General features: G+C 36.9%; 1 protein-coding gene across 9 annotated transcripts; it reads right to left on the reverse strand.

Moving 5' to 3' along the window:
- Positions 1-7,833: 7,833 nt before the first annotated feature.
- Positions 7,834-119,731, reverse strand: LOC121431006. Of its 9 annotated transcripts, none has more exons than XM_041628463.1 (36): positions 119,581-119,730; positions 98,605-98,644; positions 97,158-97,505; positions 94,135-94,455; positions 90,589-90,924; positions 82,346-82,486; positions 79,434-79,754; positions 75,452-75,769; positions 73,591-73,899; positions 67,315-67,623; positions 59,042-59,344; positions 54,857-55,171; positions 49,856-50,194; positions 43,433-43,576; positions 40,551-40,886; positions 37,061-37,384; positions 36,260-36,535; positions 32,652-33,014; positions 31,041-31,193; positions 28,367-28,413; positions 25,659-25,833; positions 23,799-23,918; positions 22,632-22,716; positions 22,128-22,239; positions 21,774-21,820; positions 20,032-20,167; positions 19,217-19,329; positions 18,831-18,933; positions 17,853-18,009; positions 16,982-17,048; positions 16,160-16,226; positions 13,684-13,769; positions 12,337-12,457; positions 10,908-10,949; positions 9,856-9,939; positions 7,834-8,630 (listed from the first exon to the last, which is right to left on the reverse strand). In XM_041628463.1, exons 3-36 carry the CDS (start codon positions 97,429-97,431, stop codon positions 8,529-8,531), a joined length of 6,546 nt encoding a protein of 2,181 aa, XP_041484397.1. In that variant the 5' UTR covers positions 97,432-97,505; positions 98,605-98,644; positions 119,581-119,730; the 3' UTR covers positions 7,834-8,528. The 9 variants fall into 9 exon arrangements, with proteins under 9 accessions (XP_041484397.1, XP_041484391.1, XP_041484393.1 ...); XM_041628457.1 differs by having other exon boundaries at positions 36,260-36,541; XM_041628459.1 differs by having other exon boundaries at positions 36,260-36,541; positions 98,599-98,644.
- Positions 119,732-125,034: the final 5,303 nt, after the last annotated feature.

Consider the following 125,034-nt stretch of genomic DNA (forward strand, 5'->3'; position numbering starts at 1 on the left):
TAATAACCTTCTTATTCTTTAACCGATTTTCCTCAAACCTTTAGCAATATGTTTTACTTATTTTTCATGCTATTTTTACAACAAAGTTTTCTTCAGGGTGAACTTCCCCTATAATAGACCATTTTGTATTTAAAGGGAGAGCAAACTGGTGTTGTCTCTCAATGACAGGTGTGTCTTAAATATACCTTTTTAAATAACTGTTAGTAAAATACAGAGGATAAGATAAACCTATAATTTCATTTGTGTAGATAAACTAAAAATTTTGTGAAAAAAGCTACCTGTTTGGCTACTTGATGCCTTAAATTATTGCAATATGTTCAACTTAAAGAAAGAGCCACGTGAGGAACGTGATGACAGGTTTTTTTTAGAAAAATAAAAGAAATATATATTTCATGCTTTTGAGTGTGGGAGGCAAAAGGATGAAGGATGAGAGAAGTCAAGGTCCAAGGTGCAATAATTCAAAGAAAAAACAAGCTGGACAATATTGTATGATCAAGCAATTGGACAAGATGTTACATGTATAGTGGTACTACATGTGTATATGCGATATGAGTATGAATAATTTATGAGAGTGGTTGAGTAGATTTTGCCCATAGATTGGAACTATTATAATTGTGTTATCATAATTGTTGATCTCATATCACAAGATATCTACATGTACACACACCAAGGCCTAAGTACAGCAAAGTCTCATTTTGACTTTAATGCACCTCTTTCCAGAAAGATACTGGAAATTGGAACAAGTTTGTTGAGAAGTGATGTTGTACGGTAGGTCATAAGCAAAGCCCTATAGGGCATACATGTACATGTACACGTATATACAAACAGTTCAGGTACTTTGGAAATTCTCCAAAGTCATAGAATCATGACTGAAATTGCAAATTAGTGATTTGAAATGTTCTTAAACTATTGAACGCACATGTGATATTATTTTGGGGATTGTTTTGCTATTTATGTACATGTACTAAATCAGGTAAAGAACCGATTTGTTGCTTACAATTTATTAGTGTTTGGAAAAATAAACAATTACCATATGTTTGCTCTATTTGTTATACTACAGTCAGTATTATGGACACATAATACAGGCCCTGACATAGACCTTTGAGGAATAATTCTCATCTTCTAGATTTAGTTAATAAAAATATATATGCAAAGATTAACATACATTCTTTGCTCCATATTTTATTTGAAAAATTGTCATTTTTTTAGCAATTAAGGAGAGTAAAGGAACTCAAATGTCTGATTTCTTTTATCAAAAACTAAATGAAGATTGAGAATATAAATACATACAGTATGTTTACAATTGTATCGCAAATTTCACCATCAGATCATAGAGCTATTTTAGATCCCAACTGCCACACATTGTCTTTATGTACATGTAAACCCTATCATGTTCATTTGCAGATGACTTCAAACTTTGAAAATTTCGATCTGTTGATTAATTACCACAGCTTAATAAGTCTTTTTACTACTGTAAGTATAGTAGGGGCTGTATAATAATAATAATGTAGTGTTTGTATATAAAACAAAACAATATAGTATTTAATTTTCATACCTGCCATCGATATATGTGTGCTTGTGGCTCCAATGCATTATGAAGTATGAGAATAGTGTCCTACATTGGTCAATTTTTTTTTTAATGGCATGCAATTTATTACTATTGTTTATTCAAATTGAATTAGATTATTGTATCTATCCTATAAAACACACAGAACCACATAAAAGTTAAAACTGGATGCTCAAAGAGAAGTAGGGGTAAGGAAGAGAGTCCTTTCTCTGTATATTTATGAATATTAATTAGTGCATAAATTGAGTCTTCTTAAAGATAATTTCAAAATAATGTTCTTCACCAAACTAAATCCAGGGAGTTTCTAACTCCCTGGTAAAACCAATGAATTTCAGTACATTGTACATGTATGTAAATAAATCTACATTCTGTCAGTACAATATTTACTACATGTATGTGTGATGAGTAAACACCTATTTACATGTAAGCAATAGTAAAAGCTTGTATGCTGTTTATAAACATGTATTTCCAAGTCGTTACAGTACTGAATTTATGTATGATCAATCTTATTTTCCATTATAATGGTTTATTTTCAGTAATTTCCAAATTTGGGCAACTACATGTACATTACATCATAGCATTGCCATAAAAAAGTGCCAAAAGTGGTCTGAGATTTTGATTTTTTGGCAAAAACATGTTTCGTGAAATTCATCTTTCACCTACTGGTTTCGGCAAGCTTCTTCAGAAAAATAAGTGAAAATATCTAATATTGTGAAACAAAATTGATTTTGTGCATGTTCAGTTGCTCCCACCTACTTTCAAGACCATTCAAAGGACCTTAGCAGTATATTTCTGTCTTCAGAAGAAAATTAGAGATGTAGGTCCTAAAATACTGTATCTTAATGGTTTCTTGGTGCCTATAAGGCGTCCTGTTCCATAAACCTTGTGATTGGATAAGTCTCCAGACTTGAATAAAGTATGGGGTTCAAATCTCACCTAACATTCATGTTTTATAAATTGGCGACAGAAGCCAAAAATTTTAGGGGGGGGGTCCACCTGAGTTTTTCAACACATAATTCAAGGGGGGACCGTCCCCCCCCCCCACCTCAAATTTAGGGAAGGACCGCCGCCTATGGTTGTATATGTTAAACTACTTTTGTCACTCTCTACATGTACATGTATGCGTAGTAAATGGATTCCTTGAGGATTCATTTTAAATCTGCCTGAATGTACATGTATACCTGGCCACACTCGCCATGCCAAAACTGGGTAAGGATATGGAGCTATTAGTTATGTAATCAGCACTTTAAATGATATGTTATGATTACAACTTGCTATGATTTACATGTAGGTACTGTCTTTGTTGTTTTGTTGAAATAATAGAGATCCTGTCTTTCTTGCTTGTACATTGTACTTGCATATCAAAGCCAAATACAGGTTACACCCTAGTATTAACATTTGTATTGCCCTTTCTTTCATTAGCTGCCAATTATCAATGGGTTCAGTACTCTAATATATTAAACCCGTATGTAGTACTGTATATATTTGTGATGCTGTGAAATAGTACAGTGTATGTAGAATTTCCTATTTATTTATCTCTATGTGTACTTGTATATTAAATTGTGAAGATAAATTGCATAAGATTTCTCCCTCCCTAGAAAACAAAAAAATACTTGTCAAATGATTTGAAATACATGTACATGTAGGCCAACTTCAATAGTATGAGAAGAGAGGGATGTAATCCACCTCATGTACCGTCCTTAATTTAGGCATAATTTGGGCTTGATGAAATACATGTACATGTAGTCGCATGTAATCATCGGTGAATAAGTGGTTAATATAAAGGAAGAGATTCATGACATGAACATGAGGTGCATGGAACCAGGTAAAAAAAAACAGTAAAATTTGACAAAATATCATGAAGTACATTTTATCAAACTTGAACTTAAATTAGCAACAGGGCTCAAATGTTGAAATCTGAAAAGGGTGCTCGGGAGAGAAAAACCAACAATCTCCCCTTAAAACAAACAAAAAAGTTGATTAAAAGCTGGTAATTGCTTCGTTTTTCTTCTATTCTTTTGAAAACCAACGATATATAGTTTTACTGCTTTTGAAATGTATTTGATTTTAATTTTGTGTTCAGTTAGCATGACTAGTAAAAGTACACAACTTTCAGTTACTAATGTATATTTAACAGAGAAAATATTTTACTTCTATGCACAAAATGATGCTATGCATATATTAGTTTGTTTGCTTGTTTTGTTTTTGTTTGATACCTAGTACATGAATATCAAAGTTTATTTATTATAGATTTTTCAACATTTCCTTTCTTATAGTAGGAAAAACAGTGTGTGTGTGTGTCTCATCCATAACCAAATATATTGCTAAAAATGTATTTATTTTCTTTTGTGATTATTGCATACTATTTTTTTTTTGGGGGGGGAGCAGAAAATGGTTGCAAAGTGAGAAAGAAAGATAGGGGATTGGATGTGCATGGGTGAGAGAGAGACACAGAGAGAGAGAGAGGGAATAAGGGGAGAGTGCAAGAGGAGCAGTTGCATTGTGAAAGCTACATATAGAGCAAAAAAATATATTTTTCATGGAGAAAAGTGGGCAAAAGACATTTTTGAGGAATCACAATCAATTATTGTATTTGGAATTGCTTTACCCTCCCAGCATAAACAGTTTTTGGTAAAGGCAAAAAAGAAATATGTAATATCAATATGATGTTGGGATGCTTTTCCCCCTATTTATATTTATTTTTAATTAAAAACTGGGGATTGAAGCAGAGAGTTAAAAAAAAATACAATTCTACGTTCTTTTGAGTGCAGAAAGTTTATTATGGCTTTACAGATTGCCGTATTGTACATGTACATTCAATACAATAAGTGTTGGTCAATACTTGTGTTACACAGTATACTGTACTTATGGTAGTGTTGAAGTAAAAACAAAACGCGATCGAACATTTTGTGACATCACAAAGCTTGATCACATCGCCAATATGAGGATCTTCCTATGATCAGTGATTTCAAAATTCAAATGCTCATAACTTTCTTACCGTTTGTCCAATTTTTCCCACTTCGCTGATTTTTCTTTTTTTCACACTTTTGTGGCGATATGGCGACTCAGCTACAGCCGGGGTAATATGATACCACGTATCAAAGCACAGCTGAGTACATGCACATAGTAACAGTCCTATAAAATGAACATACCATTTTTTCATACAAGTGAACTTGCTCCTTGGGCTCAAAAGCCTAGTACATTTACATGAATTCTTGGTGTTTAACACTTTGAATGATTCCTTCATGAATTAACAAATATAAGTTACAATGTGGATTGTGCACATCAATCTGAAGATTTCGTCATAAAATATATCAAACACATGTAAATTCAAAAATAGACAAGAATTAAATAACTTATAGAAATTGACTCTGAAATATTGCACTTTAGATGTCAAATATTGCACATATATAGTATTTCCAAAATATATTCAAATATCACAATTGGTAAAGAAACATTTACAAAAATGATAGACAGACATGACAGGAATTCATAACAGTGCTAACTTTGAAAACAACTAAGTATTTTGTTAAATTTTTTTTAAAATTTCATTCAATAATAAAATCACAGATTTGTTGACCTCAAGTGACCTTTGACCAAGACAATTGTTAGTTTCATTCAATATGATTCAACATTTTTTAAATCAGTGAACAATATATCAAATTTTGGTCAAGTCGACCTTAAAAGATAATTTCACCTAGACCCTGAAATTAGACTTATCCAACTTCTGATACCTGTAAGGCTGTAATAACGATTACATTAATGTCTAAAGGCCTGGTCCAAATGGCCGACGGACATAAAGCATAATCATTTGGGATACAGCGGACAACAAAATTTCGGGGTGGCTCCATGTTTTCATCCGCTCAAGAAAATGGGTGAACAATTAAATCACAAAGGACGGATGCTTGGTGGATATACATGTATAGCGTATGAAACACGTATGCAAAGAGTACACACCGGATACATAGCGTTTTCCAACGAATGGCAAGACTCTTTTCCGTTTTACATTCTCTACGTATCTGAAGTATAGTGGGACCAGGCCTTTCGATAATATTGACAAATTATTTCAAAATCATTTTATCATAAGTCTCAACCTTTGTTTATTATGCCCCCGTAGACGAAGTCCGGTGGGGGCACTAAGCGTTGCCCCTGTCTGTAGGTAGATGACACCAAAATACAGCCATTACGTCAAACTTCCCTTTGAAACAATACCGCAGTTCGGATTACGAACTGCGGTGTTGTACCCCAATTTTTCATTTGGATCTCAGTTCGGATTGCAAACTGCGGTGTTGTACCCCATTTTCCATTTGGATCTCAAAAAAAATTATTTCCAAGCCCTTATCAACCGCACTTGGCCAAGTAATCCAGGGGTAATCCCCGCTGTCTCTATTTTACCCCCACAGGCCAGTATATGAGCGTTGAGCAAAGGACGAAAAGATAAACAGCAGCTGCGCTATTACGTAAGACTTCTTTGCCTGTAGTAGAACCTTCGGAATGAAATCATTGTATTCCATATTTAATAACGTTTTCAAAGGCATATTGTATTCAGTAACCCAATGTTAGTCCATTTTCAATTTCGAACGAAGAAAATCGACCTCGGAATAAGGAAAGTAAGCGAATAAAAATGATGGCAAGCTTACAGGGACCGTACTCAGCGCTGCGCATGTATCCCATCGTGTGTGGCCCCCTGCTGTGACTGTATATGCCGGGCTGTTGTTTTATCTTCGGACCAACATCAAGAAACAGGTGTTTTGATACTTAAATTGCTTTCTTGAGGCAGTTACGGCTGGAGAAGAGAATTGATGAGAAGGGGAACTGGGGTATAGTGTTCTCAAATGGAAGTTTTTCGTCATGCTAATTTTGAATTCCGAGTCCGCAGGTCAAAGGTCACAGCTCATTAATTAAGCAAGTTTGTTTACATGTACGAGTGATAAATGTAAATTTAACAGATTTTAAAACATTTCGGTGTGTAGGTAGATGACACGTAAATACAGGCTAAGTTCGAATTCCAAGTCTGCAGGTCAAAGGTCACAGCTCATTAAATATGCGAGTTTGTTTCCACACGATAACTTGAAAAATATTTCATTGGATTTAAAAATTGTGAGTCCACAGGCCAAAGGTCACAGCTCATTAAATATGTGAGATGGTTTCCACGCAATAAAAAAAATATTTCATGGGATTTAAACAATTTTAGTGTGTACGTAGATGACACCAAAATACAGGCTAAGTTAGAATTCGTAGTCCATAGGTCAAAGGTCACAGCTCATTAAATATGCGAGTTGGTTGATGTGCAATAACTCGAAAAATATTAAATGGGATTTAAAAATTGTTGGTGTGTAGGTAGATGACATCAAAATACAGGCTAAGTTCGAATTTCAAGTGGGCAGGTCAAAGCTCATTAAATACACCTATACAAGACAGTATAAAAATTAGGGTCTGTCTTTTTATGAAATATGTCGACTTTCAAAAGAAGTCTCTGAACGAAACTTGCATTCCTTGAATGATACATGTATATTTACTATAATGATTTACAAATTTCAAGATGAATTGTGCATGGGTATTATAATTTCATATCAATTACAAAGTATCAATGAATACATAGCCTTATTATTAGAGGCAACAGCTTTGAAATAAAAGAACATACAACCTTATTTTAGATTACTCTCACTGGTCCAGATACTGATATACATTGTATACATGTGTATACATACCTTGTAAAAAGACATAAAAATGGAATTAAAGTATCAAAATTATTGTATGTCTTTAGCACATGCAGGCACACTGGTATGGTAAAAATAATGCTGTGTATATACATGTGAATATGTTAAAATTTATACACTTCTTTTGATACATGTATCTGTTTTGAACAATGTTATAACATGACACAACATATACATGTACCAGTAGTAAAAAAAAAATTAAACACAGGCAACCGGAATTAGAGTAGAACAATATGATTGATATATGGTAGCTACTCTTAATCTGCCAGATATCACAATACTACAGTATTCATGCTGATGCTATTCAACTGAACGGAAATGATTTACTGCCTTAAGTTTACAATTCTATAGGCCTACATATATACATGTATGTAATTGGCAAGCAAAATGTTGACAATTTACATGGATGAACATATTGTTAAAATAATGGGAAAAAAGTATTTACAAAGATACACCAAGAATAAACCCATTCTAATAATGCTGTAGGCCTGAATTAAAAGATCAATGGACTGGAAACTGAAATTTGAGGCTTATAATTGATTACAGAGATACATGTTTGTCTACATAAATATCATGTCTACATAAATTTATGTCTACATAAATTACATGTCTACATAAATTTATGTCTACATAAATTTCATTATGAAAAGTGAAAAAAGGATATTGAAAAAATGCAAACTGAACCAGGAAGCTGTGATTTACACACAATGTAAACATCAAGTTCAGATGTGATTTTACATGTAGATCTACGATAATAGTAACTTTGTGCACTATTGCCTTCACTGGGATACATGTCCGAGGGTTCCAACTGAAAAACGTCCCAACTAAAAATGTTCAGCTGACAGCATTACTCAAGACTAGTCACATATTTTGTGGTGTTGATTCTGATTCTCAAACACCCTTAATTACCATCAGCTATCTACAGTGAAATCAGATCATTAAAATTATTGCTGTTAACAAGAAATATTTGTTCAGAGTTTCCGTAAATCAATTCCGATTGGCTATGATTTTTCAAAAATTAGAAAAGTTAAGAACGAGCCATCGGTCTTTAACTTTGATTAACTCAGTTGCCAATGTACATACAGTGGAATTTTAATTTTGTACATGTACGATTAAAATTATCCTTGAACTTTGAAAAAAAAGAAATAATATTACCATACTTTATCAGCAAAATCATTTACATGTATTATCTCTTTACTTGAATTCAAACTCAATTTCCCAATGAGAAGTTGGTTTACTCATTATTCATCTTTAAGTGAAACAACCTCCATATCCATGTTGCCGCTCTCGTCTGATGACGATTTTGTTTCCTGTCTTGTGGAAATGGTTGGTTTGGTGACACTCTGAAAGAAGGCAATAAAAGGGGCATTTGAATAGTTATGCATGCAGACTGACTTTGCATACATGTATCTTGTGACATTGAATGCTTGTAATTACTCTTACGATAGGCAGGAACACTTGGAAGACAAAATTTATTCCATTATCACTGCTGCGTTCTGAGCAGTTTTGAATCTTTATCAAGCAACTTAAACCATGGGCGGCGCCAAATTAAGGGGGGGGGCAGTAGGGACCACCCACATGAATGTTTAATTATTAAATAGTGAAAAAAGGGGAGGATAGAAGGGCGGGGGTGGGGGGTGACAAAAAATAATAACACCCCTGGACTATTAGTGTTAAAGTGATTGGTTAACATTGGTTTGACTTTTAAAAAATCTAAGCTAGAAGGTCACACTTGTCACCTGTCTCTGTGATATGTTACAAAAATGAAGCCTAGAAAAAATTGCGTTCGAAAATAATTATTTAGTGCTTCAAAAATTGAAATATAAAGTGACCGGAAAGACCATCTTAATTTCATCCCATACACTTATGTGTACTATTTAGGCGTCTATAAGATGCCTAGTTACAAAATAGGGGTCTTCCTTGTAGTTTTAGCTTTTCATTCTCAATAATGGTTGTTTTCAGGGTTTATTAGTTCTAATACATGCACTTGTACACATGTTTCATCTTGGTTTGAGAATTTTTTAAATCGGCTGCTCACAAAGTTAAACAATACATTTAATCAATAAAATGGTTTTTCAGGTTATTGCAAAAAGAGAAAATGGGCAGGTTGGATAGGGCATCAGATAAAACCTCTACCATCCACCTTAGGTGGAGACATTGTCACAATGTGAATTAAAAAGATGAGATATTTCAGTTACACTTCATAATTCCGAAGGTTCGTAATTCCGAAACGCGTAAATTGCCTATACCTCGATGTTCATTAATCCGAAAACGTAAAAGGGTTAGTTAATCCGAACATTTGTGGCGTCATTCCGAAGATTCGATAATCCAAAAACGAAATAAGGTTCGATGTTCCGAAGGTTCATTCATCCGAAAACGAAATAAGGTTTGTTAATCATTCAGTTTTCGGATTAACGAACCTTCAGAATTACGAACCTCATTTCGTTTTCGGATCAACGAACCTTCGGAATTACGAAAAACACTTCATTTTCGGACTAACGAACCTTCAGAATTCGTTTTCCGACTAACGAACCTTCGTAATTACGAATGTATGCGGATATTTCATACCTTGTTTTCAGTTTGCGATGCCTCGACGGTACCAACAGGGTTAATGATGTGACGTCTCAACCTCCTTCTCACTCCAGCATACACCTGTAGTGAAAATATATAATATATGATATAAACATTAAAAAATAAAAAATAAATGAATTTATAACAAAAATATACAATGAATAAAATTAATCAGTAAATACATGTAAAGAGGCTTTAATAGGAGGAAATTATAATTTGTAATCAAATTTTCGGCAATACTCCTGCTGTATGTGTTTATGATCGCATGCTTCATCTGTATGAAAATCATAAGTCAGAAAAAAATGGAACTAGTGGGATTCGAACCTGCCATCTACTGCTTTCCGGGCAGCGACTTAACCACCAGGCTATTCTGGTTCACAGGTAAATAACGATCTAGTGTCCGCGGCGGATTGCATTTGCATATTAATGAGTCAGAAAAAAGAGGATCGAGGGTATTTGATTTCCAGTTCATTGTGATTTAGCGGGCAGCGACTTAACCACCAGGCTATTCTGGTTCACGGCTAAATCAACATCTATTGTCCGCGGATGATTGCATTTGCATATTAATGAGTCAGAGAAAAAGAGGATCGAGGATATTTTATTTCCAGTTCATCGTGATTTAGCCATGAACCAGAATAGCCTGGTGGTTAAGTCTCTGCCCGGAAAGCAGTAGATGGCAGGTTCGAATCCCACTGGTTCCAATTTTTTCTGACTTATAATTTTCATTACAGATGGAGCATGAGATCATAAACACCTAGGAGTAATGCCGAAAAATTTGGTTACAAATTATAATTTCCTCATATTAAAGCCTTATTATGTACTATCTATTGTCCATGGCAGACTGCCTTTGCATAATAATGAGTCAGAAAAAAAAGAGGATCAAGGGTATTTGATTTCCAATTCATCGTGATTTAGCCGTGAACCAGAATAGCCTGGTGGTTAAGTCGCTGCCCGGAATCCCACTGGTTCCAATTTTTTTCTGACTCATGATTTTCATTACAGATCGAGAATGCGATCTTAAACACACAGGAGAGAAATTTGTTCCTTACCTCTTCATTCAACAACACCTGGAATATGAATAGCAACACTCCCTGGAAATAAGGGTGAAAAAGAAACAAAGATAAGTCATTAATTGGCAGGCTATTGTGTTTTTCTCACACACCTTGGGTTGAATTGGAGAGGGATATAAAGTGTTTGGCTTACATGTAAAGCAGAGATGCCAAGTTCAAAGACCAGCTATGCGTGAGATTTTCTGTGAATCTGAGTGAGATCACAGACATTGTGTACAATGTATATGGGGATAGGCTGCGATAGTTGCGTGAGACAGAGATTTGAGGGGATGAACAAGAGTCCAAAATGCTTGAGTCTCACGCATAATGCGTGAGACTTGGTAGCTCTGGTAAAGTCAGTTCCATGGCTCCTGCGACAACCGCTCCGGTGGATAATCTGGGGCCCGTTTCATAAAGAGTTACAACTGTTGTACATGTAACTTTGCAATTATGGCAACTACCATGGTAACCTTGATTTTGATTGGCTGCTGAGCTGTTGCCATGGTAGTTGCCTAAATGGCAAAGTTACATGTAAAACAGTTGTAACTCTTTATGAAACGGGCCCCAGATTATCCACCGGAGCAGTTGTCGCAGGAGGAAATGCCATGGAACTGACTGCAAGTCCTTTATGAAACGGGCCCCCGCACGTAAACATAAAACCTCACCTCCAAAACTAAATAAACCCTAGTCTTATCTTTACATTATTCTGTACCAAAAAACTCTTTTACAATACTTAGTCATACCCTTCAGTGTTATGCCCTCAATTTTAGGACCGGAGCTAATGTCGCAGGAGGAAATGTTGTGTTACCTTGCAGTCATTTCCAAGCAAGGTTACACCAGATCTTGCAACTCTTTGTAAGATGGGGCCAAAGGAACCTATAGAGGAACGGATTGACTATAAGAAACAGGCCAATGTGAATTTTTCTTGAAACTTGTTAAGATGTATACCAGTAGCTGTATATTGTTCATTATTCTGTATAATTACACATGCACATTAATTGTTTATATTAATGTATTCTTATTTATCATGAAAATAAAAAAAACACCCAGCCAACCATCAACATCATCATCTCACAAAAAGATGAGATCATTATCTATATCATGATAACCTTCATTATAAAAAACATTACCTGGTGGGTGTTTCATAAAGCTGTTCTTAAGTTAAGAGCGACTTTAAGAACGACTGGTGATGCTTTCTTGTGGTAAATGACATACAACCAAAATGTTCATTGGCGATGGTTTACGCGTAAGAAAGGATCACCAGTCGTTCTTAAAGTCGCTCTTAACTTAAGAACAGCTTTATGAAACACCCACCAGGTACAATCATCGATACCCCCGTTACCCTCGTCAACTTTAGCGTGTGTAGCATCAGCACCTTCATCACCATCACTGCCAAAATTATCTCTCTGCCATCTACAACGTCACTTACCTGAGATGAGTTGAGGATGGTAAAGCTGTACTCCAAAGAGATATGTACCCTAACAAACAATCCCAAGGCCCAGGTGATGCCAAGGATAGGACAGAGGACACTCACTGCTCGAAGAGTGGACCTACATCGTAGGGAGAAATGAACACATTTGTATTTCCTCACACGGAGTGATACTAATGTGGCGTTGACAGAAGCTACATTGTAACATTCAATTGCAAATCAAGCATATGCCTGAACATAAGGCATACTGGGGTGTTGCGACAAAATTCATTAGTAATTGAACGCAAATCAACTACAAAATATGCACTTCATCAAAGATTTTAAGCGTGATTTGTGGGAGGGAGGGAGAAATGAACACATTTGTATTTCCTCACACGGAGTGATACTAATGTGGCATTGAAAGAATCTAACATTCAATTACAAATCAAGCATATGCCTGAACATAAGGCATACTGGGGTGTTGTGGTAAAATTCATTAGCAACTGAACGCAAATCAACTACAAAATGTGCACTTCATCAAAGATTTTATGCGTGATTTGGGGACAGACGCCTGTATTGGAATTTCTTTTAATGCCCCATGAGAGTCATTGGTGGTTATTTGAATACATGTAGCTTGACTAATCTTGGGGCATAGTTGCAATCAAACTTCACTCCATAAATCAAACTTATCTTGATCTCGGCCAATCAGCAGCAGGCATTATGATTTGAATTTGATTTTCGTCAGAATGTGACATCTTCAACAAAAGGCACCTTTACTACATGTATAACCGCAGCTAGCAGGTATTGTGTGCATAATGTTTCCAAAAAGCAACACACATGTTTTTCATAGTTTTTTATGTTTGTTCTGAAATGTATATTTTTTATGATTAACAAAAAGGTAATACAAACTAAAGCAAATTCTCATGAAAAAATATATATTTATACTTTTTTTAACTTTGGTGAAACTTGTGAATGAAAAGGAAGTATGATTAACTATTTTGTAACTATAAACCCATTTCCCTCAGGCTATGATACATTGTATATTTATTCTTTACTTCAGAGGGAAGTCTTTCCAGTATTATACACTTCTGAAAGTTACATGTATATTAAAAATACAAACGACCATGACAGCTGCTTTATCATATTGCTAATTTTGTTTGTTCTTAATAACTTTGTGATTCTATCCTGTTCATGATCATGTTTTTTCTTTTATAATGAATAATTTTGTTAACTTGCCAAGTGAAACAGAACACTATACTGTCTTGTATAACAATACTTGCTAAGACAAAATAAACTGTCCTACATCTGCATTTATTTCTTGTTATGCTTTGGAAATGTATACAATTACAATAAATCCTTAATACTAACCTTATCTTGTCTTTCTCAGATTTGTTCTTGAATGCTTTCACAGATGTGAAACGAGAAATCGCATAAAAGAATATCCCCAAGTTGACCTGAAAAAAATCATGATAAAAAAACATAAACATTTTTAATACACAATATTTTGTTGCTGGATTAAAATTTTCTGATTGTTACCCCCCCCCCCTCTAAAACCCCCCAAACTAACTGTCCAACCAGCGAACATGCATATAAGAGTCTTTTCTCCCCTTATAAGCACCACGATCATTAAATGCAGACAAAAGGGCGTGGGCCATGACCTATTTGATTCAGTTTTAATGCTTATAAACAGGGCATTTTGAACAATGTGTATAAAATGAATGAAATATACAAAGTTTAATAAGATTGCTACAAAGCACTGCTAATAAGACTTTCTCATTAAAATGGTTAAAAAAAAAATCTGGAACCTTTTGAGTCATAAAAACTGTAAAACGGTTCAGAATTAAGAACAAGAATATACAAAATTGGGAAAACAATAAGAACAAGTGGAATGCCTCTGGCTGTCTCACCTGCATCACGCGATTCAACATAGCAGCAGTGCTGACTTTGAAAACTACTATAACTCACACAAGATGTTCAGTGATACTTGGTAACTCTTATTTGCATGTTTTATGAATTAGACCAATAGACTTACAGAGATAGGATGGTAATTCAACAAATACCCCCCAATGCGGCCAAAGTTCATTGATCTCAAATGACCTTTGACCTTGATCATGTGACCTGAAACTTGCACATGATATTCAGTGATACTTGATTACTCTTATGTCCAAGTTTCAAAAGTCAGATCAATAAACTTGCAAAGTTATGATGGTAATTCAACAGATACCCCCATTATGGCCAAAGTTCATTGAACTTTGACCTTGGTCATGTGACCTAAAATGCACACAGGATGTTCAGTGATACTTGATTACTCTTATGTCCAAGTTTTATGAACTAGACCATTATGATAGTAATTCAACAAATACTTCCAAAGTTATGATAGTAATTCAACAAATACCCCCAATTCGGCCAAAGTTCATTGACCCTAAATGACCTTTGACCTTGATCATGTGACCTGAAACTTGCACAGGATGTTCAGTGATACTTGATTACTATTATGTCCAAGTTTCATGAATCAGATCCAAAAACTTTTAAAGTTTTGATTGTAATTCAACAGATACCCCCAAATCAGCCAAAGTTCATTGACCCTAAATGACCTTTGACCTTGGTCATGTGACGTGAAACTCATGCAGGATGTTTGGTGATACTTGATTAACCTTATGTCCAAGTTTAATGAACTAGGTCCATATATTTTCTAAGTTATGATGACATTTCAAAAACTTAACCTCAGGTTAAGATTTTGATGTTGATTCCCCCAACATGGTCTAAGTTCATTGACCCTAAATGACCTTTGACCTTGGTCATGTGACATGAAACTCTTATAGGATGTTCAGTAATACTTGATTAACCTTAAGGCCAAGTTTCATGAACTAGGTCCATATACTTTCTAAGTTATGATGTCATTTCAAAAACTTAACCTTAGGTTAAGATTTGATGTTGACGCCGCCGCTGCCGTCGGAAAAGCAGCGCCTATAGTCTCACTCTGCTATGCAGGTGAGACAAAAATGAAGGTTTGGCATCCCTGCAGAAAAATCTGGTCTGAAAAGCCGAATTATGTCTTGCTACGTGTGAGACAAGCATTTTACAATGAATTAGTTAAAAAAAGAAATTGTGGTATGGTACATGTACCATAGATGATTTATGGGCTATAATCCTTAATTATGTACAGGCATCACACGATTTCATGTGTTTGGCATCGTAGAGGGCCAAAGACAAAGTCATGCAGAGGCTGTTTGGAGATGAAAAAAAAATGAAATCCATCATTCTTCAAAATAGACATAAAATGAAATACTCCAAAAATTTGTTTTGCCCAATCGATTGTGGGCTTGACAGCTAATGTGTAGCGTCAGATCAACGAGGCTCTATCCCTTTAATCGTTGAACGCTAAACAGGGTAGCAGCAAATCTCGACCTCCCTGTTGTGAGATGGTCGCTTTACCAACTGAACCAATACACCAGGGCCCGGTTGTACAAAGAGTTGCGATTGATCAAATCAATCGCAACTATGGAAATCCAGCAAAGTCAACATATGAAATGCATGTTTGTTCAAAAAAATTCTAGATATGAATCCATATCCATAAATTCATTGATTTCTTGACAAGTTGGAGTGTTCTCCTTTGATTACAAAGGACATTTTGCAAATTTTCTGTAGAAAAAATTATGATGGATTTCCATAGAGTTACGATTGATTGGATCAATCGTAACTCTTTGTACAACGGGGCCCTGATCTCAAAATATTGTTGTGCTGATAAAAAGATGCTAGTACAAAATAAAATGCCGTTGCACTGATAGTACAATTTCCATACATTGTACAACACAGTACCATGGTTCATGATTTGATAACTTACCATCAGTACGGCAAGCACGGGGCCAATGAAGGCATATGCCCCACCCCGAACAGTCGCAAGCCAACAGCTATTAAAAGAAAACAAAATAATGATGAGAAATAATTGCGAAGGTTGATAATGATATGAAAACACTTGGCCTCTGTCTACTACATGTAAGTCTTTGCCAAACTTAGTTCAGGCGAGATACAAAAAAGCTGTTAGCAACTACATGTTTATTTCTAAATTTTTTCATTTTAACATAATACTTGCTATTCAGACTAAAAAGTGAATGAGTAGGTATATAAATACAGAACTCCGTTCATAATAATAGTAATAATAGGCATTTATATAGAGCCATCTATCTAGAAATAGTCTATTCCGAAGTGCCATGTTTATTTTTATTATTACCCTGGCTTTAGCTTGAGCTGCTTTTCAGCGCTGAGTGCATTCAAGAAAATAAATCCTCCGGGTACCCATTCACCTCCCCTGGGTTGAGTACAGCATAATGTGGATAAATTTCTTGCTGAAAGAAATTATGATATAGCTGGGATTTGATCCAACAACCCTCAGAACCAGACCGTACACAAGCATAAACACATAAATAGACAAACTGACATACATGTACTTTACAACTGATTTATTGCCACGGCCAAAGTCATTTTGGCAAGAAAAAAGAAATTTTGAGAGGAATAAACATGTTACAAGTTATAAGTTTGATGCAAATGAAAAAAAAACAAGATCAGTTTTCATGAAGGTCATTCTCCCTCTCCAAAGTGGTGAGAAAACACATATACAGTGTATCCCCCATCTCCCCCGCTATTCATGCAAGCTTTTGGTACTCACTAGTTTCCATCTAGGTAAAGCCTGTAGTCAACTGCTGAAGTAATCCCAATGATAGCCAATGGAATACCTGGTAACAAATTCAAAGGAACAGAGTTCCATGTAAATTCAATTAAAATGCAAGGGAACAGAATACTACCAGACAAATCTCAATAAATATGAAAAAAAAGCATATTACTTACACACCCTGCTTGATGTGCAAAGGTAAAGCTACTTTTCACCCTTGATGGGTGATTCATAAATACATGTATGTTAGTAAGTTGAAGAGTGACTTGAAGAAAGACTGGTGATTCTTTCTTGCTCGCTGAATAATCACCGATGAACATTCATGGTGAATATCACTTTTCATAAACCACAAGAGAGGATCACTAGTCGTTCTTAAAGCCACTTTTAACTTACGAACAGCTTTATGAAATGCCCCCCCCCCCCGGTCTCTTTTCATACATGTAAATGTACAACAAGTTTGCTACCAGCAAATCAAATTTAATAATTTGGGATTTTTCGGTAGCTGTGTTATTGCAAACTTGATATTATCACAGGTTTTATGATCTACAAGTACAGTGTACTTATCACAGACATTCTTTTGAAATCAGTGTTTACTGCAACAACTTCCATTTATCTTTGACTGGGACTCTAAGTCACACTTAAATCTTTGTGACCCCCCCCCCAGGGTGCATGTTCCATTTAGATATTTGCAAAATTACCAACTGAAGTTTCTTTACACACAACTGCTACCTGTTCTTTGGTGCTATTAAAGTCAGCTACATGTATATAGGGATATATCATTAACCACAACAAACAGTCACCAGCCTTGCATGAAGTCATTGAAGTCAGTTATTTACGAGCAGATTTATGGAACACCAGTTTGGCTTACCCCATCCTATGACAGAGTACTGCCATCTCTTGACCTGGACATGAGTAAGACGCCGGATACCAAGCTGTAACATGATGTACATCCCTTGATTCAGCATCCACGCAAAGACAGCCAAGAACAGCAGATGGGTTGCCCCTGCGACAATCCCACAAAGCACCTTGAAAAAATGAATTAAAAAGAAAATATGACAAGAGTAATCTTATAATGATAACAATAATAATGGTATAATTACCCAGGGTAGCCACACCAGCTCCAAAAACTGTTCTCCCAGTGGGCCCTGCTATTACATGTATTAATACCCGGCTACAAAGCAAGGCTACCTATTCAGGTGCACACAGCTTTTTGAGGAATTACTTCCTGCCGGTAACTATTTACCTCCCCTGGGTCGAGTGCAGCACAAGCGTGGATGATTTCATTGCTGAAGGAAATTACGCCATGGCTGGGATTTTAACCCATAGCCCTCTGTTTGAAAGTCCGGAGACTAATCAACTGGGCCAGAACGCTACACAAATTATACAATTATAAAATTTGAATGAAGGATCTGAGGATATAAGATGAGAAAGAAAGGTTTGAGGCTGTTAGGTGTGGTATGTGAGGTCCATTACACTGTACTGCAAAGAATCACAGCACTCTTTATCATATGAAAGTTGTTAATATTATAATCCTCCATCCCTGCAGCATACATGCATGTCCCTCATTAGTGCGTACTAAAAACATGGGTCAAAATAAGAACAAACCCCCAAATAGCTGATACATTTGATATACAAAAATTGTGTGAAGTTCCCCAAGAAATATTACAATCTGATGTGCAGAAAAATATGATTATCGGTGGGAGTGAAGTAATTTCATATCTTGTAATTCAAACTTAGTAGCCCCCACCCCCCGCGAAAAAAAAAAATTAGATGCTGTAAAAATTCTCCCACAAGGATACAATTTTCCCAGGCTTTACGGTGAAATAGTGTATAAAACAAGACTTACTGTAATCCTTTTTGCCTGAACTACACCAGTAGCAAACAGCCCTTGGGCCAGAATCATGGCAATGCATTGGTTTTTCATCAGGAACAAACGGGTTGTCTGGACCCTAAGAAGATTAAAAAAGATGATGAGGGTGATTTCTGTGAGTGCAAGGTGAGTTCGTCCACCATCATAGTCGGGGACTAAACAAACTGTAAAACCCGGATTACAAAATAAATACAACTGAAAAAATGGGCTAAATATATTTCACCACCATCTTCATCATCATGACACATGCAAGCCTGCAATACAAAATGGGCATGTGCGCTGCAAAATTGCAGTATCAGAATTGTTTCCTACCATCATTACATTCATAAGACGAATTAATATCCTTGATATGATAAACTTACTTGGAGATAAAGAAGGCCATCAGAGAGAGTACAAGGGAAATAATGGAGAATGCCAGACCTACGTAGGTTGCTAAAGACAGGATGAATGAATGTTTGCCAGAAGCTACTGTCGCCTGAAAGATAAGGGAAAATGCAATGTTTTAAGAAAATTTTGTATACATGTATACCCAGTTGTTGTGTGTCCGGACGATCAATTTTAGAAAGTCATTTGGAATAAACTACGAACGAATTTTCATCAATTTCTAGTACAAAATGTTAGGAAATATCAAAGAGAACAAAATAGAAGATAATTACAACTACTGAATTTATATTTTGGGTGTAATCCAAAGAAAAAAAAAGAAGGCTTCAAAAATATTAAGTGACCGGACATCCGACCCCCCATCCTATCACTATTATACTGCTTACCAGACTACATCGTCATCACTATCATGACAGGAAAACTGCCTCCTTTAGGGAGTAAACATGATATCTACCCATAAAATGTATCTGACATACCCTAGTAATACAGACAGTGATATCTGAATTTTCAGATCCAGCCAAATAACACACTGACTTCATGGTTGCTACATGTAATTCTAAAGATATTCATGTAGCAATATATCACATAGATTGGGCCCGGTTGATCCAATTCATATCAAATTCGGTCAATATCTGCCAAGCCGTCAGTTCTACGGTAGTGTCTCGATTTTCCCTCATGCACCGCAAGTTCTATGTCCGTGTTGATGTTGCAAAAAATCACTAATGACTCAATTATAACGGCCCTGTCCCACCCCTATCTCTAATTATATGCTGCAGATGCTACATTTAAAACTTACATCAATATTCGTTAGCATAAGAATGGCAAAACTAGTCAGGTGATTACAGGTGCACGTGATGACATCATCATACGCCTCCTGAGCAACATTCTTCCGGCTGCAACCTCTCAAAGACCAGGTGGATCCAGATGCCTCACTTCAAGGAATACATGTAAGTAAACATAAATATGAATAGTTTCTCTTATAATGGTAATAATAATAGAAATAAAGAACATCTACATGTATATTGTGCAGCTGCTTATGTTCTACTACACAAATCAAAGTGTTTTGGCAAAATCACTATTCACCTGAAACTGATCAGAATTAATGCAGTGACAAATAACCTGCATTTAAATGAAATAAGAAGTGCATGTGTGCTAGATCATCTTTATATCAGTCACTATTTAAAGGGGAATGAAACCTTTGGAACAAGTACATGTGCGTCAAAACAGAAAAATTAAAGAAAAGGAACAAAGAAAGTTTGAGAAAAATCAGACAAATAATGAGAAAGTTATGATTTGAGTATTACAATAACTACATGTAATGCTATGGAGATCCTCCCACTGGCAATGTGACAGGGATGTGTGATGTCACATGTGAACAACTTTCCCTTTGATGGACTATAAAATACCACCAAAATGTCTCTTTTTCTCTTTTTTATGATGATACAAATTCTGTGTCCATAATGTTTTCTTTGAAAATCTGTATTACAAGCCCTCCTATAGAAAGAATTAATGATCTACTGATAGATGTGATACATTGTATAAGAGGCAGTTTAAGTGAAATATATACTAAAGTAATGGGGAGAGTTGTTCACAAGTGACATCACACATCTTTGTAGCATTGCCAATGTGAGGATCTCCATAGCATAAGTGATCGCAATATTCAAATGCTCATAACTTTCTCACTATTTGTCCAATTTTTCTAAAACTTTCATTGATCTGTATCTTTGGTTTTTCTGTTTTACACAAGCCAACTTGTTCCAAAGGTTTCATTCTCCTACATGTATATGTTTCTCTGTGAAATTCAGTGTATCTTCGAGATCCACAGAATTTTGGATTGCTAAGGTCTCTCACTTTTGGTAATAAAGAATTCTGCCCTTTTATCTCATAGCAAATGACGTTTTGAAAGGCAAGAAAATTACAGATCTGTGGGTAATGTGAGATTGAAAGCGTCAATGAAATCTGAATGGTTAAGGGGGTATTGTACAACGCCTGCTTAAATTCATTGCGCTCAGTAAAAATGAATACACTAAGCTAACTGGCTAAATTTGCAATGCTGCCCAAGGTCATGTGCGCTTGTGGGATTTTGCTTTTCGCTTTCAAATTTTTTGCTCCCTTTTCATAGATTACTGCAGAGAAAAACTCTTTGTTTTTTCATATTTTCGCTAGATTCTGAAGAGTTGTACAACACAAATAGCAAACATTCTTATTCGTGCAATGGTGCCAGATTTCGCATTCAGTGAAAGGTAGAGACGCTCTATTCAACTCAGCTAACACCTCCTTGAAGAGAGCATCCTTCTTTCACCTCATGCGAAATCTCGCACCATCGCACTCATGCCTATTCGCTATTTGCATAATAAACATTAGCTCATACAGTATGAGGGGGGGGGTCCAGATGTACATGTAGGCCTATACATTTTATTACAGCAGATAATAAGTACATGTACATGTAGTTACCACAATATGCAAGGCGCAATAGCTCTTTTGACCTTAATTTCTGTGAATCTCAATAAAAAAACAAACACTCTGTATGCTACTCACTTTCCCTCAAGGAAGCTACAGTGTGGTGAATAACCGCTTCCGGAAGTCTTGAAAAAACAAAACAAGATACCATTAGGCTTATGTCATTCAATAGAAATGCTGATACAGTGTATACATGTAACTTAATAGCTGCTCTAACCCCTCTTTTCTTCTTCTGTAATACCTTGTGCTCAACCACAGCAACAGATATTCAATGTTAATTATGTGGGAAGTACAGAAGTGTCAGGAAAACCTGTCTATAGCTTCAACAATACTAAAAACCAATGAAAACAGATAGCAAAGCTGGGGTTACAAGACCTTGTTTCTAAGATTTAGGCAAAATAAAAATATTTGAATAAATAAAAATCTACCAACCTCGGCAGTCGGGAAAGATATTGAGATGTTTTGTTTCAGAGATGTTGTGTTGACACCGGAAAGTTTGATAGAAACCACATCTGAGTTCAGGTATCCACTCCTTGAAGAATCACTGGAAAATGCAAAAGATCAGGTAGATGTTTGTTAAAACTGATTGTGAGTTACGAGCTACTTAAAGGACTGGTGATCCTTTCTTGAGTTAAATGATGCTTTTGTTCCTTTAACAGAAGGCCAACAGTTGTGCATAGAGTCATGAAACACCCACCAGGGTCCTCCCTTACAAAGAGTTACGATTGATCCAATCAATCATAGCTCTATGGAAATCCATCAGTGTCATAATTTTTTCTACAGGAAATTTGCCCAATGTCCTTTGTAAACAAAGAGAATCCCAGTGAATTTTCTAAGCTAAACATCAAGTTACACAGTTCTGTAAACAACTAAAATTGTGCCATTTCATTGGCTGAAAGTGAATTTGGCCAGTCCTGAATTGTCAACATGCCATACCTGACGTTGTGATGAATACGTTCAGTGCCATTTCTTTTGAGCTTGATAAGGGCAAATGCACCAGCTATTAGCGACCCGTTGTGACCTACAGAGACAAACACGTAGAACAAAACAATGCATGATCATTTATGTTGAATAAAATACCAGTAAATCTGAATAGATTTTGCGACATGATTTGTGCTTGGGTATTTCATAGAAAACATCACTCAACATTCCCAGTTGCGTGTAGTAAATAATACATTGGTGAGATCATCATAAACAGGCAGTCTTTTCAATGAGTTTGCACATTATGTATCATGTGCTCCTCAATGGGATGCTAAAACTTTCCACACTAAGAACAAAATCGCTCCAAGTCATTTTCACCAAAGTTTGCGCATCGTACATTCGGTACCTACATGTAACTACCTATTCCATGTGGGCAAAGTATAAAGCAAATGGTATTTATTGTAATTTTTTTCTAGCTGACTGTGAGGTTAGCAAAATGAAGGTCAAAAAATGCAATCAAGAGGCGTGCATTAGCATGAAAGCACACATGATCACAACATTGAGTAGACTTTCCTCATTACTTCATCAAAACCCATGCAAATTTCATCAACTTTTTTAATTTAGACAAGACCGGTAATAATACTAATGATATTAATAATCCAATTTTGGGGGGTTAGAAATCAATATCAGAAATAGAAATCCTCCGATAATTCATTTTGCACCATTAGTTGTGGGTCCAGGATCTACATCTACATGTACATGTACTGAGCAGCACCAGATCGACACTGCTCTAAGGGGGTGTTGATAGATAGATAGATCAACGTTAGCTGTAGCAAATCAGATTAAACTTCTCATTTCAAGGAGCAGACTAGCAATCAATCACTAATTTGCGATTAACTGCAAGACATATGATTGATTCAGGGACCATAAATTGACTTGCAATTGATCGCAAGTTTCTTGCAACACCAAATTAGATCCCTTAAATCGTGGAATGCCAAACGAGGTAGCAGTAACTCTCATCTTTCAACATCCTTTCTTCTGACACGGCCAGGGCTTGAACTCCCGACCTCCCGGTTGAGATGCAGATGCTCTGCCTACTGAGCAGATACACCCGTTTTATCGAAAATGGATAAAGCATTTGGATGCGAAAGAAGATATATGGTAAATAATTTGTTAGTTTACCTTCAAGCAAGGACGCTATTGGTATGCTAATTTTTGGTAGAGACGAACTGCTTTCATTATCCAATCCAAAGTTGATAGACTGTACATCAAGTTTGGTATCCAGGGGAAGAGCTATCAATTCTGTATCAAAAGTAAACAAGGTGACTACCAGGTCAGATCAAAAGATGCATCCAAAAAGGAATTTTTAGTTTATGAAAAGGCAGATTGTGAGCTTAGAAAATGGTAGGGCCTATATGATCATGGACCTATCACACATGGACATTCAACGAATCCCCTCCTTTGGGCCAAAGACCGTCACCGCTAATCCTTTTATAAACAGAGCGCTGGCAGCTGACGCCCATCAAGCCGGTCGTAAAACACGCTATCACTGATGGACAGCGGAAATCAATTGTGCGCTGCTCCTACCCATTACGATGTTGTTCGTTCACTTTATCAAAAGCAATGCACAGCAGCGAACGTTAGCGCTATGAAAATGATTGCAGAAACAAGAAAACAGGCATGCATAAACATATTTTTTTCGTACATCGCAAATAACCGCACATGAAATGCATTGACATCACCTTGCTGATCAGTATATTTACGACACAGATGCAGTTAAAATTTGACGGAGAAATGTGCGGAAAACCGTTAAAAATGCATCTATTTCGGACAATATTGATGTCGATAGTAGTGCTTACCTTCGGTCAGAAGTTGATTTTCATTTTGGCGTAAAATTCCACAGGATTGATGAAATTTAACGGGATTTTTTTTTGATGGTCAGACGACAATCGCACATTATAGACAGCCTAAAATTATGCACTGAAAAACAGGATATGAATTGCGCATTGCATTCTAGGTAATGTAGGGACTTTCCATTTTGGCATTCGGGGCTAAAACATGACCGTCTTCGGTCGAAAGAGGGCCAGTGATCGATCGGTGACGATCATTGGCTGAAAGGAGCTTGTGTAAACAATCGCCCCGGGCGGTCGTCGTAAAAACCGCGTAAAGAGAAAGTTAAGGGTTAGACAGCGATTTTGACAGCTGGAAACATGTGGTGGTCACAAAATGCTCTCGTTGAATGTCCATTCGTAATAGGTCCATGATATGATATACCAATAGCAAATAGGCACGAGTGTGATGGTGTGGGATTTCGTATAAGGTGAAAGATTCTGTATTCGAGGCATTAGCAGAGTTGAATAGAGTGTCCCTTTCTTTCACCAAATGCAAAATGTGGGACCATTGCACGAAAACGAATCTTCACTATTTGTGCTGTACGACGCCTCGGAAATTAGCAAAAATACGAACAAAAATCAATTCTAATCTTTGAAAATAGGACAAAAATTGAAAGCTAAAGGAAAATCCCTCAAATTTGCATCATATCTGCAACAGCAATGCACATTTAGCCAGTAATCCCTTGCAACTGCGTTTAAGAACATGCAATGCGTTAAATCATAATTTTCAGAGTGACGTCACCTTTGTCTGACCCTTACAACGGTACATTATGGACGGTACGTGTGAAATGTTTGACATTCAGCCTCCCATTTGTTTGGGTACAACAAGCTATTAAAGTAGGCGTTGTACAACTTGTCAGTCGATTGACTAATGACAATATAACTACATGAAAAGATAATAGAGATTAAAAAACTCATAGTTACGTATTCTGCAAGACCTGTTAACCTTCAAGCGATCAGAAAAAAAAATGGTCTTACATATTCCTTTTTTTATGATTGGTTATATATAATGGCACCTTTTAAAATCAGGAGGTAGAGAAATATCATCATCATTATTTTTATTATCATTTAGAATATGAAGAAAATGTAAAGAATACATAACAATTCATGAAGTTAAGAACATAGAACAGAATCAGACCAAAGTACTCACCAACGTCATCTTGTACTATATGTAGAAGATCAGTGATATTGGCCTCGAGCATATCATCGAGAAAGGAGTCCAGTTTCCTTGCAACAGATACAGAAGAATCACTTTCATCAGATGATGTGTCGTTAGACAGACTGTCGTCATCAAAGAGCGATTTTCTCAAGGATTCAAATGACTCCTTTAAAAAAAAAGGATGAAAAAAAGATTATTCCATATTCTGGACTTCCTTGTACATGTATCTGTATCTTTTAATAGCTACGTCCACCTTAAGACAAAAGCCGATTTGAAAATTTCAGTGATGATGGTCCCATCTTACAAAGAGTTGCGATTGATATGATCAACCACAAGAATGCAAAGCCAGCAATGCCAATATCTACATGTATTACGTACTTCTGGGCCCTGTTGTAAAAAGAGTTACAATTGATCCAATCAATCGCAACTATGGACAGCCAGCAACGTCAACATCTATTATGCATGTTTGTTCAAAATATTTTCTAGCTGTGATGTACATGTATATTCATGCATTCATTGTTTTCTTGAAATTTCACTGCGCTTCTCTTTGCATAAAAAAGGACATTATGCAAATTTTTTGCAGAAAAAATTATGATAGTGATGGATTTCCATAGAGTTATGATTGATTGGATCAGTCGTAGCTCTTTGTACAACAGGGCCCAGGTTTGTTCAAATATTTTCCAACTACATGTACATGTACATGTATATTCATAATTTCTTTAAAGTTCAGTGCGCTTCTCTTTGTTTACAAAGGATATGTTGTACTGTCGCCTTTTTTCTTGTTCAAAGGAATAAAGGGATGCTCCGGGCTGAGAAATATTTACATCCAAATAAATAAAGTACAATTCCTAGAGCAAAATGCTGAAAATTTCATCAAAACTGGATAATAAACTAGGGTATTGAATCTTAATATATTAAGATATATAATATTTTGTGAAAACAGTTATATGCATGTCGCCATTATTATTCATTAGGTGGGCTGATGATGTCATATCCTCACATTCCTTTTTCTTATGTTATTACATGAAATAACAATTGTTTCATTTTTTTTATACATGTGTAAATGATGTGCCTCCATTATGATGAAATAAGCTGCAGCAAATTCACTTAATCAATTGTCAACCAAATTGTTTTATTTCTTGGTAGGAAAGTTTTGAATAAACCTTATTTTGTATAATAAAATACAAAAGTACAAGTGAGATATATGACATCATCAGCCCACCTACATGTAATGAATATTCATGAAGACATGCCTTTAACTATTCACCAGAATCATGTAAATCTTTAAACTTCAATAACTATTGTTATTTGTAATCCGATTTTGATCAAATTTTTGCCATTTTGCTCGATGAATTAAATCTATTTATTGAAACATAAATATCTTCAGCCTGGAGCATCCTATTTATTACAATCCTTGTTTTTCTTTTGCTATTCTGTGCATAAAAAAACAAGTTTTATAATGAAAATTATACTGCAATATTTAAAGCACCACTAACTATATTTCTATTTAGTATAAGTTATTTTTCTTTTAGTCAGTTGGTACTTTATACATTTCAAGATACTAGACACATGTTTTATTTCTACATGTATTAGTACAAGTTATTATTTGAATTTCGATGGTACTTTTTCAACACAAGATATATTACATGTTTCTTCCTACAAATCGTCTTAGAATTACATGTATAACTAGGTTTTTCTTCAATTGGTTTGACTTCTCTTTGAAAGGAAAACACTGATCGTCTCGTCAGTGATTTTACAAACCGGCTCTGACTTAATTTGGGTTAAATGTTCAAAATTTATTTTTTTGCACATTCTAAAAGCCCATGATTCACTCCACTACTGATTTGCCAAATTTCAGATCAAGATTTGTATTTTTAACAAAAAATAGCATATTTAAATGTTTTACTAGCCGGCTCAATCCTCTCCTTTGATTTTATGAACTGGCTCAAACCATTCTTTGTGTACTATAAAGTCTCTTTAATGGCACGCACAGGGCAAAGACCAGACCTAGACACTGCGCGTATGTGGTTGGCGCAGGGTTTGTGCCTCTAAAAAAAACATCTGCAGGGCATGAATGATTTTACAAACTGGCTAAGACTGTGGTTTGTACCGCTAAAAATCAGTGTGCATGGTGAGCATGATTTTACAAACTGGCTCAAACCCCCTATTTTGGGTAAAAATTAGAAGCTTCAGAAAGACATAAATGCGCTGTATTTCCAATAATGGAGAACAAGTACGAATTGCGGATAAAAGTTGGTATATTACTCAAGAACAGAATGCATGCTTTAAATTGGTATAAATAATTGATCCCGTTTCTTTTAAAGCGCGATGTTATCAGTGTCTTGGGAACATCCAAACTTTAAACGTGATTATCTCGAAATCATGTTTTGGAGGCCAGCCAGGGTTTGATCCGGTTCGTAAAATCACCGGCGATCTATACACTCATTCATTAAAAGATCTCAAAGAGAATCACGAAGGGCGGGCTGATATTTTTTACAGTAAGACATAAAAGGGTCAGATTCAACGCCAAATTATTTTTTTTTAATTCTGACCTCAATAAAGCACATTTGTGAACTGTTTGAAATCATAAAAAGGAAGTATCTTTTTTATAGTGCAAGCTAAAAACACAAGCAGAAATATTTTTTGGATATACATCAGCAAAAGAGTGTGAAAATTGTCATTGTGTGGTGCATACATACCTTTAGTTCTGATGGCAGAGAACCGATAACAATTTGAAGAGGTAATTCTGAGGGAAATTAATAAATTGAAAACAAAATCCTCAATATATGCCCAAGACACATTTCTCTCAATATTTCACTCCCCCTTTTCTCTTAATATCTCTCTTTTAAAGCATCTTCATTGAAAGATCTTTGAGATGTAATCTGGCTTTAATCTGTGTGGGATCTCTACGATACTGATCACAACTGAAAGAGCTCCAAGGACCGACCATGACCCCCAATAGAACTTCAAAACAATGACAAAGACTGTGATTCTTGCTGAACATACATGTAATACACTAGTCCTAGAGCAAAGTTCTTTTGGAATATTAAAACAAACTATTGACCTTTGAGTGACTTCAATAACCGATTTACAGAGAAGCGATATATGGACTATCCATGGTCTTTCAACCTCATTTAATTACTTTTTAGCAATGTTATAGTGATCTTCCCAGAGGACTGAGAGACTTTACGAAGATGTTGCAAGTACATGTACATTTAAAAACTCATTAAAGTCCATTCAAAGACCACTGAGAAACTGTTTCAGTTTCAAAACTTTTACCAGACCACAACGTCCATGATCAATGACGGGTAAAAAAGAGATTTTATAAATCATTGATACATGCTTTTCCTTACCTCCGGACTATATCCTCAACCCCTTTTTTTTTTGGGGGGGGATTCAAACTGTCTTTCTCATCCCCATACTATTTGCTTTAATAGCCGGGGTTAACGCCTTAACCCGGAACCATCACACGGCTCATGAATATTAACGAATTTACCATACAGAGCGCGATTAACGTGCAATAAATTAAGCTACATGTAATGCTTAGCCAAACTTTACGTTTCACTTTTCCTTTCACACTGACAGAGCGCGATTAACGTGCAATAAATTAAGCTACATGTAATGCTTAGCCAAACTTTACGTTTCACTTTTCCTTTCACACTGCATCTCTTAAACCCAAAATTGTGGAGCTAGCACCACAACAAGCCAGATAAACCTGTTTTTTGCAGGGCCAGATAAAACCGTACTATATACTGTGCTAGCCCACTTTGCTATTAACTCTTCATGCGTTACGTTCGCATTATTGCACATCTGCAGGCGTGTTTCATTCGCATTTTTGCACAACCACACATTTCCCATAGACGTCCTCTTTCCCACTGTTTTTCGAACAATTGCATGCCTAGCTACACAATGCATAGCCTGGCGTTTGTGTATCCCGTACATGTGTACCGATTGATCGATCACGCGTGCAACATTAGTTTAGCGTTCGACGGATTATCGCAGTTTACAAATTACAGAATAATCGAGTTTTCCTTGAAAATTAGTACTTATATTGCGTTTATTTTATTAAAAAATCAATACATCCTGATCACAGCCAGGAAGTTCATTGAAAAAGGAGAGGAGAAAATCAATAAAACCCTCCTCACAAACAATACCATGGCCAGGTTTATTGTTAGGATTCTGTGACTCATGGCACAAATGTGAATGAGACCCTTTCAATGGAGTACATTACCTTGACCACGCAAAAATTTACTCTCTTTTATTTTCCACTATATATGGGCTTTTTTTATCAGATTATCATGATTTTGGTATCAATACAAAGCTTATGTAATGAACAGTCCAAGTGGATAACTAAAAATCATACCACTAACACAAGAACCAAAGTAAAAGGGGGGCTCAATTTTGTTGGAAGTATTAGGAGAAAGCATTTAGAAAATGTTATTTACTATACATTTTTCCATAATTTATCCAATAAATTTATATACGATAAGAAAGCCCAAGAAGCACTCTACAGGTTTGCTACAAACATTTTCTTTCAAAATGATCAGATAAAAAGTTATGGCACTCTAAATAACAGAGTGTATTATACTGCGTAGAGGGGATCACTGCTAAAATAGAGCAACACACAGGGGGTTTACAGGTGAACGCAATGAAGAGTTAGATATAGTGTGAAAACGAAGTGGGCTAAGCTTAACCTCAGCAAATTGGTGGGGCTAAGACCCCCCCCCCCACATCCACCTTAGCCCCATCAATTTCCTGGGGTTGAGGAAAAGAGCGCAGTGTGAATATTAAGTTCCATGAAAAAAATTAAAAGAACATGCAAGTTTTATTGTCTTTCAGTGGTCTTGTTTTGTGGTAGGAAGGCTTTAAATTAATACAATATCCAAAGCCTCATATTTGTACATTATACTCATTCTAATCTTGAGAGATTTCGAGTAAAACATGTATATTCCATGGTTGTATTTTTTTTTTTACTAAATGCCCATGTAAAGCATTGGATACCAATAAACCTAGTGGCTAGAATTATTCTCTTTAAATAACCAAAATAGTAATTTGGTCTTAAAAAGGTAAAACTGAGAAAAAAGCTGATCAAAAAGATATTCTTCTTTCTTTTTTGAGGTCCCATACATAGGTTGGTGCATTTTTGTTGAATTTTTTTTTTAATCTAAGATCTATTGTCATCAAACTTTAAATTCTTTTCATAAGTACAGTATCCAATAACACAGAAAAATCCAAATATTTTTCAGAGATTGAAAATCTCTGAATGTCCCATATACATGTATGTCAGGCAGAGTTAAGAGGTAAAAATCGCAGAGATAATAATCCCGGCAGAGGCAAAACGCTAATTTTCCTCTGTATATGGGTGAAACATACCTTGAGGTTCAATGCATGTCTTGTTGTTGTTGTCCAGAATCATTCCCGATGGACAGGTGCATTGATAAGTATGGTTAACAAGCATTGTGCATCCCCCCATGTTGGGATCACATGGGTACAACAGGCCTTTCTGTAGACACGGGTTGAACGATTCTAGCATTTGGGAGTAAACAGTAGAAAATTATACAATACTTGTACTAGTAGTTCATCTAGGCATAAATTACATATACAAACTATGCTATTTCATTACATGTCCCAGGCTAGTGAAACTTACGGCTTGCACATCGGCGACAGACCAGTAACTCGCAATAGGAGTTGAGAGATTCCATTATTTCAGACCCTTTTTCTATGGAAACAAACCTGTCTGCTGAATTTCCCATCATAGCTACAATGTACTGCAGAAAGATTTTTCCAACAGACATACTAATATCCGAGGAGGGGGGGGGTCAATATATATATATATATATATATATATATATATATATATATATATATATATGTGTAATCACGTTTTTGAGCAATTTTAGGACCAACATGCACTTACAAAATATTGCATAATTTCGGAACCACATACCGGGGCGTCGTAAATTTGGTCTCAAAAGATCCGCAAGATTTGAAAGTAAACAGTCAGTAAAGTAAAAAAATTGCCGGGCGGCGTAGTGGCAAAATTTGTCAACCCCCCCCGCCCTCCCCCAGTTTATTAAGGGTTAAAGAAGGCTTGATGTGTATACTGTGTTGCAAACATCTGAAAAAAATACTATTTTTAATATCTTTTTATTACACATATTCAAAAAGGGTAGCCAAATCAGCATCAACACTGATGATTCATTTGGGCCCTTTGTAAAAATACAAAGTAAAATATGCATGTACATAAACCACAAAGATGTATATCACTATAAGCCCAGTACAAACAGACAAAGATGATGAAATAAGACTTTAACGATATACATGTACAGTGTACAGCAATATGTTACAAAGTACAAAATGATGATGGCTACCCTCTTTCAAGAGTAATGATTATTGATAATAATTATTATCACCCGTATCAGACATCTGAGCTGGTCATTTACAAAACCGTATTGCCCTACATTTTCTGAATAGTGGGAAGGGTAGGTATATTGTTTGTATTTTCCTTGGTCTCAATGCGCGTATTTACTTTGCATGCAGAGACGACGAAAAATATACCTTTGTATTTTCCCTGGTCTCACATCCGGGCATTTGTGGATGCGTATAAAGAGATACGCTTCATAAGGATCCGCGCACTAACAATATACGTCATAATAACGACAACGCTGGATCCGAGCACTTGCAAGTACGTCATAAAGTGCAGAGCCTAGACCGATATTAACATGACACAATAGAACTCTATTTTTAAAAGAAATATCCCCATTATCATGATTTTTGCTCTAGATATCTGATTTGGATGATAATAAAAATATTGACTAGCTCTTCTTTCGGGGAACATCAAATATATTGCCCTTAAATGACCCATATTGCCCTCGTCTAAAGACTCGGGCCAATATGATTCTTTTGCTGGCAATATATTTGATGTTCCCCTCAAGGCCAGTCAATATTATATAAACATTAAATGTAACCCAATGTAATACTGACCTTCATTGCATGTCACAAATAGAAGCCAACTACATGTAGATATTGTTGTGCCGGAGCAATGTGCATCAGACAGAAAATGGCAAGAGTTGATATCTCTTGTGCTGCAAACTGGGTTGTTGAGTATACTATTGGTAGTACTGGTCAGGGCCTCTACATGATTATAGGAATATACATGTACTTCAGGATATCCCAAACTACTGCAGGTAACCTCAGCAAACGGAATGGATGCGGAATGAGCAGGGTAAAAGAAGACGTGGTCCATGAAGCCGAAAGTCAGTAGTGACCAATTTCCAAGGTATTTGATTTCTACGTTACCACTGAATGGTGCCGATCCGTTGGCTAGTCGAATACTCAATGCCTGACCTAAACAATTTTCAAAGGAAAAAGAGAAAAAACATTTATGCCTTTAATAATCCTGAGATATTATTTCGGCCATTTCATGTAACTAGGCACCCTAGGCTTTGAATTCCAAGATGAATCAATCAACAAAGAACATTTATTTTTGGCTAGGTGCATGTCCAAGAGGTGAAAATCTGACTTTTTACTGCCTTTCACCAACAAATGACCCGAGATTCAAAGTCCTATTACATGTACATGTACATGGTCCAACTACTCAACAATCAAATGAAGAAAAATTAATTTCCAAATCTATGATTAATTAACACATGCCTATTCAATCAATACATGATGCGACTTCTGAACAAGCAATCAATGTGTTTCAATACCCAAATTATATATAATCAATTCTATACAAAACAAAATTAATATGCTACATTGTCTGATATTATGATGCTTCCATTTAATACTTTCAATTTTGTTTACAACTCTTTGTACAGTAAAAAGTAGCAATAAAATAATGATAATAAAGCTTACATACGTTCAATATTACTTTTAATACATCTATCATTGCTTGTTTTCAATGGACATAGTGGTTGTATCCCATCTTGGTATAATCGTTCAATATCCATGTTCATACATGTATAGCCAGAAACTATTTAAGCAATCATTAGATTTATGTCTCTTGTTATTTCCATGTAAGCCAGACCTGTATACCTGATTAATTTACACTTTATACACTCATTAAAAATCCTGTTCAGTTCTACATGTACCAACCTTATCGACATCCTTTTCATTTTCCCCCTTATTCTGGCAGTTATACTTTATCTTCAATTCTTTAAAGAAATACCATCTGTTTATAATCTGTTTTTTATTTCATTAACTTTATCCACATAAATCATACTGTCATTACAAATATCCAAAATTACTGTTATCTCACAATTATTCTACTCTATTCTTTTTTAAAACATTTTATAACATTTATTTCATTACTTTTCCTTGTCATTTTGTTATGGTCATTGATATTTTGTGTTTTACCTTGTACAGAATTTTGCAATTCAGCCTTCGGATGCAATGAAATTTTGTTAATAAACCATTTCAATTTCAAAAAAAAAAAACACTTATTCTGAACTCCCTTTTCAATTAAAATCTGGTTTCAACTATGAATAGCTAATTGTGAGAAACAAATTATTCCAACAGGAGTGCTTCAATTTTCCAACATATTTGGTACTCCATTGATTCATAATAATCAGCAGACCTCAAATAATAATGAAATACATGCAATTTCGTTCCCTATCAATGCTTTGCAACAAGTACAGTAAACGTACTGTAAGAAGCATACAATATAAATTTTCACACAATTTTCACCTTCCAATAATTCAAGCACAGAGCCAGGTCATGGCCCAAACGGTTAATACCAAACAATATTTTCACTCTTCTGGGTTTTCCCCAGGCTTGTGGCACAAATCAGGCTTTCGACTGCTTTAATACCAAGTATGAATTGAATACCTGGCAAACAGTTATGAGGTTTAAGTGAAGATAGGTATGCAGGCAAGGCATTTCTGTAGAGTGGTGGAATATCTGCATTTACATGTACATTTGCGAAGGATTTAATTTTCCCTGCTGTATGTGCGTCCAAATCTTCAGAATAAGCTTTATAACATGAATCATAATCACTTCAAAACGGGGACTCCTATAATACCATTAGGGTGTATTCATGCTTCCATTGCGTAGACCGAATCAGCATTTTTTATAACGTCATTTCAGAACGCCAATTGCAAACATGGTTCTGGAGGTGCTGTTTATGCTTAATATTTCAGAGACTACATATGTACATCGGGATCTGCAGCTGCCTTCGCATCGCAATTTTCGTTCAGCAGGAAAGCGAGGTCAAATTGGGCGCGCCCTTTCTCAAAAGGTTTTATTTTCAACTTTGAACAAATTTGGATACTCAAAATAATTGCAAGGAGCTACTTGACATACATGTAGCAATAGAATAATCACCATGGTGAGGTTAATAGTAAGATAAATTAAAAATTATTAAAGCGTACATAAGAAAATAAAAAAAAAACATCTATTTGTTCATGCTACTGGGGCTTTTGGCTGAGCGATGTCTCCTCAGCATGACTCAAGTTGTTTTTTTTGTAAATACCTCAACACTCATTGTGATGGCAAATTAGAGCAATACATAGTATACATCACTTAATAATCATACATGAAAAATATACATTGGTCATTATGAGAACCGGGACAGATGAGACGGTGATTCCGTCCCCATGCAACTATTTGTCCACAGATTTTCATATCATGTACTAAATGACGTCATTTAAAGAGGTTTACAATTGCGGTCCTGTTTATACTTTCCCAGAAACCCTGATTCTGGTCAAACAACGTTTCCAAGCTTATCAACGCCGTTCTGAAACATTGATAAAGTTAAAGTAAGCATGGACACAACCGTGTTAAATCACGTACATGTATGAAAACGATGATTCTGGCCTGAAAAGTGGAAGCATAAACAAGGCCTTATATGCTTGTATACAAATAGCAAATAGGCTGAGTGCGATGGTGCGAGATTTCGTATGAGGTGAAAGAAAGATGCTCTATTCAACGAGGCATTAGCCAAGTTGATCAGAGTGTCTCCTTCTTTCACCGAATGGAAAATCTTGCACCATCGCACGAATAAGAATACTCGCTATTTGTGTTGTACAGCGCCTCAGAATTTAGCAAAAATCCAAGAGTTTTTACCTGCAGTAATCTATGAAAAGGGAGCACAAAAACTGAAAGCGAAAAGCAAAATACCACAAGCGCACATGACCTTGGGCAGCATTGCACATTTTAGCCAGCAGGCTTATATGCGTTTATTCTTTCATTTATCTGAGCGCAATGAATTAAATCGTATTGTGATGTCACCTCCTAAAGCCGTGCAACCGTAAATTTTGGAGGGTACATTTTGGAAGATACGTCTTGTGGGCAACGGTACAAATGTTTGACATTCAGCCTCTAATTTGCTCGAGAACAACAAGCTAAGTAGGCATTGTACAATACCAACTGGCAGGATTCTCAGCTTTCAGATGCTTCACTCGTCCTAGTAGTCTTCAGGTTCCGTATCTCTCTCTGGACCTGATTACGAAATATTCTCCAGCCATAATATGAATATAAATCATACACAAATGAAATCAAAATTCTTTAAAGAAACATCTATTCAATTGGCAACCTATTCCTACCAGGATTGCTTTAGGGACTGGTTTAAAAAAAAGTAAAGACAGACTTACCATTATTGCAGATCAATTTTGGAGGAGAGCAAGTTAATCTCCTAATGAAATATCCATAGACTTTGGAATGTTCGTATGTGTATTTTGAAGTCATTTTTGTATTCGGTGGCGTATATGAAAGTAAACCCGAGTATCCCTGTTGTGCGCAGAACCAGTCCGCAATCTCATAATCATCCATACAGACATCGGCCCAGGTGTTATTTTCTTCAAGAAACACCTGTGGTGTTCCTTCTTGCACCATTTGAGAAGAAAGCAGCAACCGAGTCTTGATGTGTTCTTTTTCTTTTGAAAGAAAGAGAGAGAGGGGGGGGAGGGGAGAAATGAAATAAATTCATAATCTATGATGATAAAATGACACACAGGGAGATAGAGACAGAGAAAGAAAGATGAACAAGTTTAGTTCAATTGGGTGATAATGTCCTTACTGAAACTCATCCATCCATCCCAATGGACATTGTTCCCTCTTCAGTTGGTCCAGATGACATGAGATGATCTGTCCCTTTGGACCAACCGGAACTACTATCGAACACATGCCTGTTATTAAGAACAGGACATCAACTAATCTAATTCTTCCAGTTAAAACATATTGAAACTTTATATTTGTTCAAAGAGAAACAAAATGAAAAATTGATGGGCGTTAAAACTGGTAACAATTGGATGATCATCTTGGTTGGAATTTTTTTTAAGGCACACTGACATATTTACCAGCATTTACTAGGCCTTTCAGCCTAATATTCTATAGTCTTTAATTTATGTTTTAGTAAATTGGCAAACTACTTTTTACTAAATTATTATTCTTACCTGTGCATACAACACCCAAGTGAGTCTGGCAATCGTCTCTTTCCTTCTGAAAACTCAACGAGAGGTTGAATGAGTTTAAAATGTAAATAGGAATCCTTATCTGATCAGCAAATACAGGTAGACCCTGTGATCCCTGGGCTTCTGTTAATTCAGCAAGAGAAGTAGAGAACCCGAGATGTTTGCAGAAAGCAGCCGCGTATATATGAGACTTGGACATGTCTGAAGGTTTGCATATGCCTCCCCACTCCTCCTCATTCACAGCAATCTCAACTCTCCCCCGATTTGGAAACGACGAGCCAGTGAGGCGAATCCTGAAGCCATCAGCTATAAAGGAAGAAACAAACATAGTGGTAGGACTATACATGTACAGCATTCAGCCCAAGACGCATGTATTACAGAGACTCCAACTCTCCCGCTTTCGGTGGGAGATCTCATGCCCATTTTCACAAAATATCCCATTCTCCCCCTAGGGATTTAATATCTCCCACCCAGGCCCTGTGTCTCGGGCTTAAAATGATATTTCTCCCGCCCAAACACCTTTTTAAAAACTGAAATTGAATTTTCATATCCAAGCCGATATTCAAGTTAGGTAGAGCGTCATGCGATGATATACATGTATGAAATGAACTTGTTTTTTTATCCAAAATGTATGATTTGATTCCTTGGATTGTTATTCACCATTTAAGTGGCATCATATACATTTACTGACAAATTAACCTGAGATACACGTACATGCAGCATGCACGAGAGAGCATCTTAAACTAGTACTTCCAAGGCCCGCATTCCAGGACCCTTAATCCTATCTTAACTGGGCTATTTCAGACCAGAGGCCCGTCTTACGAAGAGTTGTGATTGATGCGATCAATCGTAACTCTATGGATATCCATCAGTGTCATAATTTTTTTCCACAGGAAATATGCACAATGTCCTTTGTAAACAAAAGAGAAGCATTAAGAATTTTCCAGACGCCATGAATATACATGATCAGAGTTAGAAAATAAATGATCAAACATGCATAATACATATTGACGTTGCTGGCCGTCCATAGTTGTCATTGATCGGATCAATCGTAACTCTTTGTAAATCCTTGTCTTACAAAGAGATGTGAATGATACGATCAATTGCAACCATTGAAGGCCAGCAAAGTCAGCATACAGCATGTTTGTTCAAAAGAAAATCTAGATATGAACGTATATCCATAAATTCATTGATTTTTTTGACAATTTGGTATGAGCTCTCCTTTGGACATTTTAAAATTTCCTGTAGAAAAATTATGACACTGATGGATTTCCATAGAGTTACGATTGATCGGATCAATTATAACTCTTTGTAAGATGGGGGCCAGATCTCGGCCGCTGATCGCACAATCGCCGCGAAAATTTGCACGTGAGTAGAGCCGGATGTAAACTAAAGACTGTATGGTAAAATTTTCAAAATTAATTCTTTATATTTTTATTTAATAAATTATGCAAATAAGCATATGAAATTTGCCCTAAATTTTGTTTTTTGTGTATGTTTTTTCCTTTAATTCCATTTATATAGCTGCATGTACAGTTACTAGTAGAAGGCTAATTTTTGTTTGAAGTATCAATTATTACATTCCAAACAAATATCTAAAAAATTGCAAACATATGATTAATTTTTTATGTATTTTATTGTTTTTTATTGTCTTATGTATTTCTTTGTTTTTTTTAAACCTTTGTTTTTTATTGTTTTTTCCAATGAACTTTGTCAGGGACCCTTCTGCGATCATAAATAGCATAAAATAAATCCATTTAAACCAAGAAAAGTAATAATAATCATACATCTACACCCATGTATGATTTTTGGTTGAAAACACAATTTGCATTCATTTGACTTTGTACACGGAATCATGTTTTTGAACAATTTCGGGTCTGACATTCACTTACAAAATGTGGTGTAATTTCAAGGCTCCGTTGCAGAAAGAGTTGCGTTTAAACGCAGGTAAAAAAAGATCAATCGCAAGTCCAAAATGCACGCTGCCGATTGGCTGAAAATCAAGTTGCGCATGATTTTTAGAGTTGCGTTTAGAACTGTGTCCCTGGCGTCGCAATTTTGGTCTCAAAAGATGCGCAAGACCCTAAAAAGTTCATTGACCCTAAATGACCTTTGACCTTAATCATGAGACCTAAAACTTGCACAAAATGTTCAGTGATGCTTGATTACTATTATGTCCAAGTTTCATGAATCAGATCCATAAACTTTCAAAGTTATGATGGGAATTCAACAGATATCCCCAATTCGGCCAAAGTTCATTGACCCTAAAGGACCTTTGACCTTGGTCATGTGACGTCAAACTCATGCAGGATGTTCAGTGATACTTGATTAATTTTATGTCCAAGTTTCATGAACTAGGTCCATATATTTTCTAAGTTATGATGACATTTCAAAAACTTAACCTCAGGTTAAGATTTCGATGTTGATCCCTCCAACATGGTCCAAGTTCATTGACCCTAAATGACCTTTGACCTTGGTCATGTGACATGAAACTCTAATAGGATGTTCAGTAATACTTGATTAACTTTATGGCCAAGTTTTATTACCTAGGTCCATATGCTTTCTAAGTTATGACATCATTTCAAAAACTTAACCTCAGGTTAAGATTTGATGTTGACACCGCCACCGCCGCCGCCGTTGCCGCCGTCGGAAAAGCGGCGCCTATAGTCTCACTCTGCTTCGCAGGTGAGACAAAAAATGAGTGCGCGCCGAGGTAAAAAAATTTGCGCAGCAGATATATCGCGAAAAATATCGAGGGGGGAGCCATTATGCCCCCCCTTGGGAGAATTAGGGTTAATAAGGGTTAAGTGGGTCCCGAGACCCGCGCAGCCAGCCGCAAGGAACTTCGCGCTTTGCTTCGCAGTAGTGATTTGCGCTCGCGCCCATCAAGTTGGACTCTCCAGTTGCTAGGGGATCCAGGCGGGAGAATCTCCAGATCAGAAGGTGCTTGGGGTTGGAGTCTCTGGTATCACTTTTTTTTAAGTATTTTTTTAAACTTATGTAACTATTTATTTGTTTTTTTAATTAAATGTTTTTTCGTTTTGTTATGGAAATCGATAACACTATGTCATGAATAACATAAAATCAATTGCTTTTAGTCTGTATTTAGTAAAAATAAAGATACAGCGTACATTTCCCAATTTGGGCTACATCCAATATTTGCACATATAATCATGTTTTTGAGCGATTTTGGTTCCGTCATTCACTTTAATGTTACATAACTACATGTAGGGAACTGCGCACCCTGCTGTCCAGAATTTCGTCTCAAAAGTTGCAAGATAGACTTGACAGTTCTGAGCCGACACTGGAAAAAGAATATCACAAATTTGAGGGTCTGTGGAATGGGGAAATCTATCATAATGACTCTCTAAATCATTGGTGTTCTGGAATGGAAATTTAAGCTGAAAATAGGGGTCTCGACCGTAGCACAAACGTACAATGTATAACCCCCTCCCGTACTGAAGGCACTCACCTGACAAGCATAAGAGACGCAAAATTGAATCTCCCGTAGACAATAGAGACTGGGAGGAATACCTTTTGCAGTCTTGTAAAGATGTTACATCGTCAGAACATATCACTTGGCTCAGAAAAATTTGTTCTTGAAATTTAAATTCATCCTCTCCGGATATTCGGAGCATTTCTTTGAAACCAAGCATCTGACACAATGCATCGTAGTTCCTTCTCAATTGATATGAAATATAGGTGTCACGTGGGTAATGTACCAAGAACCAATGTCCTCCATAAAACAACTCCGGAATGCCTTCTCTAGGTCCAGTCTTATTCAAGAAGCGAGCCTTTGTTATAGACTCTGGGGGTTTGCAATAAAAAAAACAACAGACTTTTAATAAAGATTTTACAATCTGCACATTCTCTTTCACAACATCACATTATATATATTTTTTTCAAATGATCAGCCTTTACAGACCAAGTTATACTTGAGAACTAAGTCTTTGAGGATAATTTAGAGATAACATGGAGGCGTGTAAGGACACACTCGAGGTTTATGTAATAAAAAATAAGTAGTTTTTTTTTTTATACTCCAGCAAGGATTGACCTAAAATAGACTGGGCTATTTCCGACGCCTCAGGGCGACTCGGGGAGGGGGGCTGATGATTCAGCCCCCCCCCCCTTATGATCGTGGCCGTCGATCGTGCAATTACAACGAAAACTGGCATGCCAGTCGCCCATAACCATTGCATAATCTACAAAACTATAAGATCAAATTCCCCTGAAAGATCTCATTGCTAATCAATTGCTAGTTTATGCGTAAGATCCGAAATTTGCTCTACATATACTTAACTAAAAAATGCCCCTAAAATGCTAATTTTTGGTTCACAGACTCTTTATAGAGATCCGATCAAATGAACTTTTAAAAAAAATCAACATCACATTTATTTTCTTGTTTTCTAAATATGCATTTCTTTCTTTTTTACCAGTAATTTTTGTTTTTTTCAATGGAAATTGTCAGGGACTTTCTTTTGACCATAATAAAGATGAAAGTGATTACCCCGGTAAACAGTAAAAGAAAAGATGATAAAACATTTATGAATTTTTCAATTTTGGCTAAAAGATTAATATTGGATTTATACAGAAATGCATGTGTTTGAGCAATTTGGGGTCTGCGTGCACTTACAAACTGTTGCATGATTTTGGAACCGTGTACCCGGGGGGTCACAATTCTGGTCTGAAACGTTGCGCAAGACTTCAGAGTAACAAGTTTTTGAGCAAGGCGGAAAAAAATAAGCGCGGAGGATTTATCACAAAAAATCTTGAGGGGGATTTAGTCAACCCTCCCCCCCCCCCCCAGTTATTAGCAAAACCTAGAGCAGTGAGTGGTCTCTGATCGAGAGATAGTGCATGTAAACACAATTTTAACTTGGGAGTTTTGTGTTCTCATGAATAGCAATGACCTCTTGTGAAAGTTCAAGTTTAGGGGTCATGATCACATGTACTATAGCCACACAGAACAAAGATGAAAAACGTGCGCTACCTCAAACTACTTTCCATTTATCAAGCCTCTCGCTATCCTTGGGGATAAGCATTACGGAATTAGCCAATGGGGAGACTCATAGGCCCGAATTCACAAAGGTGGTTTTGAAAACCCACGGTTGTTGAGTCCATGGTTTATGCAGATTTCCTGTATAAATTACGCTTAATTTAGCACGTACAGGGCGCGTGTATAAAAAAAAAATGTCCAATTCTGATGCACGCTTTTGTCACAGTGCGCAAAATTGACACCTGTTACCATGGTAAGATACGCTATTTTATTCATGAGTTCACTGTTTTTATTCATGGGTCCACTCTTCAAACAGTGGACTCATGAATAAAATAGCGTATCTTACCATGGTAACAGGCGTCAATTTGGCGCACTGACAAAAGCGCGCATCAGAATTTGACATTTTTTCTATACGTGCTAAATTAAGCGTACCGTAATTTATACAGGAAATCTGCATAAACCATGGACTCAACCATGGGTTTTCAAAACCACCTTTGTGAATTCGGGCCTATAACTCTGATTGCAAATTCCGGAGTCAGATTCACACAGAGCCCAGTAGGCTGGAGTTCCAGTTGACAGTTGCAGGGGCTTTTTATCTTTGTTCTTTAGCTGTATTGAACTGTGCAGCTACATCATGTTTTATTCTAAAGAACATGAAGCACTACTGATGAAGTCTATCTTTGTTCTTTAGCTGTATTGAACTGTGCAGCTACATCATGTTTTATTTTAAAGAACATGATGCGCTACTGATGAAGTCTATCTTTGTTCTTTAGCTGTAACTGTGCAGCTACATCATGTTTTATTCTAAAGAACATGAAGCGCTACTGATGAAGTCTATCCATACGCACTCTTAATTGGAGACCACCTTAACCCTGTGACCACCTTAACCTTAAGTTAACCCTTTGATTAAAACCCTCAAGTGTTTTCTCACATGTCTGATCTTGAATCTTTGTTGAACCTGTGGTTTATGTGGATTCCCTGTATAAAATACGCTTATACTTAATACCGCGCATATCAAAAAGGTCAAAAGCTGATGCGCGCTTTCATTACAGTGCGCAAAATTGATGCCTACCATGGTTAAATATGCTGTTTGAAGAGAAAGTGGACTCACAAATACAATAGCGTTCTTAACCACGGCAACAGGCGTCAATTTTGCACAATGTGACAAAAGCGCGCATCAGCATTGTACATTTTTCAATGTGCGCGGTAAATATGCGTAATTTATACAGGAAATCTACATGTAATGTACATGTAAATAAAACATGGGTTTTAAACACCATCTTTGTAAATACGGGCAAGAGGGTTCCATGTTGTGTTAAGCCTGTAGTGAACATAAACAACCATTGGTGCCCACTTACCTTTACAGGTGTGTCCATCGGTGTCAAGAGTATAACCATCCTTGCACCAGCATATGACATCTTTTGTACCATTAGGCGAACAACCACCATTTCTCGCATCACAAGGATACAGTGCATCCTTCAGGTTGCAATGGTTAAACGGTTCTACAACATGAACGAAACACATTACAAGGTCAAGGTGACACCGTATTGTGGACAGTTTGACCGTGTCATTCACATAGGAGTCCTGCAAGCATGTGTAAACATGAAATTCGTTTTCCGGAAAGTGTGATATGTGTACATGTACATGTTCGCATCAGCTAATGCTTTCCCTTTGTTTCTTTTACAAATGGTAGGATTTTGTGATTTAAGAAACTGCAGGATTCCTGTGTGTAAGAAGCAACTGACCAGGGGGGTGTTTCACAAAGATTTAAGTATGACTTAGGTCGCACTTAAATGCCGACGCGTAGATGATATGCAACACGCAATCTTATTGATAGATACGCGGTAATGCGCGTCCTCATGGCACGATCTGACCAATGCGGTCAAGCCTTTCATACCGTACGCAACTCGGCATTTAAGTGCGACTCTAAGTCATACTTAAATCTTTGTGAAACACCCCCCTGGTGCTAAATTCCCTTGAAATCTAGAGTTGGAAGATGAGAAACAATGCGGGTGAGTGAAAGTAGATGTTGATCAGACCTGCTCAGCCCCATAACTCTACTCTGTTCCCTTGTCCCCTTGAATGAATTTTGAAATTTCTATTGAACTTGAAAAAGCATACCCTCAGGCAGCCTTGCCTGCATTACGCGATTTGATATAGCAGCAATACTGACTTTGAAAACAGCTATTGAATAATTATCCACGAAAGAAAATACATGTACATGAAGTTGATAATGAAATATTATGTCCATTCACCCAAAATGACCTTTGACCATGATTTTGTGACCTAAGACATGTGCAAAACAATCAATCATACTTGATAACCCTTATGTCTGTTTCATGAGCTACATGTACATGTAGATCCATAAACTTTCTAAATTACATGTGGTCATTTTCAAATGTGAGTGACACAACAATCGGAGAGGGTTAAGGGCTCATATCTTTAAACTTAAAGGTTGTGAATCAATCGATAAACAATGTAAGGACTGGCATCAGCCACTACCAGTTTGATTTGAATGCTACAATTTTGTTTTGTAGATATGATTGAAAAATGGTGCGTGACACGACAAATTTTGGACATGGGTTTCTGATCATTACCACTTTATATGATTGGATTTGTGCCCAAGTAGCCGTCCAGGAGTACTGTAAGTACCCGTACATGTGCACACATGTATATAGTGTACCTATCTAACACAAATAGTCAAAATCAATCAAACCTTCACTATGGAAAATGGTACCCTACACATACTGTGTGTGACACGACATCCAAAACGTGAGTGACATGACCCAAAAACAGCCCAATTACATAACAAATGCCTTCTTCATAGATGATTCTTGGTTTATGGTCATATTTGCCCATCAACTCACATTCCCTATACCATACCGCATTTTTGTCATACTCGGGCTTCTACCACTCTCCTCTTTGGAGGAGTAGGCACTTGAAGGAGGTGTTATGTGGTCTTGGCATTGACATCAACTCAAACATTCTTTTTGTGGCCTGATGTCATTCAAAACTTTACTCTTTCTCCTTATCTGTATATGACAGTTTACAGGTTTACAATTCAGAATCCACAATAATTTTTCCTTGTAAGAAAGGGGTATTTTCAATAGTCATTCGCATCATTTGGCATGGTCTGGTAGTCAATGGTGTCATGTATTGAAATATTGGATTATCCTCCTTTAATATTTTAGGCATTGTCCAAATAGGACTTGGCAGCTTCAATGGCGTTTTTTCGTACACTGTACCAAACCACAGTTACTTAGCTGCACACTTCCGATGGACTATTTATAGCAAATCCTTGCGAAACTTTAATAGGGATCAAGTTCGACTTGTCAAGCAATGGTTTTCTCCTAAACACTGCTTGCATGTGGACCCTCCAAGGGCACTGTACCACGATTCAGAGCCACAATTCAGCAGGAATCTTGCAAGCTGCTTTTCATGGCTAATTATCATATTTGATAATAAACCAAACCACAGGTAATACATGGAAAGCCACGAGGTGAAAGACGCATAGTCAGTACCTGATTCTTGCAAAAAAGCCACAGCACAGTCTGTTTGTATTACATGTACCTCCAATTACAGGTCATTAGCCTTTCCTTTGCTGAGCCCTTGGATGTTACACTGAAATTCAATTCCGCATCCCCAACCATCAAATACTCCCCCCATACCTCCATAGCTTTTTCCCCATGAGGTCCAGCTCAGTTCTAACCAGGGTACCCCCCCCCAAAAAAAAAAAATTAACTAAATGAAAACATGGCAACTCACCAAAGTTGTTCAAATGCAAATTCGGTCTTGGTTGGGACTTGTTGGGACCTACATATAATAATTCACTTTATCATTTTGTTGTGTGTAATACAAATCTGCTCTGAACCCACATCGGCCTGCTCACGGTAGTTTGCTGTGCAGACCCTAGTTCATCACTAGTGGTATGAATGGTGGCCGAACAAAGAATGATTTTGAACCAGGCATGTAGCTACTTCAAGCAATATCCAAATACTCTTTCAAATCTCAGTATAAAATATTCTCACCTGAGATGTTCTTGCAAAAAATTGTGGCAAAAATTGTTAATTTTGATTAATCAGAAGGGAAATTTTTTTTCTCTCTCTTCAAAAAATATTCAAATTTGTGTTGATTGATTACATATTCTTAATCTCAGTATATCATCAAAATATGAATTAGGATATGAGCCTTCACACAAATGGAGGAAAGAAAGTACTAGATGAACTCAACGTCAAATTCAATATTTCCATTGATAGGGGTGAAGTTGGGAGAAAGGAAAAAATATTAGCCTAACATAGGCCTAAATGATGTCAGGAGCAACATTTTGATTCCATCCCTGAATTTTAATTATGAAAATGCTTTAAAAATTATTTGATGTCCTTTTTTTTATACACAATATGAGACCGTGAGTGACATGACATTGTGAGTGACACGACACAACTTTAACAGTTAATTCTAGCTTAACCTTAACACATTGAACCTTGAAGTATATACAATATGGTATGGAAAACCTGTACTTGATCCTGTACTAGGATAAATTAATTTTCAGAATACACAGCTCTAGAAAACTTTTTGTCTTTAAAATGTGAGTGACACAACAACCAGTTTTGAAAACTTTGAAGATTTACTTTTTTTCAGAAAAAAACTTCAGAATTTTTTTTTTATTGAATATGTGATTTGTAATGCGCCAAATCCACTCGGCAGAGTGCCCAAGGCGCAGTGAAAGAAAGAAAGAAAGAAGTACAAATATAATAGTAATAGATTTAGGAACAATTAAGAGTAGGAAGCATTGAATAGACGAGTCTTAAGGTAACGCTTAAATGTATCAATGGACGTGCATTCACAGATTGTGAGGGGAAGATCATTCCATAGAACAGGGCCAGCGTGAGCAAATGCCCGAACCCCCCAAGTCTAATAACGGATTTAGGAATAACTAGGGAAACAGAGTTGGAGAAGCATAGGGACCTGACAGTAGTGTATTTGTTGATTAGATTAATATGGTACTGTGGAGCAGAGCCGTTTTGAAGATGATACGATCGTTGACCTTTAACCAATGAAGGAGTTAGATACAATACAGAGCTTGTATCTTACCAACAAATATGCTTCCAATTCAAATTTTATAATGTGATAGGCAATATGTGAATTTTAATGAAAAAATCAACATTTTGTAACAATAAATTTCCCTTCCACTAAATTCGCTGTATTTCAAGACACAATGGGTAATTTTATGCAACTGAAATGGAAAATGTAGTTTAAAAAACCATTGATGCCTTCTGATTTCTAGCAAGTTTTAATTTTCACCCCCATGTCCACTTTTGTTTGAAAATGACCATGCATGATGCCAATCCAACATTATACAACACGGTTAGAGTTAATTGACCGTAACAAATGACCTTTGATCTTGGTCATGTGATCTGAAACCCACACATAATATTCAGGGATACATGGTTGGTCTTATGTCCAAATTTCATGAAATACAGACATGTAGATCCATAAACTTTTAAAGTTATGATTCCAATTCCATAAATACCCCCAACATGGTCAGAGTTTGTTGACCTTTGACCTTGTCCATGTGATCTGAAACTAACACATGCTATTTACGGATACGTGGTTGCTCTCATATATTTAAGTTTCATTCACTACATACTGTACATGTAGGTTCATTAACTTTTAAAGTTATGATGATAATTCCAAGAATACCCCCCAACATGGCCAAATTTGTTGACCCTAGGTGACCTTTGACCTTGGTCATGTGTCCTTAAACTCAGGCAGGATCTTTTAATAGTGATACACTATTACCTTATTATGTCTTACTTACATTACATGCATACATATACTTTCTCAGCTATGATGACATTTCAACAAGTGGAATGCCTCTGGCCGTCTCACCTGTATCACGCGATTCAACATAGCAGCAGTGCTGACTTTGAAAACTACTATAGCTCGCACAAGAGGTTCAGTGATACTTGGTTACTCTTATTTCCACGTTTTATGAATTAGACCAATACACTTACAGAGATAGGATGGTAATTCAACAAATACCCCCAATGTGGCAAAAATTCATTGACCTCACATGACATTTGACCTTGATCATGTGACCTGAAACTTGCACAGGATATTCAGTGATACTTGATTACTCTTATGTCTAAGTTTCAAAAGTCAGATCAATAAACTTGCAAAGTTATGATGGTATTTCAACAGATACCCCTATTATGGCCAAAATTCATTGACCTTTGACCTTGGTCATGTGAACTAAAATGCGCACAGGATGTTCAGTGATACTTGATTACTCTTATGTCCAAGTTTTATGAACTAGACCAACATACTTTCAAAGTTATGATGGTAATTCAACAAATACCCCCAATTTGGCCAAAGTTCATTGACCCTAAATGACCTTTGACCTTGATCATGTGACCTGAAATTTGCGTAGGATGTTCAGTGATACTTGATTACTCTTATGTCCAAGTTTTATGAACTAGACCAAAAAACTTTCAAAGTTATGATGGTAATTCAACAAATACCCCCAAATCGGCCAAAGTTCGTTGACCCTATTGCCTTTGACCTTGGTCATGTGATGTGAAACTCATGCAGGATGTTTGGTGATACTTGATTAACCTTATGTCCAAGTTTAATGAACTAGGTCCATATATTTTCTAAGTTATGATTAAAAAACTTAACCTCAGGTTAAGATTTTGATGATTCCCCCAACATGGTCTAAGTTCATTGACCCTAAATGACCTTTGACCTTGGTCATGTGACATGAAACTCTAAAAGGATGTTCAGTAATACTTGATTAACCTTATTGCCAAGTTTCATGAACTAGGTACATATACTTTTTAAGTTATGATGTCATTTCAAAAACTTAACCTCAGGTTAAGATTTGATGTTGACGCCGCCGTCGGAAAAGCGGCGCCTATAGTCTCACTCTGCTATGCAGGTGAGACAAAAATACAAAAGAAATAGTGAGTGAGTGATGTCATCAGTTCCTCATTTGCATACCGACCAAGATGTGCATATACATGTAACTGTCTTGTGAAATGAAGTGAAACTTAAAATGCCATAACTTTCTTATTTTACATCCAATTTTGATGAAATTTTCAGCGTTATGCTTGTTGAATTTTCCTCTTTTTATTCAAATCAAGTTTTTTGGGGGGTGGACTTGTCCTTTTAATAAAAGAAAATTTATTACATGTACATGTAGCATACCACATTGATTGTACATGTATAACTGTAAGCCAGTTCGTAGTTACTTTCTGCGCATGATCAAAAAAGATTCTACGCATGATCAGAGGAAGGTCATTTGTTAAAAGTGACATGGTGGTTTAAAATCTATGTCCAATGTCGATGCGCGCTTTTGTCACAGTGCACCAAATTGACGCCTGTTACCAAGTTTAGATACGGTATTTCATTCACGAGTCCTCTGTTTGAGCAGTGGACTCATGAATAAAAACAGAGGACTCATGAATGAAATAGCGTGGATAACCACGGCAACAGGCGTCAATTTGACGCACTGTGACAAAAGCGCGCCTCAGCATTGGACATTTTTTAATGTAAGCGGTAAAATAGGTTTTAAAAACCACCTTTTTGTGAATTCGGCCATAAAGTCTTAAGACTTCCCTATAAAAGAAGTGTCTGTTTAACTTGTAATGAATTCAGTACCCAAGTCACACTCTTTACTTACTTTCTAATTTCTTTCATAAATTTCATCCAAGTGCATAGAGACATGCGTTGATATGTGTTATGCGCTATAAAAGAACTGAATATTTATTACTTAGGCCTACCTGGGTTACATGATATATGAATCTTGTATTCATGATGCTTGACCTTTTTATGGTTTCTGAAGAGGCATGATCTTAGATCCAAAGCGTTAGTCTCACACTGCACTTGATATGCCGGAAAATTGTGCCCTCCATCGTCGTCTATGTGTATGCTGGACATATTGTAGATGTATGGCGAAAAGTCTAACTGCAGACACAGAACACCAACGAAATTTGACGGGAGGTCCATGTACATGTAGTAAAGCCTAAGTGGTGTCCACTCATTGAAAATCCTGACTTCCACTATTCCGGTCGATGTTCCAATTCCATCACCTTCTATCAGGCGAACCGGTAATGCGTCAGCTAAAGATTGCATGCATATGTGGTATAAATTAAGTAAAGACATTAATTTAATATTAGAGGTCATACATGTACATGTATACGTGTAACGAAATATATTTCATACCCTATCTCATATTCGAAATTTTTTTTAATGGTGTTGGAGGGAGAGTGGTTTTTACTGTGATATCTACATGTAGAGTAGAATTGCAACTGATCCGATCAATCGCAACTATATAAAGCCGGCAACGTCAACATCTAAAATTACATGTTTGTTCAAAATATTTCCTACATGTAGATATGGTGTAACGTGTAAGCAAAAAAAATTGACACCTTACGAATCCCGAATTTAACCCTATCCAGGTCGGAGGGGGGGGGCCTCCGAGGCCCCCTCCCCCACGAGTTGCGCAATATTTTTACCGCTCAAAATTTTTTGACCGCACTGCTCACTGACTTTTTACTTTCAAGTTTTACGCAACGTTATGTAAGTGCATGTCAGACCAAAAATTGCTAAAATGGCTTTAAAAATTGGAGTTTTAAATGACTGCTGTTACTTGGGGATATTATTTTGGTGTCTATACTAGGGTTTCAAGGGTCAAAAAAATACTTTGGGACTATTACCATGATATGCAGTTATCCATTTTGCCTTAAAATCCGAGTTGGCTTCAAAAAATGTGTTCCAAAGTGACTGCTGTTACTTAACAAGTGGAATGCCTCTGGCAGTCTTACCTGCATCACATGATTCAATATAGCAGCAGTGCTGACTTTGAAAACTACTATAACTCGCACAAGATGTTCAGTGATACATGTAGTTGGTTACTCTTATGTCCACATTTTATGAACTAGACCAATAAACTGAGATACATGTATGATGGTAATTCAACAAATACCCCCAACAAGGCCAAAGTTCATTGACCTTACATAACCTTTGACCTTGATCATGTGACCTGAAACTTGCAAAGGATGTTCAGTGATACCTGATTATAAATGTATGTCCAAGTTTCATGAGTCAGATCCATAAACTTTCAAAGTAACATTTATAATGGTAATTCAATAGAAACCCCCATTCATAGTCAAAGTTCATTGACCTTTGACCTTGGTCATGTGACCTGAAATGCACACAGGATGTTCAGTAATACTTGATTACTCTTATGTCCAAGTTTTTTTTTTAACTAGACCAATATACTTTCAAAGTTATGATGGTAATTCAACAAATACCCCTAATTTGGCCAAAGTTCATTGACCCTTTGACCTTAATCATGTGATCTGAAACTCGCACAGGATATTCAGTGATACTTGATTACTATGAATCAGATCCATAAACTTTCAAAGTTATGACGGTATGTCAATACTGGTCAGATATCCCCAATTTGGTGAAAGTTCATTGACCCTAAATCACCTTTGACCTTGGTCATGTGACATGAAACTCATGCAGGATGTTCGGTGATACTTGATTAATCTTATGTCCAAGTTTCATGAACTAGGCCCATACATTTTCTATTAAAGCTATGATGACATTTCAAAAACTTAACCTTAGGTTAAGATTTTGATGTTGATTCCCCCAACATGGTCTAAGTTCATTGACCTTAAATGACCTTTGCCATTAATCATGTGACATGAAACTCAGGCAGGATGTTCAGTAATACTTGATTATCCTTATGGCGAAGTTTCATGAACTAGGTACATATACTTTCTATTAAAGTTATGCTGTCATTTCAAAAACTTAACCTTCGGTTAAGATTTGGTGTTGACGCCGCCGTCGGAAAAGCAGCGCCTACATGTACAATGTACAGTGCAAGAGTAAGAGCAGTCGATTTAGACTCTGATTTTTGGAAGCCATCTTGGATTTTTGACACACTGGACCACTGACTGTCCTTGTTACTGATTTTCTTACTTTTTATACCATGGTACAGACATCAAAATCATATGCCCTTGACGGATATCACATGAACTAAATTTTGTAAATACCAGTGGCTAATTTACAGGGGACATCCCGATAGATCACGGGTCCAAAGGACAGCGGGTCCGATAGACTGCGGCCATGATAGACCATGGGTCCGATAGACCGCGGGTCCGACAGTCCACAGTGTGTGTAAAATTATGATCAGATATCAAATGTCATCGAGAGGTCCAAGGGTCAAATGATACGAGACCATGGGGTTCTATCAGGTGCGGATCCATGGGGGCGGCCGAGGGGGAGCTGTCCTTTTTTGAGATACAAAGCTTGATCTCACTATTTCTTTTGAATTTTCTTTACATGAAATATGAAATATTCTCATTTTCTCCTCAATGTCCTGTGAAAAAAAATCATTTCTCCCTGAACATGTCAAATTACCATTGTTTAACATTCAATGATTCAAACAAGTTGGTCCTTATTGTCAAATCTGTGGAAAATGATATACAGTATTGTATAATTCAAAAAAAAAAAAAAAGGATTAGTGAGTGAAGGACATCAACAATTCTCTCATTTGCATTGTGCCTATAATTATATCATGATGTGAAAAACTAGCAAAATTTTAAAATGTCATAACTTTCTCATTTTACATCCGATTTTGATGAAATTTTCAGCATTACTGGTATGCTGGTCTGATTTTTCTCTATTGATTCAAATCAACATTTTTCTAGGGTGGACTCAACCTTTACGACTGCTACACTCGTTTTCAAAACCCGTAACAGTCATTTGCCCTCACACCTATGTTATCTCATTCATGTATAAAAGCAATCTAGTCATAATCTATGATCTAATGTCAATCCCAAGACGTCGAACCAATGCTGGCAAGTAAGAGTAAGTCTGCTGTGCAAACCTTTCACTCGAGAATAAGGGTCTGAATGTGCAGCCTACCCATGCCTTGTGTACTGAAGGCTCTCTCACTCAGAATTTACACAGGGTCACACGGGCCTATATGTAACTAAAACTGGCAGGCAAAAGATATTCATTCGAGCCAACCCATAGCTATATTTTTAAATTTGATAATGCTGATCGACAAAAATTAATGAATACATGTATGATTGACAATCAGTCTATCACAGATTCTAGGGAGGGTATTCCTTTTTTCGAAATTGGAAAGATATATCACTACTTTGGAACTATTTTATTCCTGGAGGAAGAATGAGGGACATTTTACTCTATCAAGTGATGAATTTGATCCCGTCAGGTGTAGTCTTCATAAATGCTGATTTATTTTTGAAATGAGCCAGTCAAGGTACCATTTTCTGGTAAGATATGGAATGTCAGACATTTATTCTATCCACAGGTAGTAAACATTCAACCCTCGAATTTCCTCCTCATTTTTATGAATTCTTTTGAAGTGCCACTTTAACACACGAGTCTATGGGAAATGAATTAGGCCTGTGATGCAATGTACAAGTTTTGCATGTGCTAGTCTTTGCTTGGATATACACTTGTTGATCAAAGTTTCAATAAGACTATAAAGAAAGAGTTCCTAGCCGCTGCTTCAAGAGCATGGAACAATCTCCCCAAGTCTATAAAGATCACAATTTCACTCAAAATATTCAAGAAAAATCTAAGAACACACTTTTCCATTAACGCCCGCTTGCCAGCATTATTCTTTCAATATTCTTTAATGTAAATGCCAGATGTGGTAACGATATCAAAGTGAATTTGTACAGAATCCAATGAAATGACCACTAAAGTGTCTGTTTGTATAAATAAAAAAATTGTGCCAAAAGATTCTGGAAGAAATTGTGTAATTGCTGAGAAATTTATAGCAAATAAGCACAGGATTCAGGTCAAGCGTCGGGCCGACAGTCAGAGCAATAATAATGTACACTGTCCCACCTGCGCTTATCTGTTTTGGTGATCTTCAGTGTGAACATTTTTCAGCTTATGTAACTGTACCAGATCTAGATCCTCGATGATGTACTGACAATTAAGCCTGGTTTTACAGACTTTACAGACATGAAATCAGTGTTCACTGCAACTACTGGCATTTCTCTTTAATTTGCATTTGCATATGTTAAAGCTTGTGTATAGTTTTGGTAAATCCACCAAAATGCACCTATCACTATTCCAATTCATTGCTAGCTAATATGAATGGATATGCCCTATAACAGTTATGATGTGGAGGATATAAAATGAAAATGTGTTTTACAGGATAAATTTTGCGATTTTACATGGAAATTTATCTTGATCGGGTCACCCGATCAAATTAAATTATCTGTGTGTTTTTGTCTTTCAATTAAATCCTATTCCAAATCATGGAATGGGCTGAAACTTTCAAGATATGTTCTTTGCCTGTAACTTTTGGATATCTAATCACTAAATTTATAAGATAAGTGCTTGAATGCCCATTTTTTTAATTTAAAACAAGCATCGCCGAGAGAGGGCGCTATATATATCCAAGATTTGAATATTTGAAATTTTCTCAGAGAAGTGCAGTTGGAAAAATATCTAACGGTCTCTACGCTTCAGTAAGACTGTCATATTACATGATATTCGATTATCAATCACATTATTGACCCTTTACCAAAGCTATACACAGGCTTTAATACATGTACATTAATATTTTTTTTCATTGCTAATTCTTCATAATTATGTACATACAAGGTTTGTACATTTCCAGGAAAAGGCCCCATCAAAATGCTGTTATCATAATTATCATTAATATTATAACTACTATCACTAAAACATTACACATCAGATCCACCGGCACTTGCTTCACATACCTGCATTACAGATCACGCCCTTGGTGAATTGTCCTCCTGAATTTACAAACCGCCTAGCGTTGTTGATAAAGCAAAACGATAGGTCGGCTGCATCCTCCGGGCATGAAACCTCCCAGAATTTGTTGGATAATGTGCCTAAAGGAGCATTATCCATCATGTACACGGCCTTCTCATAACCAAGACCCTTACAGACTGTGTGGTAGAATGATTCTTTTGGGTCATTGTGTACACCTCCTGTCAAGTTTAACCCATTCCCAAGGCTCAATTCAATCAGACCATCATAGTCACCTTCTCCACCTTTTAGGCTAACACTTACTAAAACAAAATAGGAAGAAAAAAATCATTAAGAAACTAGAGATGCTCGGTGGGTCACGCAGCCGAGCACATGTACATGTACAATGTATCCCCCGAACCCACCGCATCATCCGTCATTTCGATATATGTAGAGCTCAAACAGAAATTTGACAAAAAATACAAATATCATGACGACAATGACCCTAGCATGCAGGTCCCCCAAGTCCATCTACCATCCAAAAGTGGTTGAAAAGTGACTTATGGTTGTGGAAAAAGAGAGTCTTGCATGATAACTTCAACGTTGACCTGAAAATGACCTTTGACCTTACCATGTGACCTCTGACAGCAGCATAACATGCAGGTCCCGCAAGTCCATCTACCATTCAAGTTTGGTTGAAAAGTGACTTACGGTTGCAGAGTTAGGTGTCGTATGAGAGACTTGCATGTAAACTTTAACGTTGACCAGAAAATGACCTTTGACCATACCATGTGACCTCCAACTGCAGCATAACAAGCAGGTACCCCAAATCCATCTACCATTCAAGTTTGGTTGAAAAGTGACTTACGGTTGCAGCTTTAGGTGTCATAAGACAGGCTTACATGTACATGTAAACTTTAACGTTGACCTGAAAATGACCTTTGACCTTACCATATGACCTCCGACTGCAGCATAACATGCAGGTACCCCAAATCCATCTACCATTCAAGTTTGGTTGAAAAGTGACTTACGGATGCAGAGTTAGGTGTCATAGGAGAGTCTTGCATGTAAACTTTAACGTCGACCTAAAAATGACCTTTGACCTAACCATGTGACCTCCGACTGCAGCATAACATGCAGGTACCCCAAATCCATCTACCATCTAAGTTTGGTTGAAAAGTGACTTACGGTTGCAGAGTTAGGTGTCATAAGAGAGTCTTGCATGTAAACTTTAACGTCGACCTAAAAATGACCTTTGACCTTACCATGTGACCTCTGACTGCAGCATAACATGCAGGTCCCCCAAGTGCATCTATCATCTAAGTTTGGGTGAAAAGTGACTTATGGATGCGGAGTTAGGTGTCATAAGACAGTCTTGCATGTAAACTTTAATGTTGACCTGAAATGACCTTTGACCTTATCATGTGACCTCTGCCTGCAGCATAACATGCAGGTCCCACAAGTCCATCTATCATCCAAGTCTGGTTGAAAAGTAACTTACGGTTGTGGAGTTATCATGTGTCATAAGGTTTGTGACGGACGACATTTGGATCTTAGTCTCGCCTTCACTATGTATGGTGGGCGAGACAAAAACAGAAATCATTGCAAGCAAACCCACCGAGCATCTGGAAAATTCAGTATAATTACCTTGACAAAGATATATATAATGTGTGAGTAAAAAAAAAATGACATCTCACAAATCCCCAATTTAAGAAAAAAATATGTCATGAACGCATAATTATTATATATGGCTGGAAAGAGAATCTTTTCCCAATAATATTGGTACATGTACACGTATGTCTTCACGCTTGGATGATCAGGAGGTATTCTTTGCAGTGATGTAAATTTTGATTCGTGCCAAAGTACATGTAAGGGATGACTGCAATGAATGAATCCAGACGTCAACAATGTCATACTCCTACATGTACAAGGGTTGCTTTCCAGTATACATTATATTTGTTTAATAAACACTTTTTAATGTTAATTGTCAAGTTAATTTCATTGAAAATGGATATGCAAAATAAATTAACTAGCTCATTTTAGATTATGACATCATTGGCATCTGGGGTTCATTCATTGCCGCCATTCCTTTACTCTGGCGCAATTAAAAAAAATAAAGCTGTTCGTAAAGTTAAGAGTAAACCTTAAGAATGACTGGTGATCTTTTCTTGTGTTAAATGGTGTACACCAAAATGTTCATTGACAATGTTTTAGCACGTAAAAAGGATCACAAAGGATCTTAAAGTCACTCTTAGCTTACGAACAGCTTACGAAACGGCCCCTGGGAGGTGGATATATATGCCCTTGCACATCACTTGAGGCAAATCCCTGTCTACCATGTGTACTTATGACCACTTATCTATGTTTTAAGAATAAAGAATGTTACCCTGCACTCCAGGTTATTGCCGAGTCAAGTACTAGACAAATAAGTGTTTTGCAGTATGAATACGGTCCGATACAAACCCAGTGCTCACTACGCGAAATATTGCGCGCAATTTTTGAACAAGTCGCATTTTACATGAAATATTAAAGTCCATAGGTGTAAATTTCATTTGAAGTTCAGCGGGATGCTAGGAATACTAAAATTCAAATTTTGCTTCTGTAGTCAGAGTGAAGAGCAATTTGGCTTAAGCCACAGCCGATGAAGACATCATTGCGAATTGGAATAGAATTTGCTCTTACCCTAGTCAAGGCAGGCTAGAAATACAATGGTATTTAACATTAATATACATGTATATATGATTATTTTAAACTTTGATTGCCAATATTTTATAGGTTTGAATGTGGTTAGAAAATTGATTGGAGGCAAATAAAAGACCAGTAGTAATTTCTTGATAAAACTACATTACATGTATATATAGAGGTTTATTAGGTTAGCTGCACAAATATCACTGCGACATTTTGGTAGAAGCGAGGGCTTCTTGGTAGAATATTACATTGCATATTACATTGCGTATGAAAAAAAGTTTACACTTTGAAAAAGCCCTGGGAATTAAAAAATATACAACATGTGGGTATATTTTTTACATACATGTATAATCTTAGGTTTGGGTCTCATCTATATAATGAAAGTAAAAGTTTTGACAGAATGTTACACCTGAGTGAGTCCTGTCCATTTTTGTAAAGCTCACAGAAATCTGCGCAGAAGTGCTAGTTTTCACGCTGTGTCAAGGGGAAAGGGCAAAATCAAATTTAACCTGCAAAACATTTCTCATACATTTCCCTTGCACTTCTAGTCAATTGAAATAAAACAGATACATTCAAGCATTTTGTAACAATTTTGCCACCCAAATTGAGATTTCAACCCTTTATAGTAAGCACAACCTGTACCCTTTTTGTGCCAGCTGGATCTGAGGACATAACTAAATCTGAACAAAAGTTTATATCAGACATCTCCAGCATTTTCTCACTAAGTTTTTATTATTTAAAGTGGGTTTACATTTCATTTTTTATTCAATACTTGTTTCTCCACACCTTTTCCAAGCTTGACAATGATTAACAAAATGAAAATGAAGTCTAAGCCATTTCATGTAAATCACAGCTCAGTGTAAAGCAAATATGTGTGTGGGGGAGTGGGGTGGGCGCAATGCACTCTTCGAAGTGTTTTGGCCAAGGAAACAAGTTAAAAGGTAAAAGATATCTTCAAAACAATTTAACTGGCTAAATCCAACGTGTTCTTCATGATAAAATCTACTTTTATTCGCATAACTATTTCAGAGTTCTGCGCAAATCATTTTCACTAACTTTTCAAAAGTAAGTGGTGCTCACACAAACGGAAATATTTTTCGACAGTTACATCATCATTTGCTTCAATGGATCTGTACCAATGTTAAAATGTGGAAAAATCCTTAGGATATTTACAAATGGATAATTTTACAGGATTTTTTCTAAGTGTAAACTTTTTTTGATACGCACTGTACAGTCTACGCTTGCAGACCTTTATCAGCTATCACTACAAAATGTCCATATATAGAGTTGTTACAATTTAATTGAAAATCAGATCGCAACCGATCTTATACATGTAGTGTGCGTCGGGCTCAAGGTCAAACTTTTGGAGGAAACAGCGATATTATCCATGTCCATATAACCATGCTGGCCAAACAGGAATGGCATTTTTGAATACATGTACTTTTAAGGAAGAATATCCCCACAGATACAATGTATACTAATTACACTCACTGAAATGAACTTACCCCCTATGTCGCAATAAAGCCCAAGTACATGATCACACGTAGTTTTAAAAGCAAAAAATTTGCAGTCGTTAAGCTTCCTTTCATTACAAGTTGGAAACCAAAGAAATCGGTTCCATTCCGGCCAGACTTCTTCACGTTGAATCATTACAGCTCTTTGGTAGCCGAGGTTCTTACAGGCAAGGTCAGCAAAATGATTTAGATGAAGATACCCGTCCAAACACACCGGTCTTACATCCTGACCAATAACAAGCGCAACGACTTTGGATTCTTCATAAATTGAGATGTCAACTGTTATTGGATTTTCTGCAAAAAAAGGGGAACACAAACATGACAACTATTAAAGCAATCATCATGCTGGACCTCACATACTATTCAAAATGTTTAACAAGTGGAATGCCTCTGGCCGTCTCAACTGCATCACGCGGTTCAATATAGTAGCAGTGCTGACTTTGAAAACTACTCTAACTCGCACAAGATCTTCAATGATACATGGTTACTCTTATGTCCACTTTTTATGAACTAGACCAATAAACTTACAGAGATATGATGGTTATTAAACAAAAAACCCCAACATGGCCAAAGTTCATTGACCTTACATGACCTTTGAACTTGATCTTGTGACCTGAAACTCGCACAGGATGTTCAGTGATGCTTGATTACTATCATGTCCAAGTTTCATGAATCAGATCCATAAACTTTCAAAGTTATGATGGGAATTCAACAGATACCCCAAATTCGGCCAAAGTTCATTGACCCTAAATGACCTTTGACCTTGGTCATGTGACATAAAACTCACGCAGGATGTTCAGTGATACTTGATTAACCTTATGTCCAAGTTTCATGAACTAGGTCCATATACTTTTTAAGTTATGATGACATTTCAAAAACTTAACCTCAGGTTAAGATTTTGATGTTGATTCCTCCAACATGGTCTAAGTTCATTGACCCTAAATGACCTTTGACCTTGGTCATGTGACATGAAACTCTAATAGGATGTTCAGTAATACTTGATTAACCTTATGGCCAAGTTTCATGAACTAGGTCCATATACTTTCTAAGTTATGATGTCATTTCAAAAACTTAACCTCAGGTTAAGATTTAATGTTGACGCCGACGTCGGAAAAGCGGCGCCTATAGTCTCACTCTGCTATGCAGGTGAGACAAAAATCAAAGTAAAACAAAACTAAATTATTCATAGCAAGTTGGATTCCACCCTATAAGCTAAATGTAAACGGAAGCTACAATTTTTGATAAGTGAAAATGTCAGAAAAATGTCTAATGCAGAAGACTACACAACGTGGAAGCTCTGGGTCTCATATTAAAGAGAAATTCCAGTAGTTGCAGTAAACACTGATTTCATGAGAAAGTCTGTAAAACAAGGCTTAATTGTGGGTATATCATCGAGGATCTAGATCTGGTACAGTTACATTAACTGAACTTTGTGAAATCTTGAAATCTACGCTGAAAAATGTTCACACCAAAGATCCCTAACACAGATAAGCGCACGTGGGACAGTGTACATTACTGCTTAGAGCGTCGGCCCGACGCTCTACCCAAATCCTGTGCTTATTTGCTGATTTATCAGCAATTACACAATTTCTTCCAGAATCCTTTGGCACATGTTTTTATTTATACAAACAGACACTTTTGTGGTCATTTCATTGGATTCTGTACGAACTCATTTTGATATTGTTACCAAAACTAGCATTTACCTTTAACATGGCCTTTGATCCAGTCAACACCAAATATTTGGAAATCCATCAATATCATAATTTATTCTACAGGATATTTGCTCTCTGTCCAATTTATTTCATTTCATTTTATTTCCATATCCATGATATCACAAAGTATGTACATGTAATATAACTCAGACATACAAATTCCACAATTTATGTTACTGAACGATAAGCATATTGTTCTCGCTACCACGCGTCACGGTTGGCGCCGACAACCCTGAAAATTTTCAGGGGAAATCCGACAACCGTGAACTTCCCCGACAACCATGGCCGACAACTGTAAAACAGGCCTAGATCTACAAAAAAACCTGAATATATTTAATAACACAATCTGCTTTTCAGATCCTAAAATAAACTTGACGATTATTTCCTCCAAGATTTCTTCCCGGGATTTCTTTGACTCACTCACTACGCTATAAGATACAACCTCGACTCGAGGCCCAATCTCTTTTGTGGGAAGCGTGCAGATGTTTACCTCGCATTTGCGTATCGCATTGCTCACATTATTTACCGGTACGTCTTTAAAATGGTAGTAAATACGCTCAAAAATAAAGTGAGTTGAGAGGGGTACCGTAGGTTACTGGGTTGGGCAATGTAATTATTAGATTATTACGAATTTCAGTTGATATTATCCCCGGATATTATCACTTATTTTGTCAAAAATAAAGTGTCAAAAATAATATCAAAATTCGATCAGATTTTAATTTCATCTTGATCATTGTGGCTGCATAATCTTTATGGCAATTGAAAAATCCACCTTGGGTCGGGAGGGGTACGTGATTCAATAGATTTCGATAGAAGTACACATTCAACAAAGTGGATTGACAATTCATTCACGAATTGTGTGAACGTTTTAGAGGATATGTATTTCGCTGTTTACGCCCACAATGAGTTGCTAGTATAATTTGAATATCGTTGGATGAATTTTTCAATTTCACTGATGTTATATTTTCTATCGGAATTGTGCTTTTATACAGTTAGCTTTACAACGTCGTTAGCCTGATTACTGCGAGTGGATAATATTCATGAAATGAGTTGGAATGTGAACGAGACATGCCAAAGCCGATGGCACGTGATCTAATTAGTATTCATTATCTTGGGCTTGAGCCAATCATTGTGCTTGAACGGACTTTCCCGATTTCCCACCCTGGAATGTGTGCCACGTGTGTGACCTTTTAACCTGTTGTTTGAGTGCGAATCAGCTGATTTCGTGACCTCAAATATTCTTCATGTTGTTTACGCTGGATGAGTGCTATACTACAATTAATAAAATATTTTTTCTTTTAATAAACTGTTAAAACATGAATTTTTGTAAATTTAAAACTACTCACCTAAAGTGATATTGTGATGCAATTTATTGAATCACGTACCTCGATCTTTCCACTCATGATGCAAGAAAATATTTTTTTAATTTAAAATCACCAAAATATACATGTAAAGAAAGATTATTCAGCCATCATCATCAGTAGAATTCTAAAAAAAATATATTCGCTTCGAATATTGACTTCTTCACCAATCCCACACACACGATCTCCATATCCCCTTGTCATTGTCCACGCCACGACCCCTCCCCTATCGCTCTTTCCCGTCTACAACCCCCTCCCCCTCTTCCTCTCTCTGTTTTATTTGTAAGCTGTATTTGTAGGCCTACATAGTGTATTACCTAAAAATATTTTTCCTATCAATTAACCTATACTTTCAAAACATTATAAATCGCAATTAATAACAAAATCGTAATATTAAAGTTTTATGAATGACTAAAAATAATTCTCACGCTCGTGATGAGCACATTCATTATTTTATAGGTGAGTAACGAACAAACACAGCAATAATTGACAGTGATAAAAGAATCTTGATAAAAGAGTATAAGTGTAAACATCATCAACAGAAGTCTTATGAGAGTTAGTTTCAGTGAGTATCTGAATAAACAAAACAAAAATTCATGCAAATTATATAAGTTAATTGGGGACCCCGTCTCATGAATACCGATGTCCATTACTTGGAAGCCTCGGAAGAAATCTTACGAGGCTTCCAAACAAAGTCGGAACGATCCTTGGATTTCGTAAGGGCGTGACACGGCGCAAGCTCAAAGGGCTACGCATGCGGTCCGTAGATGTAGTCGGTCATTGACATAAGCAACACGCATTCACAAAATTAATCGCACTTTTACAAGGATGTAGCGGTCTAAACATTGAAATAATGGACTTTAATTTATCGATGCCATCAATGTGCATAAATCAATGAACTGTAAGTATAAAATGAGATTGACATTTCCTTTCACCTTTTTGACCTTTGACATTGACCTTTGACTTTGATCATGTGACCTGAAACTCCCACAGGATGTCCAGTGATACTTGATTACTAACAATGTTAGTAACATGTCCAAGTTTCATGAATCAGATCCATAAATTTTATTAGTTATGATGGTAATTCAACATATACATGTACCCCCAACTTGGCCAAAGATTTTTGACCCTAAATATGTGACTTGAAACTCAGGCAGGATGTTCAGTAATACTTGATTAACCTAAGTCCAAGTTTCATGAATTAGGTCCATATATTTTTTTAAGTTATGATGACACTTCAAAAACTTGACTTTAGGTTAAGATTTTGATGTTGATTCCCCCAACATAGTCTATTAAGTTCATTAAACCTAAATGACCTTTGACCTTGGTAATGTGACCCGAACCTCAGGCAGGATGTTCAGTAATACAGTACTTGATTAACCATGAACTAGGTCCATACATGTACTTTCCAAGTCATGCTGTCATTTCAAAAACTTTGGTTAAGATTTGGTGTTGATGCCTCCGCCGTCATCGGAAAAGCGGCGCCTACATGTACATGTATGGTCAGTTCCCCCATGTCTGCGCGGTCTCCTAAGTCTGCGCACGCGCGTATCTGCGCGATTCTAGTTAAAGAAGATGCGCAACGAGCACAAATTTTACACATGCAATACATAGGCAGGAATTCATAAAAAAAATCCTACTCAAAATGGTGGAAAAATAATGAATTCAGGGCATTTCATGTGACGGCCTCAAAAATGCAGCCTTTGTCATCAAAATCCCCGAAACGTGTGCAAAGTGAATGAGTGCGCAGACATGGGGTACCATTGTTTTTTTTCAATCTGAAAATGACTGCCCGAAGTTTTTTCAAGAAAATCCTATATTTTCTTTCATTTTTTAATGGGAAATTTGGTACACTTACTCTTAATAATTTAAGAAACATTATCAACTCAAAGATTTTGTGTAATAAGAAAAAAATCATGTTAAATCTGAACTCAAATTGTTAGGTGCGCAGACCATCATACATGTACATGTATAGTCTCACTCTGCTTCGCAGGTGAGACAAAATAGAATAATAATGTACCATATTAAAAAAAAAATCTTAAATTATTGTCTTATTATTAACCACTTGACTGCTTTAGGCTGTAATGCCGACCCCCCTGGTGCTACTATGGGACTAAAAAGTTAGATCTATTTGGGACTACAACCGACAGCAACTTGGGGAAAATTTTTGATACTAGTAATCACATCACTTTCCTCATCACTATTTCCAATATCCATTAAAAAAATAATCCTCCCCTTCTGACCTAGATCTTTCACTAAATTTATCACTCCTATCGTCCAAATCCTTCTGATTCACTTCTCCACTGCGAGTCGCCATTTTGAACGGAGCGTTGTACACTTTCACTATGGCTAAGTGAATACAAACATTTATAAATCATTGCAAAAGTTTCGATAACTTTTGTGGAATAGCGCCATCTCGTGTCCATAGTCTGAAATTTGATATACACTCGCTGTTTTCATCGTAGGGGTATTAACAGCACGGTGCTGACGCCTCAAACAGAAGATAGGTCAAGGACGTAATATTACGTGCCTTGCACAGATGGTACACTCGTCCAGCACGTAATATTACATACTACGCAGTCAAGTGGTTAATGACTGCGAAGACTACATGTAGATTATCAAGATCATAAGGGGAACTGAATCAGTCCGACTCCCCCCCCCCCTTTTAGGCATCAAAATAGCCCAGTCTACATGTACATGTATTTAGAGTTAAAATATGTAGACTGGGCTATTTCGATGCCTAAAGAAGACTGAGGGGGGGGGGGCAGCTCGGCCGTCAATCACACGCATTACCCATGGCATCTACAAAACTATAAGATCAAATTTCAGAAGAATCTCATTGCTAATTAATTATGCTAATTTATGTGTAGTCAAAAGTTTGCTCTAGAAGCCTGTAAGTAACTAAATAATGCCCCTAAAATGCTTGTTTGCTTCACAGGCTCTTTATGGGAAGTTGATCAAAAATACCTTTAAAAAAATCCAACAAGACCAACATCACATTTATTTTTATGTGTTTTATTGTTTTCTAAATTTCTTAAGTATTTCTATGTTTTTTGACATTTTTTCTTTAATTATTTTTTCAACATAAATTGTCAGGGACTTCATTTTGAACATTAATAACATGATTAAATTATGTGATTTTAATCACCTCAAGAGAAAATAATGATAAATATGAAATTTGGCTACAAAACTATTTGCATTGGATTTGTACACTAATTCACGTTTTCAAGCAATTTCGGGTCTGCATGCACATGTTATATGAAATGTTGCATGCTTTTAGAACCACGTACATGTACCTAGGGGTCGCAATTTTGGTCTCAAAAGTTACACTAGATTTGAAAGTAAAAAGTCAGCGAACAACGTGGTCAAAATATTTTGCGTGGAGTATATATAGCAAAGAATGTTGAGGAGGGGATACATGTAAATCAGCCCCCCCCCCCTCCGTCTCTTCAGGGTTAAATACACTCTTTTATTCATCCACCGTTTGAAGAGTGGACTCATTTATTCAAAACAGTGTTAAAATAGTGTGAATTTGGCACACTCTGACAAAAGTGCGCATCATCATTGTAATTTCTAATATACGCAGTAAATATGAGTAATTTATACAGGACATCTGGCACCATAGCTTCGACCAATGGTTTTAAAAACCACCTTTGTGAATTCGGGCCTGTCTGACCATTTCAATTTTAAAGATGAGAAACTGTATCAACGATCGATATAAAACAAGTGGAACGCATCTGGCAGTCTCGCCTGCATTACGTGATACAATATGTAGCAGCAATGCTGGCTTTGGAAACAGCTACTAAATAACTATTCACAAAAGAAAACACTCAGATGATAACAAAATACAATGTCCAATGACCCAACATGACCTTTGACCATGATCATGTGACCTAAATATTAAAGACATGTGCAAAACAATCATTCATACTTAATTACTGTTATGTCTGTTTCCTGAACTACATGTTTAGATCCATAAATTTTCTAAGTTATGATGCCAATTCAACAAAAAACCTAACACAACCAAAGCTCATAGACCCTATTAAAATGACCTTTAATTTTGGTCATGTGACCTGAAAGACACACAATATATTTAGGGATACATGTACATGGTTACTCTTATGTCCCAAGTTTTATAATAAACTAGATCTAAAAATTTTTAAAGTTGTAACAATTTCACAAATTCCCCCAATAGGGTCAAAGTTTGTTGACCCTAAGTTACCTTTGACCTTGGTCAAGTTCCACTTTTTTACTCTTCCATGTGCATGTTATTTTCTACGTATTTGGTATTGCCCCACATACTGTTAATTATGTCATGAAGTTCTTTTCCTGTAGTTTCAATGTCATAAGTGTGACAGCATACGATGAGTACTATCCATTTTCTTTAAATCGAAGGTTCCGTCATGGTAGAGAAGATTCCCAAGGCGATCCGGGGGACAGGGGGGGGCATGACTAAATAAATGCATAAAGGATCTCTTTTTTTAGATTGGGCATGTTACGTAACGAAAAGAGCGTGTCAAAAAACTAAAATACGGAAAAATTGACATATATTTCGCTAGGAAAGCTACATGTACCTGTTTACAGTCAAATTTGTATAAAAAAGCCAATAAAGGATGTACTTTCTGCTGCAACACTACGTGTTTAGAGTCCGACGTGTGGGAGATGGGGTGGTACTAAACCCGAAATGAAAGCCGACGTCTGTGATATCGTCCGTGACATAACAATTTGAATATTGCTTTGTTTATAATTAGGGGGTCAATTCAGGGAATACTTGTCAAGGGTTCCATTTCGTTCCGATACTTTTTAAGGATATAGGGTTTCACATGCCAATACTTGCTAAGGGTGCATTTTTAGAATATGGAAAATACTTTTCGAAACCCCACGTTCACGCCTGGTGGGTGTTTCATAAAGCTGTTCGTAAAGTTACGCACAAATTTACGCACGACTGGAACATGTTCTTCGGTCCTAAATCAATTACATAGGGATATCACACAGCACAAGAAAGGATCACCAGTCGTGCGTAAAGTCATTCGTATCTTACGAACAGCTTTATGAAACAACCACCAGGTATCCAATCATCAATGGAAGTGGCCACCAGGGTGTGTGGAAGCACACAATGAGCGCTATCCATTTGTTTTATATCGAAGGTCCGACATGGTAGAAAAGAATCCCCAGGCTACATGTATCTAACCTTTTTCTTTGCAGGCCACGCCTAATGCAACTCCTTTCTCTGCAGAGTCCTTCAGAAATACATATTGAGAATCACCAGGACGCTGTATCACACTGTTGGCAAACACTGTATCAGTATTAAGGCCAAAGGACCCATCGATGTAGGAAACAGATAGATCAGAATATCCAATTTCTCTGCAGATATGACGAGACATGTCAAATGCGATAGATGTTGGATGTGCTGTTAATGTCATCCACTCGTTGGCAAAATAAACCTCCGCTCTGCCTTGACCTGGTCCAGTTCCATTTGTTAGCCGAACGGCAGGCGGATCTGTAATTAATGAAATTTGGAAACCCGATTAATAACAAAAATACGGTTGTAGGTTTGAAGAGTCATTAGTTTTGTGTATCCCTTCTTGAATATTCACGAGTATTGTACATACATTATAAATAAATGATTGGTCAGTTTTCCCGCTATTACCTGGGAAAAACTATTTGAAGCTACGTGTGAATTAAAAATATTCATTTCCATGTGAAAGATTATCCAATGATGTAGGAATTAGGTAGTATCCCCATATTATAGCAAATTGACTCCCTGCCAAAAGTGGAAATAGAAAGGGGAGAATATACATGTACCTTTCTGAATATGTCAAAATCTATCACAAAATTATATTTTTATTATTAGGCTCACAAACCATGACTCTCGCCTGATGTTGCCATCAATTAAATACATGTATGCCATGTAACTTTTGACCTTATCATCCTAAAGAACATGTGTGGTAATTATTATAATACTAATAATAACACAGTTCTTGTATAGCGCATATCACATAATGTCATTACCTCCCTATGCGCTTCCAAAGGACTTGGATATAGACCAGTTCGTAGTTACTTCATGGGCAATTTTGGTCAAATGACCTTTCATTTCTTTCATCATGATAAGCAGATTTCAACGCAAGATAATACGTAATAATGCCTTACATAGCAGGATGAAGAAATTGAATAGACCAGGTGACTAGAACAGCACACCACTGAACACTTTATGAAGGTATTTGCTGCATTCTTACTTTGAATGCATACCATAGCATGTTGCACAATGTACTTGGCAAACTGAAATACCAGTCGTTTGTGGACGCATTGTTGTTTTTTGTGGATGTAAATGAAAACGACAATTCAAACGAATATATGAATAATCAAGACATCAAAGTTGGTGCTTATCTCATTAGATTTTAAAGCACCATGTCACTTTAGTACAAATGACCTTCTTCTGATCATGCGTAGTATCTTTTGATCATGCGCAGAAAGGAACTACGAACTGGCTTATTATTACCCTGGCTCTAGCCCCGCAGCCTTTTACAGGGTAGTGGCATGTCAAGGAATGAATTCCTGCCAGGTACCCATCTACATGTAACTCATCTGGGTTGAGTGCAGCACAATGTGGATGAATTTCTTGCTGGAGGAAATTATGCCATGGCTGGGATTCAAACCCATGACCCTCTCTTTCAAAATCAAAAGACTTATCCACTGGGCCACAATACTCCATGTGTGGTATTACCCAATGATTATTTGTATCAAGTACATGTATAAACACATTAAATGATGCAGATATACATGTACATACAAAGAAACAAGAGCAAGTTGAACAAAAACTTGTCATTTTCACCCCTAGATGACCTTTGAGTCTATTATCCTGAAAAACACACATGTGGTATTACCCGAGGATCATTTGTACATGTACACTATACCAAGTGTAAAGATAATTATGCAGAAATAACGAAATGACAAGATTTTGAACACAAAATTGACCTCTTGACCCTTACATGGCATCTGACCCACATCATCCTCAACATCGCACACAAAACACACAAAATTGATTGACAAATGGAGGTGAAATAAACATTTTTTGTGATTTATGAATAAATTTGCATAAAGCAATAATAATTTTCCAGTCAAAATTCTGTGTGAAAATTTGGTGACCCTCATGTACATGTAGCTCTACCAGGTGGATGAAGATAAAATAAAAATTGGTCAACAAATAAACAAGCATTTTTTTGTGATTAATAAATTTTGCATGAAGTACAATAGAATAATTTTCTAGTCAAAAGTTTGGTGAACCTCATACAGTTTCACCAGATGGCAGAAAAAAAATCAATCAACAATTGAAGAAGGAAAATGTGAATTTTTTTAAAAATATGCATAAATTAGCATATATAATTTTAACAAGTGGAATGCCTCTGGCGGTCTCACCTGCATCACGCGATTCAATATCATGGCAGCAGTGCTGACTTTGAAAACTACTATAACTCGCACAAGATGTTCAGTGATACTTGGTTATTTTCATGTCTTATGAACTAGACCAATACACTTTACAGAGATATGATGGTAATTAAACAAATACCCCCCAACGTGGCCAAAGTTCATTGACCTTTGACCTTGATTATGTGACCTGAAACTTGCACAAGATGTTCAGTGATACTTCATTATGTCCAAGTTTCATGAATCAGATCCATAAACTTTCAAAGTTATGATCCAATTTGGCCAAATGTCATTGACCCTAAATGACCTTTGACTTTGATATGTGACATGAAACTCATGCAGGATATTCAGTGATACTTGATTAACCTTATGTTCAAGTTTCATGGACCAAGCCACTATACTTTCTAAGTTATGCAGTCATTTCAAAAACTTAACCTTACATGTAGGTTAAGATTTTGATTCCCCAACATGGTCTAAGTTTATTGACCCTAAATGACCTTTGACCTTGGTCATGTGACATGAAACTCAGGCAGGATGTTCAGTAATACTTGACTAACCTTATGTCCAAGTTTAATGAACCAAGTCAATATACTTTCTAAGTTATGCTGTCATTTCAAAAACTTAACCTTCGGTTAAGATTTGGTGTTGACGCCGCCGCCGCCGCCGGAAAAGCGGCGCCTATAGTCTCAATATGCTATGCAGGTGAGACAAAAATTAATTGCTAATCTATGCATATTCAAAAAAAAATTCTAGTCAAAATTTCAAACTTCCTGAGAAAAAATTTGGTGAACCTCATGAAGCTCTACCAGAAAGAAGCAAAAAAAATCAAAATAGGTAATAACAAATATTAAAAGAAGCATTTTTTGTAAATTTTGAAAAATAATGAGTTTCAAAATTCTGTGTACAAGTTTTGAATCCCCCACCTATTAAAATGCTATCATACATGTATAAAAGCAAATTAAGTTGAAATCGGACTTGAAATGACGAAGAAGTTCAGAATTTTGAAATTTGGTCAACACTTAAAGAGGCAATTTCTGTGATTTAGGAATTTCGCATAAATTAGCATAATTTTCTACTCAAAATTCTGTGCACGAGTTTGGTGAACCTCATGAAGCTCTACCAGATGGAAGAAAAAAAATCAAAATCGGTAAACAAATAAAGACTAAGCATTTTAATATGGGAAATTTTAAAAATATGCATAAAATAGCATACAAAATTTCAAAATTCTGTTGAGAAGTTGGGTGAACCTGATGAAGATGGAAGCAAAAAAAAATCCAAATCAGTCATCAAATAAATAAGAAGCATTTTTTGTAAATTTTGAAAATGCACATAAATTAGCATATTTAATGATTTTCAAAATACTTTGTAGAAATTTTGAACCCCCCACCTACGTGTAGTGATATCATATGACGCAAAAAGAATTGAAATCGAACTTGAAATGACAATTAAGAAGAAGCATTTTGAAATTGTGAACGGACGACGAACGCCATGTCTGGTATAAATCCATCTGGCATTGCGGGCCGGAAGAGCTAAAAAAAACTTGACCTTTCGAGCCCTAGATGTGGTATTACCAGAGATGCCAACCCTACAGGATGGCAGGTTGTCAGTAATATTTACTACACTGTCCGTAACAAATGAGGTATTCTCAGTAATACATAGTAACACAAATTTTTGCACGAAAATGGGCAAAAATACACACAAATTTAAAGCAAAAAACTCAAATATAACTCCATTACAAGTGGAGTGAGTACCTCTGGCTTGCATCGTGTGGTTCAATAATATCAGCAGTGATTACTTTATAGAAGACTAAGAAACTAAAAAAAAAAACATAAAAATACTTAGTTCATTGACCTAAAATCACCTCTGACTTAATAAAGTGACCTGAAACTTGTGCAATATTATCAGTGATAGTCGATTCCTCTTACATGAATATAAGATATATATCTGTAAAGATATATCGTATGCATCTGTAAAGCGCTTAGAAACGTTGTTCCGATGTAATAAGCGCTATATAAAAGCGGATAATTATTATCATGTCCAAGTTTCCAGAAATAAAATTAAGAGAGCAAAATGCTGAGAATTTGATAAAAATCATAGTTATTGAATTTTAAATATTTGCATTATTCCGGTGGAACAGTTCTTGACATGTCTTTATGAAGATTAATTAGGTGGGCTGATGATGTCTTATCCCCCACTTGTTCTTTTTTATTTTATTATAGGAAATAAGGTTTATTCAAAATCTTTCTACCAAGAACTAAAACAATTTGACTGACAACTGATTTAGTGCATTAGTTATTTATTGCCACAACTTTATTTCATCATAATGGAGACACATCATTTACACAATGTATAAAAAAATGAAACATTTATGATTTTATGTAATAACATATTAAAGAAAAAGGAGAGTGGGGATGTGACATCATCAGCCCACCGAATGAATATTCATATTTGAACTGTTTTTAGAAAATATTAATAAAATTTAAAATTCATTAACTTTGTTTTATCCGATTTTGATGAAATTTTATCACTTTGCTCTGTGAATTTTACTCCATTTAAATATTTTAAGCCCGGACCATCCCTTTAAGACTGATACCCCAATATGGTCAAAGTTCATTGACCTTTAATGACCTTCGACCTTGATCAAGTGACCTAAAACTCACACAAGATGATCAGTGATACTTTAAAAGTTATGAATATGATGACATGTCAGACACTTAGATCTAGTTCCATGCAGATCTAATTAAGATTTGTGAAAAAAAAAATTCAGATTTTTTGTACATCACGTAGGCCTACATGTAACTGTCTTCATAGAAATCATGCATCACATCATCAGTGTACCATCCTACTTTTGTCTTCACTCCCATTTTGGTAAAAAAATCAACAAAAATACAACATGAACAAAATACCGGCATATATTAATGTTTTATATCAGTTTTGAATCTAGATCTATGTCAAAATAGTAAATTCATGATTTTTTTTCAGAATTTGATTTTCAAACGCGGGCCAAATTTCATAACGTGGGCGGGCGAAGGGAAACTCAACATCGAGTTTCAGCGGCCTTACATGTACGTATATGTATGAATCCAAAGTCTTATTTGCTTGAATGGATATTGGGCCCGCCTCAAACATATTTGCGGAGTGATAAACACGGTACATGTACATTGTGTCAATCCATAGAAACTATGGAGAGACCAGAATGGTTGGCATTCCCTGTATTACCAAAGCATCCTTTGGAACAAGTGTGATCAAAATTACCGCAGAAATAAAGAAATGAGACGAACTTGAACAAAAACTTCAACATTTTGGAACAGACTATTAAACAAACCAACAGGAAAATTGATTACTAACTAAGCTTCAGTCTGCTGAACTCCATTCGGGCGATACTAAACACCACAGTATTTCTTTAAAGGTCAAGTCCACCTCAGAAAATGTTTATTTGAATCAATAGAGAAAAATCAGACAAGCACAATGCTGAAAATTTCATCAAAATCGGATGTAAAATAAGAAAGTTATGACATTTCAAACTTTCGCTTATTTTTAACAAAATAGCTATATGAACGAGCCAGTTACATCCAAATGAGAGAGTCGATGATGTCACTCACTCACTATTTCTTTTGTTTTTTGTTTTAATTATACAATATTTCATTTTTTACGAATTTGATGATTAGGACCTCCTTGCCTGAAGCACAAAATGTTAAAACAATGGAATTCCACGTGTTCAGGGAGGAATGAAACTTCATTTCACATGATAATGATGAGAAAATCAAAATATTTCACATTCCATATAATAAAATACAAAAGAAATAGTGAGTGATGTCATCAGTTCCCTCATTTGCATACCTACCGAGATGTGCATATACATGTAACTGTTTTGTGAAATGAAGTGAAACTTTAAAATGTCAAAACTTTCTTATTTTACATCCGATTTTGATGAAATTTTCAATGTTATGCTTGTTGAATTTTTCTCTTTTTATTCAAATCAAGTTTTTGTTGGGGTGGACTTGTCCTGTAAGGAATTTACTTAATATACGAGTGGCCTCACCTGAAAGGCATGAAGCACCCAGGACAAATTCACAAAAATCCGAAGAAGAATTGCACTGTGACAAGTCCACGACATCAGCAGGGCAATGAAGAGCCACACCCTCCTTGTTCATGTTGTTATTGGGAATGAATTGCAGTACTCGATAAAGCATCAATCCAACGGTTCTGCAGATTGCGTCTAAATTTAAACTGAAGGTGGCATTTTGGCAAAGAGGCTTCCAATCCCCATCTATGTAGAATTCAACCATTTTATCCTCGGGATCCCATGCACCAAGAGGGATACTTGTGAAACGGATTCTTGGTATTTGATCTGTGTCATGGAAGAAATTTATCAATTTAATTCCTTTGATTAGACTCATGTTCTGAGTTTATAAAGATAGCTCATGTGTTGCGAATATTTAAACCTAGATAAAAATGTACATGTTTTGAATATTTCAAAATCAAGCGCTGGAAGTGTTTGATCCCCCGCCCCCCTTTAGAGCACAAGTGTACCAGGTTTAGGTCATATTTTTGTACAGGGGTTAGAAATATTTCTTATTAGGTGAAGCATTTTCATACAGGTGTCATAAATAGCCAAGACAGTGCTCTAGCATTGATGAATGTAGGTGTACAGATGCACAGGAAGTGTCTATTTATTAATAAGAATGTGTTGCTTTATGCACTCATCTGTTACTGAAATTCTTTGAATTACTTTATAGAAATTATACAGATAGTTCTAGTAACGGTAGGGTATATTAGGAAGTTAATTTCAGTAAGCCAGAGAGAACCACCTAGTAAGCTGAATAGACCACAGATGTAAGTATAGTAAGTCGAATTTAAAACTGAGGGATTACGTCGGTGACGAGATAACCACCCCAGCTGCCGCCGGTTCTCCACCGACATGATTGGTCAAAATTCATGTCATCATTGGGGGCTCGATCTTGTCCACTAATTCATTGAAGCCACATCTCTCTGATCTGGGGGCTACTCATCAAGGGGCAACACTGTCTGCGGAGGCAGAGGCCGAGTGGAAGAGACATCGCAAGCTGCGGAGGCCAGGAACTGGACCGACCACCTGGGCCGAGTGGGGCATGTCAGGCCATAAGAGATGATGGGGGCTCGAGTCTACTATTATTGTAAAGTTAAGGTATATTTTGTTATCAATATCCAATTTATCCATGTATATTTTCCTATATAATCATTGTAAAAGAAACAACAGACTGATTGAGAAGATTTGATTAAATCTTTTAATAACTTTATCTATCACTTTTACATATTACTTATTTGGCGTCAAGCAGCAGTAGGTAAATATTTTATTTAAAAGTCACTCCCATCTGAAAAATTGCAAAGACTTTTTTTTATTTCAAGCAAAAAAAACATGAAATGTTTTATTGATTTAACTGTTTGAAATGAATGAATATGGATACATGTACCTAAGACATGGTGGGAATTAAAATTAGGAACGTTTTTATTACTTCTCAAACATACATTTTTTTCACTCAATTTTCTATTGTGCCAGAATTATTTCATTGTTCATTGCTTTTATCAGCGAATAAATTATACAATTAGTAATTTTAAAATTAGTTACTGCTCCCTTTTAATAATTTAAAAAATATTTTAGTTTGATTCATATTATCATTTGAGTAATATTTGTTTTTGTTTATGTTACTAAGTCTTGTTATCTTTGATTTAGATTTTGAATTTATTTTCATGTATGATTTGATGATTTATGTTGTTCTTTATGTTTTCATCAGGTCATTGATGAGAAACAGTTTTATACAGATCTTTTGTACCTGATTAAATATGTTCTAATAAATAAATAAACATTTTCATTTACAGTGACTGATGATGTCACACTTCGGTACTCTATTGTTCATACATACCATCACACTTAACTCCCGCTGCGACAAAATCTTGATAAGAGTTTTCACGAAGGTACAGACCGGAGTGTTCGCAAAATGCAAGGTTCGTCTCATTCCCCGTACACCGTACATTGTCCAGAACGATGTTTCCTGGGCCTTGGGTGTGGAGTAGGATGTAATACAGACTACGGCTGTATCCAACACTACGACAAACTACATGCGCGTCGTCTGTATCCCAGTCATTTAAACCGACTGCACCCCAAACACCTTGGTAGTAAACCTCAACTCTTCCTTCATTTTGGGATTCACCTTCCCCAACCAACCGGGTCTTCAGATCATCTGTACATGTACAAAGCAAACAAATAAATATGCAACTATCTCCACATCCCGGGGGGCACTCAGTATAAAATGCATAGTGGGTATGTGCCGCGGAGGGGACCCCCATTTTCACGCTCAAATTTCCATTCCAAGGCATAGTATTTTTGTCTTATTGAGCAAAAGAACAAAGAAAGCTGCTCCAAAGCATATCATTTTCTTCTTATCGAGACAAAAGAAGAAAGAAATCCGCTCCAAAGCTTCGCATATTTTCTTGGCCGTCGACTGCCCGATCGCAACGAAAATTGTCACAGGTTTACCCATGGCATAATCTACACAAACTACATGATCAAATTTTGTGGAAACCTTATGCTAATTAGCATACATGCATAAAATCGAAAGTTTGCTCTAACCTAAATAATGCCTGAATAATGTTCACAGACTCTTTACAGAAAGTTGATCAAATATGCTCTAAAAAATTCAATGTCACATTTATAATCTCTATTTTTCACCATTTTGTTTATTATTTTTTCAATGGAAATTGTTGGGGACTGCATTTTGACCATAAACAAGATGAAATTAATTGATTTTAATCAGTAAAAGGAAAACAAGTATACTTTTACATAATTTTTGTTAACAAGGCAAAAGCAATTTTGTGTCTCACCCACTTATAAAAATAACCAGAAATATTGTGATTTGAAAGGGCATGAAACTGAATTGTATTGAAACTTCATTATGAAATGACTGGGATGGAATAATATTTGTCATAAGAGCCTTGCACTTAAACTTTAATGTTGACCTGAAAATGACCTTACCATGTGACCTCTGACCGCAACATAACATGCAGGTCGCCTATTAAGTTCATCTACCATCCAAGTTTGGTTGAAAAGTGACCGACGGTTGCAGAGTTTAGGTGTCACAAGAGTCTTGCATGTAAACTTTAACGTTGACCTGAAAATGACCTTTGACCTTACCATTTGACCTCCAACGGCAGCATAACATGCAGGGCCCCCAAGTCTGTCTACCATCCCAGTTTGGTTCAAAAGTGACATTCGGGTGTGGAGTTATGTGTCATTAGGTTTATGACGGACGGACGAAGGATGGACGACGGACAGACTACATTTGGATCCCCAAGTCTCGCCTTCACCTCTGGTGGGCGAGACAAAAACACTACCGTATTTGCATTGGATTTGAACACAAATTCACGATTTTGAGCAATTTTGGGTCTGCATGCACTTACCAAATGTTGCGTTATTTCAGAATCGCGTATCTGAGGGTCACAATTTTGATCTCAAATGTTGCGCGAGACTTGAAAGTAAGTCAGTGAGCAATGTACTAAAAAATTATGCGTTGCGGAAAATCTTGAGGGGGGCTGAATCAGCCCCCCCCCCTCCAATATTTTTAGGGTTAATAGTATTTCCAGATTTCTAATTCTATCTTTCCCACGCAAAACTTGATACTTGTAAGGACTGAGGAGACCACATATTTTTGTCATACTTTTACTGACGGCCTATGTGGTGATAGAGATATCTTTAGACAGTGTCGCAAACTGAAGCACAAGGGAACAAACTGTGCAGGAAGTTCCGTACAGTAATGGGCTCTCTCAGTGTTATGTTAAGGTTGTATTATTTCGAGCATTTTGTACTCTGCTGTATACTACACATTCGTGGTACATGTAAGAAAAGTAGTTTAAGGATAATATGGTACTGTAAAAATGTAAACAATAATGCATGCAGCCGAGTGCGGTAGTGGAAATGCAGAGGATGAGAGGTTTCTTTACATAGGTGCCGCACTGTGCACGAGCCGCTGGCGGCAAGTGCCCAGTGTGCACCATCTGAAGAAACCAAGCTTTGTCTGCATTTACTTTTATGCACAACAGAGCAAGTTCATTATTTGATTTATAAAATAGCATCACAGAAACAAATTCTTAAAAACTTAAAGTACAGTTATGTTGGACTTCTCCCGGGACTTCTACCGCACTTGTTAGCTTGAGCGTGCAATGTCAGTTTTCGTTGCGCATCTTTTCCGCTGCCGTGCAGTGCACAAAAAAAGTTCGATGTCATGTGACACGTATTAGCCAATCGGGATGCTTGAAATAATACACCTATTTTATAATAGCTTATAACGATGCAATGAGAATGCTCCCTCAGTTGCCCAGACACTAGTGCTAGTAGAATGTTTGCCGACTCCCATGTTCCTTCATATCAAGCAGTTATTATAAATTTAACTTAAGTTTACTGAAAGAATTTACATTTCTGAAATTATTGGTTAACCCACTGCAGAGCTCTAAGAGATGTATCAGAATTGTGGAAGCTTTGGTACAACAATTTAATGGCAGAATCATGAGTCGTGATCTACTATCAAATAGTTGCATACATGTATATTCGTCTTTCGTTGAAACAAGTTACTCATTTTGCTATATCTATTTAATACACATTATGTAGTTTTCATACAATGCTGTCATTTTGTTTTGAGTATTGTGCACTTCTAGTATCATTTTAGTGTGATTCTTTTTTTTCTAATTACCTGTTCTTTGTTTTGTTTTTTCACTGTATGTCTGTCTTAATGTACATGTATACTATGAAGTGTGTTTATATTGACCTCGGCTTAAATGCAGCTGTGTCTGGAATAAAGTCTTGAATTAAATTGAAGAGTGGACTCATGAATAAAAACAGTGGACTCAATAAAATAGCGTATCTTACCATGGTAACAGGCGTCAATTTGGCGCACTGTGACAAATTCGCGCATCAGCATTGGACATGTTTTATACATGCGCCCGATACGCGCTAAATTAAGCATAATTTATGAAGGAAATCTGCATAAACCATGGACTCAAATGTGGGTTTTGAAAACTACCTTGGTGAATGCGGGCCATAGGGTTTATGGGTAAATGCATGAAGAGCTAAACAAGAGTAAAATCCCAGGTTTTTTTTTTAATGATCAATGTTTCACAAATAAAAGACCCTTCACATGGGCTATGACCTGTAATTCATGCCATCTTATTCATAATTGAGCGTGGAGTGTTGTGGCCCAGTGGATAAGTCTTCTGACTTTGAAACAGAGGGTCGTGGGTTCAAATCCCATCCATGGTGTAATTTCCTTCAGCAAGAAATTTATCCATGTTGTGCTGCAATCCACCCAGGTGAGGTGAATGGGTACCCGGCAGAATTAATTCCTTGAATGCATGAGCGCTGAAAGGCAGCTCGAGCTAAAGCCGAGTAATAATAATAACAATGCGCCTCGGAATAGAATATTTCTAGATAGATGGCGCTATATAAATGCCTATTATTATCATTAGTTGTTTGACCCAGGGTCAAGCCAAGTGGCAAAGAGCTGATGTGAATGGTTGAGATTGTCACAGCAAATTGATTTGTTTTGTGTGTAGCAAAAATATCTTATACCGTATTCAAATTGTTCCTCTCATATGCATCTGTGAATAAAGAAGTTCAAATTTGCATTTGGTTTATTGCATCAATCAAAGTTATCGAGTAGCCTTACCTTTGACTCTATATAAATGTAAATCAATGTCAACTAGTATTAATACTACAAATTCTAGAAAGTGATTCTTTGCTTTGCAAATCATTTCCAAATCTCCATGACCTGTACACTGTGATGTTTTCACCTACTGGTAATGTTTTTTTTTTCTTTTTAATTTTCAACCTGAAAGATGAGGAAATCAATGACTCACCAGTGCCGGAGCATTTCACGGCAATAGTTAATCCACAGCTTGTATAAGATGGGGGACTGCTGTATTCACAAAATGCTAGATTCTCTTCAGCACCTGTACATTTAACATCATTGACAGCAACGTTCACTGGGTCTACAAAAGACGGTTGGAACTCAATAGCATGGCTGTATCCAAGACTTCGACAAACAACCTGTGTCTCAGCCATACTCCATCCATCATAGCACACAGCACCCCAGGTACCTTGGTAGCCAATCTCAACCACACCTGCAAATGGTTCCAGGGGAAGTCTAGGGCCCAAGCGGGTCTTCAGATAATGTGAACCTTGATGATGGGATAATCACAAAATATCACACAGCATTTCCATGACTACAGTCAATACAGTGTATGCATACATGCATATGCGTGTTAAGCTACAATTTTACAAGTTAAACTCTGTCAATGAACGTTTTCAAACACGTCTATTTAATAAAGTATTTTCCATCACATGACCCAAAAAGGACAGATTTTGTTCAAGCTTTACCAAACACTGACCCTTTAATAATACTATAGGCCAGGAAAAGGAAATGGCTTGCAGGAATCTTGACAGCTTTCGCCAAGGGGGAGGGGGGGGTATCTTTTCATCCGCCTTTTCAGTGATCGCACGCTATCCAAAATTTTATTTTTGTTGCAATTTTTTCTTTGTTATGTAAACTAAAAACTGATACTTTTAGCTCTCTTCTTTCTACATGTATATGTATTAAATAGACATGTAGATCAGTTAAAGTAGTCAAATATTAATGCCTAAATGAAAACTAAGAGCTAAAAGCATGGGCTCAATTTTTTGGATGACTAATGAATTTAGACCTGAAACTTAAATATTCTGAGCAGATGTGTATTAAATCAAACAGATATTGCAAGTGTGAAGCATGAGCTATCTTGGCCATCACGACCCCCCTCAAGATCTTGGCCATGGATCCTTTGATTGCGACAAAAATTTGCATGAAAGTAGAGAAAAGCCAAAATAAGGCGCTCCACTTGTTGATATCACAAAGTAAATTGCACAAAATTTGTGCTTATTTTATGAATTATGTTAATTTATTGAGAAAATCATATTTGCTGTAATTCCTTAAACAAAGGTCCAAGAACTACATGTAGTACACTGTAGAAGGCTAACCTGTGTACATAATGTGAGTGAAATGTTGATATGCCAAAACAGGGTCAATTTTTTTTTACTTGAATGACCTTTTGACCTTGATTACCAGTATGTGGAGTTCATCCAAGAAAAAAATTGTTCTACCCCCCCCCCCTTCAACTGCAACCATCCTTGAGAGTCAAGCAATTTTTATTGCATGAACAGCAAACAACAATCAACCGGAAAGCCAAATACATGTACATGTACCCCCAGTTGAGCAAAAACTTTTACCATTTTTGTAACAGACCAACTGTAAAAATGATCACTCAGTCTCCGCCGAATTTCTTTTAGGCAAGACAAATATAAAGTGTTGAGAAAAAAATTATAATACATGTAAACCCCAAAATAACACTAAAATAAATATTGAAAAGACAAAATAAAAAATGAAGAGTTCAGAAAATTGTCAAGTGAAGAAAGTGGATAATGATTAAGTCATTTTTTCCCATAAATTTTATATGAATTATCAATTTCCATAAAAGGATGGAATTGATGCAACAAACGTGTTGCCATGGATAGAATCCACACAGGAATACCCTGCACTTTACTTTATTGATTGCCCCTGACCAGCCTCTAAGCTTGCTATATAACCTAGATACGTATGATTTTTTAAACTTATATGCATGAATTTTATTTTGTAATAATGACAGTGTATTCTCAACAATATAATATGATCTCTAGACTCGAAGGGCACGTTTCCCCATAAAAATCAGATGATAACTGCAGTGCAAAGTGCTTAGAAACAAAGTGTAAAGCACTAAAAGTTTTATAGGCCTAATTGCATGCATCTATGGAGCAATCATCAAAGAACACGTAGTTGTAGTTGTGGGGGTATACATGTACAGGCCAAATTAATATTACTATGTTTGGGGGTTGGGATTTTGTAATAGGGCACCTTTTTAATTGAGGGAAAGAGTATTATCCAAACTCTGTATATGATTATTAAAATATTAGTTCTGGATCCAAGAAAAGAGTAATGGCTAAAAATATAACAAAATGAATATTCAAATCTAGATGGCATCAATTTCCAACTTCCAACATGTTCTGATATGCATCTGGATTCCAGTCTTTTAATACATGTAGGTGTCCTAGCAATACAGTATCATTATATGAAGAAACAAGAGTGTCTCTGCGCCTGTAATGTGGAAAATAATTATTGGTCGAGTAAGAAAAGTGGAAGGTGGCGACTTGACCTTTGGACCTCAAAAAATATATTCCTGGGATCCATGCTAGTATCATAGATACCAAATTATATGAGCGTAGGCCAAGTTACACTGAAGTTATTGCGCTTACAAGGACTTCAGAAGGGTATGATGAAAACATACATGTATCACTGTGACCTTGACCTTTGGAAAATCAGTAAGCTTCCTGGGATCTAGGCTAACACCCCATTGTATGAACATACATGTACTGTAGGTTAAGTCAAACAAAAGTTAGCTCGTTTACAAGGAATGCAGAAGGGTAAGATGAAAACATGTCAACTGTTAATGAAACCTGACCATGTTCTGCATATACAGACCATTGACTACAACCTGAGTGTTTTTCAGCACTTAACAAAAAGTTATTGTTTTTGTGCGGTAAACTAGCCATTGATTACCAATTATGATAGCAGCAGAGACGGATACGTCATTTACATGTACTGTAGTTGCAAAGACAAATTTGGTGATATCTTTTTTTTTCAATTCTGTGTTATTATGATTACACTCTTTATCAATCAAACAAAATAAGCATTAAAATGAAATACCTTGGTTTGGCTCGCTTGCTGGGCCAACCCCTGCCGTGGATCCAATGGGTTCAAGACTCGTCATATCGATAATGGCCGATGAGGATGTGGATTGGTCGTTGGTAGGTGTGGTCGGAGGAGACGTTAAGTTTGTCGTGGCATCTAAGAAAAACAATGTAGCGCGCAATCAATCATTCTGATAGAAAAAAGAAAGTGTAGAAGGGCAATCCATATTTTTAGTAGAAGAAATAACCAGTTGTCTCACGATGTATCAAACGTAGCTGGAAAGAGACGTTTCCTCTGCAAGCTGCTAGACTTCCTCAGGCAATGAGCAAAGACGCTGCTGCGCCGGCGACATCAGCCAATCACAGCCTGCCAAGCACCTGCGTGAGCACGGATTGACCGACAGCTTTGGCCAACCACAGCGCGGCTCACACCCGTGTGGAGCCAGACAATAGCGTGCAGCCAGGCACACCGGCCCCTCGCCGACACTGTATAACCCGTGTGCAGCAGCGTCTTTGCTCATAGCCTTACGAAGCCTCTCAGCTTGCAGACAAAACGTCGCTTTCCAACTACGTTTGATACATCGTGATACAACTGGTTATTTCTACTCAATCCTTCACCCGATGAACCTCTTCCACGTCAATCCATATTTTTAATGGAAATCTGGGATTTCATGAAAGCCTTTGATCAGGACATGACACAAATAGCACATCAATGATGTGGAGCTCATTTGGCATCTCGCAACGAAATTTAACACAATTTTAATTTCAGCCCAGTTGACACTGTAGTGAATTATATTGGTGACATAAATTGAGGATATAGAATTGAAATTGAGCCGGATGAGCTAAAAATGTTGTCTCTTGAAGAAACAGGGAGGGGTGCATGTTGAAAGGGGAATGTGGTATAAGAATAGTGAATGGGTGCTGGTGGGGGCAGGCTGGGATGTGATGATGAGAGTATCCTGGGCCTGAAGGTTTAGAGCAAATAGTAAAAATGTAGAAATAGCAACTACATGAATTGGGCCTGAAAATACCAGAAAACTTTATGGAAAGTATCCCACAGGGTTTTTTTAATGCTTCGCAATGTATAAAGTCGCAACAATATAGACTAAGCTTAACATATGTGACTCGGCATACCGAAATGAGAGAGAAGTCGCAAATGAAAATTCCTAGGAATTCGACAAACTAATAAAAAAGTCAAAATTTTGAAGATTTTTTTTTTTTTCATTTTTAGATTCTTCCATGTTTCATAATTACTGTGTGAAAAAAATGAGTGAATTTGATGACGGGAAAGTGATAAAAAAACAGTTTTTCTGCGAGTGTTTTTTTTTCGGTCAGTTCGAAATTTTTTTATACTTGGCACGCTCGATTTCATCGAATTTCGCTTCATACTAAGCTCCGCCCCTAGCAACGTAACGCCATTGTTGATTGGCTATTCATTTAAACTCAAGTACAGCTGGCGGCGTCCGCCGACCGTCTGCTCGATCGATCGGTTCAATGAGCCTCAAAAGAAAGATCAAAAGCATCGCTTTCAATAGGTATTCTGAAATTGAAAAGGGGGCTTCTGAAAGTTAACAAACGGGATTCAACTTCTAAAGGGCTATTTTTGTAATAATGGTAGTTGGTACTAGGCGGGGGCGTTAGCGATAGATTGATAGGCCTACCTGATTTAGAGTGTTTTGCTAGCTTGTCTCGCGAAAAAGGTCATGCGTAAACGCAAAGTGTTTATATAACACGGTTTGTTGGCGAGGATTAATTTCATAAAACATAACATGGACGTGATGAAGATTCTCTTATTATTTGCAAGTGATCGGGATGTTTCGATGAGAAAACTCTAATTTCAAAATAAAGGGTTTAAAATACATAAAAGTGTTGTATGTTCGCGAATGTGGGTTAATTGATCTGCAGTATATCATTAACAAAAGAAAAAAAGTTCATCATGAAAGCTTTGTGGGCTTTATTATTTCCAACTATTTTTGCCTTCAATTTTTTTATCATGTTTGAATGAACGATAGAGAAAGAAATAAATGTCAGAACTTCGACAACTGAGGCACGGATCCAGGGGATGGCACGTCCCCCCCCCCCCCCCCCCCCCCCGAGAAGAAAAAAAAACAAAATTTGTAATGTAAAAATGCCATTGAAGCCGAGATGTACCCCTTTTTGAAATCGAATACTTCTATTCTTCTTTTTTGCTTGTCAGTTTTTTGGCGGGTACGAAGTATTTAAAGCAAATATCCTTTTTTGGTAAATCCTGGATCCGCCCCTGACTTTGACCAATGAAATATGGGACCATGCAGTAGGCCTGCATTTTTAATTTTTGGATAATGGTATACGGGACTTACGATATTGATTGAAAATATTAGTCATTTAAAATACACCTATTGAAATTATCATTTCCTAAAAGTCATTGTCATGTTGTCCCATTCGACTTTGCCCAGATCTATTCTCTCTTTCCCTCTCTGTTATTCTCTTACCTTCTTCTTTCGTCTTTCTTGTGTTTTATTTTTTCCTTTCTACTGCTCCCCCTTTTCGTTCGCAATTTTCTTTCAGATCAGTCGGTCTCTTCTTTCTAAATCTCCCCCCCCCTTATTCTTCCTCAACCCCTTTCTCTTATTTAATCTTATTCGTTAATTCCTCTTCTGTTTTCCGTTCTTTTCCCCTTTCGATCTTTTTTTTTCTATGTCGATTATTTTCTCCTCTTTTTTTTTTCTTCTCTGCCCTTTCTTCACCCTCCACCTTTCCCTCCTAATTTCACCTTTTCTTTTTCGTTTCACATAATTCTGTTTTTCGTTCTTCTCTCTTTTTGCCGGTTTTTCTTTCTTCTTTCCTTCCGTCTTTTCTCCCTCCCTCACCCATCGCCTCATTCCTCTTCCTTTTATCTTCGTTCCTCCTTAATAATTTATAATATTATTTTTGTTTTCGTTCTCCCTCTCACCTGCTCATCCCCACGATCTTATTCCTGCCCCTCCATTTCTATTTTCTTCCTCTTTACCTCTTTTCTTCCCCCTTTCCTTCTTTCTCTTTCTTGCTCATCCGAACGTCTTATTCCTCTTCTTTTCCCCTCTTATTTTTTGTTGTTCTATATCCTTCTTCTCCCCGTTCGATCTTCTATTTTTTTTATATATCACAGCCGTTCTTTATTCTTCCTTGCCACATCCATCGTCTTTTCCTCCACGCCCTTTTTCTTCTTGTTCTTATCTTTGTTTTATCCTCTTCATATTTCGGTTTATCGTTCTTTCCCAGTTTGATCTTCTCTTTTGTGTGTGTAAGCAATTTCGTATGCCAATTTCTACCCCCAAATGCCATCACAAACGTGTTCTGTACGTGCAGCCCATTTCACACCCGAGAATTAAGGGCCCGTTTTTATTCCGTTAAAGGGACCCCTTTGCTTTCTGATATAGGTGACCTTTCTCTTATCAGTGCCCCTTTTACCCAAATAAAGTGCCCCTTACCAACACGCTGTGCCTCTTTCACCTGGGAAGGACAAGTTTTGTCACGGTGTATAACGAGTGCCCCTTTTAAACAAGAAATAAAGCAATATTCTGAGGGAAAAAATAATCATACGTGCATTAATAAGTTTCATGAGTCAGGTGAGTGGGTAGATGAGTACAGATGGGGGATTATCCCCCCCCCCCAAAAAAAAACAACAACAAAAATCACAAGCAAGAAAAAAGAAAGAATAAGAGAAGGAAAGAGAGATATGACATTATTATGAATAGGCCTATGTAAAAATCTAACACAAATTGGATTTTCGTTAGAAAAAAAGTTGATATTTGCTCGCTCGCAGCGTCGATACTACAGCCAATTAAAAAAAAATTCGCTCACCACACTACTGTAGATGCCTTTCTTTTTTTAAAAAAAAGATTTAGTTCCCTTTTAACGAGAAGGTGCCATTTTTCCTAGTGCCCCCCCCCCTCCCTTCAAATTCGCTCCAACGCCCCTGAAGTAAAGTGCTTCAAAGGGCTTGTGATTATAATTTTTTATCTACATAAAATCAAAAGCAATAGAACGGGCTGTGACAGAGAAATAAAAACAAAGGACCCCCCTTATCCTTTCATTCCCGCCCGTGCTTTAAAGAGATTTTAATGTGTGCCTTTTAATTATCTTATTTTATCCAAGAGTTTATAGGCTAACTAAGATTTCGCCGGTTTGACGGTTAGTAATGGCGAAATGAAAGCCAAGCACAAGAACTGTGAATTGTTTCTGTAGAAGGATCACAGGAGATCAGCGCTTTGTAACTTTGGAAAAAGCTCTTAACAAGAAGTAATTATCATTATTAACCCAAGCTCACAACCCGTAGTTTGGGCGGCCAGAACCCCGTAACACAAAGGCTAACGATCAATTGTGAATACGAAAGTACAATTGGTTGGTGCCGTAATCACCTTTACAGTATAAACAGACCGCGCCGGCGCTGGGCGGCCGGCCGTCGGATCGACCGTTGTCTGGATTTTGTATGTTACTCGCGGGCTACGTCCGGGCTTTTGTTATTTCAAAACGTGTCGATCATCAACTCAGAAATGGCGTGTTCAGTGCGATATCAAAAGTCGAGACTGCATTTAAAGACGGATTATTGTAGCTTTTTAATCAGTTCTCGCACAGTTATCATCGTATGCATACAATATTATTCGTCTTCGTTCAAACCGAGTTATTCAACAAGCAATTCCGTGTTTCGCCTTCGCTTCGGTACACTGGGACAAGGAATAAGCGAAAAACGGGGGTGGAGAATAATGGGAAAGATTAAGCGAAAATGGGGGTGGAGAGTAATTGGAATTAGCGAAAAGGAGCGAGGAATGGGAATGAATATTCAAAAACAGGGCAGAAAGAGAGAGGGATGATAGGAATTAGCGAAAACAGGGGAGGAAGAGAGGGATGGGAAGGAATAAGCGAAAACAGGGGGGGGGGAAGGAATAAGCAAAAACGGCAGAAAGAGAGAGGGATGATAGGAATTAGCGAAAACAGGGGAGGAAGAGAGGGATGGGAAGGAATAAGCGAAAACGGGGGGGGGGGGGGGGGGGTGGGAAGGAATAAGCAAAAATGGCAGAAAGAGAGAGGGATGATAGGAATTAGCGAAAACAGGGGAGGAAGAGAGGGATGGGAAGGAATAAGCGAAAACAGGGGGGGGGAAGGAATAAGCAAAAACGGCAGAAAGAGAGAGGGATGATAGGAATTAGCGAAAACAGGGGAGGAAGAGAGGGATGGGAAGGAATAAGCGAAAACGGGGGGGGGGGGTGGGAAGGAATAAGCAAAAACGGCAGAAAGAGAGAGGGATGATAGGAATTAGCGAAAACGGGAGGAAGAGAGGGATGGGAAGGAAAAAGCGAAAACAGGGGGGATGGGAAGGAATAATTAAAAACGGTGGGGGGCGGAATTAAGAAAGGGAACAAAAAGAGGAAAGGGAAAGAAAGCGAGGATAGGGGAAAGGAGAAATGGAAACGGAAAAGTGAAAGTGAAAAAAAAACAATGGAGGATCCAGGGGGGCCTAATATTTGAAAAAATAAAAGAACGAAAAGGCGCCGCTTAAAAAAATAAAGGAAAGAAAAGAACATTTTGACAGGGTCAGACTTTACCCCTTTTTCAATTTGTACTTTTATGGCGCCGGTGAAGTACAAAAATATGTATGCCGCTCGGCATTACGCCCCCCCCCCCTTCGCCAAAAGCTGGATCCGCCTATGAAAAAGTAAGAAAAACATACAAAGCGGGAAAGGAAGGAAAGAACATGTGAGAAAGAACAAATCATTCCATTATGCTAGCGTGATTAGTCAGAAAGGGAAATAAATGACAAAGATGCACAAAATAGCAAACAATTAACGGCGGGAAATCAAGCTGAGGTAGAATGGAATGAGTCAAAAGTTCGATTGGAAAATTAACAAAACGGACAAAGAAAACAGAGAACTATAAACACAACCGGGTTGTCTTGTTTTAATGTTTGAATCATACTTGCAATTAGATTTAAAATGGCGGCTAGTTTTAAGGTTTAAAATGAGACTTGGTGATTTTATTATTTATTTTACATCTATTTATTATTATTACGTTTTTCTCTCTCTCTTTTAGGGGATCTCTCTCCTCCAAAATAAATCAATCTTACAAAGGCTTTTGCATGGTCTCATTCTTTATCTGTTACTGTGTTAGAATAAAATATTGGTTGTGCTTGATTTGATCCGAATCAGCATTCATGTTGGAGGTGCCATGGCCGAGCTGTGTCTGGCTATACATGGAGAGCGCGGTCAGGCGCCGATCCCCGCGGCTACATTTTTGCTCTTATATCCTGCATTCAGATACATGGAAATCCTTTACGCATTATTTGTAACTTGGTGTGCACTTGTTTGTTTAAAAAGTGAAAGCGTATCTTCCCTAATCCATCCTCTGTTGGAAATTATGATGGGACTTAATTACTCATGGTACCTCCTGGCTCTTTTTGTTGTAGAATTAAGACGTTTATGTCAAGGTTTTTTTTTCTCTGCATCACTTTTAGAATCACTTTAACCTTTTTTCATTATACCTTTCTGTATTTTGTTCTAATTTTGAATCATTTCAATGCTGTATACCCCCCCCATGATGGGTACGATATTGAACCCAATTATTGAACAAATTATTCGCGTTTTTACTCACACTGTCTCAATCTAACTTAAATATTTATAAAACATGAGCACATAAGTAAAGGTGAGGTACGAATTATTTTGAAGGCCCATCTTACCATTTTACAAGGGATATTTTTTTAGAACATGCGGTTAAAGTTCAGGTCATAATGACACGCTTGATAGACTACATGTCACGAGTCCGGGTAAGAGTAAACGCCATCGACATTCAAACAAGCCGATGGCACAATCCCTCCTCCATGGTTTTAGGTCCAACTTTTTAACCCCGCCTTTTATTTCATTAATAAGGGAGATCATGGCATTCTTTTTTTTCTTTCACGAAGATTATTATAAAACCCCGGTTTAACCAATGATGTGTACGTAGGCGATAATTGATTGACGTGGAACGTTGTTTCGTCTTGCAGTCGCACGTGACTAGCAAGTTGACTATTGTTCTCAATGCAGCCTCCTCATTGGTTAATCGTTTCGCCTTTTTTGGCACGCGGTTACTAGGGCCTTTCGGTTAGCTCGGCGGTGGCAAAATATATTTTTTTCATGGAGCAGGGTCAAAACGGAAGTCAAACTTCGAAGGCGTTTTTCTCTTGATTTTTATTTTCAAGAGCCCAATTCTTCCTCCATTCTAAAGCTAATATCTCCACTAATATTTACTCCTAAGGGTCGAGTGATATATCAAATTAAAGGTAAAGAAACGGGGAATAATAATCACTAAAAAAGTTGGATTTGAAAAATTCCGACTTGTCTCTCATTTCGGTATGCCGAGTCACATATACCAGAGCTGCGTTCTTTCATCACTTTCATATGTTTCAGAATGGTGGAGCATGACAAGACATGACTCCCAGAGATTATCAGGCTTTCCATGTTATACCCAAATTATAAGGCATACATGTACAGTACTTTGTATATTCTGGACTAACACAATAACAAATGAAGAACTACATGTCTATGAAAGATGCCAATAATAGAGTATGGAAGATATAATAATAACAACAATAGGCATTTATATAGCGCCATCTATCTAGAAATATTCTATTCCGAGGAGCGTTTTTATCATTATTATTGCCCCGGCTTTAGCTCGAGCTGCCTTTCAGCGCTCATGCATTCAAGGAATTAATCCTGCCAGGTACCCATTCACCTCACCTGGGTCAAGAGCAGCACAATGTGGATAAATTTCTTGCTGAAGGAAATTACGCCATGGCTGGGATTCGAACCCACGACCCTCTGTTTCAAAGTCAGAAGACTTATCCACTGGGCCACAACACTCCACACATACTCTTATGAAAAGGAGGAGATGGATCGGACATGAAGAGAAGCAGATGACATGATAAGGACAGCACTGCATTGGACCCTCGAAGGAAGGAGAAAATGAGGTTGACCCAAGTACACCTAGCAACGGATAATTCACCCTTTCAAGCATGTGCTCGTAGGCAAGAATTTACTTGTTCTTTTCATGTAACAATTTACTAGCCCGACAGTGATTTTTACTGGTCTGTCGGACAGGCGCTAGTGTCATGCGCTGTGTATAATACATACTCCGTGATCATAATTTTTGTTTAAAAGTAACAAATCATACAAAAAAGTATTGATGTATTCACAGCAAAAAAGAGGACCAAATAATCTAAAAAGGGAATGGTTGGCATGTCTGCATATGTACATGCAGGTACCTCACCTTGTTTACAGGTGATGTGGACTGCTTTGCATTCGCCATCTGGAGTTCGCCGGTATAAATAATCTTCATACTGGCATTGCCGAATATCAGACTCATTTCCGTTGCAATAGATTTCTAATTGTAGAACGGGATTCATGATGTAGTCGACCGACTGCACAGAAGCTGCGCTGGCTTGGCCTTGACCCATCATACGACACACAACATGTCCTTCCTTCAGTGTCCAGCGAGAGGAGGCACTGGTCCACACACACCATGTTCGCCATTCGTCGTTATGGAGAGTTTGTACCATGTTCATGCCATTCATCAAACGAATTTCGGGTAAGACACCACTCTCGTCTGAAAATCGATATCAGATATAAGGGTCATTCTGGGAAAAAAAGACCTAAAAGCATATAGTCCTCAGGAAATAATGGGGTATGCTAATGGGCAAGTCCAAGAATTCGCGCACGTTACGTATGGGACATTTCAGAGGCTTCAATGACCTGAAAAATAGTGTTAATTGACTTTGATTAGATTGAATACCCTCATGATGGTAGACATCTAGGAGAAGAATAATCATGGAAAAAATGGTGGCATATGACCTCGACCTTGACCTTTTAGAGAGAAAAGATGGGCCGTTACGTATGGGACGCAGAAAAAAGACGATTTTTAAAACAATTTTTTCAAGTTGAGAATTCTCTGAAAGTATTTCATTTGACAACTTGTAACTTAGTGTGATAGAAGTCACAATACTCTAGTATATCTAAGGCAAGTTTCATGTCATAAGCCAAATCCCTCTAATTACAGACTCTAATTAAACAAATTAATGACATGTTACGTATGGGACACTTACGTATGGGACATTTTGTCCCCATAGAGAACGTACACAATTTCCCCCATAATTCAACAAATTGAAATAATTTAAAATATGGACATAACAAAAGAGTTTCTATCTTTTAAAATGTTCTATTGAGACATATTTGATATGACTGAAAAGGAAATTAGCCGTTTCAACATTTTTTCCCTTGTTTTTCATGGTTTCATGAATTTCTTATGTATTTCTATTGTTTTTTATTTTATTCATATTTTTCCATTTTCACAATCTTTTCACTTCAATTGTTTTCATTAATCAGTATTCATAACAAATAAGTCTTTAAAAACTAAAGAAAAGGTAAATAATCACTTTTTAGAGCACTCTTGAATTTTTTTTTCTCCATTCACTTTGTACACAAATCTCCCCATTGACATTGTGTGTAAATGTCCCATACGTAACATGTTGTCCCATACGTAGCAATTTTTTAATTAACTTTTAATTAAAAAGTAAACTCTATTTTTGAAACTTTTTGGGGTATAACATTTTCATACTTTATAAATTAGAACTTCCCAGAGATGCAGCAATGCAAGTACTGTATTATGAGAAATAACTTAAAAAAACATCCTCAAAATGTTACGTATGGGACATTCCATCCTTGGACAAGACCTAATTTGCATAATTAATTAGATGACATCACATTTTTTCCCCAAAAAGTAATAAGATGTTAGGGGGTCCATGTCCCACCTATGACTAAATCTCACAAGTTTTGTTTTTATTTTCTATGAGTTTTTATAATTGTCCCATACGTAACGCCCATTTTACCAATTATGCAAATTAGGTGCCCCAAATTAGCATAAATATGCATATTATCAGATTTTTCTTATTGAAATTTTAAAATTTAACATTTGGGCTTTCTTACCCCACCAAAGATAACTTCTTAAATTAAAGATGAAATTTTGCCTTCTAGGGTGACCTTTTCTTGGACTTGCCCTAAAGTATGTTAAAAAGATAAGGAGAAAGCTCATCACTATAATGCGTGGAAACGCTACATATCAAAATGTTACACGGTTATAATGAGGTAACTTAACCCTAAATAGACTGGGCTATTTCGACGCCTAAGAAGACTGGGGGGGGGCTGATTCAGCCCCCCCTTATGATCTCGGCCGTCGATCGCGCGATCGCGACGAAAATTGGCACACGCGTTACCCATGGCATTATCTACAAAACTATAACATCAAATTCTGCAAAAATCTCATGTTTGATTAATTATGCTAATTTATGCGTAAAATCATAAGTTTGCTATAATTAATAAAATAATGCCCCTGAAATGCTAATTTTTGTTTCACATACTCTAGATAGGCATCTGATCAAATTTATTTAAAAAAAATTTCAACATCACATTTATTTTCTTATGTATTCTATTGTTTTCTAAATTTCTTATGTATTTCTTTGTTTTTCGACTTTTTGTTTTTTATTGTTTTTTCAATGGAAATTGTCGGGGACTTTATTTGGACCATAAAAAAGATAAAATTAATTGAATTTAAGCAGTAAAAGGAAAAATAATGATACATTTATGAATTTTGGTTAAAAACACTATTTGCATTGGATTTGTACACAAATTCACGTTTTTGAGTAATTTTGGGTGTGCATGCACTTACGAAATGTTGCGTAATTTCCGAACCGCGTACCCGGGGGTCACAATTTTGGTCTCAAAAGTTGCGCGAGACTTGAAAGTAAAAAGTCAGTGAGCGACGCGGTCAAAAAAATTTGCGCGGCGGATTTATCGCGAAAAATGTCGAGGGGGGGCTGAATCAGCCCCCCCCAGTCTTTTTAGGGTTAATGTACATGTTGGTAGATGTCGCTCTCCAAAGTAGCTCTGGCAGGGTAGCTACATGTATAGAACAAGTGTTTATCAAAAAGGGTACACATACTTTAGAGTATGAAAAATCACATTTGACACAAAAATCAATCATTATCAAATGTCACTGATTGGTCTGTATTGTTTTCACCAGAAAATAAAACAAATTTTTACACTCAGTCTTTTAGCTTGATAATTTCAGCCCAGACCTAGGCCATGGACGTAGTAGTAGCAGTTACATGTATGTCCATGGTTAGACCATGGCATACACTGAAAGTGGCATACAGCTACAAGTACATGTATCTTCACCAGAAAAGCAAGAACTGTACAGTAAGAAGTAAGCCACTCTGCACTAAAACAAACGTACGGTGTAAAGAATTATGCCAGTATTCTACTGCTATTATAAAATGGGTATAGGTCCGGACTTCACCAATGTTATATAAAGGAACCATGCGTACGCTGTGGGAAAACAAATAGTGGGTGATTTCAAGTCTGGTATTGGCTTTGGTGTTGGGTGTTGGAATTTGGATTGCCTCCCCTAGCTCAAAAACCTATTCTGAGTTTGCAAAACTGATCTAGATCACACCATTGACATCTTACATCTTAACAACTAGTGCGTAAATTTCAGGACCATCTTCATTTTATGTTTGGTGTTATACTCATGTTAAAATTGACCTATCACCAACACCAAAAGGTCAACACTGAACTTCAAATCATCCATTGATCATGATGTACTAAAGTTAACCAGTTGGTGACTGAGCCTGCATACATGTACATATCTGCGTGAGTCTATGAAAAACATGTTATAGCAAAAATAGTTCAGTCTTCAATGGGTCAAACGTTGGTCACAACTGTGTTGAGGGCTGAAAGGACTGTAATAAGGGAAAAATCTTACCAACCGCACAGTAAACAGTGACTACTTCACATGATGCGCTTGAAGGGTAGTTTGTTGTGCTACTCCAGCAATCGGAATAATGTTTCTCACCCCCTTCACAATGTAATTGAAAATGAATGAGTGAAGTCACCGATGCGTTATCAGGCAGAGTCCCAATGTCAAGGGCATAAGAATGTTCCATCATGCGACATAAGACGTGGCCCTCGTTTAGAGTCCAATTAGATCGATGGCCTGTATCAAAGCACCAAGTTCGCCAATACCCATCTTCAAATGACTGCACCACATTCCCTTTGTCCTGACGTAAAATCAGCTGCTCCGGATCTGATAGAGGGGACAAATACGTGGTAATTGCTGGATACGGATTGAATGTGTTTATTAAAGGGATGGTCCAGTCTGGGGATACTGTATTTCTATCTCAATAAATACAATTCACAGAGCAAAATGCTGAAAATTTGATCAAAATTGGATAACAAAGTTTTTGAATTTTAAAGATTTGCATCATTCCTGTGAAACAATTCTAGGCATGTTTTCATGAATATTCATTAGGTGGGCTGATGTCATATCCCACTTGTTCTTTTGTACTTTATTATGAAACTAGGTTTATCAAAAAAAAAATCTACCAAGAACTGCATGTAAACAATTGGATTGACAACTGAAAGTGCATTAGTTACATTATTTATTGCTGCTACTTATTTTTTTTCATCATAAGTGGAAACACACCATTTACACATACATGAAAAAAGGAAACATTTATTATTTCATGTACATGTAATAACATAAGAAAAAGAAAGTGGGGATATGACTTTATCAGACCACCTACTGAATATTCATGACGATGTGGATATAACTGTTTTCACAAAATATTCATAAACTTAAAAACTCAATAACTTTATTTGTTGTCCCATTTTGACAAAATTTTCAGCATATTGCTCTGTGAATCCGAAATAGCCCAGTCCTTTTTAAGGTTAAACCCATACCCCAGACTATCCTTATACCAAAAGACTTAAGTTTTTTTTTATTTCAGAGTGTCTTTCGTCACCCCATACTGTTTGATTTAATACCCGGGGGGGGGCCTCGGAGGCCCCCCCTCAACGAATCGCGCAATATTTTCGCCGTGCGAAATGTTTTGACCGCGCCGCTCGCTGACTTTTTACTTTCAAGTCTTGCGCAACTTTTGAGACCAATTTTGCGTCACCCCGGTACGTGGTTCCGAAATTACGCAACATTATGTAAGTGCATGTCAGACCAAAAATTGCTCAAAAACGTGATTTCGTGTACAAAGTCAATGCAAATTGTTTTTTCAACCAAAATTCATAAATGTATGATTATTTTTAGTTTTGCTAGTCTAAATGTATTCATTTTATGCTTTTTATGATCTCAGAAGAGTCCCAAACAAATTTCATTGAAAAAACAAAGAAAAACAAAAGGTCAAAAAACAATGAAATACATAAGAAATTGCAAAAAACAATATAATACATAAGAAAATGATTTGATATCACTATTTTTTTCATATACACTTGCTAAGGACAACACAAAGAGTTTCTATACAAAAAATTAGTACATTTGGAGCTTTATTTAGGGAGTTAGAGGAAAAAGTATGATTTCGCATACTAATTACGCATAAATTAGCATAATCACTTAATAGCAATTCGCATGAAATAAATTACTATACAGTCTTGTAGATTATGTCCCAGGCAACCCCCGTGCCAATTTTCGGCGCGATCGCGCGGTCGACGGCCGAGATCTTAGGGGGGGCCTGGGAGGCCCCCCCCCCCGGCCATAGGAACTCCCAAAATACCCCGGCCTAGATAGGGCCCCAGACTGTCGCAAAGCTTATGAATATTGATGATTTTGCCACACAGCACCCATTTTGGTTTCACACTGCAGTTCTTTTCACTGCAATAAGCTGGCTAACCCTATTTTTTAGCAGGGCCATACATGTACCATGCTATTTACCTTCCTAGCCTAATTTGGTAAAACCTACATGTAGTGTGAAGCCAAAGTGGGCTAAAGCTCTACCCCAGGAAATTGGAGGGGCCAAGCCACCCCCTCCCAGCCCGACATATAGTCATATACCGGGGTATTTTGGGAGTTCATATGGCGGGGTGACCGTCAACTGCGCGATCACGCCAAAAATTGGCACGCGGGTCGTCTGGGACATAATCTACAAAATTGTATTGTAATTTATTTCATGCTATTAAGTGATTATGCTAATTTATGTGTAATCAGTATGAGAAATCATACTTTTTCCTCAAACTCCCTAAATAACGTTCCAAATGTTCTAATTTTTGGTATAGAAACTCTTTGTGGTGTTTTATGCAAGTGTAAATGAACAAAATTGCGATATCGAATCATTTTCTTAGGTATTATATTGTTTTTTGCAATTTCTTATGTATTACTTTGTTTTTTGACCTTTTGTTTTTCATTGTTTTTTCAATGAAATTTGGTAGGGACTCTTCTGAGATCATAAAAAGTATAAAATAAATATATTTAGACCAGCATAACTCAAAATAATCATACATTTATGATTTTTGGTTGAAAACACAATTTGCATTGACTTTGTACACAAAATCACGTTTTTGAGCAATTTGTGGTCTGACATGCACTTACATAATGTTGCGTAATTTTGGAACCATGTACCCGGGTGACACAAAAGTTGTGCAAGACTTGAAAGTAAAAATTCAGCAAGCGGCGCGGTAAAAAAATATCGCGCAGCGAAAATATTGCATGAATCGTAGAGGGTAGACCTCCAAGGCCCCCCCCCCAGGCCTAGATAGGGTTAAAGAAAAATTTTGTAGTGTGAAAAGCATATACTTGTTTTTTTTAGTCACAATCCCACCCTGTTTGAAGGACAAGCAAGTAATGGGGTCAAGCAAGCAATATATGATCCACTTTAAATTGAACATCTCATATCATATACAGCATGCATAAACCTGACATAATAATAATTTTACATACAAGCACATTGTCGAGACTTCAGTGACATGATAAATTGGGGGAAAAAAAAAGGATTATCAACTCACCATGGGCACATGTAACGCCCACCATTTCGCAATTGTCAGTGTCATAATCGTACATGCTATAATCGTAGGAAGAACACTGCAAATAATTATCCTCATCCCCAGAGCAAGATAGGCTCAACACCAAAGAAGAAGAGTGACGAAAAGCATCGGGAGTCGATCCATCACACCAAGTACTTGATGAACCATGAGAATAGCCCATGCTACGACACGTAACGTCACCTTCGCTTTCCGTCCAGCGAGACAATGAGGAGGATCCTACTCTAACACATGCCATCTGCCATTTTCCATCATGAAAGAGTTGTAAGAGGTTTGTACTGTTGGTAAGTCGTACACGAGGAACATCTGCGCCTAGAGAAAAAGAAGACAAGAAGGACCAGATAAACACTCCTTCCCTCACATATGTGGGGAAAGGAGAAGTTTGATGATACACATGGTAATTGAAAATCCTCACATCCTGAAATCAATCTACAAATCGCCATCGACGATTCGATGGTCCTGGACATATTACCAAACACTTTAAATGAATTCGATAATATCAAATTCAATATTATCATAAAATTCATCAAACTTCCATTTTGACCACTTGAAAATGGTATTGTACTACTACTAACTTGTGCTTCCAGTGGGAAAAGTTCAGAAAACAAAAAAATCGCTGATGAGCTACTTTTTAACATATTTTGTTATTCTGATTACCGGTATAAAGGTTTTGAAAATGTGTTTTTGACCATTTTTTTATCATCAAGTTCCCTTTGGAGGGATGTTGCAAAGTTTTGAGCCAGTGAAATCAGTTTTAAAGCGTATGATAGATGTGATCAGTACATTTACACGGGCAGTCGATAAATAATGAATCACTATTGTATTTTTAAGCTATTATTTTCGCGGGGGCTTTATTTTCGCGGATTTCTGAAATGCCAATCAACCGCGAATGTAGCCAAACTGGAAAATATTGACACATTTAGTAATTGATGCCAATGTCCCCAACAGCAAAGCTTTGCTGTATTGCAAACATCCTGTGTGGTGAAAATATGGAGATATAAGCACCTCTATATTTATAAAAAAATAAGGTTGAAAAAGTACAATTTAGTAATTCAAAGTGTTTTGTTAATATCTCACCCTTTTAAAGTTACTTTTCCATGTGACCAAGGAACAGCTTTAAAAGTTGGGGGGCTGACTATTAAAGAGAAAATAAATGAGATGGTCACATTCAGGTCTTTGATTTGTGCACATTTTGAGAAAAAAATTGGGAATAACGCCTGCCCCCCCCCCCCCCCCCCCCCCCCCGTGTTTCAATGCCCCTGCAATCTTAGCTTTAGAAGTAGTGCTGACCGTACATGAGGCTTAGAGCAGCATGAGTCACATCTTTCTCTGAATTTTAAATACCAGAAAGATGATTGCAACATATCAAAACACACTTTAAAACAGGGAAGAAATGAACAAATACCTGTACCTGACGAGCTTGGATAATCGACGGAACCGGCTTGGGCAAACTACAGACAGAAACAAATGATAAAAGTACTTCAAAATATCATTATTCATACATGAACACACACAAAAACACACCTCCATATAATATGCAGTTGTGCTCATAAGTTAGTGAATAAGTTGCAACAATGAAAATCTAAAACCAGTTGTCCTTCCATTTTTATTTTGTTCTTGTAGGAAAATTTTGAAATTTCGGAATGACTACTTTTCATAAATCATACAAATATTTCAATGAATGGAGATCAAACCCCGGGGACCACTTCCATTGACAAGTGGATACCATGCGCGACCACAGGGTCCTGAAAAGCACCCTAAACACGTATTTTCCATATTCTGAAAATGCACCCCTTAACAAGTATTGGCGTGTGAAACCCTACCCTTAGCAAGTATTGGAAACAAATATTGGCAAGTATTCCCAGAACTGAGCCCCTAAACAAGTACAGCGATGTATTTTCCATATTCTGAAAATGCACCCCTTAACAAGTATTGGAAACAAAACGATACTCTTAGCAAGTATTCCCTGAAATGAACCCCTAAACAAGTACAGAGATTGTTATGTCACGTGTCCGTCGGTCGTCGGTTTTACCTTTAGACACCATTATCTTGGTTCAGTACGGCCCCACCTTCCACACCTCGTGCAAATTGGACTCTAAACACGTAGTGTTGGGGCAAAAAACATCCTTTATGAAACATTTTACTTTTGTTTTATCATCCCTGCATATTTGACCCTTAACACGTATATTTTTCCGAGCGAAATCAATACCTTTTTTCAATAGTTTTGTGTTTTTGACACCCTTATCACGTTACATAAGTATAACGTGCCCTATCTAGTCTGCTATGCAGACTCTGAATGGCTCGTGAGGTGGGATCTGTTACTGGTTTTCGAACCAGCCTGAAAGGGCGAGCGAAGCGAGCCATTTAGTCTACTATGCAGACTCTAAATGGCTCTTGTAGGGACAGTGATTTTCCGCGATCGCGGAAAACGGAATCGGCTGTTTGAAACGGAAAGTGGCTTTTCAAACGGAAAATCGCGGAAAACACGTTTTTTCTCAAAATGCACAAAAAAGCAACAGAAATTAATCCCAAATCCTCAACAAAATACTAATATCAACTGAAAAAAGACGATCTCACTTCGCAACAACAATCGTGACAATCAACACATCGTAACTACACTCGAGCCTCTCCATCACTCGATCGTATCCAAATTAGTTTACACTTACGTCCGCATAGAAGGCAGAATCCGGCCGTGTGTTGCTGCCCTCTGCATTCGGTCATAATATAATGACGGTAATTCATCAAATCCAAAATGGCGGATATTCGGAAGTCGTCGACTGCTCAAAACGATGTCTGAAAAGTCCCCAAATCAGCGATAAAATCCCATTTAACGATAAAATAATGCTAATAATATGAAAGGTGAGAATATATTAATGTTATGTTTCCCTAATTTTTATTTTAGCTCGAATCTCTTCGATTAAAATGGATTTTAAAGCGATGTTAGTACATTGGTAGATGCAAATTTTGAGCAGCGCTAGCATTTTGACATCGCTTCTCGTTGCGTATTGGTTTTCTATGTAAACGGAATTGTCAATTTCTCTTGTACACAAAGTCTATGGGGAAACGGAATTTCCGTTTCCAGACATGCTGAAACGGAATTTGAGATTTTCTGAAACGGAAAAGGCAATTTTTAGAAACGGAAAATCACTGTCCCTACTCTTGAGGTGGGATCTGCTACTGGTTTTCGAACCAGATTGAAAGAGCGAGCGAAGCGAGCCATCTGCAGCCTCATAGCAGACTCCTTGAATCAGCTGTGGTACACACTGCAGATGTGGGTCTACATTTGTAGACTATGTCTTATCTTGAAAAAGACATCCTTTTTACGTGTTTTTTGGTCGCACATGGTATCCGCTCGTCAATGTAAGTGCCCTCACCCCCCCCCCCCCCCCCCGGAGATCAAATGTTTTATTTGTTACTGATTGTAGAATTGATGTACGGAGCTTACTTAATGAGGTAAAAAAAAAAAATTCAAAGATTCACAAACATAACTGGATAAAATCGAAATTTTCATTATTTCCCTTATCTATTTGATATTTCAAGTATGGTTGAAAAAAAATGGAAAAGTGGTGGGGAAATTAGAAGAGAAAATGTGAGAAAATGAAAGAAAACTTATTTTTAAAAAAATATATGGGGCCCCTTATGCCTTATGGGCCTATATTATCCCGGAGATGTTAAAATGACATCGTTTTTGCCATGAAATTAACGACAGCCCCACATAAAAATAACTTGGCGCCATCCTAGAATGCATCAGAGTGCAATCGAATGAAACCCAAAAATGTTTAACGTTAAAGGTGATGATGATATTGATAATGATAATTTGATAATATGATAAGTCATTGTCAGTGTGGCTTAATTGCCGTAAACGCATTTATCTTATTAAAGCTGACGGTGGCAGGCGGTGTGCAAAGAAGATCATGCCTACGTAGGACATGTCTGGAGGTTTCTTTTCAAGGACCATCCTTTGTATCGCCCAAATCGGCTTTGTGAAAAAGTTGAGCGATATCTCGTTCTTAAATTAAGTAGAACGGTTCGACGGAAGACCCTTTCAGTATTCATTTATACCTTTATACCGCATCTACTGGAAAAATACAGTTGTGTCTGCAGTCAAGTTTCCAGGTCTATCTTGTACTGTACGTTGCCTTCCTAGCTTGGATAAATCGCTATCTGTGCTATTTGTCCTTTGCTGTGCCAATGCAGTGACTAGTACTAATCCCATGCATGAGCATAATGCCATGCAGACCAAAACTTGTCTAGTTTTGTTTTGAAGTGATTGACTGTTGATGCTGTGACTACTTCAGCAGGCAAAGAATTCCAGTCGCTCACCACTCTAACACTGAAGGTGTTTTGCCTCACACTCAACCTACTCCTTTTCAGAAAAAGCTTGTAAGGATGACCACGGGTTGCATGAGTGGAAGCTGATGTGAAGAACAGGTCTCTATTCACATCATCAATGCCGTGGATTATCTTATAGACTTGAATCATGTCACCTCTTCGTAGTCTGTACTTGATGGAAGGTAATTTCATTGCACGTAGCCTTCTGCCATAGTCCATTTCCTTCAGGGTTGGTACTAGCTTGGTTGCTCGTCGCTGGACTTTCTCAATAGCCTTCAGGTCAGAGGTATATCTTGGGTACCATATCCCATTTGCATATTCCAGAATTGGTCTCACAAGTGACTTGTATAACCTCTTGATGTTGTCTTTGTCTCTATGCACAAAGGTTCGTCGAATCGTAGCAAGCACAAGGTTTGCTTTCAAGACTGCACTGGCTACTTGGGAGTGGAATTTCAGTTGAGAGTCCATGATGACTCCCAAGTCTCTTTCCTCTGAAACTTCCTCCAGCATATCTCCATCTAGATGATACTGATGATGGGAATCATGCAACAGGCCCAGCCCTAGCCTAGTTCTACACGATTTCAATCAGTAGAGGCACTGGTCCAAAAATTGGGATTGTCCCAGAAAACAAGGATATCCTCATAAACCAAGACAAATCATGTCTTGATAAATTGAGACTGTCCTTGTTTATGGGGACGTTTTTTTTTCACTTCCCCCTACGGGACAAAGACAGCAATTAGGGAAATTGAGAGTGCTAAAAATAGATTCAGTGACCTCAATTCCCCCCAGTTCACCGTTTTTTTTTTCATGACTTACCGTCTTCCAATAATCTTGTTATGAAACCTGATATGTTTACATTGACTAGCACACTTGATTGGTGTCGGCACTTGACAGGTGAATGAACTTTCCTAGATTTCTTGTGTGAAGAAATCCTTATAAACTGAGACAGTCCCTGTAAACTGGGACGATCCCAATTTTCTGACCAGCGCCTCTACTGTCAATTGAATCATTTTCTCCGCCGTATCGTACTATTCCGTACGTACGCCCAAGCCGAGTGAGCGTGCACATCCAAGAACCTGTTGGCCCGAAAATCATATTCTCCGCCATATATATCGTACTATTCGTATTCCGTACGTACGCCCAAGCCGAGTGAGCGCGCACATGCGTCCGAGAACCTGTTCGGGCCACTCACACAACATGCGAGGTTAGTAATACTAACCTCGCACAACGCATGTGGTTTCATAGTGGACTTTGACGTTTTCATTCATCACACGAATGTGAGGGAATAAAAAACGCCAAACTTTTCAGTATTTCTCCACTAATGATTTCTTTTTAATAGTTTTAGTTTTTTTAAAAAAATGAATTGGAAATCATTTATAAAACTGTTTTTATCGCTTACCTCCAAGTCTCAACCAGGATACTCCGTTCGATCCGTCCTTAATACTGCGGTGGAAAGTACGCAAACAACAATCGAAAAGCAATTTTTCGTATCGAACATTCTCAATTCAAGTCGTCAGCGCGTAATAGGAAATTGTACCAAAAATCAACAGGTTGCATCTCATGTATAGTGATTGTATTACCGACCGGCCTTGTATTACCGAACGCGCGCATCATATGCGTCAGAAAATAATCAAATACGCTCAAACCTTTGCAACTTCCTTCCAAAGGTAACTTAAATAGAAAAATGATGAAAAATTATCAAAAACACAATTTCGAAGTCTTTATATTCTCAAAACAATGAAATATGGTCAAAATAGCTCATCAGTGACTTTGTTGTTTTCCCAAATTTTCCCATAGAAAACACACGTTCGGTAATACGATACCTTTTCAAGTGACCACAATTTTCACTTGCGAAGAGGGGTCCGATTGGAAGCTGATATCGTAAAAATGAAAAACAATTTCGGCAAAATTTCTGCATATTATATTTTGTAGGTATTTGTGTATTTATGGTGAAAGTTTGGTGAATTTTATTGGAATAATGTGTTTGATATGATCAAATTCATGAAAAGTGTTCGGTAATACGATCCACTACCATATATACTTATTGGTAAAGTACCGTACGCCATCTTTTGACAAGATGATGAAAGTGGATTGAATGAGCAAGAAAATAATGCTGATCGCCTAGAATGCAGCTAGCTTGCAACACCGTAAACAAAGGTACGGTAGGCACTTAAGAACCAAGTTTGAAAGGACACTCGTAAAATTATGTCACTCTCGCGATGAATATTCATTAGATCCTGGTCGTGCGTGTTCAATACAAACTCTCTGCATGCATGCACTCGGTGTGTATTGAATACGCACGACCACGATCTAATGAATATTCATCGGCGAGAGTGACATAATTTTACGAGTATCCTTTCAAACTTGGTTCTTAAGTGCCTACCGGCTAGGTGAATAATATCGCGCGCCCTCTTTAGGCAAAAGTTGATATCAACGCTGATCAAGAGGCATCTACGTGAAGATCACGAAAAATGCTCTTATTTTATTAATTTAAAACAAACAACAAAGAGAATTCAACAAACGATCCATATGGTTCGGTAGGCCTAAGTGTTATAAAAAAATTGTAATTCATAGCTATGACGAGTCATTTTATTTTAGTAAAAATGGTGTGAAAGATTCGCGTGCACCAGGTGCATATGATTATGAATCCTTCACACACGAGACGATTTAAAACCATGGCATGAGTGCATGTGTTCGGGCCAACAGGTTCTCGGATGTGCACGCTCACTCGGCTTGAGCGTCATTACGGAATAGTACGATACGGCGGAGAAAATGATTCAATTGAAATCGTCTAGAACAGTAGAAGTAGAACTAGACTAGCCCAGCCCTGGCCCCTGTCTCCAGCCCACGTATGTGCAAAGCGCCAACTTAATGTGTTCCGCCATCTTGCTTGTTGGTTGCCGATAAAATGCGCATTTTCAGATTTTTTTACGCTCAGTCACTATCCATGACTGAAACATTGACCAATCAAAAACTAAGATTCTATAAGAAATATGAATATTCATATACGAAAGTATAAACATAGATAATTCAGTTTTATGTGAAACTTAAACACAATTCTTCAAAATTGGGTTAGTTTTATGTCTGTAAAATGACCCTTAAAACCAAAGTTTTTTTTCGAAAAAATAAGGGTTTTCCCAAGTTGTCATGGTAACATGGTCGGAATTAAAAAAGCTTAGCAAGCACTTTATTTCAGTGATCGAGGATGTCTTTGTTTACGGTATACGTCTACAAAAGTTATAACATTTTTTTCCAGACCATGGATGAACTTTCAAAAAGAGATATTTTAGGCAAGTTTTTATGATTTCCGGCAATTTTCTGACACAGGCATTTTGAAGACATAATTTTTACAGAATTAGAAGAAGACATCATGGATTTTCCTAATTATCACGACGGATATGCAACTTACTTGTAAATAAATCAAACAAAGTCTATGATTCATTTTCGATAATGCAAAAAGAGACATTCAAGTCTCTGATTGAGAGCCGCAGATTGAACATTCGCACGGCGCAATGGTAACGTTTTCGCCGAATTCGTCGGGGCGAAAACACCAAGCGAGCCGTCCCACTCACCAGTCCCGAACGCTGCGCTGTATGTTTGATGATATATCTGGTGCCATTTCGTGCTTATAAATTTGTTTTTTCTACAATGCCACTATCTCATTAAAATTATTTGTCATGATAACATTGGAAATATTATCGTTTAATGGCCCAAAGGATCGACTGTAATAAAATACACTTTGAAATATTGTCAGAGAGTGATTAGTTAGGTGATGTTTATGGTAAGAATTTAGTCATGGCTTCGGGTGAACTTACGCGAACGCGGTCATTTGCTCACGGGGCGAGTCGGCCTGGCCCTTTGGTGGAAGGCCGTTACGTGCAGTGCAGCAAGAGCAGAGTTGGGGAGTTAAGTAAAAATACTTTGAAATAAGTAATCTGGAACTATTTTTTGTCTTATTCTTATCCCTTTACATTAATTAGATAAGAGATTAAAATTCTAAAAGTTTAAATCCAATTTTAGACAGTGGCATAACAAAGAGTATGGTGCTTTATAATTATGGGGGGGGTCTTGCATGCCCCGGCCCAATAAAAAAAAGAGAAAAAGGAAAGAGAATCTTGCAAAATTGTTCAATTGGATTTTTGTAACAAAAACATCAAAATTATGCTCATGTCGGTTGCAACTTACTAAATACTTTTTTAAATTTTGCCTGATCGATACGCCATATCGTATATAACCCTCAATTTTTTTCGCTCGTTACGCCACTCATATATTACAGCTAGTTTATGCCAACATTATTTGGTTGCGGGATCAAAGCATCAGCTATAGCTAAACATTTATACTTTATGCCTGTTCAACTTCAAATACAGGTTTAGGCCTGTATTTACGAGATGTTTTTAAGATCTATGGGTGCCTTTATTATTTTCATTTTCAATTAAAACAATTATTAATTATGTATTAATTTAGTATTAACCTCCATGATACATTTTATTGTGTTAAATCATGCCATTTCTGTTATATTAAGCCCTTGTAAAAACATGCTCAGTAGCAGACCCCCCCCCCCATATATAAACACAATAGAAATGTATATAAAATGAATTGACCCCCCCCCCGCTTCCCTATCGAGGACAAAATGAAAAAAAAATCAAAATAATTGACCGCCCCCCTTTGACGAGGCAGCTGTCGGTGGCATGATGTCTTTTACTTTTTTTGCGTGTAAAAATAATACTGAAGAAATATAGGGGCACTCTAAGTGTCCCCTATGAAAATCGATCTGGATCTGCAAGTGCATGGGGCTGCGCCCTCTCCAACGTCATAGCTACACCGTGGCTCCGTAACACAAAGATTAGCGATCAATCGCTAAATGAATTGGCCAATCAAGATCAATGTTAAACACGCATTTGTCGCAAAATACTAAGAACCAATCAGAAGCGTTCTTTCATATTTGCTATTCATCGCAAACCTTTGTGTTACGGAGTCCATATCTTTACGTTCTAGCTCTCATATTTTTCAGCTCCCTGATTTTTTGGAAAAAAAAAACAAGGCGAAAGAAAAGAGTGAAATAAATCCAATACGATTAATCACAATTTGAGTTGTTTGAAAGAATTATACTTATCAGATAAACTGAATTAAATTCTAAAACCATGATGAAGAATATTAAACAGCAATCTTGATAAATTCTGTTTTTTTTTCAATATCAGAACCAATTAACCTTTTTCTGATTTTTCTGTCACTTTCCACATTTTGAAGAAAAAAAATTAAGTTCATCGACGCCCTGTACTGCATGATGAAACTGTATCCCCACTGGGTCCTCTTAACTCCCCCCGCCCCCCCCCCCCCCCTCTCTCTCCCTCCCCCCCATAAAGCGCCTTGCTCATTTCTCTTATCTCACCTTGACCTTAATTAGTTAACGATTTGGCGGTACTGTCAAACGTGACTGGTCGCCATCATAGCTTCATCCCCAACAAACACGGAACAAACAATCACAACCATATTCTGTTGTTCGACCTAACATTAGGGTTACCAAAAGGAAAATCTAAGTTTTTAAATCTATGTTAAAAAGCATTGAAAAGTACCTCATCTCAATCAGCATACTCAAAAACCCCAAGTGAATGACTTTTGGTATATCAAAGAGATCTAATTATCTGTTAATCTGAGGCTAAATTAGGTCCGAATTGTGACAGTTTTTGTGTACAAATTTGTAGTTGAAATTTCGTCGACACGCATGCACAAAGCTCGGCACTGAACGAGGGATTGTGGGCGTGTCCTTTCTCGCCTCGGCCTATTGTTACCCAAATAACGAAAGTACGTTCACCGTCCCAGTTAGTCTCGGATCCGAGCTTATCCAAATAAACAATGATTAAAAAACAACCCAAAAATAAAAAGAAGAGAAAAGAAAAAATAAACGGCTCAAATGCAGTCGTTTGGTGACGGATAGTATGCTCTGACATCTCGCTGATATAAGGATTAGACATGGCATAAGTTTTATGCTATGATAACTAAAGCATGGGGGGGGGGCGAGGGCACTCTGACTTTCAAAATTATTAATTCTTTAAACATCTATATCTAGACAAGGGAGGGTCCAGGATTTTCTAAAGGGGGGAGCATTATTATCTACGGCAGTCAAAAAAATTTAGGGGGGGCACCAAAATTTTTGACAAAAAAAGGTTATCAAAGGGGGGGGGGCGAAAAAAAAATTTGCCCAAAAAAAGTAACGTCCCCCCATAGGCAGCGGGGGGGGGGGGTCGTGCCCCCCTCTAATTTTGAGGTGGGGACGATCGCCCCCCTAATTTTTTGTTGATAACCTTTTTTTTTGCTTGTCAATTTTTTTCGTGCGTTCCCCCTAAATTCCAGTGGACCCCCCTAAAAAAATCATGTGGTTTCCCCTAAAATTTGTGCTGATAAATTTTTTTTGGGGGGATAGGGCTTGTCACTAAAGTTTGGTGCCCCCCCTCCCAAAATTTTGCTTTCCGCTGCCAATGGTCCCCACCTGAAATTTAGGGGGATAAGGCATACGGAGGGCACATTTTCCCGATACAAATTTGATATGCCTTAAAAAATGTTTTTACCAAAAATGGAAAGTCATTTCGTCCCTAAAAATTGACAAGCAAAAAATAGGGCCTATTAACAAATTACAATTTTGGCTCTCGATAATTATGCCCCTTGGATCCACCAGTAATCTAAGGGGAATTTTTTTTATAGTTTTGATATGGCTACCTTCTCGGAGGGCGTCCTCGCCGCGGTAGCTGGATAGTGCTGCAAAAGAGTAGGCTTTATACTTCTTTTGCAGCATTAACTGACACTCCGAGACTTATAATTTTACCTTATACTTAAAAAATGAATGATACAAAATAAAACATAAACACTTGTTTTTAGAGTAAGTTGATGTAAAAATATATTCAGTCTGGGGCCATTGGCGTAGCAACGGTGGGCCGGGGGGCATCTGCCCCCCTGAGATTTGGGGCCCCCTCCCCAGGTCCCCCCCCCCCCAGAAAAAATTGGAAGAGAAAAAAAGTAAAGAAAAAAGGGAGAAAGAAGAAATAAAAAGGAAAAGAAGTAGAAAGACAGAAGAAAAAAGAAGAGAAAATAAGGAGGAAGACGAGTGAATGAAATAATGTGAGGGGAAGACTTGCAATTTTTAAAAAATCTTTTCATGTTACTATATAAAATTTTTGCTGGCGCTTTGCGCCATAATTGCCTGTTCGATGGGATTCATATCTTTCTCAATAGGCTGATGTGGAGCAAGTTTTGAAGTCAATATGCAACACATATTTTAGCTCATACATCGAGCTTTCATTATTTTTTTTTCATTTACAAATTTAATTGCTCTGTAAAATGTCCGTTTTATGGTCTACATTATCAGCATTTTAAGCTCATGCTGCGTGGTCACATTGCTTGATTTGCCAAGTTCATATTGTCTACGGGTATTCCATAATGTTAATTCCATTCAACAATTCAGAATGCCCAGAATTTAGGTCTGAATATAAAACATGCGCGATAGCGTGCACGTTCTTTATTTAAAATGTACTTAAATTATTAAGTTTTACATCAGAATATCAATAATTGTCTGCTCACGCTTCCCGATCGCATTATTAATGATACCCAATTGACGATATCCTATTTATGACTTACAAAATATGAATAGAGTGTCCCGCTTTTAGGTCTAAAATCTCAGTTATCTTTCTCTCGCGCTTCGCGCTCGCATCAATTGTTTAGTTAAATACCTATCGGCTATCCCATTAATTAATACAAAAAGTGCTCAGAATGATCACGTTTTTTTAGGTCGGAATGTCAAAAAATTTGCTCGCGCTTCGAGCTCGCATTATTGAAATATATACCGTCTTCATGGGTAACTGTAAGCAGTCCTTAACAGGTCTCTTTTCGATAAGGCTAGAACAGTTGATAAAAATTTATGTTCAAGCTTGGGGGTACATACGAATCTTGTTGAGGATCACACATAACATTGCCCAGAAAATTAAATTTCAGGAAAAATACATTAAAGTATAAAAAAAATCGCTCGCGCTTCGCGCTCGCACTTTTATGAGATTATTTTATGTTTATGTTGTTTTATAAGAATAAAACTAACAAGTGACTGATATAGGTGAAGATAATTTCGGGCCCCATCCCCTATTGGCGAAATTCGGATCTCTTGTGGACACATACACACCCCCTGAAAAAGCAAGGACCCTGGAAAAAAATCCTAGCTACACCACTGTCTGGGGCATGGAGACTTGGAACTCTGCCCCATATCACTGTGCTTGCCTCGCTCGATTTGTATCATAAAAAAAAATGTTTCCACATTAAAATACAGATCTAAGTACAATGGCCAGAAATATTAGTACGAATAAGCTAGCAGAATTTGTATCATACCACCCATATAATTGAACGCCAACGAAGGCGTTTCTAAAACCTGTTTGTTTTATCCTACTTTTCCACTAAGATCTATCCCTTTTGCGTGTCACATGAAAGTAGTTTTGTGTGCAGATCTAGCGTACCGGTAGGACCACATGCAGTCATTAATAGGTCTCTAATTTTTTTCAACAAATGATGTCTCACTTACGCTTTCTTTAAAATTAATAAATTAGAGTCCTTGTATATGGTCCTGGGAAGTGGGGTGCTCGGGTTGTGACCCCCAAGATTTTTTTTTTTTAGCTGGTGGTGCGTTTTTTTTTTGTACACGTACGACAGGGGGAGTGGAGCAAAGTTGAAAGTGGGGAAACAGAAAAGGGGCACTTTTTAGTGATTTTTTAAAGTGGGGGCATTGAGCTCCCACCTATCCACAGGATCGCCGCCCCTGAACCAGAAGCACCATCCCCTGGAAATCAGTTTAGTATGATATTCGACCAAAATCAACTTATCTTTAGAGAGATAATTTCTTTCCCTTGGCTTTTTTTTCAAAGCCAGCAACCCCTTTAAAAGATATCTCCTCGGGCAATCCTCATGATTATCTAAAAAAATAGTGACGGATGGTATACCTGGTAATCATATTACTAGCAGTGGCGGTATTGCCACCCCCTCCCAGTTTTTTTTTTCAAGTAGTTTAAAACAGGAAGAAGAATGACATTGATTTTTGTACCGCATTATATTTCATCAATAATTTCATTGGTAGAAACACACACACAAAATTCAAAATTTCATGTTTAGCCCCTTTTTCAAAACTATTCCGCGGCTCCTTGAAGAATGGAGAGATGGATGAAAGGAGAGAAACAAATAGGATGAAGGGGTTGATTCAGCTTTCGTCAAGGGGGGGGGGGCGAATTCTTTTTTCACCCGTATTTTTCCCCAAGCGGCCGCGCGAAGATGATTTATATTTGTTTCTTTGAAGAAATGTTACTTTTTAGCTTATGTCTCATTACGCAAATCCTGTGTTTAAAAAATACCCCACCAGCTTATAACACAGGAACTCCATTGCCTTGCGTGTTGTGTCAATGGGAGCTCAGGTGGGGTATTTGAAACCCCAATTTCAGATTTTTGGGAGAGCTTCATTTCTCTCGTTTAAACTGGGGTGGGGTTCATCTGACAGCTGATAATGCCTTGCGTGTTAGTCAATGGGAGCTCAAGTGGGGTATTGACACCCCACTTTCAGTTTTGGGGAAAGTTTCATTTCTCTCGTTTAAACTGGGGTGGGGTCGATTTAGTGACTGCAGCTGCTGATAAGAGCTGATAAAACACTGCATGCCACTGCATCAGGCTGATGAACAGCATGGAGTGGGATTGCAGCTGTCCTTGTTACGCAATAGTGTAAACAAACTCTTCAGAGCTTCCTGGCTGACAGTAATCTTGAAAGAATAAATTTGTATTCTATTTGTTTTAGGACATTAGCATGTCTAAAAACGATTCGTAATTTAGATGGAGATCAAACTGAAATTTTGAACGATGCAAAATGACCCACAATTGCCGAAATAACAATAAGTTTTTAAAAAATCACCCCCAGTTTAAAGGTAAATGCTAGTTTTGGTAACGATATCAAAATGAGTTCGTACAGAATCCAATGAAATGACCACTAAAGTGTCTGTTTGTATAAATAAAACGCATGTGCCAAAGGATTCTGGAAGAAATTGTGTAATTGCTGAGAAATCAGCAAATAAGCACGGGATTCGGGTAGGGCGTCGGGCCCGACGCCCTAAGCAATAATTATACATTGTCCCACGTGCGCTTATCTGTGTTGGGGATTTTCGGTGTGAAAATTTTTCAGCGTAGATTTCAAGATTTCACAAAGTCCAGTTAATGTAACTGTACCAGATCTAGATCCTCGATGATATACTGGCAATTAAGCCTTATTTTACAGACTTTCTCATGAAATCAGTGTTAACTGCAACTACTGGAATTTCTCTTTAACTCCCTCTCTCTCTCTCTGCCAGGCCTTATGAAGGTCACTTCTCCTTGGGGGAAGGTGGATTATCTGGGAGAGTGCGTGGTTGTTTACTTAAGGATAACCATTCCTTGTTGATATCGGGGATGGGGGGGCGAGTGAAAGTAGCTTGGAATTTGAAATTGGGGTGTCAGATGAGATCCTTTTTTAAACACAAATTTTCGTAATGTTATAAATCAACATAGATATATAACCCTTTTTATTTAGTGCCAGCGCAAAGCGCGAGCTAATTCATTGAAATAATTATTTTTTGATCCACAAACTTTGAAATTTCTGGGCAATGTTTATCATGAAAAAAAAATGTTTATGCAACTAAACACTTACTAAGAACGCAAAGCGCAAGCAGAATTGACATCATATAGAGGCACTTTTTGTAACTTAAACAGGATAGGTACGCAACTCAGCAACTGATGCGAAGCGCGATCACAAAATTTGAAGATTTAGACCTAAAAACGAGACATGTCTATTCGTGTCTTTGTACATCATGCAAGGAAAGGATTTTTTGCCCGGGGATTTTTTCTATACGTTTCGAACTGATCAAAAAGGTACCTGTTAAGGACTATTTCACTTAATGGAGACGTTACTTCAACAATAAAATAATGCAAGCGCGAAGGGCGAGCCCGGCGATTTTTTTGGACTCTTCTAAATAAAAAATGGAAAATTTAAATCAGTTATTGTGACGATGAACAGGATCGTCGCTATAAAACAATTAATGCGAGCGCCAAGCCCGAGCAGAAAAAAAATCGAGATTTAGACCTAAAAAATGGGACACTCGATTTATGTGTTGTACATCATGAAAAGGATGAGTAATAGGGGTTCCTCCTACATTAAAAATGCGAGCACAAAGCGCTAACATAATTTTGTTTTTCTGAAACTGGATAATAATTATTGAAATACCAACAAGTTGAGTATCTGGATAAACATGTGCGCGCGTGTTTCCGATTTATGCCTACAATCTAGGCATTCTGAATATATATTTTAATACGAAAATCCTCCTGATCCCTTCTTTGGTAGCGATTGTGAAAGCATTTGAATTATTCACCTCACAGTGCATGTTAAACGGGGAAAATTAGGAAATGGCTAATTTTGAAAATCATTAATTTGCTAGGAAAAAAATCAAAAGTTGAAAAATAAGTCCTCACTTGAGAATGAACGACAAAATCCACTAACAAATATTTGATATATTACGGGAGGGGGCACCTTTATTTTTCTCCCCTTTCCTTATTCCTCATCCATTCCATAGGCAGATCCAGGAGCCGGACCCAATTATGGGCGGCGGCACCCCCTCCTACTGGCGGTGCGAAAAATAAAAAGAAAGGTATATCATGCTGTTCTGTTAAAGAAAAAAAATCGGTTTTTTAACGGCGCCGATAGGGGAGAAAAATTGTAGCCACCCCCCATTAGCAAAATTTTGATCTACACTGGGTATTTGTCTGTCGTACCTCTGAGTAAATGAAACAAAAAAATCAACAAATCACCGTTGCACTATAGTACTAAAATTTTTGCGAGTCTTTATTTTTAAAATATTTTTGTTTATTAATAGTGGAGGTTCGCATCCCGAGAATGTGAAATGAAAAAAAAAGAAAAAAAATGCACTTAATAGGAAACACTAAACGTCCTTTTCAATTCCAATTAACTTAAAGTCCTTTAAATAAAAAAAAGCATCATTTTTTATACCTTAACTTGTTCATCACGAATACAATGAAACCGATAATTATTTGCTTTGTTTTCGATTAATCTTTATATCATTAATTCACTTAAAATAAAATTCAAACATAAACAGGAAAACAGCACAGAAAATAATATAAAAAATGAATTGCAGTTGTATAAAACATCAGAGAAAATAACATGACAGCTATAGTAGACTTATTAACTGCAAAAAAAGGGCTTACGGCTGCATTTTTGAGTACAAATGTCCCACTTGGCACAAATGTTCCTTGAGTCAAAAGAAAAAGATTCATCCAAAGAGACACGCTGTATCTATGCAAATAAGCAAGTAATTTGCATAAATTTGCATATTATGTCGATATAGTAAAAACAAGTAATTCAGAATAAATATTTCACCAGAACTGCCCTAAAATTGGAAATAAAGACTTAGGGTAAGACAGGGAAGAAAACTGTCATAAAATAATTGGGATATCCTTGTTTATTATTACCTAATTTACATAAATTATGCAAATTATAATTTAAAACAGAGTATTCTTTCAAGAATCCTGAACTGTTTTTATAAATAACAGCAATTAATACAAAATGTCAACATTCTACATGATAGAGAATATATTAGCGAAAACATCGATATGCTTCATGACAGTATTAGTGTCTTAATTTGCTTAGAAAGAGGGCAAATAATGTCAAAATGTATGACGTGATATTGCGCTAAAACGAGACCAAAACATCCTCTATGTCACAGTCACACTCACGAATCGGACAATAAAGCGATCAATGGTATGTCATTCGAGATAACACAATCTCAACACAGTAGCTTCCATCGGCTTCTCGTATCGCTTTTGTTGGTGTGTCTGCCACATCGTAATCTGTGATACACACGGGCAAAATGCATTTCGGTATCGGTAAAACACTATTAATTTTTTTTATTTGTTTCTAATTGGTTTCTCTTGGAAAATTTACAGGAGATATTGCTTTGCAGGTTACTGCTTAAATGAAGCTCTGGCACATGAATCATGACGAATTTACCCCACATCAATCCATATTTTAACTTTGTTAAAATTTATGTCTTTTGGAGAGCCCGAAGTGGCAAAACTGCATTCCCCCGCAGCATTCTCGCTACTTTACAAAACCAGTTTGACTTGTATTATCGACTTGGAAAAGACAGATGTATGAAACATCAGTGAACATGTTTCCTGAAGAGAGTTTTTTTTATTATTTAAGCCTATACGTCCACGGGATCCCTCCGAATTTACTCCATCCTCTCTCTGTATTTCGACACTAAATAAAAAAATATCGTGTTTAAAAACCACCGGCAAGGCAAGTTGCGTTTTTGGTATAATAAAGCAACTTTTATATCTATATTTCATATTTATATATATTAATAATATTATTAATGTTATTATTATTATTATTATTGTTCTGCAGTTTGTAATAATGTTCTAGCACAGTAAAGGCTATAACCCAACAGGAGCATGCCTAGGATACCCTTTTCCCTTTTGATTTATGTATTCAAAAATAGTTTATTGTCTTTAGAACTCTTAAAAGATTACTTCTCTTTGTATCAGGGGCGGAAATTTCTCCCAAAAGGTAGGGGGACAAGGGTCTGGAAAATTTGACAAGCAAAAAAAATGAAACGCTATTACCTAAAAATTAAAGGTCATTTTGACGAAAATATATTTGACAAGCAAAATGTGCTGCGTGTGTTATTCTCGATAGAGAAACGTAGTGGGGTAAGAAGAAATTATATTCATTATAAAATGTTATATTATATTATAATTATGTTATATTACATGAAAAAGCATTTTTTTCAAACTTTATGAAACATTATTTGCTCACAGGGCCTATGACTTTATTGTTCCTGGTGCTGGCATATACCGTTTAAAGAGATAAATAATCCTGATGTACTAAAACCTCCTGTTTTCAAATCAATACTGTACACCAAATACATTACCTCGCAATTCGAGTCATAATTTTTTCATGTAGTGACATTTGCTATTTTTTTATGACTACTTAAATTGATTGCCCTATTTAAGGTCTAATATAAATCATTTCCTGTCCGTGCTAACGTTCGCATTAGTTATTTGGTGAGATGTCTACTCTTCAATGAATTTCTAAAATCAGTCCTTAAAATGTCTAGTTTTCTGATCTCAATATCAAAAATTTTCAGCTCGCGCTTCGCGCTCGCATCATTTGGTTAATGAAATACGTACAGTCTTAGTGAATTCCTGCAAACAAACAAGACTTAGAATGCCCCTCTTTAGGTCTGAATTTCCGAAATTTTCAGCTCGCGCTTCGCACTCGCAGTATTTGATTAGTGAGATGCGTATGATAATCATGATTACCATGTCTCCAAAAAATGCTTAATGTGTTTATATGTAATTGTAACAAAATCAACAAAGGTTGGTACTGGCATTAGATGACTTTGCTGAGATATGTATAATCTTAATGGATTCCTAAAATATATTCCCCATTTTGGGTCAATATATACAAAAATTTCAGCTCGCGCTTCGCATTGTATAGCGAGGCAGGTACATATCATGATTACAAAAAAAATTATAATGTATTATAATGTCCCTTTTTAGGTCTGAATATCAAAAATGTTCAGCTCGCGCTTCGTGCTCACATTATTCAATCAGTGAGATACATATCCGTTTAATAGCACTGCATGTCCTTAAAATGTTTCTATTAGGTCAGTATACCTAAAAACTTAGCGCGCTTCGCTCCCTAAGTGACTCGATTTTTTTTTGCTGGTGCCCCCCCCCCATTGCCGTGGCCCACGGTACGTCACTGAGAAGAAATTGGGCTCTCAAAATATTTAAATTCAACATAGAGTGGAATCAATAAAGGGCCGTGTGGCTGTTCTTCAATTTACCACAGCTCCTCTACATGTCAATTGAAGAGTATTTTCTCCTCAATCTATTCCAAGGTATCAATACAAACAAAAGTAATCTTTTAAGAGTTCTAAAGACAATAAACTATTTTTTAATACATAAAACCAAAAAGGGAAAGGGTATCCTAGGCATGCTCCTGTTGGGTTATAGCCTTTACTGTGCTAGAGCACTATTACAAACGGCCGAACAATAATAGTAATGATAATTATAACAATAATAATATTAATAATAATTATAATAACAATAATAATATTAATAATAATTATAATAATATCAATAATGATGAATGTAAATATAAAGATATAGATATAAAAGTTGCTTTATTATAACAAAAAAAATGCAATTTGCCTTGCCGATGGCTTTAAAACAAGATATTTTTTGTATTTAAAGTCGAAATACGGAGAGGGGATGGGGTAAATTCGAAAGGCTCCCGTTGGCTTAAATAATCAAAAATATTTTTTTTCAGGAATCATGTTGTCTGATGTCTCATACATCTGTGTTTTCCAAGTAGATAATACAAGTCAAACTGGTTTTGTAAAGTAGCGGGAATGCCGGGGAGATGCAGTTTTGCCACTTTGGGGTCTCCAAAAGATATATATTTTAACAAAGTTAAAATGTGGATTGAGGTAGGTTACATTCGTCAGGATTCATGTGCCAGAGCTTCATTTAAGCAGTAAGCTGCAAAGCAATATCTCCTGTAAATTTTCCAAGAGAAACAAATAAAACAAAATTAATAGTGTTTTACCGATACCGAAATGCATTTTGCCCGTGTGTATCACAGATTACGATGTGGCAGACACACCAACAAAAGCGATACGAGAAGCCGATGGAAGCTATTGTGTTGAGATTGTGTTATCTCGAATGACATACCATTGATCGCTTTATTGTCCGATTCGTGAGTGTGACTGTGACATAGAGGATGTTTTGGTCTCGTTTTAGCGCAATATCACGTCATACATTTTGACATTATTTGCCCTCTTTCTAAGCAAATTAAGACACTAATACTGTCATGAAACATATCGATGTTTTCGCTAATATATTCTCTTTCATGCAGAATGTTGACATTTCGTATTAATTGCCGTTATTTCTAAAACAGTTCAGGATTCTTGAAAAAATACTCTTTTTTAAATTATAATTTGCATAATTTATGTAAATTAGGTAATAATAAACAAGGATAGCCCAATTATTTTATGACAGTTTTCTTCCCTGTCTTACCCTAAGTCTTTATTTCAAATTTTAGGGCAGTTCTGGTGAAATATTTATTCTGAATTACTTGTTTTTCCTATATTGACATAATATGCAAATTTATGCAAATTACTTGCTTATTTGCATAGATACAGCGTGTCTCTTTGGATGAATCTTTTTCTTTTGACTCAAGGAACATTTGTGCCAAGTGGGACATTTGTACTCAAAAATGCAGCGTTCAACCTCTTAACAAGTCTACTACTAAATTCTATCTCGACAGGCACACAGTTCATTCGACCATAAAACAATCGCGCTGTTCCACTCTTTGTATACCCACAACTCTATCAGTATTGTTTCATCTTCATATGTCCTCAATGGCAAGGACACCAGCATAATAAATTCACTTCAAATAACATTCATACATACATATACAGGAAAATATCAAAGAAAATAATATAACAAATCAATTGCAGTTGTATAAAACATGGAAGAAAATAACATGGAAGATGAATTTTATCTCGTCAGGCACACTAATTCATTCGATCATGAAACGATCGCGCTGTTTCACTCATTGTACACGCGCAACTCTATCTGAATTGTTTCATCTGTCCTCAGTGCGGCAAACACTAGCAGTGATGATAAGTGCACAAGTTGCAGTTGGACGTGCGCGGAGAATGAATTAAATTCGACGGCTGAGTCAAGTCTACAAGTCACCAACGAACTTCACGATAGACCACGCCTACTTGCCGAGGTAACCAACGTTGATTGACGGCCCATTTAGTTTTTTGAGTAGTAGGAAAAAGTGCAGGCATGTATAAACTTCATTTTAATTTGAATTCATTCAAAAAAAGCATTTTTCTTCTAATATAGATGTTTCCAACATATTCCATGTGTAAAACATAATTTTTAAAACATTTATTGCTATATTTTTGTAATGAAAAAAGGATTTCTTACGCAACAACAAGTATGATATGTGTGGGCAAGAGAACTGCCGTTTTAGTCATAAAGCATATTTTTTATGATTTTATTGTGAGCCTACTCAAAGGATTTTCGTTTATTTTTTATGAATTTCTAGACCATGTTCAACAGCGCCATCTCGAGCTTGCAATAATGCATGCGATCGCACGCATTTTTCTCCATAGCGAATACACGCGACGATAATCGTGGATTTCTCGTGGATTTAACCTCCAAACGTCACTTTCGATACCACATGAAGGTAAGACACTTCATCCCACATTAGTAAAATTAATATAGACAACAACGAGCCTAAAATTTGTAACTAAGATGAACTAATTTGCTGAGGAAAAGCATTTCAATGCTCATTTTTGCCATCGAGAACAGACGATGGGTGGCAATGCGCACGATTTACGCACTTGCAATTGGCTTTTCATTTGCCCATAGGCTTTTTGCTCATTGGATCGGCCGACCTTTTGGTAACCCTACTAACATCATTCCGTTCAATACGCGTAAGGCAATACGTGGGCATGCACAAACAACGTGGGTTCTCAAAAACTGACCCGCGTTTGGACTACAATTGTGATTAAAATAAAAATGTTATAAATAACACAAAAATATGGGTGTAATAAAGGATATTTGATTAACGGAAAAACATCAATCGCTTATTCATAAGAATTCCGGAAAAGATTTGAACGAGGTTTTTATCAATGGTAATCAAGAGGAATTAGTGTATAGATGAATGGCGCTCAACGTTAGCCGGGTGAGGGCGCGGGCCAAATCCGGCCAGAATCTGGCAATATGGCGTCGCCCTTTAAGCTGACGTTGGGTCTATGGCTCGTGCACGTACGTGAGCCAGGCTACGCAGCCGGGCATTGCCGGGGAAGCAAGGGGGGTACTCGAGCTGCCCTCGCGCCGACATAAGTCATTCCAAACAGCGAATGGAATATATCATATGACCAGGCAGTATACCAGTAAGGCTACATACTTGCAATCACACATAATGAAGTTAGATATGCAAAATCACATCTTTAAAAGTGCTGTTCCAATCTAACTTTACCGACAATCAAAGCTCCCGGGCGCTAGCTGCACTGCTGATCCCCTATCTGTACGCCAACGAACGTAGAGGGCATGCATGCAGCAGTAACACCGCTCCCTCGGCCTCCGGGAGGCGCGTTTCCGTTTTACACCCTGGCGAAGGCATTTTCCGGAAAAGAAGCCAAAAAGCGACTAGTGAAGAGTCTACACACGTCGCTGGGTTGCATGCAGCGTGCGACACAGGCGAGTCCACCACCGCATGCAATTTGCACAGTTACTGATCAGAGTTCCTCGGCACTTCATGTACAGAGAGAGCGGCAGTCAGGAGTGAAATCCGAACATGCTTTTGCAGTCGCGTTGTTTATGATAGTTTTTTTTTCTAAAAATAAATTATTAACTAAATGAATAGAATGACAGACAAAATCAAAATAAACAGATACTTATAATGGAAAGACAAATTTAAGTTTGATGGATTGATACACTTAGAAGCTGCCGAAAGATAGATATAGAAGACTGATAAATAGATAGATACAAGATAGAAACAAGATAGACAGATAGATAGATAGATAGAAATAGAGAAAGAGAGAGAGAGAGAGGTGGATAGATAGAAAGAGAGAGAAAGAGGGAGAGATGGATGGATAGATAGAGAGAGGGGGAGAGACAGAGAGGTCGAAATATAGAGGGAGAGGGGGAGAGAGAGAAAGAGAGAGAGAAGGATAGATAGAGAGAGAGAGAGAGATGTTGTAGATAGAAATATGGACGGACAAAGAGAGGGAGAGAAAAAAGACAGACAGATGCTAGAGAATTAAGGAGAGAGATAGAGAATTTGAGACTGACAGATAGATAGATGTTAGATAGATAGAAAGATAAAGAATGAGAGAGAAAGAGAATATAGACAAATTAACAGATAGATACATAGATATATAGATAGAGAGAAATAGAGAAAGACAGACAGATGGATAGATAGAGATAGATAGATGAGAGATAGATAGATGTTAGATAGATAAAGAGGGAGAGAGACAAAGAATATTACCATATAGATAAGATAAAAAATAGATAGATAAATAGATAGAGAGAATAAGAGAAAGACAGACAGATGGATAGATAGATAGAGAGAGATATTAAATAGATAATTAAAGAATGAGAGAGACAGAGAAGATTATTAACAAATTAACAGATAGATAGATACTCTAGTTAAAAAATAGATAAATAGATAGAGAGAAATAGAGAAGACAGACAGATGGATAGATAGATGGATAGAGAGATAGATAGAGAATTTGAGAGATAGATAGATGTCAGATAGATCAAGAATGAGAGAGTAGAGCGACAAATTAACAGATAGATACTGTAGTTACATAGGTAGGTAGAGAGAGAGAAATAGAGAAAGACAGACAGATGGATGGATAGAGAGAGAGAGATAGAGAATTTGAGATAGATAGATGTTAGATAAAGAATGAGAGAGACAGAGAAGATTATTAGATAGATAGATACTGCAGTTACATAGATAGAGATAGAAATTGAGAGATAGATATATAGACAGATAGAGAGAAAGACAGACATCAGCAAATCGGCAAGGCAAATGATCAAGGCAAACATTCGTATTGAACCTGGAAAGTATAAGCTCAGCTGCGGATAACTTCGGTGCGGACTTTGGATCGCGCGCCCAGCTGATAATGTAAACAAACTTAGACTCTTCACTAGTCGCTTTTTGGCTACTTTTCCGGAAAATGCCTTCGCCAGGGTGTAAAACGGAAACGCGCCGCCGGGATGCGCGTTTCCGTTTTACACCCTGGCGAAGGCATTTTCCGGAAAAGTAGCCAAAAAGCGACTAGTGAAGAGTCTACGTCTACGGTTGTTTACATTATCAGCTGGGCGCGCGATCCAAAGTCCGCACCGAAGTTATCCGCAGAACATACCGTATACTTGCAGCTGAGCTTATACTTTCCAGGTTCAATACGAATGTTTGTCTTGATCATTTGCCTTGCCGATTTGCTGATGTCTGTCTTTCTCTCTATCTGTCTATATATCTATCTCTCAAATTCTATCTCTATCTATCTATGTAACTGCAGTATCTATCTATCTAATAATCTTCTCTGTCTCTCTCATTCTTTATATAACATCTATCTATCTCAAATTCTCTATCTCTCGATCTCTATCTATCCATCCATCTGTCTGTCTTTCTCTATTTCTCTCTCTCTACCTACCTCTATCTGTTAATTTGTCGCTCTTCTCTCTCATTCTTGATCTATCTGACATCTATCTATCTCTCAAATTCTCCAGCTCTCTCTCTATCTATCTGTCTGTCTTTCTTCTATCTATTCATCTATCTATCTATGAAACTACAGTATCGGTTAATTTGTCTATCTTCTCTGTTTCTCTCATTCTTTATCTATCTAACATCTATTTATCTCTCAAATTCTCTCTCTCTCCCTCCCTCTATCTATCCATCTGTCTGTCTTTTTCTCTATTTCTCTTTTTCCGTCCATATATCTATAACATACCTCCATCTCTCAAGTTCTCTCCCCCATCCATCTATCTATCTTCTATCTATTTTTGTATACAGTATCTATCTATCTGTTAATTTGTTGATAATCTTCCCTGTCACATTTAACATCTATCTATCTCTCAAATTCTCTCTATCTCCCCCTGATCTATCTATGCATCTGTCTGTCTTTCTCTATTTCTCTCTATCTATTTATCTATCTATTTTTATAACTTCAGTATCTATCTGTTAATTTGTTAATAATCTTCTCTGTCTCTCTCACTTTTAAATCTATTTAACATCTACTAATTCTCTATCTATCTCTCTATCCAACTATCTATCCATCTCTCTGTCTTTCTCTATTTCTCTCTATCTATATATCTATCTATCTATGTATCTATCTATCTGTTAATTTGTCTATCTTCTCTGTCTCTCTCATTCTTTATCTTTCTATCTATCTAACATCTATCTATCTGTCTCTCAAATTCTCTATCTCTCTCCTTCTCTAGCATCTGTCTGTCTTTTTTCTCTCTTTCTCTTTGTCCGTCCATATTTCTATCTATAACATCTCTCTCTCTCTCTCCCCCTCTCCTTCTATATATCGACCTCTCTGTCTCTCCCCCTCTCTCTATTTATCTATCTATCCATCCATCTCTCCCTCTTTCTCTCTCTTTCTATCTATCTATCCACCTCTCTCTCCCTCTCTCTCTCTATTTCTATCTATCTATCTATCTATCTGTCTGTCTTTCTTGTCTCTATCTATTTATCAGTCTTCTATATATCTATCTTTCGGCAGCTTCTAAGTGTATCAATCCATCAAACTTCAATTTGTCTTTCCATTATATGTATCTGTTTATTTTGATTTTGTCTGTCATTCTATTCATTTAGTTAATAATTTATTTTTAGAAAAAAAAAACTATCATAAACAACGCGACTGCAAAAACATGTTCGGATTTCACTCCTGACTGCCATATGAAGTGCCGAGGAACTCTGTGCTCTGATCAGTAACTGCAAATTGCATGCGGTGGTTGACTCGCCTGTGTCGCACGCTGCATGCAACCAGCGACGTGTGTAGACTCTTCACAAGTCGCTTTTTGGCTACTTTTCCGGAAAATGCCTTCGCCAGGGTGTAAAACGGAAACGCGCCTCCGGGAGCTTACGTATACGTAAGATCGTATCTCTGTGATACAGAGAGATACGATCTTACGTCGAGCTCGAAACATCCTTGAATACGAGTCTGATTTTTTTTTGTTTTGGTGGAAATTGCAATCGAAAACAAAACAGAAGAAAACAATTTTTGAAAAATGGGAGGAAAAAAGGAAGAAAAAGGAAAAAGAGAAAAGAGTAGAAAAAAAAGTACAGAAAAAAAGAGAGAAGGAAAAAAAGAACTTGAAGAAAAGAAACTAGAGCGAAAAGAAAGAAAAAGAAAACTAAGAAAAGGAAAAAAAGCGAAAGCTTTTAAAGGAAAAAAAGGATACGGGGAAAAAAGAAAAGGAGGTACGAAAAAAGGAAAAAGGGACAAGGGACCAAAAAGACCGTAAAAAAATAGATTAACAGAAAAGAAAACAAAAAGGAAGGAAAGGAAAGAAGGAAAAACAAAAAAAGGAACCTAACAAAGAACAGAAAAAAAGAATGAAGGGAAAGAATTAAGCTATTCATCCTTTCAAAGGAAAAAAAAGCTCAAAAAGCAGTCGGTGGCAGAAATAGTAATTTCTTGCTGCTTGCCAACCAAAAACAAACAAGGAGGACTGAAAAACAAAAAAAAATAAGAAAAATGACTGATAAAGAAGAAAGAAATTTGAAATAACTACACAAATGACAAAATACTTCCCGGATTTCAAAAGCTGTGTAAAAAATAAGTCAATAATTATCTGGTTGCCATCAAATGAAGAGTTCAGTTGCAAAAGGGGTTAGGTCCACTTTGGACCATTCCGAGAAAAAAAAACCATGTTTTTATTCTTACTTATTGCAATATTATGTGAACATAAAATTAGGTGTAAAAGAAATCTACCTGTCTTCAATTTTTTTTCTTTATATTTTTTTATTATCATTGTGGACCTATACTCATTTTGCAAGTAAACTGAAATGATCAAATCACTTTGATTAAAATATGATTTTTCTTTGCCACTTTCATTCACGTTCTTATTTGAATGTCAACTTGTCTTTGGTATATCGGAGTGAATAAAAATTTAGAGGTTAGACAGAAATCATTAAAATTTATGAAAAATTGACCAAACCTCTTTTGATAAATGAGTTCTTCAGACGGGTTTATGTAGTTGCAAAAGGGGATAGGTCCATTCCAAGAAAATGAAAATCCATAATTCTCCCATATTGCAATATTCTTATGCGAAACTAAATTTTCATGATACCCTAACAAAATTGGGTATAAGAGAAATCTACCTGTCTTTAAAAAATTATGTGTGAACTCCTTTTGCAACTAAACTGAAATGGAACCCCTTTTGAAAAAAAAGTGATTTTTCTTTGCCATTTTAGTTCACTTTTTAATAGGAATTTCAATTTTTCTTTGATATCATCTTATAGAGCTACTAAAAAATCTTTACATCAAGACTTAAAAATCAAATTTGATGAAAAATGGACCTAACCCCTTTTGCAAGTGAGCTCTTCAAATCCATAGAAAGAGGAATAGATATCTTTTATTTTGTTTATCCAGCTGACGGTGCATGGGATGATCAGTGGGATTATAGGAGTAGTATTGCCATTGGAACCTGGGCCCGGGGTGGGGAGCCGAGAGGGTGCACCTTGATAGCTAGCTCGTATAGAATGCCTTCACTTTTTTTTCTTTAAATTTTGATTTATTTTTCCCTGTTGTACTTTTTCCGGCGGGAGACGAAACTCCCATTTCCCCTATCTCCCCTATACATATTAACATGCTCGGGGTACTAACCTAAATTATAATAACCC

Source organism: Lytechinus variegatus, chromosome 17 (assembly GCF_018143015.1).
Source record: "Lytechinus variegatus isolate NC3 chromosome 17, Lvar_3.0, whole genome shotgun sequence".
Classification (NCBI taxonomy): domain Eukaryota; kingdom Metazoa; phylum Echinodermata; class Echinoidea; order Temnopleuroida; family Toxopneustidae; genus Lytechinus; species Lytechinus variegatus.

What these genes read in the sequence shown, in the direction of transcription:
- LOC121431006 (XM_041628457.1), bottom strand. Translation starts at nt 97,431, where the DNA reads ATGGCATGTGTTAGAGTAGGATCCTCCTCATTGTCTCGCTGGACGGAA. An exon ending in ATTTGTGACATGCAATGAAG is followed by an intron (nt 31,194 to 32,651) that starts GTCAGTATTACA and finishes CCCAAATGCTAG; the next exon opens with AATCGTTCAACCCGTGTCTA. An exon ending in TTCAGGCAAAAAGGATTACA is followed by an intron (nt 18,010 to 18,830) that starts GTAAGTCTTGTT and finishes CATTTTTTCAAG; the next exon opens with GTGCTTTGTGGGATTGTCGC.